Here is a 121,896-nt window from a genome sequence, read left to right as displayed (position 1 = left end):
TACTCATCATTCTCTTACAAATTTTTGTCTAAGTAAAACGTCTCTTGAATGTGAACTGTCTCATACCCCACTAATTATTTAAAACTGACTAAAATAAATATTAAAGCTACATTTATAAGTATTTGTGTAGCTGTGTTATTTGTGATTTATTTTGGCTGGATCATGTCCTACGGTTCCAAGAGTCCTTTAAATTTTAATAACAGCATTGTTTGTGTACATTCTGGGAAGCTTAAAGAACAGAAAAAGAATTAATGTTTTGAATGATTTGGTGTCTTAGTCAGCTTGGGCTGCCTTAACAAGAATACCACAGACTTGAGTAGCTTAAACAAAACACATTTATTTCTCACAGTTCTGGAGGCTGGGAAGTCCAAGATCAAGGCGCCAGCAGATGTGGTGTCTGGTGAGGGCCGTCTTCCTGGCTTGCAGTTGGCCATCTTCTCATCGTATCCCCACGTGGTGGAGAGGAAAAACACCATCTCTCCCATGTCTGTTTTTTTGTTTTTTGTTTTTTTGTTTTGTTTTGTTTTTTTGACGGAGTTTTGCTCTGTCACTCAGGCTGGAGTGCAGTGGCATGATCTTGGCTCACTGCAACCTCCGACTCCCTGGTTCAAGCGATTCTCCTGCCTCAGCCTCCCAAGTAGCTGGGACTACAGGCGCCCACCACCACACCCAGCTAATTTTTGTATTTTTAGTAGAGATGGGGTTTCACCATGTTGGCCAGGATGGTCTCCATCTCCTGACCTCATGATCTGCCCGCCTCGGCCTCCCAAAATGTTGGGATTACAGGTGTGAGCCACTGCACCTGGCCCCATGTCTCTTCTTATAAGGGCCTTAATCCCATTTGTGAGGGCTCTGCCCTCAAGACCTAATAACCTTCCAAAGGTCCCAATTCCAAGAACCATCACATTCAGGATTTAAGCTTCAACATGCAAATTTGGGGAAGGCATATACACTCAATCAAAGGCATGTTGTTTAGCCAAAATTTAAAGTTAAAGGAATGAATCCTGTTCCTAATCCACCTATCAGGATACATGATTCAATTAAATGTTGAATGTTACTCCCTAGAGAAACACAGAGGTGCTCATCACTCCGATTCCCAGTCCCCGGCCTCCTCAGCACAGCTGCAGCACTGAGGGAATCTTGTGATGGTTTCTCCTCCCAACATCCCCTCCCTTTAGCCTGAAGTTGTAAAGCATTAAAAAGTCAAATGGAGGAAAATGGTGCACCTAGCATGGGGCCGTGGGGGGTCAGGGGAGGATAAAGAACAATGTTCCTTCATTTTGAAAGGCAGAGATGCTGACTTCTTCAAGGTCCCAGTCAGTGATTATGACACATTAACTATTGTGATAACAAGGAGATTTATCTCCTCTAATTACGACATATTTCTTCATCTCATTCAATTACTCATTTAGGAACAACTCTCACCCTGGTTTAAAAATGCTCAAGGAAAATAAATGATTGCCCAGATGGTAAAACAGTGTCAAAGCAAACAAAACGATTCTGCAGGTTCAGTGTAGCCCTGCATTAAGTATGTTGTGTAACTTGGCAAAAACCACTCCATGGCACTCTCTGCCTGTTTCCCTATCTGGGAAGATTTTCTGGACAACAGAAAATACTATTTTTTTTTTTTTAATCAAATGCAAAGGTCCTAACTATAACCTTGGTATGGGGTTTTGGGCTTTCAGGTACTGACCCCATTTGAAAAAAAAAAAAAAAGATCTACGCATAAAGAGGAGGAGGAAAAAAGGTGATATTTTTCTAAAGTAAAATATAATTTTTAAAAATAAAAGCTCAACTTTGTTACTTTTTATTTTTTTCTGAGCAAGCAAGTTAGCTATGGGTATCTCATTGGAACGTTTTTCTCAGCTCTTAAAGTAGCAGCACAGGCAGTAGGAACTGGTCTTTCCTAATAACGTCCTCGTTTCTGCAGTGTCGAGACTTACATCTGGAACAACAGATCACTGCTCCAAGTGCTTCACAGGGGACAGGGCCACCTGGCACCAGGGCTGTCTGTCCAGCTGGGATTTACATAATAGGAAGGCCCCAGGGAGCCTGGCCAGCCCCCTGGCTACCTCTAGCTCCCGCTCCCTTTCTCTGAGCTCTACAGTCTGAAAGCATCTGTCAGCAGCACTGGCTGGCAGCCTTTGCACCTCTGGCATGAACACAGGCAGCTGAGTTTGGGAAGACGGAAGGCAAATAAATAGCACAGCAGACAGGCCCTGGTGTGCTGGGTTCACAAAGCAGAGAGAGACTAGCCCGGATAGTCCCCCAGCACTAACTTGTTCCTGAAACCGCTGCATCCGACAGGAACATGTGGATGTCATTTCACTGCCTGAATGCTTCCCCAGGGAAGGCAAACATGATAAACAATTTTCTTAACTCAGGTTTCCCTCCCAGTGCTAAGCATGCCTTCTCATTTCACGTGGGGGCTGCTCTGGTGTCAAGCCCCATGGAAGAAGCCTCTTGTGAGGCCAGCCCCAGAGCCTTGAATTCTGGCCTGCATCGGAACATTCCACTTCCCTGACCACAGTCTTTCTCTGCTGTTTTGCCCAAGCGCCCCCAGTATCTGTCCACTGAAGGGTGACGTTCATTGACTCTGGAAGTCCCCTCTGATCTTAACCTTTTCTTTAAGGCATCAGGTTTGTCCAAGTTTTCGAATCAAAGCCCCTGTTCACGAGCTGGTTTACTGACTTTTTTTCTATCTGACATGAGGGAAGCTGGAAGTCCTAGATTTTCTAAGCACCGACACGCTTCCTGCTACAGGTGGGCTGGTGGACCTGCTCTGAACCAGCTGTGCCTCCCGTCCTAGCACTGTGCACATGTAATGGGTCACTTCCTGGAGGACCACAAGGAAAAAAGGTCTGGGAACTGTGACAAAGGCTGGAGAGCTCCAAGTAAAAGATGCATCATTCACTTGGCCAACTCTTCGTCACCAAGACGTGCCAGTAAAATCAACCACATGGAGTTGTCCTGTGCATGAAAAGCCCTTAGCTTATTGGAACAAATTGGAGAATAGCCATTGGCAAAGTCAAGTGGTTTACAAAGCCCATTAGAAAGAGATCAGTATCTGAGCTGTAGATGTTTCTATTTTCAATCAAATTTCTTTTTAATGAAAACTAACTTTTAAGGGCAAGATACCACAGCAGAAGAAAAACCTCTTGAAAGAAAAGACTTCATGGTTTACAATGATCAAATGTATGGGCTATTTGCATGACTGGTGGCCTGGACTCAGTGAGAGATTCCTTTGCAGCAGAGGTTGGCCACACACCTGGGGGCTGCACCACCACTGAAAACACAGCTTCCTAAGCATTAGTGTAAGGCAAAAAGCAGAGTGCCTAAACTTGGCCATTTCCACCACGAAAAAAAGTTTCATAGCAACCTTCCTTCACCAGAAAGGCTTACTTTATGATAATGCTAACAGAACAGAAAAGCAGGTTGGGACAAGATACAGACTTTGTTGCATTTAGCTATGACCCTTCTCCCCTCCGTGGATGTGGGCAGGGTGGGGAGAGGCAGGAAGAGGCAGTAGAGGGAAACATTTGCACTCAGGCTTCCCGCCCCTACCCACCCCTACCCTACTCCCAGACAGATGTCGGATCTACGCTGCACCAGGGGTGGATCATGGAGTCCAGCTAATTGCCAGGAGCTGAGGCATGTACAGGCCATGAAAAGAGCTGCCCCACGGCCTCCCCACATCACTGTCCTTCATGCACTTGCATTATTGAGGCTGCCAGCTTCAGAGCTCCCTGGATGTTCCCCGGCCAAGTGTCATCCCTGTGTCAAATGGATGGGATGCCAGATAATCCTTGTACTCCCCGTCGATCAGTTTGGCGGCGTTGTTCCTGGCAAACCAGCAGTCTATCTGCTCTTCCCCGTTGTAAATCCTCCTTTGCTTCCAGACCACTGGGACTCGGTGGCCTTTCACTGTTAGGACGGCCTCAGGCCCCTCTCCCGCCTGAAGGAGCGGAGGGTGAGTGAGGTTCTGGCTGGGCCCTGCAGGGTCTTCTGTGAGTCTGGCATCCTGCTTCAGGAACTGACCTGGGAGGACAAAGAAAAGCATCAGGTCTCAGTCAAATGCAGAAACCTTGGGCTGAAATCCAACTTCAGAGCTATCAGTGGCAGGAAGGCTTACAATTGGCCACAGCCCGAGACTGGACTCTCCCAGTGTCATGGAAGAACATGTGTTCTTGGGGGGCAGGGAGGAGAGAGCCGAGGATTTATCCACACTGTGGGATTTACCCATGACTGCTGGAAGCTTCCCAGCTGCTAACACTAGAAAGTTGCCTAACCTACACATAGCAATAACCACGGTCTCCTACTGAGTCCAGAGGACAGGACAGGGCATATAAAGAGGGAAGTAGTGTTCCATCTTCCCTCTGTCCTCTTCCCAGTCACGGGCCCGCCTCCTTTCTATCCATCTCAGGTCTGTGCCAGGTGGGGGTGGAAAGCAGTCAGCTCAGCTCCTCTCTGACCCGCATCCTCAGGACTCTCCTGGTCAGACGGCAGCACTGCTCAGGCCGCAGGAATAAAGAGCTGTGTCTGCAAGGGGAGCCCACACTGGGCCGCCAGGCCCCACAAAACGCGGCCGGCTCGAGAGCCAGGAAATCCTGCCTACTGAACTGGGCCCTGACAATGGCTTGCTCTGTATTTTTGGGCAAGGGGCCCACGTGAAATGACACGTTGAAGAAAGCTGGGTAGAATGGCCCGCCTGCTGCGCACGGCCACGTGGCTGCCTCCCCTGGTGGGGGTGTCGCTCAGGCTGGACGCTGGGCAGGGCTGCCTCGTGTCTGTGTATTCTTGCTGAGAGCAAAGGAACCGGACCCTCAGGTGACTACATTTCAACTCCTCGTTCATTTTCCCAGAAGGCTAAAGAGAACTACTGGTTTATAAAGCCCATTCCTAGCTCACAAAGCCCAGGAAGAGATCTAATTTTCATATTACATATGTAGCAATCTAATTTTCATATTGCATATATAGTAATCTAATTTTCATATTACATATATGTAATCTAATTTTCATATTACATATGTAATTTTCATGTTACATATACAGTCATGCACCACATCATGACATTTCAATCAATGATGGACTGAAAATATGATGGTGGTCCCATAAGATTATAATAGCATATTTTTAGTGTACCTTTTCTGTGTCTACATATGTTTAGATGAACAAATACTTATCATCGTGTTGCAATTGCCTGCAGTAGTCCGTGCAGTCACATGCTGTACAGGTTTGCAGCCTGGGAGCAATAGGAGACACCACATAGCCCAGCTAGGTGGGTAGTAGGCAACACTATCTAGAGAGGTTTGTGTAAGGATATTCTAGATGGTCACATAATGACCAAATCACCTAACGACCATTAGAATGTATCCCTGTCATTAAGCAAGGCATGACTGTGTGTGTGTGTGGGTGTGAATATATATAATATGTACATACATACACAGACGGTGTATATATACACACACACACCATACATACACACACTGTATACATACATAAATACACATATACACACACATTCATACAGACTGTATACCTATATATATACATATATACATACAGACTGTATACATACATATATATACATACACAGACTGTGAATATATACACACACACGTACATATACAGACTGATATATATATTATGTATATGTGTGTATATACTGTATATATACATACATATCAGTCTTGTATACATATATACATACATACATACACAGACTGCATATATAATACATATATACATGTATAATATATTTATAATATATAATACATTATGTATATGTATGTATGTATAGACTGTACATATATACATACATACATATAGACCATATACACATACATATACAGACTGCACATATATATATTATGTATTTATATAGAGAGACTATATACACATATGCAGTCTGCAGACACACATATATGCATACATACACAGACTATATATAATACATATATACATATATATGTATAATATATAATACATTATATATATGTATACATGTATAGGCTGTATATATATATGCACACACATACATACATACATACATACATATGCGGACTGTATATATAATACAAACCACATTCCTATTGAATTTCTCAGTCAAACTAAAGGTGTTGGCAATATCAGCTTTGCTTGGGAAATGTAACTCTGTCCTCTATACCCAGCGTGAGGTGAGCGCAGCTCCCTACCTAGCAGTCCGTGGCAGTTCCTGGAAAGGCCTTCGCCGTTGGCAATGTAGAAACCCAGGTGGTGTCGCTGGAAGGGTGCCGGCTTTTTGTAGAGGTGGATGAGTATGACAAAGGCTATGGAGCCCTGGATGGTGATGGTGACATTGGCGTTGGCAGACACGGACACCTCCAGCCCCTGGCTCCCCACCACCACACTCTGGTTGCAGGGGAGCACCAGCCTGTCCCCACCATCCAAGATGACTCTGCTCGGTGTGATCTCGAGATAAGATCTCTCTGGCTTGTTGATGAGGATGGTGATAGTGCGGAAGTAAGTGCGCTGTTTCTTGTGGCCGTTTGGAGGGGCGGGTGCCCCAATTAACTCTCCGTTCACTGTCACACCTCAAAGGCCGAGGGGAAAAGAACAAGGTTAGAAAATGTGGCCAGGAGTGGTGGCTCAAGCCTGTAATCCCAGCACTTGGAAGGCCAGGGCAGGTGGATTGCCTGAGCCCAGGAGTTCAAGACCAGCCTGAGCAACACAGAGAGACTCCGTCTCTACTAAAAATAAAAAACTAGTTGAGCATAGTGGTGCAAGCCTGTAGTCCCAGCTAGTTCACTTGAGCCCAGGAGTCCCCTTGAGGCCAGAAGTTCAAGGCTGCAGTGATCTGTGATTGCACCACTGCAGTCCATCCTGGGCTACAGAGTGAGATCCTATCTCACAAAAAAAAAAAAAAAAAAAGAAGAAGAAGAAGAAGAAAAGAAAAAAAATCTATCCTCGCCCAACGCCTCAAGCTGGAATCTCCCTCCTCCTTTGGGCTTATCTTTGTATCTCTAGTACCAAAAACATGTCTGACTTACACACAGAAGCCACTCAGTGGTTACCCAGTGAGTGAATGAACGAGGGAATGCGTAAAGTTATGTGTGGATTTTTTACTGTTGTCTGACCAGTATGTTGGGATAGGGGAGGGAGGATGTAGGTTTGGGTCAAGATACCGTAGAAGGAGGCACGAAGCTAAGTATTTGTGCATCTACACACAGCTTACCATGTTTGTCTGGTTTCCTTCCAGTGTGGCTGTAGTGATAAGAACTCTTGTATGACCCTGATGTGTATTTTGTATCTACCAGAGGCTGCTGATCCTAATTCGGACATCTTTTATTATTATTATTATACTTTAAGTTCTGGGGTACATGTGCCCAACGTGCAGGTTTGTTACATATGTATACATGTGCCCTGTTGGTGTGCTGCACCCATTAACTCGTCATTTACATTAGGTATATCTCATGCTATCCCTCCCCCCTCCCCCCACCCCACCCACGACAGGCCCTGGTGTGTGATGTTCCCCACCCTGTGTCCATGTGTTCTCATTGTTCGATTCCCACCTATGAGTGAGAACATGCGGTGTTTGGTTTTGTCCTTGCGATAGTTTGCTCACACATCTCATGATGCCACTGAGCAGTGTGGGAGAACGCAAAGTTAGTTTTCTTTTTTTTTGTCCAAAAACTCAAGTTCTTCCACTTAGGTGTTCATCCTTAGACAAGTGGAAAAACAAAAACAAAAACAAAAACCTGTAATCCCAGTTTCTGGGGAAGCTGAGGCAGGAGAATCGCTTGAACCCAGGAGGTGGAGATTGCAGTGAGCCGAGATCGCACCACTTCACTGCAGCCTGGGCGACAGAGTGAAACTCCATCTCAAAAAAAAACCCTGCCTCAATTTCCTTATCTGTCAAATGGATGGACAGATGTAAAACCTAACAGAATTTTTGCAAGGATCCCAGGAGGTAGCATTTGTGTAAGTTGTAAACTGCTATCAAATAGAACTCCTTTTTTTTCTTCATCATTATGAACACCACTGGGGCTTTTCTGGACTTGAGCAAGGCCTGTGAACCAGGCCCCAGGGTTCCGTGCTGTCTGGCTGAATAGCGAACAGATGGCAATTGCACTTGAGATGTTTGGGGCTGAATTAGGTGATGCATGTTAAATGTGTTTTGCTCTCAGGCAAAGCAGCAATTTGCAATAAGAAAAGATTGCTATATAATTAACTCTTGTTTTCTCTGCTTTGAGGATAATCTTCCCAATAATCTTCCCAATAAAACTTCTTAGACATTCAAGGAAAAAAGGGCCTTCTCTCGGGCAAGGGTCAGGGGAGAGGAGAAATCCCAGCACGAGAAGAGCCTATGCTCTTCCAGCCTCAAAGTTCTAAGCATTCTCGGGCTGCGTTCCCATCACGGACATCTCGCGGAAGACAGAAACCATGGGAACTGCTCCCAGAATAGGAGGTATCTGCAAGGACGTGCACAGTCAGGCCCCTATCTTTTTCCTGAGTCCTTTGAAATAAGAAACAGTAGAGATTTAGCTCTGAGGCGATAAAGTCCCGCAAGAAAACAATGTGTTGAAGGAACCCCAGGATCAAACTCTACATAATTGCATCACACGTGTCACCTGTTGGGGGACCCTGTGCAACCCAACATTCCAAGACACGTTCTCAGCAGTGAGAAGTGCCAGGGTGCCCACTCCAAAGCTTGTCCTCACAGAGCTGGACATGGTTTGTTACCTGCATTGAACTTGAAAAGTTTTCTCTGTGCTAATCTCTTTCACCCATGCCCTCTACAGATCAACAGGGGCCAGAGAGCCCCTTTGTCCATACATGTTCACGGCACACAGACAGAGCTGTGGATTAACATCTGACATCCCATCTAAGTCATCAAGAAACTGACATGAGTTTAGAACCTTGGCCTCCCCGGCATCACAGCTTTTGAATGGATAGACACTATGACAATAATACACAATAATATATCGTGGATTTCTTTCTTTCTTTTTTTTTTTTTTTGAGATAGAATCTTGCTCTTTTCACCCAGCCTGGAGTGCAGTGGCATGATCTCAGCTCACTGCAACCTCCGCCTCCTGGGTTCAAGCGATTCTCCTGCCTCAGCCTCCCGAGTAGCTGGGATTTCAGGTGCCCATCATGATGCCCGGCTAATTTTTTTGTAACTTCAGTAGAGATGGGGTTTCACCATGTTGGCCAAGCTGGTCTTGAACTCCTGACCTCAGGTGATCCGCCCGCCTCGGCCTCCCAAAGTGCTGGGATTACAGGCATGAGCCACCACACCCAGCCCACATAGTGGATTTCTAAAGCACTTGAGCATTTACAAAACAACTTCATAACCAGTTTCATTTGATCCACTTTATAATAGCTGTGTGAGGCCAAGAGAGTGTCCCTATCTCCATTTTACAAGAGAAACAACTCCCAAGGCATATGCCCAAGGCCACACGGCACTTGTCATAAAGCAGGGAGTCGGATGCGTAAGTCCAGGAGCGCAGTGCACTTCCCTTAACCACTGACAATACTGAGTGTCTATAAGGTGGCCCTTAGATCACTGGACATCCATCTGAAGAACAGAGGGGGATGCTGTACCTACCTGGTTCTTGCCCAGATGCTGCAGTGGAAGGTAGAACTTACCAGAGTCCATGTGATCAGAGACCAGCCTGAGGATGTCCCCGGGCTGCCCATCAATGTTGAAGCACATGGTGAGTTTGCTCAGGGGGAAATCCACAACAAAGTGGGGATCGCCATCCACTGCCAGAGCAGAAGAAAAGGGAGAGAAAAAGAAAGACACTTATTGAGTACCTTCCTTGTGTAGGTGCTACTCTCTATTTTCTCATGAATTATTTTGTTGAATCCTGAAAACGATACTGGAAGGAGGTGTCCTCAATTTCCCGATGAGGAAGATGAGTGGGAGGGAAACAACTCCTCAGAATTACCCAGTGAGTTCGCAGTAAACATTTGACTTCAGATCTTCTAAATTCCAATATAATGCTCCTTTCATCACACCTAAGCTCAGTATAGACAACTAAGCTTTGAGAGGTGAGAGGAGAAGGAAAGAGAGATCCCCACACACCTTCAACTGGTACTCAGTCCCCATGCTTCCATTTCCCAGGGGGACATCCCTTGCTATTTGCTTTCTCCTTTAATGGCACACATGCAGAGGACAGTCCTCCCTATGACGGGAGATCTATGGCGCTTCTTCTCCCAGGAAGCCATGGGCTATCCCAGGCTCATTCGCAGCGTCAGCTGTACGCCACCCCTGCACACAGGCACTGAGAGCCATGCCCAGCTTAGATGCAGGAGCAAGGGCAGCGAAAAGTGAGTGGGCGGCCAGGCACACAGTCGGGGTGCTGGCGGAAACCCCTCCTCTGGGTCACCCCGACTTTGCTCTGAAATTTCTGTCCACAGATGAGACCACAAAGTTCAGGTGACAGTTCTTGTCTGTTCTCCTCAGTTTCACCTGTTAAAGGTGAACAGCCTTGCCTTTTATTATACACACAAAAGATTTCTTGAGAATCTATATCAATTCTCTTACTAGATTGGAGATTTACCTTCTCTCTAATTTATATTCCAAGTACAATTTTTTATTTTATTTTATTTTATTTTATTTTATTTTATTTTATTTTTTTGAGACAGGGTCCCACTCTGTTGACCAGGCTGGAGCACAGTGGTACAATCATAGCTCACTGCAGCCTCAAACTCCTGGGCTCAAATAGTCCTCCCGCCTCAGCCTCCTGAGTAGCTGCGACTACAGGCACGTGCCACCATGCTGGGCTAATTTTTTTATTTTTTGTAGGGACAGGATCTCACTATGTTACCTAGGCTGGTCTCAAACTCCTGGGCTCAAGCATTCCACCCACCTCAGCCTCCCAAAGTGCCGGGATTTCAGGCGTGAGCCACCGCACCGGCCTACAGCTTGTTTCTCGAATGCCCCTCTGCTTTCTGTGCACATGGACATGCCTGCATGCGCGCTGTGCACGGTGTAGGCAGGGGCCAGGCAGAGTCCACTCTTTTTATGCTGCAGCAAACTAACATCCCTGCATTCACTGCTGAGAAATCCTTTCTGCCCCAGCATCCCTGACAAGGGCCCTTGAGAGGATCTGGCTGCTCTCCCTGAGAAGAGCCTCAACTTCCCTGAAAATTGCAACATACGAAGAAATTCAAGGTGCTGGTCTTTTGCTGATGGGGAAAAACTGACCCCTAGAGGAGATCAAAGTTCTCATCCACATTGCTGGCATTTTTCAGGCATGCATGCAGTTGTCTCTCGGTGTCCATGGGGGATCAGTTCCAGGACCCCCGCAGATACTAAAATCCATGCGTACTTAGGTCCATGACATACAATAGTGTAGTATCTGTATATAACCTTCGCACAGCCTTCCATACACTTTATTTTTAATTTATTTTTATGTATTTATTTTGTTTTTGAGACAGAGGTTCACTCTGTCACCCAGGCTGGAATGCAATGGTGCAATCTCGGCTCACTGCAACCTCCGCCTCCTGGGTTCAAGCGATTCTCCTGCCTCAGCCTCCTGAGTAGCTGGGATTACAGGCGTGCACCACCATGCCCAGCTAATTATTGTATTTTTAGTAGAGATGGGGTTTCACCATGTTGGCCAGGCTGGTCTCGAACTCCTGACCTCAGGTGATCCAGCTGCCTCGGCCTCTCAAAGTGCTGGGATTACAGACGTTAGCCACTGCACGCAGCCTTTCCATATACTTTAAATCATCTCTAGTTTACTTATAATAACTCATGCAAAGGAAATGCGATGTAAATAGTTGTTACACTGTATTATTTAAGGAACAAAGACAAGAAAAAAAGTCCATACACATTCAATACAGATGCAATTCCTTTTTCACGTATTTTCGATCTGCTGTTGGTTTGATCCTTGGGATGCAGGACCCATGGAGATAGAGGGCAACTGTCTAGCTCATCTGACAGTTTTCTGAGAGTTTCTATGTGCACATACCACACCACTTCTACTCAAATTGTCCAAATCTCTTTACAAGGAAAGATAGTGCTTACTCCAAAAAAGAGAGGAGGGGTCAAAAAGTCATTACTCCAGGCAGCATCCAAGAGGAAGCTTTTCTGGCATTCCATAAAGTCTATGTGTGTGTTCAAAGGAATTACATTCTGTCTCCCGCAGGCTGTGCAGACTCTATATTCACAGCTAATCTCTGGGATGTCCCTGGCTTTAGGAACTTGCACGTACAGCACAGCAGCAGAAAGGCAACAATCAAGACTTCCAGAGGCGATGTGGACACAGCAGAACAAAGCCCAGTCATAGGTTGTTCTTCCCTGTGAATTTTTATTATAGTCCCAGGATGCTGGCAAAAGGAAATTTCATGACATTTGAAAAAATCTGTTCTTCCCTTCTGAAGCCACGAACTGAAAACAGTGCAAACAGAAACAAAGCCTGCCTGTCACACCAGACGTTTTTATTTTGGTAGCACCATTTTATGTTTGTAATAGCAGAGGCTGGAAGGACGCATGCTCCGGGTCTCTAAACCAAATGTCTTCCAAACTCAGTAAGGCTCAGAATGTGCCTCTGCCACCCATCTATTGGGTGGTGCAATATAGCTCACTGCAGCCTCATCGGGTTTCCTGCCAGGCTTCCTGGGGACTGTGCTATCTCCACGGTGTTTATGGGATGGTTTCATGACAGCTGCAGTTCTCAGGCTCTGCCTCACGCTGTGGGCTTGATACATTGCTGAATGAGCTGGTATTTTTAACTGGCTTCAAGGAATTCTTGGTTTTACACTTTTTTTTTTTTTTTTTGATACAGAGATTCACTCTTGTAGGTCAGGCTGGAGTGTGGTGGCGCAATCTCAGCTCACTGTAACCTCAACTTCCCAGATTCAAGCGATTCTCCTGTCTCACCCTCCCCAGTAGCTGGGACTACAGGCCCCCACCACCATGCCTGGCTAATTTTTGTAGTTTTAGTAGAGACGAGGTTTCACCATGTTGGCCAGGCTGGTCTTGAACTCCTGACCTCAAGCAATACACCCACCATGGCCTCCCAAAGTGCTGGGGTGACAGGTGTGATGACACCTGGCCTGGTTTTACACTTTTTAAACATCTCTTACTCTCAATCCACACACAACCGCATCCTTTCCTTTACCTGATGTTTTAGAGATTTTAATTCTTGGCTGGTATGGCTTCTCGAGCAAAGGTCCTAAAAAGGAGAAGGAAGAGAACATCATGGTCATTCATTAAAGAAGATGAAGAGAGAGGTACAAAGGGAGAGAGGAGACATGACTAAAACACAGCTTTTAGGTACATTTGTAACAGCTTAAATAATCAAAAAACCTTTAAAACATCATCAGTCTTAAAAAGGGAGCTTGGCCTCAAAACACACAAGTAGAGCCAGGCATGGTGGCTCATGTCCGTAATCTCAGTGCTTCGGGAGGCCAAGGTGGGAGGATCACTGGAGCCCAGGAGTTCGAGACCAGCCTGGGCAATATAGTGAGACCCTGTCTCTACAAAAATAAATAAATAAATAAAATTAACCCAACAAGGTGGCACATGTCTGTAGTCCCAGCTACTCGGGAGGCTGAGGTGGGAGGATCACTTGAGCCCGGGAGATTGAGGCTGCAGTGAGCTGTGACTGCACCACTGCACTCCAGCCTGGTTAATAGAGTGAGACCCTATCTCGGAAAAAAAAAAGAATAGAAACTACACAGGTGGAGTGTAAAGTGTGTAGGATTAATTATTTAATTCTTGTGTGATTTAGACACTATTCTTTTCTGTGATTTTTGTGTATATTATAGGGGAAAATATTTTATCACACTTGAGATATATTTATAGGGGAAGGGAGAAATGAGTTGTTGTTCAGTGGGCCTGTAGCATTTCAGATGTGCAAGATGGAAAAGTTCTAGAGATCTGTTTCACAACAGTGTGAATATACCTAACATCGCTTACCAGCATTGAACTGTGCGCTTAAAAATGGGTAAAGTGGTAAATTTTATGTTCACAATAAAAACAAAAACAAACAACAATGTAAAAAAAGAGGTACAGTTATAATCCAGTGTCTGTAGCTATGTGTGTGGCGGAATTTACAAAGCAGAAGATTTTGAAACACTTTGTATTTCAAAGAACTGGTGCTTTGAATAAAATTCAATGAAAGATAACCTAAAAGTAATTAATATCTATAAATAAAATCAATATCTTATGTCAAATTGTTAGTACTGGCAAAATTGTGCTCCTCTTCTCTGGTTTTTACTGCTTGCAGAAATTAAAGAATGAGGTATCTAAACGTTCTTGAAGCACCTCCTTCTCAATACTGGTCTTGACCAGCGTGATCTGGGCAGAATGCAGATTAGCCAGGAAAGAGGATGGATGACTGGATGACTGCTTTGAGGAGTGGCAGCTGCACAACTCAAAAAAAAAAAAAAAAAAAAAGCTAAGAAAAAAATTTTAAAAAAAAAAAAAAAAAAACAGCCAGGCGCAGTGGCTCACGCCTGTAATCCCAGCACTTTGGGAGGCCGAGGCGGGCGGATCACGAGGTCAGGAGATCGAAAACACGGTGAAACCCCGTCTCTACTAAAAATACAAAAAATTAGCCGGGCGTGGTGGTGGGCGCCTGTAGTCCCAGCTACTCGGAGAGGCTGAGACAGGAGAATGGCGTGAACCCGGGAGGCAGAGCTTGCAGTGAGCCGAGATTGCGCCACTGCACTCCAGCCTGGGCGACAGAGCGAGACTCCGTCTCAAAAAAAAAAAAAAAAAAAAAAAAAAAAAAAAAAAAAAGAGGATGGATGACTGGATGACTGCTTTGAGGAGTGGCAGCTGCCACCAACTCTCAAAAAAATTTAAATTTAAATTTAAAAACCATCAGAGCTTTAAGGAAAGGAAGAATCTTCTTTAAAAAAAAAAAACAAAAAAAACCAGCCAGGCGCAGTGGCTCACGCCTGTAATCCCAGCACTTTGGGAGGCCCAGGTGGGCGGATCAGAAGGTCAGGAGATCGAGACCATCCTGGCTAACATGGTGAAACCCCATCTCTACTAAAAATACAAAAAATTAGCTGGGCGTGGTGGTGGGCGCCTGTAGTCCCAGCTACTCGGGAGGCTGAGGCAGGAGAATGGCGTGAACCTGGGAGGCGGAGCTTGCAGCTAGCCGAGATTACGCCACTGCACTCCAGCCTGGGCAAAAGAACAAGACTCTGTCTCAAAACAAAAAAACAAAAAAAACACGCCTTTCGAATAGTCAGTTGGTTATCTCCTCCTCTGTCTTTCTGGCCCCCCGAGTCTTGTATCGTCTGGATCCGATCTCTCCTGAAGCTGTGGAGATTTGCGCTGATGACCTAGCATCAAGATCTTACTCAGAAAGCCACTTTTCCTGGAAGTGGCATGGATCTCATAAGCAGAAAGTGATAGCATCCTGCCACATGCTTTTAATCACAACAAAAATTGTGTAAGTTTTGCCAAGACAAGCTCCACGCTTTCTGAAATAGCCATGTCAATTGTGACCTCGCTATCAGGGTCCGAACTTTTCAATACATTTCTGGTATTCCGTGCCTCCACGGAAGGCGTGTCTGACATTTGTGCAAAACTCACTGTGTGCCCATGGCATTCCATATTTAGTCCTTACAACAGCCCTGCAGGGAAATTATGATTATCTGCGTGTTCAGGGCTGGGGAGTGGGAATGGAAGCTCAGAGAGGTTGAGAAACCTGCCTCAGGCCTCACAGCTGGTCAGGAGGTTGGTGAATCCTAACTGCACGCTTTCTCCACACCCAGGTCCTTCTAAGACTTTAGAGTGTGAGGAATAAATGGGACAGCATCGGTGGGGTGCGGAGTAGGGCCTCATCAACCTCAGTTTCCTCTCCTAGGAGACAGAAGTTGACAGAAGCCCAGTTAAAAATGTGATGCATATGAAACGCGGTTTTCCACAAGCAGATCTGCCAGGAACGCAATGCCCTGCTTTGGTTTCACTGTGTTTCCTTTCTCTTGTTCTTGTCTCTACTCATCCCCCTAGCAGAATGGCACTGAGATTGACTGTGCCTGCTTCTGTTCAGATTCTCAGAGACTGACATGGAAAGACCGGATTCTTGCAAGAATCCGTACCTCGGTCCTTCCCACATGCTCTCGGGGAAATAAAATCAAGCATACAATTAAATTATACTACATAACTCTGAAGTGCTTGAAAATATAGAAAGGCACTGAAAAATGGGCACTGGTATGTTCATTTCAGTGCTTCCGCCCAAACCTGGCAAGCACTCAGTTCATTGATGGTTTATTGGTGGACTGCCCTCACTAGGCGACATTTCTGAACCAAAGGCCACCTTTTTCTCATTTCTCTAGACAGCCACAGTGTACAGCAATGCACGTACAACAGTCTACAATCCTCTCTGAAGACTATGCGCCGTATATAGTGTTACTGCTTTTTGGTTGGTTGGTTTTTGAGAGATGGGGTCTTGCTCTGTCACCCAGGTTGGAGAGCAGTGGTATGGTCATGGCTCACTGCAGCCTCAAACTCCTGGGCTCCAGTGATCCTCCTTCCTCAGCCTCCTGAGTAGCTGAGACTACAGGCATTCCCCCATACAGAGATAATTTTTTTTTCTTTTGTAGAGACAGGGTCTCTGTGTTGCCGAAGCTGGTATTGAACTCATGGCCCCAAGTGATCCCACCTCAGCCTCCCAAAGTGCTGGGATTACAGGTGTGAGCTACTATACCCGGTCTGGATTATTGTTTCTAAGTATTATAGCAAGACGGAATAACACAGCTTCCTGCTGGGGCTCCCTGTGGAGGAGGAGAGTGGCCCACATCCACCACACCTGGCTGGCACAGGTGCCTCGTACCTGGCTGCGTGCCAGCTCCTCGCACGCTCTGCACCACCGGTTCGGGTCCCATGGCAGCCGACATGCCGTGGGCCTCCTCCAGGCCGTCCGTGCGTGGGACCGGCCCCCTCAGCTTCATGGAGGTGAAGGGAGTGAGGAAGCGGTAGCTCACGGCCAGGGCCTGGGCCTGCTGCCGCAGCCGCTCCTTCTCTAGCTCATCATCACTTTGCAGCCAGGAACTCAGCAGCTCCTTTGTGGTGAGGTAGCTCCAGAGACGCTCGACGTGGTTGGGGTCCCCCTCTCCATCGCCTCCAGGCCTGGGGCTTCCTGTGACATCTTTCCCTGCCTTCTGAGGCCCCACAGGCACATCCGTCTTCAGGATGACGAATTTCTTACTGTTGCTGGCAGTGACCTCCACGTGCAGGTGATCCAGCTTCCTGTCCACCAGCTTCCCCGCGATGATGATCTCCGAGCCATTGAAGTAGTTGGGGAACAGGGTCTTGGTGGCCTGCACCACTGAGCTGGGGGGATAATCGATGCGGATGTCAGAGAGGAGAGGGGTCCTGATTTCATCGTAGAACCTGTGGTGGAAGCACAGGGAGAGAGGGCGATCAGGGCCCTGCTCTGACAGCAGGCAGGACAGTCCTAAAGGAAACTGCAGACTCTCAGGGGGATGCGTCTGATTTTAGAAGCAATCGAGTCCAACATGGCATCCCACACAATATTTCTGCCAGGAGGTCACTAGGCAGCAGGTTGAATGCCATTGTTGAGAGGGAATGCATTCTCTCACGCGGCTTCTGAGCTATTTTTCAACCACTCTCATGATGAGAAAAAACTTGCTTATAGTGGATTAAAATCTTCCTCCCTGAAATTTCCACCCACGGGTTTCAGTTTTGCCTCTGGAACAATACAGAATTAGTATAATCCATTTCAACAGACATTTGGATGCTTAAAAACCAATGCTGTGCATTCCTTTAAGCCCAGTCAATCCCCAGTTTCATGAACTGTTCTTCCTGTGATACAATTTCAAGATTCCCTCACCAGTCTTCGTAAATTTCCTTTGTGTACACTTACATTTCTTAAAGGGCCTCTTAAAAACCTTTTTCTTAGAACCAAACACAACTTCCAGATGTGCTTTAAGCAGCACATTCTACTTCAGAAACCTGACTTGCGTGAGTTTGTGCATATAACATTTGCTTGCATTTGCTTTTCTTGTAGTTAAGTTACATGGTTGCTTCTTGCTAAGTAAGGAGACAATTAAAATTCCCTTTCAAAAGATCTAGAAAGCACAGGCTGTGGAGTTAGACTTCCATCTCTGTTGCTTCCTTGCTGTGTGTCTTGGGACATGTGACTTTACCTCTCTGAATTTCAGTTTCCTTATCTAGAAAATCAGGATGTTAACAGTACTTCTTTGGTCGCCTGCTGCTGTCCCCAAAAGTCCATTTTCCCCTTCTTTCATGAGAATTGAGCTCCGGCCATCCAGCTACAACCTACATTTCCCAGCCCCCATCAAGGCCACAAATGGCCATGTGACTATGTCCTCCCAACGGAACATGGGTAGGAGTGAGATGTGCAACTTCTCAATATTTGCTTAAAATCCATGCTGGCTTTCTTTTCTCTCTCCCTTTTTGCAGCTAGAAAACAAGAGTGATGGTGACCAAATTTCAATCCTGTAGCATGAAGGACAACACCTGAGGGAAGCAGAGCAATGAAACAGAAGGAGCCTGGGTCCCTGAATGACTTGCTGGAGCAGGATCTAGCCTGTTACCATTACAGGAGAGGGAAGTAAATGGCTATCTTATTTCAGCCTTTGCCTTTCATCATCTCTGTACTGCAGCTCAGCCTTTACCCTAATATGCCTATCTCCTAGGATTTCTGTGAGGATCAGCTGGGGTAATGCACATAGAAGTTCCTGGTGTATCATAAGTTCTCATAAATGCCGGCTATTGATCATAGTTTCAGTGGGATGGCAGTGCAGCTGACTTGCTACAGCATAATTGCTTTTGCTTCTGAGTGCCTTATTGAATCTCAACTCTATTATCCAGTGCATCAGATTCTCCCCTTTGACTCTAGTTTTGAATAATTTTTAAAATGTGGAAAGCAAATCTGTGTTTTCATTTAAATCTTTCATTAAAATGCATGGGAGGAAATGGCGGCAAATCCTAAACCAAGGACCTATCTTTACTGCATACCTTAGGGGCCTCCACTTCCATTTATCATTAATAAATGTCCTGTGATTATGGCTATTAAACACCCATAAATCTACCCAAACCACCCCTTTGCTTTTAAGTAGATACCATTTATGCCACCTCACACTGAACTGGGAGTTGGCAGATTAAAGCACCTCACACTGAACTGGGAGTTGGCACTTCACTCAATGAACAGCAAAGGGGCAGACTGTGTGTGGCAACGTAATATCTGAGGGAAGCTATTTCTGTTTTAAAAGATCTAAGTTTTCTCCATCTCTCATTTAAAAGATCTCATTTATTCTCCACCTCAAAATAATCTGATTATTTAACAGTTTTATCTGATGGTTTTGCTTCTAAATAAAAGTATCTTCTAACTAGTACTCAAAATGAAGATAACAGTACTCTGCTACTTGCTTACAGGGTAGAATAAAAGTAAACTTACTAGAAAGTGCTTTGAAATATCACAACGTCAATGAACCATGAGAGCTCATTAAATACTTAATATGGGATGGCCACTGTGCCAATGCTTTACGGAGTGTTTTCATATAGCGATTTTCTCATTAAATTCTGCAACCAACCATAATCCTCATTTTACAGATGAGAAAACGGAGGTGCAGACTGTCTTAAAATCTTGCTTAGGGCCGGGTGTGGTGGCTCACGCCCATAATCCCTGTACTTTGGGAGGCCGAGGCAGGCAGATCACCTGAGGTCAGGAGTTCGAGACCAGCCTGACCAACATGGAGAAACCTTGTCTCTACTAAAAATACAAAATTAGCCAGGCGTGGTGGCATGTGCCTGTAATCCCAGCTACTCAGGAGGCTGAGACAGGAGAATTGCTTGAACCCAGGTGGCAGAGGTCGCAGCGAGCTGAGATCACACCATTGCATTGCAGCCTAGGCAACAAGAGCGAAACTCCGTCACGAGAAAAAAAAAAATCTTGCCTAAAGTCATAAAGGAGGATCAGAATTTGAACTCTGACCTGCCTGGTTTCAAAACACATTGTGACGCCTCCCGTTGCAATGAGCTGTGATCGTTGTCAGCAGATGCAAGGCTGGGGTGCAGCAACACACTCCTCTCTGAGTCCCCACCGCAGCCACCCCTCAGCCCCTCGAACAGCCCCTCACGCCTACGAAGACAGTCCACAGACCCGATGAGCTGCGAGCCTGCGTCCTCCTCCTCATGCACGCGCCGTGTGAGGCCGCAGTTCTCCAGCGACAGTTTCTCCAGCAGCCTGAAGTCCACGTCGTTGCCGATGCCGATGGTGAAGATGCAGACCTGGCCTCGGGCAGCCTCCCGGGTGTTGTTGAGGATCTTGAGGGTGTGCGTCTCCCCGACTGTGGGCTTCCCATCTGTCAGGAAGACGACGAGGGACACGCTCCGGTCTCCAATGTCACTGTGGGCCACGTACTTGTTGAGGAGCCTGATGGCCCTCTGCAGGGCCCCGTTGATGTCTGTGCCTGCAGGACACCAACACAGGACAGCTCAAGCCTCTGCACTCACCTCCCCACCCTGAATGCACTTTCTTTTTTTTGAGACGGAGTCTTGCTCTGTCACCCTGGCTGGAGTGCAGTGGCGCGATCTCCACTCACTGCAACCTCCGCCTCCCGGGTTCAAACAATTCTCCCGCCTCAGCCTCCCGAGTAGCTGGGATTACAGGTGCCTACCACCACACCTGGCTAATTTTTGTATTTTCAGTAGAGATGGGATTGACCATGTTGGCCAGGCTGGTCTCAAACTCCTGACCTCAAGTAATCCACCCACATTGGCCTCCCAAAGTGCTGGAATTACAGGCATCAGCCACCACACCCAGCCTGAATGCACTTTCATAGCTGCAGTTCACACTCAACCACCCAAGTGCTCACAGGAGTGAGATGTTAGGGGGCCATCCAGAAACTTGCTAAATGCAAGTGCGTTTACTAAATGCATATAAGTGACTGGGGATTATCCCACTGTGACAAACCTTCTCCAGAAGGCATGTGACGACGCCTTAGCTTACCTGAGCTTCAGTGGCTTCTGTGCCCTCTTCTGAGAACGGCTTTGAAAAGAGCAGGAAGGTGTTGAGCAGAGAGGACAGCAGGAGTGTGGAGGGAGAAAGAGCCACAGAGGGGAGGAGGGGCATGGAATGAAGAGGAGGAAGGTAGCTGCTGACATCTCAGATGCCTTCCAGTGTTGTCTAGGGCTGGGTGGAGCTGATGAAAGAATGAATTTGTTGCCTTCATCGTCTCTCCTTTCCTGGCTTCCTGTCCCTTCAGATCACCTCTGCTTGCCAGAACCCCAAAGAGGAAGGGAGCATGAAATATTTCTCCTCCTGGTCACCCTTTTTCCTTCAGAGGCCCTTGTCAGCAACAGCACTGATTAAAGTTGGAGGCCAGCCAGGCATGGTGGCTCATGCCTGTAATCCCAGCACTTTGGGAGGCCAAGGTGGGTGGATCACCTGAGATCAGGAGTTTGAGACCAGCCTGACTAACATGGTGAAACCCTGTCTCTACCAAAAATACAAAAATTAGCCAGGCGTGGTGGTACATGCCTGTAATCCCAGCTACTCGCGTGGCTAAGATCAGAAAATCACTTAAACCCAGAAGTCAGAAGTTGCAGTGAGCCAAGATCGTGCCATTGCTCTCCAGCCTGGGAAACAGAGTGAGACGCTGTCTCAACAGAAAACATAAAAATAAAATAAATAAATGAATAAATAAAGTTGGGGGCGAAAGGGAAGAAAAACTTTATCAGGAATATGTGGCTTAGAAAAACGATACAAAACAGAAAACTAATCTCAACTCTGAGAAATGATGGAACAATAAACACCAATGACATTAGCAGGCATCTGTGGACAGCGGGAGGTTTCTCTCTCCTTCTTTTCCTTTGGTGATTTTCTTTATTCCTCAAATGTTTTAGTATAGATACTTCCATGGAAAAAATGGGGTGAGAACATGAGCAGGCTTCTGGAATTCTAAATGTTCTGTTTCTTGATCTGGGTCTGGGTTCTGTTCAGTTTATGAAAACATATCAAGTTGTACCCTTACCACATGTACATTTTTCTGCATGTATGTTACACTACAGGTTACTGCTTCCTTGAAAAAGAATGTTCCCGTGTTTTCTTTTCCTTTTTTTTTTTTTAGAGACAGGGTCTCACTATGTTGCCCAGGCTGGTCTCGAACTCTTGGGCTCAAGCAATTCTCCCACCTCAGCCTCCCAAAGTGCTGGGACTATAGGCATGAGCCACCATGCCCAGCCAGCCATGTATTTTTTTTCTTTTTCTTTTTTCATTTTTTTGAGACATAATCTTGCTCTCTCGCCCAAGCTGGAGTGCAGTAGGTGATCTTGGCTCACTGCAACCTCTGCCTCCTGGGTTCAAGCAATTCTCCTGCCTCAGCCTCTCAAGTAGCTGGGATTACAGGCACATGCCACCATGCCTGGCTAATTTTTGTATAATTTTAGTAGAGATGGGATTTCACCATGTTGGCTAGGCTGGTCTCGATCTCCTGACCTTGTGATTTGCCCACCTCGGCCTCCAAAGTGCTGGGATTACTGGCATGGGCCACTGCACCTGGCCCCATGTATTCTTAAATTTACTACTTTATGATTAAAATAAATCAGACAATTTAAGTTTGGGAGTAAAATAAATAAATAAAGTTGGGGCCTGTGTCTTTGATAGGAGCTGAACAAGTATTTGTTTGGTGGATGGGGAGACAGGTGGTTGGGTGGTTGAGGTTGAAATCCCAGCTACAGTGAGGTTTCTGGGTTAGCTAAGAATTCCACTGAACTAAGCTACCAACATCCCACCATCATCAAGTAAAGCAGAGACCTTACTGTAGTGTGAACACCTATTTCCTTTGTTTTTTGAAAATGGCTTAAGATAAAATCTACATACCAAAAGATCACCCATTCTAAGTGTCCAATTCATGATTTGTAATAAATTTAGAGTTTGATGACCATCACCACCATCCATCATCCTGACTGGAGTGACTTTTCTCTACCTGCAAATTTTACCACATTTGTGGTACATACATACCATGAGGCACTATTCAGCCATAAAAAAGAATGAGATCTTGTCATCTGCAACAAGATGGATGGAACTGGAGCTCATTATATTAAATGAATTAAGCCAGGCACAGAAAGACCAACTTCCTATGTTCTTGCTTATTTGTGGGAGCTAAAAATTAAAACAATTGAACTCATGGAGATGAAGAGTAGAAGGATGGTTTCCAGAGGCTGGGAAGGGTAGTAGGGAGTGGGGCAGAAGTAGGGATAGTTAATGGGTACAAAAAGTAGTTAGAAAGAATGAAGAAGATCTAGTACTTGATAGTGCAACAGGGTGATTATATTCAATAATAATTTCATGACACATTTAAAAATAACTAAGAGTATAATTGGATTGTTTGTAACACAAAGGGCAAATGCTTGAGGTGATGGATATCTCATTTATCTGATGTAATTATCACACAATGTATGCCTGTATCAAAATACCTCATATACTCCATAAACACATATACCTACTCTGGACCCACAAAAAATAAAAATTAAAATTAAAAGGTACCACATCTGAGAGAACCAGATCATCTCCCCCATGGCTTTACATCCTCCAGATTTTCTAGCTAAAAAAGTAGATAAGGCTATGTCCATGAGCAAATGCGATAATTCTTGCTAAGATGCAGAGTCCAAATGGAAAGAAAGTTATTTAACATTTTATTGGAATCACTAATTTGCCTTTCTTTTGTTTGTTTGTTTGTTTTTGAAACGGAATTTCACTCTGTCACCGGGGCTGGAGTGCAGCGGCATGATCTCGGCTCACTACAACCTCCGTCTCCCAGGTTCATACAATTCTCCTGCCTCAGCCTCCCCAGTAGCTGGGACTACAGGCACAAGCCACCACGCCCAGCTAATTTTTTGTATTTTAGTAGAGATAGGGTTTCGCCGTGTTGCCCAGGCTGGTCTCGAGCTCCTGAGCTCAGGCAATCCGCCCACCTTGGCCTCCCAAAGTGCCAGGATTACAGGCATGAGCCACTGCGCCTGGCCTAATTTGCCTTTCTTAAGGCCCAGTCTAATTTCTTAGTGCCCCTGGGTGTGTGAGCAAGGATGAACTGGCATTTTTTTCTCTTATCTGTATTCAGCAATGGTGCCAAATCTCTCACTCCACTTTAAAGCCAAGGAGAGCCCAGGCAGAGGGATGGATTAGCTTTCCTGATGGCACACAGCCACCAGAGGCCCTGCAGGGATTGGCATCAAGCCCACGTTAAGTGGGGCATCTCCTGCCCACTGAAAACAGAGAGGAGCTGTCATCACAGGACTCACAAGCACCAGTGAGAGGGGTTACCCGAGTGGGTGAAAATAATGGCCACATCTGATGCTTAAAGAGGACTTCCTATGTGCCAGGACCATTCTAACCACTCGAAACGCTTTAACTCACTCCATCCTGATAACGACTCCATTGTTATCTTCATTCTACAGATGAGGAAACTGAGGCACAGAGAAAGTGGAGCTAGATTCAAACCCAGGCAGTCTGGCTTCCAAATCCATGCTCACAATCCTGATGCTACACGTCTTAGAGAGAAGCAGGCTGATCTGCTGTTCACCTGCAGAGGCTAGGGCAATGCGGTGTCAAGAAAAATAAAGGAAACCCACAGGGTTTCTAAGGCTTGGAGTCCAAAAGACCATAACATACATCAGCCATTTTCTTTCTATTTTTTCTTTTTTTCTTTTTTTTTTTTTTTTTTTTTTGAGACAGAGTCTCGCTGTCACCCAGGCTGGAGTGCACTGGCATGATCTTGGCTCACTGCAACCTCTGCCTCCCGCGTTCAAGCAATTCTCCTGCCTCAGCCTCCCAAGTAGCTGGGATTACAGGCACTTGCCACCACACCCAGCTAACTTTTTGTATTTTTAGTAGAGACAGGGTTTCACCATGTTGGCCAGGCTGGTCTTGATCTCCTGACCTCAGGTGATCCATCTGCCTCGGCCTCCCAAAGTGCTGGGATTACAAGCGTGAGCCACCTCACCCAGCCCAGCCATTTTCTAAAGCTGTTTATTACTCCACGGCCCCCACTCCACGAGCACACACACATCATTCTGCTAGTAAGCAGGGCCATTAAAATAAATCCAATCTACAAATATCCATTGAGCATGCCCTCTGTGTTAGGACCCATGCATGGAGGTAGGAGCCATGTAAACATGAAGAGAAATCCACTCCTTCAAGAATTTTACAGTGCTGTGGACTTCCTGCCGTAGAGCATCACTATCATATTAAATCTAATCTTCTATTTCTCCCATCAAACACCAAAACAGTTCCTAGATTATACTGTTTGGGAGGCTAGTAGGAAATCCCAGTGTAAATGAAAGTACCAGCCCAGCAAGATCAAGTTCCAAGTTAAGTTCATTTGGGAAATGAGGGCTTTGTCTTGGATTGGGAAACAATGAATATATGAAAGATGGAAAATCCCAGATGGGAGAAGACTGAACAGAGTGTTTTGTATGTTTCCAGATAGCTGAAGTGGAATTAACCAGGAGGTGGTGTCTCTGTACAGAGCCTGAAAGGAAGGGGGAGGGAGTAGGTCCACTTCTGCTAAATGCTCCAATACTGAGCACGTCTTCTGTGTCCACTGCACTGTTGATACAGGGAACGGCAAGAGCAAGGCACAGGTCCTGAGTTAGGAGAACTTAACACCTAGGACAGCTGGTAACACACTGCTCTGATTCTCCACTCTTCTCAGAATTCTTTATGATCTTTTCTCTCCTTTCTTAACATTCTGCACCCTTACCTGGGCACCACCCAAGACAAGCATGCAGTGGCTGAGAGCCCACATCCTCCCCATCACATTTTACCCCCGCAGCCCTCCCGGGCCACCGGGATACACGTTTCACTCACTCTACTGCAGCTCTACCAAGAGGGCTCCTTGTTTTGTAAAACAGTTCCACCTGCCCCTGCCCAAGGTGCGCAGGAAACGCTGGCTGGTCCATGTGGCTTTAATTCTCCACCCCAAAACCATTTATGAAAACAGTATTGTTTTTGTATCAGCAAGACTTTTTCTAACAGGATCCATGAGATGAACCAGGAAAGCCTCCAAACACCTGTCAGGTTATTTTCCCCCAGAACTTCACCAGCTTCACTTGGAGACTGGGAAAGGAGAATACGGATTTGGTATTCGGAGCAACCTAAGCTGCTGAGAAAGCTCTCACCTGCAGTCTCCTTTCCTGTCATCAACCCCAGCTTTCAAATCCTTATCTCTTGGCAAAAAAAAAAAAAAACATTATTTCAAAGCCAAGCCTATGTGAAAAGAAGGTGTCATCTTTACCTCCAGTGGGCGACATATGGTGAATGTACACTTTGCCATCCCTGATGCTGTCTGGAGTGACTGATATCAAGTAGTCCTTCCATACTTTGATCCGGTTGGAAAATCCAATGATACTGAAACGGTCCTGGGGTCGGAGATCATGGAGAATCGTGAAGAGGGCATCCTTGGTCTAGGCAAACACAAAAGCAAAACCAGTCACAGCCGCTCACGTAAGTCCACTTGTCCCCTGTTCTAGAAACCGCCCCCACAGGAACAATGTCAAGGGTTCAAATTCAGTGTCAGCTACGTAAAGGGCACTGGGCTGAATGTCAAGGAATTGGTTACCTGGCTGGAAAAAATGGTATAAAGGTGTTACGGCTATAGACAGGAGTGAATCAGTGCTGAATGCTGCATCCTGCCATGGTGCTTCGGGCCTCCACATCTCCACAACTGCTGTTGTCTTGACCCCAGATGTTCTTCCCCACTGCCCTACCTCCATCTTTCACTTGACAAGCCCCTCATCATTCTTAAGAGCCAGGCAAGTGTGCAAATTCTCTGTTTGAAATTTTTCTAACTTCTCTGAAGAGAGCTGATCATTCCCTCCCTTAGGCTGGCAAAGCCCTCAACACATTCCTATTATAAAGCACACATCACACAATGATGCTGATCGTTTTATCTCCTTGCCTTACTTGGTTGTGAGTTCTTTGCAGGTGGGTCTCCTTCATCTTCCTATCACCTCGTGACAAGAAGGAGGTGCTAGACAAAGGTGAGGCAGGTGAATGAATGAATGAATGAACATTTAATGAATTATAAAATTAAAAGGCCCAAATAATAAATAGCATAGGAATTAAAAAGATTATTACTGTGTACTGGAGTGACATGAGGCCTTATAGAGAAAGAGGAATTTGAGGATGAGATTTAAAGAATACCTTGAAAGAACTGGAAGGGCATTCTTCTTATTTTTTTTTTTTATACAAACTCTCGCTCTGTCACCCAGGCTGGAATGCAGTGGTGTGATCTCAGCTCACTGCAACCTCTGCCTCCCAGGTTCAAGCGATTCTCCTGCCTCAGCTTCCTAAGTAGCTGGGATTACAGGTGCATGCCACCACGTCTGGCTAATTTTTGTATTTTAGTAGAGACGGAGGTTTCACCATGTTGCCCAGGGTGATCTCAAACTCCTGAGCTCAGGCAATCCACCTGCCTCAGCCTCCCAAAGTGCTAGGATTACAGGCGTGAGCCACTGCACCCGGCTTGGAAGGACATTCTGAAGAGAACGAAGGTGGTTTGAGCAAAGCCAGGAAGTAATACAGGTGAGATTGGGGATGCTAAGTGATAACAGGTATGCACTAAAGTCAGCTGTGATGCATGGAAAGAAGAAAGAAGCCATATGACCTGAAACCAGAAATACTCCAGGGGCCTAGAAAAGGTTTCTATAGTAATCCATAGACACTGTGGGCAGACTCTGTCTTCCCAAGCAGCACTGTCGTTAGACACTTAGAGACTCAGCATAGGAGGTCAGGGACTTTCATTAGATAATGACCATGAAAGGACATCCGGCACCTTTACGAAGGTAAAGAGCACAGGCTTCAGGGCCAGCTGTCACCCTTGAGGCTGGATTCATCTCTGACTCTCCGTGTGGGGCCCTGAGCAGTAAGCTCCCTCACTTACTCGCGGTGCCCACGTTACCCCATCCATAAAATCAGGACAGTAATAGTAACTGCCTCATCAGGTTGTCATGAGGATTAAATCAGGATCGAGATGAAGAAGGCTCTGGGCAGGGCCAGGCACACAATCTCAGTTCTAGATGGGTTTGCTGTTACTTGCTGGCTGGTGGAAAGCCCCGGCAGAGCTTGAGAGAAACGGTGACATCAGGAGTGGTGGTTTCCAGAAGGACATGTGCTAAGGAGCTCTGGGACACCGTCAAAACACGCTGTAGGTCTCTTCCCCGGTTCATGACTCTGCCTTTCCTCCTTCTCCAGGTTAAGACAGATGGCCCCGTCGGCCTCTCTGGCTAGGCGAAATAACCACTGCTTTCGTATCCTTTCCCTCTGGAATTTTCCCTCTTCCTCACTCCTCAGCCTCCTTTCAATCCTGAATCCAACTGCTCATCCCATATCCCACTGTCCAACTTGAATTTTGTAGGAACCTCAAATTCTACTTCAGAAAACTATTCTCAATGCATCTATTTTTAAATCTGCACATTAGGCCAGGTGCGGTGGCTCATGCCTCTAATCCCAGCACTTTGGGAAGCCGAGGCAGGCGGATCACTTAAGGTCAGGAGTTAGAGACCAGCCTGGCCAACATGGCAAAACCTTGTCTCTACTAATAATACAAAAATTAGCCAGGCATGGTGGTGCACACCTGTAATCCCCGCACTTTGGGAGGCCGAGGTGAGTAGATCACTTGAAGTCAGGAGCTTGAGACCAGCCTGGCCAACATGGTGAAACCTTGTCTCTACTAATAATACAAAAAATTAGCTGGGCATGGTGGTGCATCTGTAATCCCAGCTACTCAGGAGGCTGAAGCAGGAGAATCACTTGAACCTGGGAGGTGGAAGTTGCAGTGAGCTGGGATCACGCCACTGCACTCCAGCCTGGGCGACAGAGCGAGACTCTATCTCAAAAAAAAATGAAGGCACTGCAGGATTTTTTGCACCTGCCCAGGGACAAGAACAATGAACATATTTCATTAAACCCACATTCTCACCCTACTGAAGAATGCAACAAATTCTTCTGGGAGAAAAGAACAGCAATGGAGTGCTCCTTTTCATTCCCAGGGCTCGGAGACCTCCACTATTCTCTGTTTTCTCCTCTGCTATTCCCTCCTCCTGTCCCCCGATACTCTGCTTGGTCAGAGGAGCTCACTGCAGCGGTTTCCTGTCCTCTCCCATGCCTGGCTCCCACCCCCAGGAAATCCGTCAAAGTATCCCATGCAAATAAACAGAATCCACACCCAAGATGTGCCAGCACTCTGCAGAAGACATTGTCAAGTCTATGCTGTTCCCTTCTTGAAACTCCTCCTGCTCTGGCTTCCCCGGCCCCTCCCTGGAGGGGATTGGCGCTCCCCTGGGCTTTGCTGTTGCCCCCCTTCTCTGCTGGCCCTTCAGGGTGAGTCACACGGTCCTTTTCTCAGCTGAAGTTCTCAGCTCCACTCTCACACCAGACACTGCCCCAGGTGACATCATCCACCCCTTAGTGCCATTGTCATCTGTGAACTTCCAGGCTCATCTCTGGAGCTGGCCTCTCTCGTTCCATCCAGACTGACCTGCCAACCATTTCTCCCTGCGTGTCCCACGGGTAGCTCAGACTCAACTCGGTGGAGAATGGAACCTTCATCTTTTTAAATCTCCCTCTCCTCTGCTGCTCTCTGTCCCGGGACAGAGGACACTGCAACCTTCACCCGTGGTCCAGGACGGAAGCCTGGACGTCAGGCCCTCACATCCTTCAACACCACCCTGGAATTCCAACTCTTCTCCCTAAATATCCCTGTGACCATAAACTGATATTCCTTTTCTTCCTTTGTATTTTTTCTTAATACAAAAATATTACTCATTTTTTGAAAGATCAGAAGAAAAACATATACAACTCACATCATCACGCCTACCTAGAGACAACCACTACTAAAATGCTGGTGTGCCACATACCACTTCAGAAACATTCCCGGCTGTGTGCGTGTGCACGTGTGATTTTAAAGAAAGTGGGATCATATAATACAGATCTCGTGCTGTAAAGTTTCTCTTTACTATAACATATTATATACGGTTTTCACGTCAATGGAGAAATGTTTGCCACGTCATTTTAACAGCAACCCAGCATCCTCCTGCACGCATCCACCATGTTTTAGTATTCTGGAATATTTGAGCAGCGCTGCTGGGAAGCTCATTATCCCCACGTCTTTGTGCCCATGACTCCTCCCTTAGGATAAATTCCCACACGTGGAAGTGGAGCGACAAAGGGCTTGCACTTTAGGAAGGACCTAGCGTGGCCCTGCATTACTGGCGCGTGGATTTTCAACCCTCCTCTCTTCAAAGCCTTCCATGGCCCCTCGCTGCCCTCAGCATAAAGTCTAATGTCTCTTATTCTATTTTATTTTGAGACGGAGTCTTGCTCAGTCACCAGGCTGGAGTGCAGTGGCGCGGTATCCACTCACTGCAACCTCCGCCTCCCGCGTTCAAGCGATTCCCCTGCCTCAGCCTCCAGAGTAGCTGGGCTTACAGGCACACGCCACCACGCTCAGCTAATTTTTTGTATTTTAGTAGAGACGGGGTTTCACCATGTTGGCCAGGATGGTCTCAATCTCCTGACCTCGTAATCTGCCTGCCTCAGCCTCCCAAAGTGCTGGGATTACAGGTGTGAGCCACCGCGCCTGGCCTAATGTCTCTTTTTGGATACAAAATCCTCATTAAAATAAATGGTCCTGGTTCAAATCCCTGTCTTTTATTTCCTGCTCGTCTGCCCCAGCTATCAACAATAAGGTCTGATTCGCCCACACCCAGCTTCCCTAAACTCACCCTACTTTCTCGTGACTTCCTGTGGTGGCACCAGGGGCTGCCCTCCTTCCCCGCCTTTCCTAAACATTGAGCTATGGCCACCCTTCAAAACTCACTTGATATGTCCCCTCCTTGGTGAGGCCATTCCTAACTCAACGGTGAAGATAGGTGACAGCTCCATCCCCGCTGCTGCACTGGCTGACACGTACCCCAGCTACAGGATGTCCACGCTGTGCGGCCATGAGTCCTGCAAGCTCTTTCCCTCCCCAGGACTCTTGCACCTGCTGCTTCCTTTGCTTGGCGCTCCCTTCCTCTTCCTCTCAGTCTTTGCTGCTGCAGGTCCCTTCTTGTCCTGCAATCCTGGGTTTACACATGATCTTCCAAGAGAGCCCTTCCCTGTTTCCCAGCCCTGCCCACCATTCCCCAAAGCATGGACCCCTGCTCTCTCCTTTCACGTTGATAGACAGAATGTCCTTCTCTCTCTCTGCATTGACTGGTCTGTCCATCTCCAGTCTATGCTTCTGTGTGCAGGAGCTTTTTCTATTTATTTATTTATTTATTTATTTATTTATTATTTTATTTATTTTTTTGAGATGGAGTCTTGCTTTATCGCCAGGCTGGAGTGCAGTGGTGCGATCTTGGCTCACTGCAACCTCTGCCTCCTGGGTTCAAGCAATTCTCCTGCCTCAGCCTCCTGAGTAGCTGGAGCTACAGGCGCACGCCACCATACCCAGCTAATTTTTGTATTTTTAGTAGAGACAGGGTTTCACTATGTTGGCCAGGATGGTCTCCATCTCTACCTGGTTATCCGCCCACCTTAGCTTCCCAAAGTGTTGGGATTACAGGCGTGAGCCACCGTGCCCAGCCACTTTTTCTGGTTTATTGTATGTTTATTATTCTATATTTAATACCCAGCAGTGCCTGGCACATAGGAGATGCTTGACAAATGTGTTCTGAATAAGTGAGCAGTGAATAAATGATCCATCTGTCACACTGGACAGGGAGTTCCTCAAAACAGCCATCCCCTTGCCCTGCCCCACCCTCCCAACGTGGTGGCATTTGGTACATTGTAAGCTTTTAGTAAATATCTGCTGTATTATTAAACAAATAAGACAGAGACAGAGAAGAACAGAGATAGAGGAGACAGAGACAGACAGACAGACAGACAGAATACTCAGAGAGGGACAGAGAAAAAGAGAGAGACAGAAAGAGTAGGGAAAAGAGGAAAATAGAGGGGAGGAGAAAGAGAGAGAGAGGTTCTGTTGGTGAATGCAAGGGACATGAGACACAGCCCAGCCCTGGAGAACCTAAGACAGACACTACTGAGAAAGAGGATGTGCAGGAAGCTCCGAGCTGCCTGAAAGACAAGCGGCAGTGATGATCAATAGCTCGGAGAACTGCACTCCACAGGCAGGGGCGGCCTCAGCCAGGGCGCTGGGTGCTTCTCACCCTGGTTCATCCTGGGCTCCCTGCCCCTCCTCTCACTTAGAGCCAGCACAGCCTATGTGAGCATCAGATGGACCCTGTGCACTCAGTCCAGATGTCCCCACCCAGGAAGGACTGAAGGTGCCGGCTGGGATGGGAGGGACAGCAGCATGCAGTGGCGGTGGTGGGGCAGTGCTGGGGTGCTGGGGTGCTGGGCCCGGTTCTCAGGCCCTCCTGAGAGTCTCCATGCTGCACACTGCTGGGCCCAGAGTGGTCAGGCTGCATGGGGGCCTGCCAGAGAGGCCACACACAGCAGAGCTGCTGCTTTAGCTGCTGGCATCCTTGGGGATCCTTCACAGTGTGCCAAGGACCCTCCAGAGGGACCCGCCTAGCTCTTAAGCTGGCATTTTTTTTCCCCACATGACGGATATTCTGCTTTAGGAAGAGCTATTCAATCTCTCTACCCTCCTTCCCTCAGCTCAGCAGCTACAGGCTCCTTATGACCTTGTAAGGCCTCAGCTGCAACTTGTCCTTGCATGCACCAGGGAAGGCAGCCCAGGCACCTCCCGGTGGCTCCATTCCCACTCAGAGGAGAGCCGTGTGATGGACTCCTGCCCTCGTTCCAGAGGGGCAGGCACTAAATCCTACAGACTGCAGCCACCCAGCCCCACTCACCCCTGCAGACTGCAGCCACCCAGCCCCACTCACCCCTGCAGACTGTAGCCACCCACTCCACTAACCCCTGCAGACTGCAGCCACCCAACCTCATTCACCCCTGCAGACTGCAGCCACCCGGCCCCACCAATCACTGCAGACTGCAGCCACTGGCTCTGGTACCCCTTGACTTGCCTTCCCACCTCCAATGGGCTGAGCAGCCAAGAGCTCTGCCTCCTGTGGGAGGTTTAAGAGGAAAGAGGAGAGGAGCGTCCACACAGAAGGGTTCATGTGAGGGGCTGGAGCTGATCTTTCTGCACATCGTGTTCAGACGCTGAAGACGAACTGAAATGCAGTCAGACTCTGCCAGGAGCACAGTCCAGAGAACAGGGTAAGCGCATTCCAGACAGATCAGAGGATGCCCAGAGAGGCAGAAGATGTGTCCTCTGAGCCTGTCCAGAGGAAAAGGGAACATCACTTCAGGGACTGGACAAGACCCCCGTTCAGAGTCCCTCCCAATCCTGAGGCCGCATGATCGTGGCTGGGAAGAGCTGTAGACTCTTCCAGTGCAGGTGATGGACACAGCTGGTCACCACTTACCCTCAATGCTCTTTCCAACTAACTAGGCCTGAAGGAAGAGACACTGGGCACCCCAGGAAGCCACGCTCCTGTCCTCCAAGCTCCCTCTAGGGGCCTTCCATGCTAGAAAGAGGCCAGCCTGCTTGAGACAGGTACCCCCAAAACATACATGTTGGAGTCATGAAGTTAATTCCTTAAAAGATGACCACAGGGGGCTGTGGAAATGTCTTCCCTGGAGATCTTTTAAAACAGGCATATAAAATGTATCATCATATGTATCGCAGTTTCCATGGAGATGAATACAATCAGGGTACAGGCCTGATTTGCAAGGGGCTTAAGTGTCTGACTTTAGAAGGCCACTCTTGCTTTTTGGGGCCATAAGAAGAGTTTCCAACTCATTGTCTTCATGCTCTTGGACAAGGACAAGGGCTTCTTTGGGGTGGAAACCAAGGGGACGGGGTTCGGGTCACTGCCTGACAACTCCTGGCTGGGAAGCCAGTGGGGAGGAATTAGCAAGTCTTGGGGAGAGTGGGGGATCAGGAAGAGGCAGGAACACCAAGCCCCTGTGCCTAGGGGAAAAACATAAGGGGCACCTGTGGGCCTTACTGAGGAGGAAAACAGGGTTCTTACAGAGGTCAACCCACGAGAGGCCCTTCGGGTTTCCCCTGGGGGGTCCGTGCCAGTTCCTAAAAGCACAATCCATAGTGAATGGGTGTCATCTCTGCTAACACAGGAGGACAAGCTGCAGACATGGGTCCACAGGTCATCAGAAGAGATCTTTTAAAAATTCCAGGCTGGGAGCAATGGCTGTGGTCCCAGCTATTCAGGAGGCTGAGGCAGGAGGATCGCTTGAGCCCAGGAGTTTGAGGCTGCAGTGAGCTAGGATCATGCCACTACACTTCAGCCTGGGCAACAGAGCGAGTCCTTAGCTCTAAAACGTAAATAAATAAATAATAAAATTAAAATTGAAAAAATAAAAAATACCAGATTATGTTTGGACTGAAGGGAGATTTTGAAAATCGCACCCAGATACACTTAGTAAATGGAAAGAATATACTTCTTACTATTTGGGTAGTGAAGACATACCTTGGCCTGGATGCAGGCATTACACAAGATTCCTTCTAAAACCCAGTTATCTAGAGTCACAAAGGATAGAGATTACTCTGTTTAAAACTATTTTATGGTGATGAATTCCTCTTCTTATACGTACTTCACTTGGGTTAAAAGAACAAAAAACTATTTGCTTTAAAAACACTATCTTAGAAGTCCATTCCAGCTCTGTCTTAGGTTTACTATTAAGTAAGTCCCTTAATCTCTTTCTATTTAAATTCTTCCAGGCACAAGGCAGGACATAAATAAATATAAGTAAACTCTGGCCAGGTGTGGCGGCTCACGCCTGTAATCCCAGCACTTTGGGAAGCCAAGGCGGGTGGATCATGAGGTCAGGAGATCGAGACTATCCAGGCTAACATGGTGAAACCCCATCTCTACTAATAATACAAAAAATTAGCCAGGTATGGTGGCACGTGCCTGTAGTCCCAGCTACTTAGTCAGGTTAGTTTATTTCAGGTGCGGGATAGTAGTAGGGTTGTAGTACTGGAATTCAAGTTAAGTGCCAGGGAGGCCAGCAGGGAGGCTGAAGCAGGAGCATCACGTGAACCCATGAGGTACAGGTTGCAGTGAGCCGAGATGACGCCACTGCATTCCAGCCTGGGCAACAGAGCGAGATTCCGTCTAAATAAATAAATAAATACATGTAAACTCTATTTCAGATTCTCCATCCCTTCAGTACAGTTGGCAATGGTCTTGCTTGTTCCAGTGGATCTTTGGGGAGGAAGATTACAGAGTCTTTTTAATGGTATCTGTCCTGCACACCACAGGCCCTGCATGAAGCTGCACTGGGAACAAGAGATGGGGTCTTCCTTTGTCTTCCTCTCCCTCTTTCCTATAAAGCTGAGCCCAAGGAGCTTCAGGCTCTTGGCACAACCCTCAAAGGGGTAAGCATTCCATTGCGTTAACTACCACGCCATGAATGACCGGTAAACATTTCCCAAGTAGAATCGCGTCTAATGAGACCCTCAGAGGGGAAGTCAAGGGAGCCCAGGGGAAGAGCCAGCTGTGGCCCACGGCTTCCTCCCACTTCCATCGGGTACCCACGATGCAGCTTTTCTCAAACCATATTTAATGGGAACTAACCCTGACACAAAAGGCTCTTGTGCCACAAACCCTAGGTTTTTTGGGCATAAGACAAGGAGAACCCATGACATCACAGATGAATCCAAGTTCAAGAGAACTCAGCATTAGCCGTTCCACGCCTCCTGCACAATGATCGGGCTGTTCTCCTGAGTGGAACCATCACTTGCCTCAGTCTAAAATGTTTACCAGGGGGTTGACATTTTCCTTCCCATTGATCCACATAGTTCTTTTGAATGAGCCTAAGGGAAAGACCTAAGATGAACAACTTAAAATAATCCAGTAAAGGCCAAGTGCAGTGGCTCACGCCTGTAATCCCAGCACTTTGGGAGGTGGAGGAAGGACGATCACCTGAGGTCAGGAGTTTGAGACCAGCCTGGCCAACGTGGCAAAACCCCATCTCTACTAAAAATACAAAATTAGCCAAGCATGACGGTGCATGCCTGTAATCCCAGCTACTCGGGAGGCGAGGCGGGAGAACTGCATGAACCCAGGAGATGGACGGTGCAGTGAGCAGAGACCGCACCACTGCACTCCAGCCTGGGTGCAGAGTGAGACTCCATCTCAAAAAAAAAAAAAAAAAAAAAAAAAATCCACCAAAGAAATCAAAGACCTTCTGAAAGCCTGATTTGAGCCATGGAAGAGAATCCTGATCAGCAAATGAAAACAGCCCTAAGTTTCTGAAAGGTAATTTTGGAAAATGAAATATGCCCAAGACAAGCTGTAGTGGCAGGTCAGCCTTTGTCCTTTCTAAGGTGGGCAGAGGCCACGGACACCAGTGGGGAGGGGGCAGGTGTCTGTACTGTCCTTGGGCCTTCCCGACCCAGCAGGCAGGAGGTCCTCAGTGCCCCTTGGTGGGTGGCAGTATGGCCCTGTCATCATGCCATCTGAAGGAACCAACCAAAATAAAAAACTATCTGTGACTTCATCAAAGTTCACAACAACAGATTCTTACTGCAACCTGAAACTTCTTGCCCAAGCCCACAGTGAGGAGAATGGAAATGTCTGCCTTCGCAGCCTCAGATCTGTTGCCCCCTCTGTACCCCATAGACATACACAGCATGGTCCCAAGTCACCTTGGGGTCACCCCCTCTGTACCCCACAGACACCCGTACACAGCATGGTCCAAAGTCACCTTGGAGTCACCTATTCTGTACCCCACAGACACCCGTACACAGCATGATCCCAAGTCACCTTGGAGTCACCCCTCTGTACCCCACAGACACCCGTACACAGCATGGTCCCACGTCACCTTGGAGTCACTTATTCTGTACCCCACAGACACCCGTACACAGCATGATCCCAAGTCACCTTGGAGTCACCCACTGTGTACCCCACAGACACCCGTACACAGCATGGTCCCAAGTCACCTTGGAGTCACAGTCATGGCTGAGACCAGAGTAGCCATGACTTTCCAAGGGATGTCCCCAGGACGTGGGTGTCCACTAAGCCTCAGTGGGGGTATTCCAAGTCCATAGTATTACAAGATTACAAAAACTTATTCTATAAAAGGTAGCATAAACTTATGTTACATTCTGCAGGTCATTCAGTAATTTGAAGGAAGCTTTTCTGAAATCTTACTGTGACTGACCCACCAAATAATCAGATTTTTTTTTTAAATCCCCAGTCTTAGGAGTAAGGCAATAAATTGAGTAAGAAGAACCAGTTCTCCATAATGTATTTGGGTCCATATCATTGTTGTACTTCTAAAAAATCTAGCAACAGATTGGCTCCCAGGAAGAAATCAAAACATTACAAAAGAATGCTACTCCATTGACTATAGTGTAAGAGTGTAAGTAACACTTCAGGGGGTTATGAAAACGCCTAAAGGAAGTCAATGATCGTGCAATGCCAAAGTTCCTTTTGTTGCCCCTCTGCTACAAATACCTCCTGAAATGAACCACATTATATAATTCATATTAAAAATAAAAATGTTTAATTGTAACATACAGAAGATAACCAAAAAAGGTGTCTCTGTCAACAAGGGAAATCTTGTTGCGAGAAACTAGAACGATTTTTCTACTGGCCAAAATATTTTTTGGAGAAATGGCAGAAACTAATTAGCTTTCTTCATAAAATGGAAAATTTAGGATAGAAGTCCTACATCTTCAAATATTTTTAAACAGTTTAATGAAATTTCACTCAGAAGTAAATGTAGAAAACATTTTTCTTTGTTCTCAACATTTTAACATTCACATTGCCAAGAAAAGCATATTTCTTCAACTAAGCAAAATCACAGGGCTCCTATATTTTAAAATATATTCTTTTAAGCTACTACACTTTACTGCTAAAGTCTCCTTTCAAATGCTCTTTGAATGCAGTATTGTGCTAGATAATATCGCAACTCTGATTCGAAATACTTACCTGCATATATGTTTACCCCATCTACGTAAAAATATAAACAAATTATTTCTTCATAGCAAGATAAAAAGCACTTTTATTGTAAAGTTTCTAAATACCAGTACCACTTCAAGACTGGTTCTAAAATAGAAAGATTGCTAAAGATTAAATTCTGGCTAAAGTCAGCCTTAACTTTTTTTAAAAAGGCTGAATAGGTTTAGATATTAAAACATTTTTTGCAATATAAACAAAACTAATTCCATTAATCTTTACGTTTGCATAATATTATTCTAACTTGAGAAGCGAACTGTCTCATCTTAACCCTCCGCTTATGTTAAGATTAGTTATCTAATGTTTTGCCTTTGCTTTTACATGATTTACCTAATCATGTCATTGTACGTTTTTCTGAAAAGCTCTTTGCCAATAATATTTCTGCTATTCTTTATGACATAGTAGACAAATCCATTTTTTATACTTGATGTGTAAATAACTCAGGGCTAGAAATAGATTTTTTTCCCACTTCTCTTCATGTGGAAGGTCAGTACTTCAGAGGATTTACATTCATTGTCAATTCCATACTTCTCATTCTAGCCAAGAACACAGCCTTAGCACATAGGCTTGATAGCCTTGACAAGAACCCAGCCTACCTCTAACTCTTGGCTCCAGGTGAACCCCAGGCATGGCTGCCTGCCCTAATAGGAAGTAAGAGGATGATGCTGACCAAGAGAGGTTCAGCTCTCTGTGTAACTGGTGTCTCCCATCCACTGTTCTGACACACGAACTGATAAAATGATTGAGTTCTTGGTTTCTCACCCCTGGTCTAAATCTGAAGTTTATATTGTCCTACTGCAGGTCTGGATTCTAGATCCCCACATGTTTCATTGTACAGGTGTTTTGGTGTCAGACTCTCCATCTGCCTTTGACCTAATCACCTTTCCCTTTCCTTTAAGTTCTCATGATTCCTCTCTCCCTGGCTTTGGTCCATCCTATGCCTCTCACTATAAATTCCCAGAGATGTGTCTTCACAAACATTGAGAACACGAAACACAAAGATATGGACAGGCTGGGAAAAAGCCATGCTCCATGTAAAATCATGGAACAATTATGCAAGAAGTAAACACAGCATATCCACAAATGTAGATTGTATATACAAGAAAATATTTAGCGGAAGTGGAGCCCCCTCCACCAGGCAGGGAGAGTGACACTGTTCCTGGGTCTCTTCCCATCTTCCCAGACTCTTAGTTAAGGTCACCAATGAGACTGGAGAGGGAGATTTCTGTTGCAAGAGGGAAGAAATTATAAAAACGGGTGAACTTAACTGTTGGGGATTGAGAGGTGCTCTGGTTACTTTTTCTTGTCTTCCTTATTTGTGCTAGATTGGATATGGATAGCTAGAGAGTCCAGAGCAGAGAAGGCAGTAGAGGCTTCTTAGATCTATGGGGAAGGAGGGTTAAGTAGAAACCTCACATCTCTTCCTACTCTGTCTGGCTCAACTACCTGGGGAAGAAAAGCAAAATGGCCTCAGGACTAAGTTCTAACCAGTCATAAAGGGTGTAGTTTGGCTGAAGTTTCAGATGTGCTCCATATCTCAGAAATCTGAGCCAGTGGACAGGATGCTGGGGGGAGAATAATTCCAATGCTGTGACTTAATCTGACCTCTGAACCCCCATTTTCCCACCTGGTCCCCTGAAACATGCTTCTGTCTTCTTCTAGGTATTTTCCTTCAGTCTAGCACATTCTCAAAGTGACCACAACTGTCTCCTGAACATCTCTGAGCACTAGGTCCCTTCAGCCCACTGCTGCCATCAACCCAGCCCTGCCCAGCCCACCAGAAATGAGCCCGGTCTCTCCTCCTGGATATTTGTCTTGTGACCTTGGCCTTTGCCTTCCCTTTCAAGTTACACGTGCACCTAGAAAAGATGATTGGGAAATCACTAATTATCTGACTTAACATTTGGTTAATCAGAACATCCATCTTCAAGCTAAGAATTTGGCAAAGCCTAGGGGTACACAAGGGACTTTTTGGGTCCCCCTAAATTCAAATGTTGAAATCCTAACCCCCAAGTGATGGTACCAGGAGGTGGGGACTTTAGGAGGTAATTAGGTCATGAAATTAGAGCCCTCATTGTTGGGATCAGTGCCCTTATGAAAGACCCCAGTGAGCTAGCTAGCTACTCCCTTCCACCATGGGAGGACATAGGGAGAAGTTGCGTCTATGAACCAGAAGGTGGGCCCTCCCCCAGACACAGAGTCTGTTGGCATCTTGATGTTGGACTTTCCAACCTCTAGAACTGTGAGAAATAGATTTCTGTTGTTTATAAGCTACTCAGTCTTATGGCACATGGTTATAGTGGCCTGAATGCACTAAGACACAGACTATGGCACCACTCAATATAACATTTTTTGCTACCAGTGGGGAAAGAGCTCTTAATTGTTATTAATTTTAATTTGGCTCTCCTCTCCCCACAAATTTTACTTATCCATCTTTCTTGAAACATCAGCAACTGATGTCATTTGGCAAACTGTAGAAATGTGCATGATGACCACATCTAAGCAAAAGTGGGAGATTTCAGAGAATCAAAGGAACAGTGTCTAAAACAGTGACTGTGAGAACTTCCTCTTCTTTACTCCAATTCAGAGAGAGGGCTGGCCCAACGGGGTTCTTGGAGGTCAAGAATGCCAAATGCCAAGTGTTTATATCTGGGGAGGGTGACTGCTTTATCCTCACAGAAGCAGATCTTCCAGAACCAAATTCAAGGAGAGTTTACCAGGCCATTGTTAAATCATAAACACTACTGCACTGAGGACTAGCTGAGGCTTTGCTTTGCCAGGCCTATCTCTCTCTCAATGACACAAGTCTGCTCCGTAGGAACTCTGAACACTCTTAGCAGCATCAGCCTCCCTCCTGGTATCCAGTAGCCAGCATCAAGCAGGTTATATCTCCAACCTCTGCATGATCTGCTTCTGGGGGTCCTTCCAGGTGGCCCCAGGAATGCATGTGAACACCCCGTGATGGGGAACACCACCACACAGGGCCGACGGCCATCCCTGAGCAGCAGCTTTTCTCAGAACAAGGGCTACCCTTAGAGTACTAAATAATCCCCTCACCAGAATTTCTCTTCATTGATTGTAGAATTGTTGATCACATGCATATCACCCTCTTTTCCTCCTACCAAATCTAATACACTATAAGCCTCAGTTTTTGTTTCGTTTTTTTAGATGGAGTCTCCCTCTGTCGCCCAGGCTGGAGTGCAGTGGCTCAATCTCAGCTCACTGTAACCTCTACCTCCCAGGTTCAAGACAGCCTCCTGAGTAGCTGGGACTACAGGCGCATGCCACCATGCAGGGCTAATTTTTGGCGTTTTTAGTAGAGACAGGGGTTCACCATGTTGGCCAGGCTGGTCTCGAACTCCTGACCTCAGGTGATCTGCCTGCCTCAGCCTCCCAAAGTGCTGGGATTACAGGCGTGAGCCACCATGCCTGCCCTAAGGCTCAGTTTTTGGCCTTTCATCCTCTCTCTCTCTCTCCTCTTCCCTGAAGGAGTTTTATCCATTCTTCAGCTACCACATCTGTTTTGGGCTCTCTCAAGTCCACACCTCCAGGCTCTCCATCTGAATACCTTCACCACCCCACTGTCATTTCATTCTTAATCTGCTGAAAACTCAATACATAATATTTGGTATGGTTTGCCTGTGTCCCTACCCGAATCTCACCTTGAATTTTAATCCCCATAATCCCCACAGGTCAAGGGCAGGACCAGGTGCAGGTAACTGAATCATGGAGGCGGTTTCCCCCAGGCTGTTCTCGTGATAATGAGTGAGTCTCACGAGATCTGACGGTTTTTTAAGCATCTGGCATTTCCCCTGCTTGCACTCACTCTGTCCTGCTGCCCTGTGAAAAAGGTGCCTGCTTCTCCTTTGCCTTCTGCCATGATTGTAAGTTTCCTGAGGCCTCCCCAGACATGTGGAACTGAGAGTCAATTAAACCTCTTTCCTTCATAAATTACTCAGTCTCAGGTATTTCTTCATAGTAGTGTGAGAACAAACTCATATAATATTTTTCTCTCAAATCAGCTCCTCCTGTAGGATTTCCTACTTCCACTCATGGTTCCAAAGTCTCAAGAATCTTTTTATTTTAACTCTATCCAGCTAATTACCAAGCCACACTGATTTTCTTTAGTAACAGCTCCATACTTCTTCCTTCTTCCACATTCGTAGTCACCACTCTGGCTCAAGTTCCTTCTTGTGAGGCATATGCTCTCATTCCATGCAGGCTCCCCGAGTCTCATAGCTTCTGTGTCCCATTTGTCTTACCAACAGCTGTGGCCCACAGATTACATTCCTACAGCACTTCCAGCTGCATGGCTCCTTCCATCAGCCACTGAAGAAATCCTACACCTCAGCATCATGTAAACAACTAAATCCCACCTCTGAGTTTAGCTGCAGCTGTAGCGCATAGTTCTGTGCAAGCTCAAACTCACCTCACGCTCTCAGAATCTCTGCTAAAAAATGCCTGGTATATCCATCTAATGAAATACTATTCAACAATAAAAAAGAAGGAAGTACGGATGCACACTATGACATGGCTGAACCTGGGAGGTATCATGCTACATGAAAGTAGCCAGGCACAAAAGGCCACACACTGTATAACTATTAATACAAAATGTCTAGAATAGGCAAATCCATAGAGACAAGAAGCCAACTAGTAGTAGTCAGGGGCTAGAAAAAGGGGTGAACGCGCAATGACTGCTAATCAGTGTGGGGGTTCTCTAGGGGATGATGAGATGTTCTAAAATTAGATAGTGGTGATGGTTTCCCAACTCCCCAAAAATACTAAAAGCCACTGAACGGTATGCTTAGAAAGCGTGGCTTTTATGGTCTGTGAATTCTATCTCAACAACGCTGACACGATTTTGTTTTTTGTTTGTTTGTTTGTTTGTTTGTTTTTGAGATGGAGTCTCCCTCTGTCACCCAGGCTGGAGTGCAGTGGCGCGATCTTGGCTCACTGCAAGCTCCGCCTCCCGGGTTCACGCCATTCTCCTGCCTCAGCCTCCTGAGCAGCTGGGACTACAGGCGCCCGCCACCACGCCCGGCTAATTTTTTTGTATTTTTAGTAGAGACAGCATTTCACCGTGTTAGCCAGGATGGTCCCCATCTCCTGACCTCATGATCTGCCCGTCTTGGCCTCCCAAAGTGCCAGGATTACAGGCGTGAGCCACCACGCCCGGCCTGATACAGTTATTTTTGAAGTGCGTGGCCTGACTGTCCCTTGGTCTGCGTGGACTGCCTCCTTGTGTGTTTTGTGCTGTTGTGTCGTGAGCATCTTCTCAGAGGGGCTTTATCCGGGGGAATCCCCTACAGCATAAGTTGGTGCCACCGCCCTGCAGGAGCTTCCCAGGCACCTCCAGGTTCTCCCTAGCCCAGAAGCTCTTGATAGGTAGATTATCAGAGAGATCCTTGATTCCATGGTAGTGTACATTCAATCACCTGCTCACATGCTTCCAGGCTATTTGATTTGGGTCCCATGGTTATAAGGGAAGTCTTCCCTTGTCCCCAAACTCCAAGGCCAAACAGAGTTGGGCAACCTTCTATGTTGTCTTCCTGCATCAGCGGGCAGAGGTTTCCTCTGCCTACTCTCCCCTAAGGGTGCAGTCCTTTGATGGAACCAGCTTCATCAGGGGTCTCAGGTTCAACCCCCCACCTCAGAGCACCGAAGCTTTCATCTGCTGTTCCCACGGGGTCATTAAAGCCTCAGGCCCGAGGACCCAGCAACTGGTAACTCTCCTGGGGGATAACACTTAACTCACGTGCTCAGCGTTTTCCTTCCCCGTCCTCTTTTCATTCTGAGACTCTTAGACTGTGTCTTGCTTACCAGCAAGACATGTTTCAATTCACCTCCTTTTCTAAATGTTTGTATCAGGAAGGTTTTCAAGTTATCTAGTCCAAAACATGACCCAAACCTTCACACTACAGCATATTCGGCCTTCTTTTATGCTTCGTGGTTTTCCCCAACCAAGAATTCACTCATTCTTTTCCTGCCAAGAAAATTGTACCCCATCTTCAAGAACCAGTTCCTTTTCCATCTCCATCATTAATCTCTCCCTATCTCAAGTTCTTTCTCTCCCCTACAATCCTTTCCACTATCTATGTTAGTTTTGAATAATGTATGACTGTTCTATTTTTTTTTCTTTTTTGAAATGGAGTCTCTCTGTGTCGCCAGGCTGGAGTGCAGTGATGTGATCATGGCTCACTGCAACCTCTGCCTCCCAGATTCAAGCAATTCTCCTGCCTCAGCCTCCTGAATAGCTGGGATGATAGGTGCCCACCACCACATCCAGCCAATTTTTGTATTTTTAGTAGAAATGAGATTTCGCCATGTTGCCCAGGCTGGTCTCAAATTCCTGACCTCAGATGATCTGCCCCTCTTGGCCTCCCAAAGTGCTGGGATTACAAGCGTGAGCCACTGGGCTTTGTCTATTCTGTGTTTCTTTTCCCCAGCAAAATTCTAAAGTTCTCGGTGAAAGTGACTTAGGGCTGATGCCTTTAGAGACACCCTTTCTCCTGCCTCCACGCTTTGTACATGTCATGCATCTCTCTGATTTTGCTTGGATCCAATCCCCCTCTTCTCATGCCACCCACTCAATTAACTTCCAAGAGGCCTTTGAGACTCACCCAAATATGCCCTCCCCTGAGAATCATCCATCATCCCCCACTCTCCCACTACTAAAAAGAACTGATCACCACCCCGTCACGCAACTACTGGCCCTTACATATGCTCTATTACACGCAGCACTCCCTATATAATTTTTGCCTGACTTTCTCTTCTTCTCTGAGCTTCTCGTGAGGAAAGGCTGTGTCTCATTTATCTCTGCGTCCCCCATACCTAGCACCCCCACCCCAACAGCCTATAGCCCATATTTGTTTCATGTTCGCAGAATCTGAAGTCTAGAGTTAAAGCCAAAGTGGGAAGCTGAGTGACAGTCAGGCGTCCCGAACCTGAGAAGTGGGGGCTGTGCTATCAGGCAACGCCAGCGCTTAGGAATTTTACCCAGTTGCAATTTCAGCCAGCCAGCCAAGACTACACAATCCCTGAGTGACAAAGCATCCTGACACTGATAAGCACTTCCGCGTTTGCTATCTCATTTAATTCTCTTTGACTTGTAGTGTTTATCTCGCTGTTACTTGTAGCAAAGTTTCGTTTCAGCCCCTATCTAGCCCTTTACAGAAAAAGTCTGCCAATTCCAATTTGGGACTTAAGTGAAAAACTGGGAAACCAGAAAGGGGGAAACTAGGCTTTTCTGTGATTTCCTGGCGCCACACTTTCCGATGCTCACAGCAAGGCTGCAATCTGAGCAGGTGATGCCGGAGCACCCCAAGCTCTATACTGACAAGTGTCTCTTTGTATGACGGTCACAGAGTGCCCACATTCAGAGATACTCCACATTTCAATAACATGACCTCATTTTATAACAGATGCGGGCAAGGTTGCAGAGAAAAGGGAATGCTTATACACTGCTGGTAGGAATGTAAACTACTTCAGTCACTGTGGACAGCAGTCTGGCGATTTCTCAAAGAACTGGAAACAGCTCCTATTCAATCCAGCCAGCCCATTATAGGGTATAAACCCAAAGGAATAGAAATCATTCTACCATAAAGACACACATACACATATGTTCATTGCAGCACCGTTCTCAAGACCAAAGACATGGAAGCAACCTAAATGACCATCGGTGGTGGACTTGATAAAGAAAATGTGGTACAAATGTACCATGGAATACTATGCAGCCACAAAAAAGTATAAGATCATGTCCTTTGGAGCAACATGGATGATCTGGGAGCCATTATCCTAAGCAAATTAACCCAGGAACAGAAAAACAAATACTGTATACCCTCACTTATAAGTGGGAGCTAAACATTGAGTACACATGCACACAAAGAAGGGAACAGACACTGGGGCCTCTTGAGGGAGAGGGTCAAAAAACTACCTCTCAGGTACTGTGCTTATTAGCTGGGTGATGAAATAATCTGTACACCAAACCCCCTCAACACACAATTTATCCATATAACAAACCTGTATATGTGCCTCTTAAACCTAAAATAAAAGTTTAAAGGACAAATAAATAAAATAAGACCTCATTTTACCTTTAAGATATACTTCATCAGGGTAAATCTTAACTACCTCAACAACGGCAATAAATTTTTAAATGAGTGCCTCTAACTTATTTTAAATTATCTGTGTTATCACTGTGGGAGAGCAATTTTTTTTCTTGAAACTAAAAATTCAAGCTTTCACTCATGGCCTAGGGAAAGAATATTTTGCCCTCTGTCCATCATTTATTACCTCATATTCTGAGTCAGAGACAAAAGCCAGTTTTCCCCACCGTCTTCTGCTTCCTGCCTCAAGTCTCAAATCTCTGTTTTGCAATGTTTTCCCGAAACACGCGTCTGCTGGCAGCAACATCTTGACAAGGGCAGCCCAGTAGATGAGAATAAACACAATCAACTGGCATGTAACTCAAGGTCATTTTGATGAGTCCTTGCTCTAGACAGGTGTCAGCAAACTGTGGCTCAGGGGCCTTGCTGCTGCCTTTTAGTAAATAAGCTTTTACTGGAACACAATCACACCCATTTCTTTGCATATTGCCTGTGGCTGTGCTCTTGTCACAAGGAGGACAGATCTTGCATCCAACAGGAGAGTTGAGTGGTTACAACAGAAACCATCTGGGGGCCGGGCATGGTGGCTCTTTCCTGTAATCCCAACACTTTGGAAGCCAAGGTGGGAGGATCGCTTGAGTCCAGGAGTTCAAAACCAGCCTGGGTAACATAGTGAGACCCTGTCTCTACAGAAAGAAAGAGGAGGGGAGAGGGGAGAAAGCTTAGAAAAATGAATCTTCAGCCTGGCGCTGTGGTTCATGCCTGTAATCCCAGCACTTTGGGAGGCCGAGGCAGGTGGATCACCTGAGGTTAGGAGTTCGAGATCAGCCTTGCCAACATAGTGAAACCCCATCTCTACTAAAAATACAAGATTAGCCAGGTGTGGTGGCGCATGCCTGTAATCCCAGCCTACTTGGAAGGCTGAGGCAGGAGAATTGCTTGAACCCAGGAGGCGGAGGTTGCAGTGAGCTGAGATAGCGCCATTGCACTCCAGCCTGTGCAACAAGAGTGAAACTCAGTCTCGAAAGAAGAAAAAAACAAAAAAAATCTGGTTTGCAAAACTTAAGATGTTTATCATCTGCCCCTTTACAAAAGAGTTTGATGACACTGGCTCCAGAAAGCCAAAAAGGGAAGCTAGACTCTTCTGATATTTCCTTCTGATATTTCCTGGGGCCTTGCTTTCAGGTGCTTAAACAAGGCCTAGACCTGAACAGGCAAAGCAGGTAGACCCGACGCTCTCTGTTGTCGATTTTTATTTGCATGACAGCCACATAGCGCTTGCCTTCCGAGACCCCTTCCCCCAGTCTTTCAGGCATGCTCTCACTAGGCAAGCTTGCATCCTCCTGCTTTCTGAGCACCTTCATTTGTTCGGGGATTTCTCTCCCCTAACCAGATGGCAAGCCCTCAGAGGCCCTCTGGGTCCCGCAGCTCATGCCGAGCTTTCCTCCAGGCTGCTGGGTGAATCTGACTGCCTTCTTTGATCTCTGTCATTTAATTTTTGTTTGTTTGTTTGAGACAAGGTCTGGCTCTGTTGCCCAGGCTGGAGTGCAATGGCGCCATCATAGCTCACTGCAGTCTCAACCTCCTGGGCTCAAGCCATCCTCTTACCTCAGCCTCCTAAGTAGCTGGGACTACAGATGTGGGCCATCATGCCTGGCTAATTTTGTTTATCTTTTTGGTACAGATGAGGTCTCACTATGCTGCCCAGCCTGGTCTCGAACTCCTGGGCTCAAGCCATCCTCCCACCTCGGCCTCTCAAAGTGCTGGGATTACAGGCGTGAGCCACCATACCTGGTCTGGATCCTCTCTTTTGAAATGTGTCAGATCCACATAGTTTGAAGAGGGCAGCTACAATGTCACACTGTTGGACATCACTGGACTTGACAGTCACCCAGCTTGCCCAAGCCACTTTGCCTCAGTCTACATTTCTGCCATCTGCACGCACACTTGGATGTCACTTGCCCAATCCACATCATAAAAGGGAAAGAAGTTTGCCTCCCTATACATGCCCAAGGAGTGCTTAATGTTAAATAATAAAATGTTGCTCAATAATTCTATGAATCAAAGCAGAACAGCTTCATGAGTTTTTCACAATACTAGCCTGCTGGCTGGCACCTCTTTGAGTAGATGACATCTGTGTGCACTCACCTGAGATGGGCAGCACTGTCCTTCACATTACTTGGTGACAAAAACAGAGCCTCAAAGCTTGAGAAGTGGTCTACAGACCACCACTGTGTTACGGTCCATATATGATGTTACGGAGAAGTGCTTTAGGTAAGGCTGACCTGGGCTTGAATCCTAACTTTCCTACTTACAACTTTGTGTATTTCAGCATAATTACATCATCTTCCTGGCCTCCACCTTCCCATGTATAAAATAGGGATAGCAATGTTTACTTCACTGGATGGCTGAAAGATTAAACGAAGAAATGTATGTAAAACCCTCACAGCACTTGATATGCACTGATCACTCAATGGTAACTACTGTGCCTCAGAAAAATGCAGGATACATTTATTGTTTGTGGGCTGGTAGTTTGGCAGCAAATGTCATTACCCATTGTGTGTGAAGAGTTGGGAATGCTTATTGTAATGATCAAACACAAGATGTTCCCCACATCCATGGAGCTTACAAATTATTCACCTGTAAGGTTACACATGAAATATCCAAATAGCTCTTGGGAACCCAATTTTGGACAGCGAGGGAGAAACCAATGTCCTAGAGCATAAAGTAAGCCTGTGAGTGAAGCAAAATCGACATGCAGATCCCAGTTCTCCTACTCGTTAATTCACATTTGCCCTCATTTTAACTTAACTAATTCATGTTTGCCCTCATTTTAACTTGACAATTACAGATAAGAAACATGCTTGTTCTTTACCCTCTAAATTTGTCAACCAAATAAAATGGAGAAAGGAAGACAAGCTTCAAAGGCTACATGGGAACCCAGGATTGGCATAGAGGGACACAGAGTGTGAGAACAGGTTTGAAGACCATTAAAGCATGGAAAACATCTGGTAAGTGATCCATTCGTCACTGCTTGATTGCCAAAGAGGGTCCCTTAGCCAAGTTCTTTAATATGAATGTGAAAGTAGTAGATCTAATTCTATAGATCAGGGAAAGGGAAGACAAGAAAGTGGACATCATGGTCAAGGAAAAACATATTCTTAATGTTCCCAAGGACTACATGTCTGTCTGCAAATGTCAATGCTTTAAGCATGCAACTAACAAGAAAAAAAGAAGCCTTCCCTGGTTACATTTTTCTCCCCCTGCCTTTTTTTTTTTTTTTTTTTTTTTTGGCTCTTCTCAGCTCCCATTCTCACCAAGAAGTTTTAGCTCAAATTGGGAGGTAGACACCCTGCCTGCCTGACCCAACACCAGAGCTATCTCTCAACAAACTCATCTGCAAAAGCACACAGGAGGGAAAACAGCAAAGCCATGTGCCAGCGAACCTCAGGCAGCTCTGTTGCTGTTCCCAAGCCGGGCAGGTCCTGGCTTCCAGGATCATGTTCCCACTGGGATTAGAAACCAGAAAATGCCAGAGACACTCAGCTTTGGGGGCTCCCCAGGTGCCAATATACCCCTTACTGAGAATATTTTTTTAAGGTTGAATGGTCTTTACAGCTTTTTCTAAATCAATGGTTCAAGTAATTATTTTAAATGCCAACTATGTGTCCTACATTGCAATAAATGCAGCAAGGTCTTTCAGGCCTGTCAAAGATGAGGGGAGCCAAGAACATCGGGAATAACTGAATGAGTCTTAATAGAATCCATGTGGATGCATGACAAATGTCCCACATTGCCAAGCCTGTCAACACAATATGAAAGCCCTTTGCCTGGAGTAATTGTCCTCTTCACCAATAGACACAACATCATATACAAGACTCTTCAAAGAGCCAGCCAAGCTTTTCACTTAGTACTGTGGCCTTGGAGAAGCTGAGAACTGCAAAAATAGTTGGCAATTTTCAAAACCACTCAAGGCAGCGAGGGGCTTTCAAAACTGCTCAGACATGTGTTTGGCTGGTCTAGGGTGGCTCTCCTGGAAAGAGGCCATGCTGAAGCTTCGAAGCCAGCAGAGTGCATGCCAGACTTTCAGCGGCTAGCAAGGAATGGAATTTTAATATCCAGGAATGAAGGAAGAAGGGAGAATAACAAATGATCTGACATCTGTTATTACATTGCTCTTGCATCATGCGAGGAAATCCCTGCTTTCTGCAATGCAGCCTTCTCAATTGGGTCTTGAAATGTAAGACTGCCTTGACCTTGCATCCATTTGCACTTCTGCCAGCTGCACACATGTGTGCCTTCTTACCACAACCACGCTGTTACTTGCACGGTACATGGCTTAGTTCTCAGATTTCAGACCTGGGACTGAAGTCTGCCACCACCATGTTTTAGCCAACTTATCCACCTTTGCAGAGCCTCAGTTTCTCCATCAGTAAAATGGAGATGACAACCAAATTATTTTAAAGATTAAAGATTCTTAGATTAAATCATTCACATAATACTCTTAGCTATTTTGGAAATGCCCCATGCCGTATTTTTAAGAAGTGCCCAAATTATTTTATGATTAAAGGTACATTTAGGAGACCCTGATTTAGTTCATTAGTTTTTCTCTGGACAATTTGGGGCAGGGTTCATTTTTCTGAGGGTTATTTGGCAAGAAGGTTCTTGATCATTCTCCCATAGGAAGTGGAAGACAACCCTGGGGCACTGGATTGGACTAGGTTTGGGGTTAAACCCTGAAGTGACTCTGGCACCTGAGATGCATTTCTTCAATTACTAATATGCTTGATGATTTTTTCATAATTTTATCAAATCTTCTTATTTCTTTCTAGTAGCTTGTTTTATATCCTTTGCTCATTTTCTTATATAGGATTAATTTTCATTAATCTGGAACAGTTCTTTACGTATTAATAATACACTTATGTCTTTTTTCTGCATGTCATTTTCTAGTCTTTTGTTTACTTTTTTTTGTTTACAACAAAAATTTAAAATTTTTACGTAGCTAAAGTTATTGATTTTCCCCTTTGTAATTACTTTTAGGCTTAAAAGTGATGATACTGCTTTTATGCTTAGAAAGTTTCTTCCCACTTGAAAATCAGTTAAATATGCACCTGCATTTTTTTATACATATTTTGGGGTGTGGTTCATTGATTACCTTAAGCCTCTTAACCCATTTGGAATTCTTAGCCTGGTAACAGTTTTAAATGTTATAAATTGGCACAGACTTTTTAGAAAATGTTTTTGGAATATGTACCAAACCCACAAATGAGTTGGTATTCTTTGCCCCAGTAATTCCAATTCTAAGAATCTAATTTAAGAAAATGACAGGGCATGCATCAGGCATTTCTACAGGAAGACTGTCATCCCGATGGGGTTTATTATCACAAAAAATGGAAATGGCTGAAAAGTCTCTAACAGGTGGAGGGTGAATAAATGTTCTGCAGCTACACGCTCCCATATGGTTACTATTAGCCACATATTAACTATGCAAATTTAAATTTATTAAAATTAAAAATTCAGTTCCTCACTTGCATTAGCCATACTTCACTTGCTCAACAGCCATATGTGACTAGCGGCTATTGTATTGGACAGCACAGGTGTAGAACATTCCCATTCTCATAGAAGCTTCTAGTGAACAGTGTTGCTCTATGGCCATTAGAATCAGGTTTTTAAAGAATATTTAACGCCATAAGATATATTCATAATATGGGGGTGAATAAAAACATCAGAATACAAACTATTCAGTAGTCACAGGAATTCAGACTGGTTGCAGTTAATTTAATCATAAATATCTTCAGCAAGTTATGTTTGTTCAGAGGAAATACAAACCCTGCCCCCATGAAAAAGCTTTTTTTTTTAGAAAGAAAAAGAAAGAACATCTGAAGATTCATAGGTATCTAGGAATTAAATGAGATGCCTGGGGAAACCCAGCACATGGCACCCACTCAGTAACTGTTAAGTGATTCAAAATCCAAATGGAAATTATCATACTGATCATATGTCAGCCTAATTAACACTGTATTCTGTGGCCCACAGTGGTCTTAAAAGAAGCCATGATTATTCTTCTGTCAGCATCTATCACGCAGCCATCAATGTCACAAAACAACTTGGTCAACAAATGGCACTTAAGAACTTGTAGTACATAGGGCCGGGCGCAGTGGCTCATGCCTGTAATCCCAGCACTTTGGAAAGCCGAGGCGGGCAGAGTACCTGAGGTTAGGAGTTCGAGACCAGCCTGGCCAACATGGTAAAATCCCACCTCTACTAAAAATACAAAAATTAGCTGGGCATGGTGGCGAGCACCTGTAATCTCAGCTACTTGGGGGAACTGAGGCAGGAGAATTGCTTGGACCCGGGAGGTGGAGGTTGCAGTAAGCCGAGATCATGCCATTGCACTCCAGCCCAGGTGACAGAGTGAGACTTCGTCTCAAAAAAAAAAAAAAAAAAAAGAACTTGTAGCCCATAATGCGAAGAACTTCACAGGGTATTTGGTAAATAAGGAAAGGCTATGTGGCCTCTAAAACATCGATAAATATCAGCCACTATAAGAGAAAGCTTCACTTTGGTGTAATGAAAACTTTGGGGAAAACTTTGGGAAACCTACAAGTAACTTGAGCCCTAAGGGACTCCAAAGTTTGGATTTCGCAGACACAGACAAGCACATGTTCACTGTGCTTGAGAAAATATAAAATTAAAAACTTTGTAAAAAACGGAAAATCCTAAAACGTCACAGAGGAGATTTGAAAAAGAACTTAAACAAATATTTTCTTTAGCTTCCCAGTAAGAACTAAAAAAGCTAAACAAATGGGGTTTAAAAAAAATCTTTAAAGTAGCAGAGAGCAAACAAAACAGTGAGAAAAAAAAAATCTGAGAGAAGATGCAAATTTTAACAGGTGAGCTCAGCATTTGGGACCACTTGTGTCTCAAGGGTGTTTGTCAAGGCTGAAGAGACACCTGAGAGGCTGCGCATCCCCTTTGTAGCTTAGGGGTGCTCTGGCAAACCTACACTATGTGCAAAGCAGAAATACGCCAGCTCCTCAAAGTTCTGCCGTCCCGCTTCGAGCCATCTGGGCTGCCCAAACACCTCCACCCCTGAAAATGGACCAAAGTAATCCCAGATTTTAATTCCCCCAGCGACCTGATAGAAACAAGCCCAAACCTTCTCTAGAGGAATAGACCATCATCCTAGGCCTCAAACTATTTCTACAAACAGATTTTCAAATATTATGTTCATCATTCGATCACTGCCAATGTAGAATACCATACCTAGTAAAAACTATCCTTAAAGGATAAAAGTAAAATAAATCATTTTCAGACAAAGATAGAGAATTCTTTTTAAAAGTATGCTCATGGATGATGTTCCTCATGCAAAAGAAAAGGAACCCCAGATGGACAGTCAAGAAAGCAGAAGGAAGAAAAAGTCAAAAATGGAGCAGTTGGCAGGTTGCCCTCTGGACAAGCACGTGATGTTAAAGAACCACTAAAAGCTGATTCACAGAGCAAGGTTATTTTCCCCCTCTATTAGTTAGACATTATATTTGGCTCTCCTCTAAAACAAGCTTGTCCAACCCCCAGCCCATGGGCCACATGCAGCTCAGGTCAGCTTTGAATGCAGCCCAACACAATTTCATAAACTTTCTTAAAACATTGTGAGATTTTTTTGCGTGATTTTTTTTTTTTTTTAGCTCATTAGCTATTGTTAGTGTGAGTGTATTTTATGTGTGGCTCAAGACAATTCTTCTTCTTCCAGTGCGGCCCAGGGAAGCCAAAAGATTGGATACCCCTGCTCTGAAAGAAAACAGTTAAATCCTAGTCTCGCATCATATTTTGGAATATGTTTTTGCTCTATTGGAGTGTAGGAAAACCAGATGCCATGAAAAACCAGAAAATCATGGAAAACCAAAAGAAACCAGAAGATACAGATTTTAATGCCAGATTTTTAAAACATAAATGGCCAAAGAAGCCATTCATAAAGTAGTAGATTGAGATTGAGAAAAAATAGTTGCAATAGTTTATCAGCTAGGAGTAGGTTCAACTGCGTGTGAGGCAGGACCTGGAGGTGGATGCAGGTTGGACAGAGTTTCTATGAGATTTGAGATAGTATCTCACTCATTAAATCACAAATGCATCGTGAATTGTATAAAAAAATGAAGTAAGCCAGGCGTGGTGGCTGATGCCTGTAATCCCAGCACTTTAGGAGGCCGAGACAGGTGGATACCTAAGGTCAGGAGTTCAAGACCAGCCTGGCCAATGTGATGAAACCCTGTCTCTACTAAAAATACAAAAATTAGCCAGGTGGCTGGGGTATGCCTGTAATCCCAGCTACTCAGGAGGCTGAGGCAGGAGAATCCCTTGAATCCAGAAGGCAGAGGTTGCATGCAGTGAGCTGAGATCGCGCCATTGCACTCTAGCCTGGGCAACAAGAGCAAAACTCCATCTCAAAAAAATAAGTAAAATAAAATAGATAATGAATTTTAAAAGACAAACTAAGAGATTTATGTTTTTGAAGAATGTAAAGATATTAGCTGGTCTGGCAGCCAGTAGCTCTGTTTTCTATAATGTGAGTTTGAAATGTATCGTATATGAAGGATTCTGACATTTATGATAGCAGAATAAGAAAGTCTTTTCCAGTGGTTTGTAAGAAAAGTATAAATAGTCATATTTTCAGGAATCTAATTTTTCAACATAAACTACGTGACCCCTGAATGTCTCCCCACCACCCTGGAATTTTAAGATTCATCCTAAGTTTTGTGACAACATCAGTCCTGACTTACTGTGACCTGAGTTCTTTATTCTAAGGAGGCTTCCAACGATTCTATTCCACTGTTCTCAAAGGAATCATCACTGAACAGAATTACTCCATCAACGATAGTGCTGAGGACTGGCCCTGTCGATGTATTCCTGTCTCACTTACATTATCCACTCTGCCGCTGCCATTTATTTCAAGGGGTTTCTACAGCACGTCCCTCTGCTCTCTTAAAACCACCACGCTGAAATACAGTTTATGTCAAACGACTTAACTGAATCCGCTCAGGAAGGCTCGCCACAGGCAGGAGTCGCTGGATGGTAAAGCTGACGTTTGGCATCTACTGAACTTTATTCGCAAAGCAAGTCACTGTCACAGGCAAAAGCGAGACAGGAGTACATGGGCGGTTGGCACTCACTCACCTGCCGGAGTTTGGTTCCCACCATAGAAGCACTGCTGTCAAGCACGAATACCACATTCTTGGGTAAGGGAGGAAGGTCTTTAGGAGCAAAGTAATGCACAAAATAACCATTTAGAACCTGGTGGAGGGAAAAGAAAGTAAAAACGGTAGTACCTAGAGTGGGGAGGAAAAATACCTGAAGTGGGTAGTCTATGGAATTTCTAAAAGTTAAAGCATGTCAAAGCGTTTAGGGTCAGATTCCACACCTGGAGTAAAATTATCTAAGGCCCTGACCCCTCCAAGAGAACTAATTGCTAATTTAATCTGTATAAGGGTGGACTCTTCCCTTTAAAATTGATCAATGATGACTACCAGTTCAAGTTTAATTATCCATCCCCTGGACCTTTGCTACTCGAGAATTCTGCTTCCTTCATTATCTGTTTTTTTTACCAAGCATCTTACAAGTTGAGACATCAAGATTCTCTACATTCTGGATGAAATTAATAGGTTTTAATATCCCCACCCTGTCTCTGGAACAGTAAGACCTAAAGGGAAATGAGCACTCTCTTTTAATTAAAATGGAACACGGACCAAGCACGGTGGCTCATGCCGGTAATCCCAGTGCTTTGGGAGGCTGAGATGGTCGGATCACTTGAGGTCAGGAGTTCGAGACCAGCCTGGCCGCCATGGTAAAACCCCATCTCTACTAAAAATACAAAAATTAGCGGGGCGTGATGGTGGGTGCCTGTAATCCCAGCTACTCGGGAGGCTGAGGCAGAAAAATCGCTTGAACCTGGGAGACAAAGGTTGCAGTGAACCGAGATTGGCCACTGCACTCCAGCCTGGGTGACAGAGTGAGACTCGGTCTCAAAAATAAAATAAAATGGAGCATGAACTAAAATTCTAATTTCATCTAAAACACCACAGGGAGCTTTATATTACAGATTTCACTTGCTCTACAGATTACTGAAGCCGGAAATAGGTACCCTCAGCAAAAAAATACCACTAGTCTCGTTGAAGAAATATCTTGGATTAAAACAAATCTACTAAGAAGCAGAAAGTTCTCTCTCCCTTGGGTAAATATTGGAATCCACAGTCTGAGTCTATCCAAAGTACCGACCAACCAACATGAAATAGCAACAACGATCCCATTACCTGGATGTCCCCAATGCTCTGTTCTCTATTGACGTCATATCTAATGATAAAGTCTCCCAAAATTCCATTCTGGGCAATCCTGGCTTGTTGTACTACAGTAGGTTTAAAAATGATGTTGGCAAATGTTTCATTTTGGTTGATGACAGTGGATGGGGGAGGCCCAGAATCATCTGCAAACAAGATAGAAACATAATTAATAACTTAATATATATTTTTCCAAAAAGAAATAAGAACTGTTTGGCAGACACAGAGTTTTAGATTTCATTTTATTACAGGCTTCTATTTCACAGGAACTTCTAAGACTGTACTCATATATCACAATACAAGAGTTATGTCATCATATAGTTCCCTCTTATGCCTCTTTTTGAACCTTTTCTTATGAACATTTTTAAAACACACAAAAGTAGAGAGAACAGTAAAATGAACCCCTGTACCCATCACCCAACTTTAACAATCATCAGCATGTTACCAATCTTTTGCATCTGTTTTTATCTATTCCCCATTTTTTCCTAGAGTATTTTAAAACAAATTCCAGACACTATATTTCATCCATAAATACTCCAGTAAGTCTTTACCTGTAAGAACTCTTTTACTAACATAACCACAAAACCATTATCACAACTAACAAAATTAATGCTCAATACCCTATTATTACCTAATTCTCAGTTTATATTTAAATTTATCTGATTCCCTAAAGAAAGTGCCTTGGTATGGTTGATTTGTTTGAATCAAGATTAGAACAAAGTCCCCAATCACATTCCATTTTTTCCATCTTTTAATTTCCAGTGTCTGCCTCCACCTCTTTTCTGCTGCTACATATATGTGATAAATTGCTGGTCATTTGTCCTTCAGGATTTCTCTTTTTCTGTATTCCTTTTTTTTTTTTTTTTGAGACAGAGTCTCACTGTGTCACCCAGAGTGCAATGGTGCAATCACAGCTCACTTTTGGACTCAATTGATTCTCTCACCTCAGCCTCCCAAGTAGCTGGGACTACAGGCACGCACCAGCATACCTGGATAATTTTTTGTTGTTGTTTTTTGTAGAGACAGGGTCTTGCTATGCTGCTCAGACTGGTCTTGAACTCCTAGGCTCAAGCCATCCTCCTGCCTCGGACTCCCAAAGTTCTAGGAGTATGGGTGTGAGCCACCATGCCCGGCTTATAGCTCGTTAAAAAAAAAAAAATTCTCACAGCTTTTTAACATGAAATTTAGGATATAAATTAGAATTACAGAAAGATAAACGATAAATGGATATTATGTAATTTATGAAAACCTAGTGTGATGACAGATTAAGCAAAGAGCATCCCATCTTTTACTCCTGACCTTCATTTCCGGTTAGAACACAGAGAATTATTTAGCAAACTACTCATGTTTATAAAGCCAAACAACACCATATCTATGTACTTAGCAATAAAAACCCAAACGATGAGGTCTGCATGCACTCTGGAGAATATAAAAACATAAACAAGAATTCTTAATCATAAGGGCATGTGGAGGCTTTTTATCCAGATATTGAATCAAAGACAGACTTAAAACTGCTGCAAAGCCTCTGACTATCTTTTTAAATGTACTCAAGTTGATAGCATGAAATAGGCTGACCAGCAATTTCCCATCTCCAATCAGCAGAATGAAAAAGGAAATGAGGCGTTAAGTGGCCACAGTAATTTGTATTTAAAAATAAACTTCCTTCTGCTGAGGGTTTATTAGACACAAAAGTCAAAGGAAGTTTAAACATTTCCTTTAACAAAACAGACAATTATTTTTCAGAGACAATTTAGGTGTAACCTTAACAGGAACCACAAGGTAGAACAGATTCTTCTATTATTTGCACTTATCAAGGACAAGGATTTTGGAAGTGATCAGAGAGCCAGCAAAGAGAAAAGGTTATTTTTGTAAGGAGATAGTTACATAAGAGAGAACATGCATCCACAGATCTGCTCATCTGAAGGACCTGGGAAAATCTAGACAGTGCATGCACAGGTGGCACAGTCCAGGTCACTACCAGCATGGTTGAAGATGCCTTAGAACCATTAGGAGAAAGAAACGGGTGCTGAAAAAGGAAAAGTCCTCGAAATCAAAGGAAATTGCATGTTGTCCAGGGTCAATCTCTCATTAGTGGTCACTGTTAAAGCACCCAGAGTGACAGGCATCATAATATATTAGCTAAGAACGCAGGATCGTAGTCAGAAACCTGCATTCAAATATTGGTTTCACTTCTTATCAGCTGTGAGACTTTGAGCAAGTTACTCAGCCTTGGTTATCTCATCTGTAAAATGGATTAATGATAGTACCAATCTCACAGTACTGAAAAGATCAAGTGATGTCATGTACTTAGCACCATTCCAGTTCACAGTCAGCAGTCATGCTAGCTTCTATCATTACTGTATTAGTCCATTTTCACACTGCCATAAAGAAGTACCTGAGACTGGGTAGTTTATACAGAAAAGAGGTTTAACTGACTCACAGTTCCGCATGGCTGGGGAGGCCTAGGGAAACTTACAATCACGGCAGAAGGCAAACGCGAAGGGAGCACATCTACATGGTGGCAGGAGAGAAAGGGAGAACCGGGAAGCGTCAGACTTTTAAACCACCAGATCTCGTGAGAACTCACTCACTATCACGAGAACAGCAAGGGGGAAATTCACCTCCATGGTCCAATCACCTCCCACCAGGCCACTCCTCTGACACACGGGGATTACAATTCAAAATGCAATTTCGGTGGGGACACAGAGCCAAACCATATCAATTTCCAACCTTAACTATATAAAACAGAAGGAGGGCCCAGGCACGGTGGCTCACGCCTCTAATCCCAGCACTTTGGGAAGCTGAGGCGGGTGGATCACCTGAGATCAGGGTTGGAGTTTGAGATCAGCCTGGCCAACGTGGAGAAACCTCGTCTCTACTAAAAATACAAAAAATTAGGTGGGTGTGGTGGCTGTAATCCCAGCTACTCAGGAGGCTGAGGCAGGAGAATATCACTTGAACCCGGGAGGTGGAGGTTGCAGTGAGCTGAGATCGTGCCATTGCACTCCAGCCTGGGCAACAAGAGCAAAATTCCATCCCACCAACCCCTACCCCCGCAAAAAAAAAAAAAAAAAAAAAAAAAAAAAAGTAGAAGGAGCAATTAAATATACAACTATAAACACAAGTCAAACTTGGGATACCACAAGGCAATAAAAACAAAAGAACTAATATTGCTATTTAGAACATGGTTGAACCTCACAGTCTTCTTGAGTGAAAATATCAGATACAAAAGGGCATGTTCTCTCTGCCTCCATCTACATAAAGTTCAAGAGGAGCATGAAATATCCATGGCAACTGGAGTAGAACAGTGCTGACTTTTGAGGGCCGGCTACGGACCAGGAAAGAGCACATGGTAATTTTGAGGAAGGGAGAAAATATTCCATGTCTTGAGGTGGAAGGCAGTTGTATGAGTGTATACCTATGTAAAACTTTATCAAGCTGTACACGTGACATTTGTGCCCTTTATGGTGTATGTACACCCCAGTTATTAACATTTAAATTTATTGTTAGCAAAGTGGATTAAACAGGCATTCCCCAGCATGGAACATAACAATGTTATTTGCCAAACAGACCCCTCTCTGTCCTTCTCCTTAGGATGAATGTGCATGGGCATTTATTAAATGAGGATTAGGTGTGTCCAGAGCAATTCCAGCCGGCAGAATTAGGACCAGGGAGAGTTTCCGGGAGGCACTTTTCAGCGCAGTGTTGGTGAACCCTAAGAAAGCTGTCCTGTTGGGATCGGCCACTTTCACAACCCATCCCATGACAAGGGCTCAAGTGAACCCTGGAATAATCCCCACCCCCCACGAGGGTGTAGAGCAGCTCTCACAGTGTGATCTTGAACCAGCAGCATCAGCAGCTCCTGGGAACTTGCTAGAAATGCCAATTCTCATGCCCACCCCAGAAACTCGGAGTCAGAAACTCTGGGGATGGGACTCCGCCATTTGTGTTTTAACGAGCCCTCAGGGTGATTCCTGTTTTTGCCCATAGAAAATAGGCATGTGCCTTACACATAGAAAAGAGTCAATAAAATCTGTTGCATGCAATTAGGCAGCACTTAGATTATCTCTAAGATTCTACAATAATTAGATTAGACTGTCTTTATGCTGCCAGCATGTACCTACTTAGTCTTGCTTCCAATCTCTCTCGTGAAAATGCTTTTTACAAGCTCCCTGAATTAACACCATTCATGGCTGAGTAAAAGCACTGGGGATTAGAAAGTATAATTTCTCTCTTCATCATTCACTTGACTAGGCTCTTTGATATGGACCATGAGGAAGGATACTGTATGATTATTTTGGTTTCCTAGTGACCTCTGGTTTTACTAGCTCATGATGAAAATTCATGAGATTCAACTAAATGGGCTTATTTTACACACCCAAAGAATGGGTTGATTCTCAGTTTGGTTACTCACCAAGGAGCCTAGTTCCTGAGGCCAACGACCACCCAGTAAGAACCAGACAGTAAATGTGACCCAATAAATTTTTCACTACTTTTTTTTTTAAGTTTACTGGGAGAAATTCCAGAGGAGCATCTCTAGAAAATAGAATCATCTTTTTATTAAGGAGGAAAAAAATCTGTTAAGTAGGTTCGTATGGGCTGTTCCACAGTTACTGACCAAAATCCCAGAGCAGAAGAACATCACTCCGTTTTTCCTTGCTGTGAATGGGGGCTCACCCTGCTGACCACCACAGATATTTCCTAAGCACAAAAATGAATGTCACCCACAGGGTCCTCAGAGTCACAGGTTAATGAAGACTGCAAGGAAAGACATTGGTGCAGACCAAAAAAGAGGAAGAATCTGACCCACTTGTCTAACGAGAACCCATGTCTCTTTCCTCCTTCGTGTTCTCTCCTTCTTGCCCACTTCTATGGCGAGCTGGAGCAGCTGCTCCGATTTGAGGGAGGCCAAGTCTTCTAATGCCATCTTCCTGTCTTCGTGCGGGCATTGGCGGTCCCATGCAAGCCAAACCCAGGGACACACAACTGCCTCTCCTGCCCTCAGGAACATTCACTCCCGCTCTTCCTCCACTCACTGACTCTGCCCTGCCTCTCAGGCCACCAGGGTTCCCAGGGGCTCTCTTCTTTTCTAAAGCCCAGTATTTTAGAGCAAGAAGTTTTGCGTTATCTTTGCAAACTACAGAATACCAAAGAGAGAGGGCTCTAGAGTGTGACTGAATCAAAACGACTGACTTAGTATTCCTGAGCTTCAGTCCCACGTCTGTTACCTGGGAACAATTCCACAGTCACAGAATCATTGTTGAGATGAAGTAAGATCTCATATGTAAGGTGCCCCGCGTAGTGCCTGGCAGACAGTAGGTGCTCAATACATACTAGCTCCATCCTCTTCCACTTCAGAAGTAGTTTTTTATACTCTTTGTCCATTATGAAAGGCAACTTATAAAGAAAAAATGCTCTTTGATAACATACAGTTCACATTTTGTCATAACAGTTTTCTCTATGCCACTGAAAGCTTGATAAAAACAAATAATATTTCAAAAGGACAGACCTTCATAACAGGAAATTCAATATATATACACGTTATACATATGTCAATATACTTATATAAAGACTAACCTTTTAAAAAAAGAATAATCTTTACAAAATATAATGAAGTCAGTAGCTGTCTGAAAGTCCCCTAAAATTATACACAGAAGTTTGCACGCAAGTGTAAATGAACATTTTTTTCTGAAGAAAGGATGCATTGATTTTGCCACATTCTCCAAGGACTCTAAAGAAAGTTAAGAACAATGCCTATAAGTGCCAGTAAATATTCCTCTGACTGATCCTATTGGGTAATGACAAAGTACTTTATAGCTTGTGCATCAGAGTTGAAGAGAACAAAATGTATGTCCTTAATGATGTCCTGATACGTGTTTGCTGGTCACAAACATACAATCTTTTCCTAGACAATTATCACATGGGGAAAGATGGCAGCCAACTGCTATGTAAAATGCCAAAGGTGAAAAGATGGAGGAGAAGAGCCCCATGCTCAAAGCCGTGGGCTGGAAGCGCCACCCTCTGGGTTGATAGGGAGAGGGATTTCCTGGCCTCTGTTTCCTGAGGGTCTGGGTTTTGGCTGCTGTCGGAGAAAAGCAGCCAACACCTGGTGCATTGACAAAAGGATTTCCCAACGCACACTGCCTGCTCATTTCCTCTTTAGAAAGAAACTTAAATTGTCTATGTTTGTTTATGAACCCTGCTTACCTGGGATCCAACGAGGCAATTTCTTAAATATATGGCGGTCAAAAATACTGTGAATAATTGGAGCACTACCCTCTGAGGGTGGCAATAAAGACAAAACTCAAGCAAATCAGCAGAGGATTGAAAGAAAAACTGGTACCACAGAGGCAATGATGACGAGAAGGAATTTGGTTAAATACCTTCATAAGGCCGGGCGCGGTGGCTCACACCTGTAATCCCAGCACTTTGGGAGGCTGAGGCGGGCGGGTCACAAGGTCAGGAGATCAAGACCATCCTGGATAACACGGTGAAACTCCGTCTCTACTAAAAATACAAAAAAATAGCCAGGCATGGTGGCAGGCACCTGTTGTCCCAGCTACTCGGGAGGCTGAGGCAGGAGAATGGCATCAACCCAGGAGGCGGAGTTTGCAGTGAGCCAAGATCTGCGCCACTGCACTCCAGCCTGGGTGACAGAGTGAGACTCCGTCTCAAAAAAAAAAAAAAAAACCTTCATAAGTCTCTTACTATCCACAGTTTTCTTTTGGGAAAGGATTTTTCTTCCCCCTACATGAATGTTTGGTATTTTAAATCCTTTTGGAAAACAGCATCATATAGATATGATAGCAACACAGAGCACAGAATACTAACTCAAATTTACAGCTGAAGGGATTTAAACTCAACTGTAGTATTTTATAGTTAAGTAGATGTTTGCCCAGGTTTCTTAGCAAATCAGCTTTCTTCACTGCTTATTCAATGCTCTTGCTTCCTAAAATAATAGATTCCTGACTCTCAGTTTCCCATATTTGAAAAAATTTCCCAAGAGAGACTATGCGTGAAAACAAGTACAACTACCTCACCCAGCAAGCACACATTCTAAAAGTTAACCCTTAAAAATACGCATTCACAGGCATGTAATCCTAGCTACTTGGGAGGCTGAGGCAGGAGAATCACTTGGACCCAGGAGGCAGAGGTTGTGGTGAGCCAAGATCACACCATTGCACTCCAGCCTGGGCAACAAGAGCGAAACTCCATCTCAAAACAAACAAACATGCATTATCAGGCCAAGCACAGTGGCTCATGCCTGTAATCCCAGCACTTTGGGAGGCCAAGGCTTGCAGATCACCTGAGGCCAGGAGTTCCAGTCCAGCCTGACCAACATGGTGAAACCCCATCTCTACTAAAAATACAAAAATTAGCTACTAGGGAGGCTGAGGCAGGAGAATTGCTTGAACCTGGGAGGCAGAAGTTGCAGTGAGCCAAGACTGTGTCACTGCACTACAACCTGGATGACAGAGTGAGACTCTGCCTCAAAAAAAAAAAAATATATATATATATATATATATATATATATATATATATATACATATGCATTATCCCTTTCTGCCATCATGTGTCCATTGGAGACCTCAAATACTAGCTGCTCCAAGCATTTGAAATTCAACCAAATGGAAGCCCACCAGAAACAATGGTAGAGCAGCCAAGAATATGAGATGGAGAGACTTCTGTTAAATGCCTTTACAGTGTTCTCTGGCACACAGGCAGAGCAGGGGCTAATAACTGAAAAAAGCGGAGTGGCACTTGGTGCAGACACACAGTGTAATATAATTCAGCCTTTAAAAGAAGAGAAATGTCAACATGTGGTACGACATGGATAAACTTTGAGGACATTATGTCAGGTGAAATAAGCCAGACACAAAAGAACAGATACTGTAGAAGTCCACTTACATGAGGTATGCAAAGTTGTCCAATTCATAGATGAGACAGAAAGGAGAACAGTGGTTATCTGGGACCAGGGGGAAGGAGAGATGAGGAGTCAGTGTTTAATGGGTACAAAGTTTCAGTGTGGGAGATGAAAAAGTTCAGGAGATTGGCAATACATCAATGTGAATGGACTTAACACTGCCAAACACTTAGAAATGACTCAGATGGGCCGGGCGTGGTGGCTCACACCTGTAATCCCAGCACTTTGGGAGGCCAAGGCAGGTAGATCACTTCATGTGAGGAGTTAGAGATCGGCCTGGCCAACATGGTGAAACCCTGTCTCTACTAAAAATACAAAAATTAGCCAGGCCTGGTGGCGTGAGCCTGTAACCCCAGCTACTGGGGATCCTGAGGCAGGAGAATTGCTTGAACCCAGGAGGCAGAGATTGCCATGAGCCAAGACTGCACCACTGCACTCTTGCCTGGGTGACAGAGTGATACTCTGTCTCAAAAAAAAAAAAAAAAAGAAAAAGAAATGGCTAAGATGGTAAATCTTACATTTTATGCTTTTTATCACAATTTTTACAAAGTTTTTAACTGCCAACTCTAAGTTCTGCAAAGGCAGTGACAACATCTTAGACGTCTGTAGATTCCAGGAACCTCGCACAGCACCAGAAACATGTGAGAGTTCATGTCCAGCTTGTGGAACACTGAGGATGAAAATGATGAAACGCATTAGCACATAGCTGGGCAGATGGACAGAAGAGCCCTTCAAGGGAACTGATGTTTCTCTTCCCGAAAGTGTTCAGGGGGTGTGGCAGATGCTCTTGGTGATCTGCATCACATCCCCTGGCCCACCTCTGGTTCAGCCACAGCTGTGGTGGCCCGGGTCATACACACAACATCCACCTCCCACAGCAAGCCAAGGCAGCAGGAAAAAGGAAGAGTAAGAGTGAAGCGTCACGGTAAAGAGGAGGTGTCTCACCGGTATCGGGCTACAGAGAAACGCCAAAGCCTCTGTGCCACAGCCTTGGGTTGACCGAGCCACCGCCAACATCAAAACAAACGAGATAACATGGATTTCCATATTGGATTAAAAATCAAAACACAACCAACTACGGGGCCAAATGATTCATACCTGAATAATTTCTGTGTGAACAATGCTGGAAACCCTCACAGAACAACCAGACTGTTTCCTGGCAAAGGTACAGAGATTTCGCAGAGGCCAAACAGGGTCCTGCCCTTCCAGCTGCAGAGCAGAGACTGGACCCAGGCCGGGACCCTGGAGCTGGGGGTTTCACAGCCAGTCACAATGCAGCCCTTTAATAGGCAGAGTTGCCCGATTTAGCAAATTACAATACAGCATCCCTGGTTACGTTTGAATTTTGGATAAACAATGAATAATTTCCTAGTACAAGCATGTCCTAAATATCGCACAGGACATATTGTTTCTCTGAATTCAAATGAAACTGGGCATCTTATATCTCATCTGGAAACCCTAGCTAAGGGGGATTTATCTAGATTTTCTGTAACCAGAGTCTTCTGGAACCAAAGTTAGTTATTACTTTTGTCTCTTAATCCCTGCTTCATAACAACATAAGTGCTAGACCCAAGATCTGGCAAAATTTACCAACGTAAGCCAAGAAAGTGCTGAAAACCTGACAGCACTGTCATAATCAACAGTTATTTCCCGTCAGTTCCTTCAACAAACACCTACTGAGCACCCATTCTATGCCAGGTGCCACACCAAGTGCCTACAAAGACAACCGAAGCCTTCACAGCAAAGGCAGATCATGATGCTCACAGGGCAAAGAAAAACATCAGAATAATTTCAAAAACGGGGTGGTGGGCAAGGGGAGGGAAAGCATTAGGACAGATAGCTAATGCATGCGGGGCTTAAAACCTAGATGATGGGTTGATGGGTGCAGCAAACCACCATGGCACATGTATATATATGTAACAAACCTGCACGTTCTGCACATGGATCCCAGAACTTAAAATAAAAGAAAAATAAGAAAATAAGAAGATAAAGTAAAAAAAAAATGTAACAGATTCAATTCAAGCCCTTCTTGGGCATCAACTGAAATGCAGGACACTGTGCTAGTCTCTGGTTGAGGGGACTTGACCTTGCGGGATGTGTGGCTGGTCAGTAGCCTGCCCTCAAAGACAGCTGCAGTGTCAGCCACCAGGTCTTCCAAATAAAAGATCATAAAGCTGTATTTCCAATGGTTCTCTTCTTTCCAATGACGCTTCCTCAGTTCTTGGGATTATTTGAAGATTGACATTTTATTGGACACTTACATAGGAGTGATATGATTAAAAAGCAAGCCATAAATTGGATGGTACCCAGTCCTGTTATTTGCCTTCCCACACATGTGAAGGACCCACAGATAACTGCCAGAGAACACAGCAAACTGGCTTCCAGGGCATGTGGAGGGAGGGGGATTCTAACAACCTAGAATGTAATTTTTTCATTTTTAACAAAAGTCAAGGTGAATCTCACAGAACATGAAATTAACCTTTTTTTTTGAGACAGAATCTCACTGGTCTGTCACCCAGGCTGGAGTGCAGTGGTGCAATCTCAGCTCACTGCAACCTCCGCCTCCCAAATCCAAGCGATTCTCCTGCCTCAGCCTCCCGAGTAGCTGAGATTACAGGCACGCCACCACGCCCAGCTCATTTTTGGTTTTCAGTAGAGATGGGGTTTTACCATGTTGGCGAGGCCAGTCTCAAACTCCTGGCCTCGAGTTATCCACCCACCTCGGCCTTCTAAAGTGCTAGGATTACAGGCTTGAGCCACAGCGCCCAGCCAAAATTAACCATTTTAAAGTATACAAACAAATAGCACTTTGTACCTCCACAATGTTGTGCAAACACCACCTCTATTAAGTTCCAAAACATCTTCATCACCCCAAGGAAACTCTGTAACCATCCAGCAGCCACTTTCCATTTTTCCCTCCTCCCAGCCCCAGGCAACCACCAATCTGCTTTCTGTCTCTACAGATTTGTGTGTTCTGGACATTTCAGCTAAATGGAACCATACACATATGACCTTTTCAGTCTGGCTTGTTTCACTTAGCGTAATGTTTTTGAGGCTCCATGTTGTAGCATGTATCCGTGTTGTGGCAAGTATCCATGCTGTAGCATGTGTCTGTATTATAGCATGTATCCATGTTGTACCATGTATCTGTGTCGTGGCATGTGTCCATATTATACCATGCATCTGTGTTATGGCATGTATCCATGTTGTGGAATGTGTCCATGTTGTGCCATGTAGCCATGTTGTGACATGTGTCCATGCTGTAGCATGTATCTGTGTTGTGGCATGTGTCCATTTTGTACCATGTATCCATGTTATCACATGCATCCATGTTGTACCATGTGTCCATGTTGTACTATGTGTCCATGTTGTCCGGGTTGTCACATGCATCCATGTTGTAGCATGTGTTCATGTTGTAGCATGTGTCCTTGCTGTAGCATGTATCTGTGTTGTAGCATGTATCCTTGTTGTAGCATGTGTCCATGTTGTAGCATGTGTCCGTGTTGTAGCATGTGTCCATATTGTAACATGCATCCATGTTGTAGCATGTCTGTGTTGTGGCATGCATCCATGTTGTCATATGTATCTGCGTTATCACATGTGTCCATGTTGTAGCACGTGTCCATGTTGCAGCACGTGTCCATGTTGTAGCATGTGTCCATGTTGTAGCATGTGTCCATGTTGCAGCTTGTGTCCATGTTGCAGCATGTGTCCATGTTGTAGCATGTGTCCATGTTGTAGCATGTGTCCATGTTGCAGCTTGTGTCCATGTTGTAGCATGTGTCCATGTTGCAGCTTGTGTCCATGTTGCAGCTTGTGTCCATGTTGCAGCACGTGTCCATGTTGTAGCATGTGTCCATGTTGTAGCATGTGATGTGTCCATGTTGTAGCACGTGTCCATGTTGTAGCATGTGATGTGTCCATGTTGTAGCACGTGTCCATGTTGTAGCATGTGTCCATGTTGTAGCATGTGATGTGTCCATGTTGTAGCACGTGTCCATGTTGTAGCATGTGACGTGTCCATGTTGTAGCACGTGTCCATGTTGTAGCACGTGTCCATGTTGTAGCACGTGTCCATGTTGTAGCATGTGATGTGTCCATGTTGCAGCTTGTGTCCATGTTGTAGCACGTGTCCATGTTGTAGCACGTGTCCATGTTGTAGCACGTGTCCGTGTTGTAGCATGTGTCCGTGTTGTAGCATGTGTCCGTGTTGCAGCATGTGTCCATGTTGCAGCATGTGTCCATGTTGCAGCTTGTGTCCATGTTGCAGCTTGTGTCCATGTTGTAGCACGTGTCCATGTTGTAGCACGTGTCCATGTTGTAGCACGTGTCCATGTTGTAGCATGTGATGTGTCCATGTTGTAGCACGTGTCCATGTTGTAGCACGTGTCCATGTTGTAGCACGTGTCCGTGTTGTAGCACGTGTCCATGTTGTAGCATGTGATGTGTCCATGTTGTAGCACGTGTCCATGTTGTAGCACGTGTCCATGTTGTAGCATGTGATGTGTCCATGTTGTAGCACGTGTCCATGTTGTAGCACGTGTCCATGTTGTAGCACGTGTCCATGTTGTAGCACGTGTCCATGTTGTAGCACGTGTCCATGTTGTAGCATGTGATGTGTCCATGTTGTAGCACGTGTCCATGTTGTAGCACGTGTCCGTGTTGTAGCACGTGTCCGTGTTGCAGCACGTGTCCGTGTTGCAGCACGTGTCCGTGTTGCAGCATGTGTCCGTGTTGCAGCATGTGTCCGTGTTGCAGCTTGTGTCCGTGTTGCAGCTTGTGTCCATGTTGTAGCACGTGTCCATGTTGTAGCACGTGTCCATGTTGTAGCATGTGATGTGTCCATGTTGTAGCACGTGTCCATGTTGTAGCACGTGTCCATGTTGTAGCACGTGTCCGTGTTGTAGCACGTGTCCATGTTGTAGCATGTGATGTGTCCATGTTGTAGCACGTGTCCATGTTGTAGCACGTGTCCATGTTGTAGCATGTGATGTGTCCATGTTGTAGCACGTGTCCATGTTGTAGCACGTGTCCATGTTGTAGCACGTGTCCATGTTGTAGCACGTGTCCATGTTGTAGCACGTGTCCATGTTGTAGCATGTGATGTGTCCATGTTGTAGCACGTGTCCATGTTGTAGCACGTGTCCGTGTTGTAGCACGTGTCCGTGTTGCAGCACGTGTCCGTGTTGCAGCACGTGTCCGTGTTGCAGCACGTGTCCGTGTTGCAGCACGTGTCCGTGTTGCAGCATGTGTCCGTGTTGCAGCATGTGTCCGTGTTGCAGCTTGTGTCCGTGTTGCAGCTTGTGTCCATGTTGTAGCACGTGTCCATGTTGTAGCACGTGTCCATGTTGCAGCTTGTGTCCATGTTGTAGCATGTGTCCGTGTTTCATTCTTTTTCATGCCTGGATAATATTCCATTGTATGCATATACCACATTTTGTTTTTCCATTCACCTGTTCAGGAGCATTTTTGTTGTTTCCACTTTGGGGCTACTGTGAATACTGCTACTGTAGACATTTCTGCACAAGTATTTAAGTACCTGCTTTCAGTTATTTGGAATATATACCCAGAGGACTTGCTCCATCTTTACATCAATGACTCTCAATCCTGACTATACTCTGTAGTAACCTAGAAGGGTTTAGAAAGAATTCCAGACAACCCACTCTAGACAAGTCCTACCCTAGACAAGTTGAATTTGAATTTATTAGGCGGGGGCCAGGGACCTTTACTTTTGGGTGTGATATTCTATAAATGGATATTAAAAACTTAAAAATCTGTAAGTAATTTAAAAATTTTAGTTATTTGTAAAGTTAAGAATAATGCTGACTATTTTTTCTGCCACTCGACAGGTGTGGTTGTATGACTTTCATGGTTTATTCTTTCTATTCCTTGCTTTTTAAAAAAAGTTTTATGGAAGTTTAATTTACACACCATAACATTTACTCATTTTAAGTGTACAATTTACTACATACCTGGCATAGGTGCTCAGTAAGTGTTTGTTGAAGGAACTGAGGGGGAAATAACTGTTGGTTATGACAGTGATATTAGGTTTTCAGCATTTTCTTGACTTACGTTGGTAAATTTTGCCAGATCTTGGGTCTTGCTAGATCTCTTAACTTGCTCGTTTTAACTTTTTGAGGAAACTTCAAATGTTTTCCTGCTCCATTTTACATTCCAACCAGCAATGGACGAGGGTCCTAATTTTTCCACATCTTCCCCAACGCTTGTAACTTTCCTTTGTTTGTTCCGTTATAGCCATCCTAGGGTGTGAGAAGTGGTTTTGGTTTGCATTTTCCTAATGACTAATTGTGTTGAGCACCTTTTCCGATGCTTTTTGGCCATTCATATGTCTTCTTTGGAAGGACGTCTGTTCAAGTCCTTTGCTCATATTTTAATTGGGTCGTTTATCCTTTTGTGGTTGAGTTATAAGGATTCTTTGTATATTCTGGACACTAGACTCCTATCAAATATATGATTTGCAAATATTTTCTCCTATTCTGTAGGTTGTCTTTTTAGAATGTATTTTTTTAAGAGCATAACCAGATACTCTATCTCTTTCTTTCATGTTCTTAAGTGCCAAACACTTCTCGGTGATGAACCAGATGACAGGAGAACACGAAAACAGTTACAAAGGTCTCCCTATTCCCAGAGTTCAGATTTCCTTTTAATGTTAGGTTAGCGCAAGGTCTTCTAAGTCCCTCAGTTTTGACAGAGATGAGGAATTGAGGTTACCCAGGAACCCCAGGTGGCAGCTTGGAAACAGGGTCAAGCAGCCCAGGAAAAAAAAAAGAGTTTAGAAAACAAAGGGGTAGGAACTAAAGCCGAATATTTCTAGAAAACAGGACATCACAGTCTAGACCCCAAACTTTATTACCCATTGCAATCACAAGGGGATCTTTTTAATAAAAATACTGACACCTAGTTTCCATCCACAGCTATTTGATTTCATTGGCATGGGTGAGGCTTAAGCAATAGATTTATAAAAGCTCCCTGTGGATTCTAACAGGTGGCAAAGTTTGGGAACCACTGAGATTGGCAATGGAGCCATCAAACCACAGGGATAAAGGCTGACACTAAGCCAGACTTGGAGCCTTTTCTCTCAACGTGGGGTGGGGGTTGGAGTGGGAGCACTGCGGGAGGGGCAAGTGCCACAAGTCTAAGAAGCCAGAGAGGGACTCAAGTACCTTTAAGAAGCTCTTTTTTGACACCTAAATGTCCTGAACAATCATGCTTTTCTCCAAAAGAAGGTGAGATACCTAATTTAACGAGCTTAAGACTGTATTACAAAGACTGCACTGGCCCACTGAGCTTGCCTGTTGGGATTTCTCCATCTCTGGTCTCCATGTGGAAGAGCAGAAGCAGGAGATGGGAAGAGGTTGTTTCCACCAACCACATAATTCTGCGTTGGCCTGTGTCTGAGAGTGAAAACTTGTCGGTGGAAAAGAGGAACAAAATACATTTTAACAAGGATCTAAAGTTAGAGTAATCTGAGGGCCCCATGAAATTGAGAAACAACCTTGTTTAATTTTTTTTTTTTTTTTTTTTGAGACCAAATCTGACTCTGTCGCCCAGGGTGGAGTGCAATGGCACAAACTCGGCTCACCGCAGCCTCCGCCTCCCGGGTTCAAGCAATTCTCCTGCCTCAGCCTCCCAAGTACCTAGGATTACAAGGGTGGGCCACCACACCTAGCTAATTTTCGTATTTTTTTTTATTTTTTATTTTTAGTAGAAATGGGGTTTCACCATGTTGGCCAGGCTGGTCTTGAACTCCTGACCTCAGGTGATCCACCCGCCTTGGCCTTCCAAAATGCGGGTATTACAGGCATGAACCACTGCATCTGGCCCAATCTTGTTTAATTTAAAAACTGCTTCTGTAGATCAAGATTTTGATATAGTTAATATTCCTAAGGTCTGCTGGAAAATCCAAGGGAATAGATCTCAACCTTTACTGAGCATCTGAATTAGCTGCAGTGCTCTTAAAAATACAGCTGTTTGAAGTGTACAGGGATGCAGAGTGGATCAGCGGTTGCCTGGGGCTGGGGTAGGAACAGGATGTGACTGCAAATGGGTACAAGGATCCTTTTGAGGTGGTAGAAGTGTTCTAAAATTGGACCCTGATGACGGTTGTACAACTCTGCCAATGTACTAAAAATCATTAAATTGTACATTTAAAATGAGTAAATGTTACAGTATGTAAATTAAACTTCCCTAAAACTTTTTTAAAAAGCAAGGAACAGAAAGGATAAACCATGAAAATAATACGACCACATCTGTCAAGTGGCAGAAAAAATAATGAGCATTATTCTTAACTTTACAAATAACTAAAAATTTTTTAATCACTCACAGATTTTTAAGTTTTTAATATAAATATGTAGGATATCATACCCAAAAGTACAGCTCCATAGCCCCACCCTAATAAATTCAAATTCGCTTGTCTAGGCTAGGGTAGGACTTGTCTAGAGTAGGTTGTCTGGAATTCTTTCTAAACCCCTCTAGGATTGAGAGTCATCGATGTAAAATCACAAGGATAATAAAATAAGTAAGGTATGCTTTTTCTCACTTGATTTATCTCATTTTATTTTATCCCTAGTCATTGGGGATCTTGTCATAAATGAAAATTTTCTGCCAAAAAAAGTATTGGAATCTTGGTAAGGGTAGTAATTTAGGTGCCATAAGTGGGACAGTAGGAAGTTTATGATTTTAACAAAGAGAATAGAGTAACCAGCCTTAAAACAATCACACAGTGGGAATATCTGTCTCGGAATATCAGTCAGAATACACCTTCAGAAATCACACATCCCAGGCATGTTCCAGGAAAGCATTCATTTCAAATACTCTGTTCCACTGAGCTCTTAAAGCATGAGAATATTGTAGAGGATAAGAGCTGGGGAAGTGGAGAACGGAGAGACAGAAGAGACAGGGAGTCTTGTATTTCACTGTATACCAATTTGTAATGCTTGAGATTTTGAACCACATACCTGTGTTAACTATTTTAATAAACAGAAATTATAATGTTTCATCTTCCAAAATACATCTCACAGGATTGCCTTTTACACTGGGAAAGATCCCGTTAATTTACAATTCAACAGATGTGGGTTCAATCCTGATACACTATAAAGTAAACTGAGGCAAAGGTGGACTGTATTGCTCTTAGTCTTTCTTTTTATTTTTATATTTAGGAAGAGAGTTGGAATTTGAACTCCACCCACAGTAATGTACAGTCTATTTAATGAGGAGGTAGATAGTGCAGTGGTTAAGGGTATAACTTGGAATAAAATAGACCTATGTTTAAATTCTATTTCTATCCATAATTAAATATGAGACCTTGTCCATATTACTGAACCTCCATTTTAGTGAGTAAGTAAGGTTTCTTAGCTTCTTCATAATTAAAATGGGGATTAAAAAAAAAAAGCTAAGAGGGTTGTTATAAAAATTGCATGAGATAATACACTCTGCAAGTGCTTAGTCTAGTATCTAGCACACAGTAATAATCCTTATCTAGAATTGCATCTCTAAAGATGAAAATGGGTCCATGGTGGCCAGGCACGGTGGCTCACGCCTGTAATCCCAGCACTTTGGGAGGCCGAGGTGGGCAGATCACAAGGTCAGGAGATCGAGACCATCCTGGCTAACACAGTGAAACCCCGTCTCTACTAAAAATACAAAAAATTAGCCAGGCATGGTGGCAGGCACCTGTAGTCCCAGCTGCTGGGGAGGCTGAGGCAGGGGAATGGTGTGAACCCAGGAGGCAGAGCTTGCAGTGAGCCAAGATCGCGCCATTGCACTCCAGCCTCGGGGACAGAGCAAGACTCCGTCTAAAAAAAAAAAAAAAAAAAAAAAAAAAGAATAGAAAAAGAAAATGGGTCCATGGTGAGAGATTTACTTAGACAAATCCCAGAAGTTAGATTTCTTAACACAGCCAGATCTATCAGTGGAATGTATTGGCTTGGACCTCGTTCACACAATCATAGTTTTGGTGCAAGCCCAATTCCAGTTTGATCTTTAGCCTGGATTTCTTCTGGAAACATGCAGCGGTGTCCAGACAAAATCACAACATCCTGTGCTTCAAGCTGCTAAGGCTGCCATTTTGCAGGAACAATAACCATGAGCTCTGAAAGACGGGAGTGGGGAGCAGCAAAAAGGGAATCCGTCCACTGCACCTGGCTCTGGGACATGCTTGTAAAAGCTTCATGTTCTGGACGGCAAAGTATCTGCTTTGGTACAAGGAGCTAAGAAAACAATTTCCTTAAAAACAAACAGATCCCAAGAGATCAACCGTTTGGAAAAATTCCTCTGAGACACTAGCAGGCCCCGAATATAAACAGTAAGCAACTTTTTTAGCTAACAGTCATAATTCATACTCCCTCCAAACAAAACACATACACACCCCACAACACGTACATATCTCTGAAGAGTCATTATGATTCTGAAAATTAGGCAAAACACATTTCATTACTGCAACAGGACTCCCCTCTGAACCTTCTACTGACACAGCTACTGAATGTGTTCTCATCCCAGACACACTTAACAAATACTCTACTCTCCTTATGAGATCCTGACAACTCTGCCCCCTGAGAAAATACTTCTTTCCCACAGTTGCACAAGAGAAAATTTTCTTCCGAGGTACTGTTAGAGAGAAATGAAATTTTAAAACATTCTTAGTTATTTGTGTTTGCTTTTCTTTTTAGTTATTTATTTTTTTTTTTTTTTCACAGAGACAAGGTCTTACTATGGTGTCCAGGCTGGTCTCGAACTCCTCATCTTCCCACCTTGGCCTGCCAAAGTGCTGGGATTACAGGTGTGAGCCACCATCCCTGGCCTGCTTTTCTTCTGTAGTTCGAAGACACTCAATTAGCTACCTACTGTTTAACAGGCATTGTGTTAAGTGCTAAGGAGACACAGGTTAATCAGAAACAGACCTGATTTCAAAGGTACTGATGATCTTATTACAAAGATAAGTTTTGCAACAGAAAAAAAGTCAATATAATGTGATAACTAGTAATAATACTTAATTTTTAAGCTCTCATTCTGCGGCCAACCCTTTGCATACATGAGCACTTCACAATGACCCATGAGCTAGTTATTACCCCTGTTTCCCAGTTGTGCAATCTAAGTCTTACAGCCTTGCATTTTTTACAAGGTTACAATTAACAACCGAACTAAAATCCATTAACCATATAGCTACCACCTGCATGACCTAAGAATGGTGTATTGGATCTCACGCCATTTCTAAATGCCAGGTACCTTGACGATATTTTTGCTTTTTCTAGATACCAGCTAGATCTGGATTAAGAATGTCAAGCTCATTGTTTGGAGTCAACACATAACAAAGGACTTGAGTCCAACACATAACAAAGGACCTAGGTCTCTCGCAGAGCCAGGAAACGCTCAGTCTGTGAGAGTGAACGACCTCTCACAAAGTCATTAACTCAAATGCATGCTGGGGGAGGAAGCGTATTTTCCACACTGTTTGCCCTTCCATAGACCAGCTCTAGGCCTTGGATATTTTTGCATTATGTTAAATACCAACATTCTCTGATTCCACTTGTCCAGGCATCTCTCTCTCTCTTCTCCTGCCAATCTCATCCCTACATATCCTGGTCCAAGAAGCCTTCCTGGGTCACTCTATGATTGTGCAGCCGCAGGCACTGAATACAGATTCTGCACATTCTCTGCTCATCATTTACCATTTCTCCACCCTCGATGTCACAATTCTCTGAAATCTTAAAATTCCAATCCTGGTGCAATTTTTGAACATTCCTGTCTCATCCAATTCAACACTGACCAGGCTTACTGGTATATTAAGTATACAGTCCAACAAAAGTAAATATTTAATATGTACTATTAGTTGAAATTCATATAGTAACTAAAGTCACTCTTTTAGACTTTGTGAAAACCAGAAAGCCCCCTCCCAAAAAAAGAAAAAAAATACGGTGATTAAAACTAGATTATACTGTAATTTTTCATTTCAATACATGAAGAGCTTTTTAAAAAATCAGCATTTGAGAAAATTTAAAAATCAGAATGATTCTGCTAATGAATCAGGATGCCTGTATTTTACATCTATACTAAGCATTTCTCATTATTTAAATTTAGAAAGAATATAACATATTGCTGAATGTTAAAAAACAGATTTTTAGAAAATGGCCCCACAATCTCATACCCCGATACAAAATGATTATTTTCTATAACTTTCTAGTATTTTATCAGCTTCATATTTAACATTATAGTACATATGCAATTTGCCTTTTCTTCTCTGCCACATGCTGAATTGTCTTATAATCATAATTTACTAATCTTTTCCGTATAATTGAATCTTTAGGCTGATGGAATGTTTTTGCTACCACAAATACTATCAAACAAGCTTGTACATATGACATTCCCAATATGTTAGATGTTTTACCTAGGACAGATTTTCAGAAGTGGTATTACTGCATCAATAACTCATACATTTTTAACCTCCTATTAGAGCATGGCTTTAATTAAAAAATATGGGCCGGGTGGTGTGGCTCACACCTGTAATCCCAGCACTTTGGGAGGCCGAGGCGGGTGGATCACGAGGCCAGGAGTTCGAGACTAGCCTGACCAACATGGTGAAACCCCGTCTCGACTAAAAATACAAAATTAGCCGGGCCTCATGGCGCATGCCTGTAATCCCAGCTACTCGGGAGGCTGAGGCAGCAGAATCGCTTGAACCCGGGAGGCAGAGGTTGCAGTGAGCCGAGATCTTGCCACTGCACTCTAGCCTGGGCAACAGAGAGACTTCGTCTCAAAAAAAAAAGAAAAAAAGTACCAGGTGCTGTCTTAGCTTCATTGCTATCATTCCAGTTACTACAAAAATGCAGAGGCTTTGCTGAAGGGAAAGGGTGCCATCTCTTGCAGATTTCTCCGAAGCCAAGTACCAACTGGGTGTTTTCACCGCAGATCTGCGCGAACCTGGCACGCAGGACTCACCTTCCCCGCGCCCGCTGCCCCTCTGCCTGCTGTTGTGAAGCGGCAGCACCTCCAGCGATGCGAGGCCCGCGCTCTCCAGGATATTCACTTCCACGCTCAGCCTCCCGGACAGCTGCTGGGGCCGCACGCTGATGCTATGCTCGTACTTGCCCAGGCGCCGCTGCAGAAGCTCCTCATAACTCAGGAAGAAGGCGGCTTTGTCCTTGCTGGGAATCACTGCAGAAGCTCTGAATATTTCAGTCCCCTTCTCTCTGTCAGGAAAAAGGAAAAGAACCCCAGGGAGGTTCAGAAGAGGATAGAGCCAGGTTCCCTCAGTCCCCACAGGACTGAGAGTCATACCCTCTCAACCAGCCTGCCAGGGAGACCCAGGGGTGTGAGTGTGGGTCCTGAGAAAGGAAAAATAAAAATTAATATTAGAAGAAGTGAAACCTCGTGCTAGAGGTAGGTCACGAAGGGTCAAAGAATACCGACCGGGAGAGGATTCTAAGAATACTGTCCTACCTCTCCCTGAGACAGACCCAAGGGAGTAATGGGAAAGGACGTTGAGTAGGTGAACTGCTAGAAGAGAGAGCTTCGGAGTGAAGCTGTGAATTGTGCTCTCCCTTTACAAGGATGACCCATGAATCTTGTCATTTTACATAACTTTAAAATAGCTAACATACTAGGTTTTCACATCTTGGTAAAGTTTGGTGGATATGTTTAGCAGGAAAGGTAGGGAATAAAGGACTCCAAAGCTGACAGAAATACACTCCAGATGCTTTCGGTACTTGGAGTGAGGGTTCTTTTATTCAAAATGGCAGACTGATCACCAGAGGAATAAGTGGGAGTGGCAACCGTTAGTAGGTAAGACATTTCAAGAAGTTTCCAGAAGGCTTGGGGTGTTCAGTAGAGCAAGAATTTTATAGCTCAGAACATACAGCAAAGGGCTGCAGCAAAGGAGAGAACCCAACTGTGTGGCAGAATCTAAGAGAGAGTGCAGGCTCTGAATTCAGGACACCACAAGATGGAAGGGAAAAGGGAGACCCAGTATAGAGAGGATAATGCCAAGTCCAATGTGAATGAATGACTAAACTGATAGGCTTTCTATACCCTCCTTCCCAGAACTGGAAAGAGGCACAAGTATTGGAAAAATTCAAGCACTGAGCAGAATGAATGAAAAGAGACTGACACAGAAACCCACGATTGTAAAACTTCAGAACATCACATAGAGAAAGCATAAAAGGGATGTTATCTCATCCCATTAGATGTATCATCAATAATACTGGATGTTATAAGACATTGAAACAATGCCTCAAAGTTCAAAAGGAAAAGTATTTTGACCTTAAAGTCATACATAGCCAAAATATTAATCAAGGTCTTAGAAAGTTTACTTCTCATGCACCCATTCTGAGAAAGTTACTTCAGAATGTAACTTCTGCAAAATAAAGGTGAAAGCCAAGAAAGAGGAAAATGTGGAATACACGAAATAAAAAAGCCAACCCAGAAGAAAATGAAAAGAGATACCAGGGTAAAGGTTTTGCACCAAGGCTGAAAAGCAATGAAAGTATTTCATGGATATAAAGACATCCATGTTTTAATAGCGCTGAAATCAGAATGTCTCCCAATGAGTGATGTCTTTCAGCTGCTGTTGGCCAGATATCAGGAGTGATAAGGATGTCACTGCTTGCAGAAACTTGTTCATAGCTGTTCATTTTGTTATGTTAAATCATAACATATTTTAAATAATGGTTATGTGTCTCACTAGATGTTATATCATTTTATATCGTAAGAAAAAAGAAAAGCAATTAGAAACTCCAGGAAAAACAGAAACATATGTCATGATTCAACTAAACTAATTTGTAGCATGACTCTGAACAATTGTGATAAAGACCACTTGGGATAAATCTATAGTCTAACAGAGTTAGGTTTTAATAACTTGCCACAGCAAGGGAGACCACATACCAGAGGCACAATGAGGCAACTCATCAAACAAAGGAAGAGACAGGGTTTTTACAGAATTAGGGGAAGGATGGAGTATAGGTTAAATTTAAATAGAGCAGTGTTTGGACAGACTCAAAGCAAAGGCTGTGTGTAAAACCATCATTGCAGCCTGGACTAACAAGCAGACTAAAGATTCTCTGTGTCTTTAGAAACTATGACATTAAGATAAATGTGGAATTTTGTGCCTTTGAAAATCCCTTATCTGAAGCTCTGGACCTTGGTTGCTTTTCTGTATCAAAGTGAACCCATGGCTCATGTCCTCCAGCAAGAGTGAGGCATTCCCTTGTCATTAATAAAATTTCCAACAGCAAAGTTTCTGGCAGTCTATAATTTTAAAGAACTAAATTTCTCAAAATGATGTCTTTTTATTCATGAGGAAAACCGGGTTACCAAGTTCGCACCATTTTATCTAGATACAAAGATCGTTTTTCTGCCAAGAGGATGAAGGCCTACACATTGGGCTGGTGGAGAGGAAAAAATAATCTTAGTATACTGGGTGGCTCTGCATGCGTTCATGTTATTTCTATAGTCATTAAAAAGCAATTGCTATGTATTGGTTTCAATGTTTAGATTCAATTTATAGAAAAAAGAAAGAATAAAATTATTACAAGTCAGAATTAAGATGCTAATAACTCAAACAATGATTAGGTAACATCATGAAATGAGAAAGGAGAGAGACGGTGGAGGTTAGGAGAGGGAATATAATCATTTAAGATAGTAGGGATTGTCCAAGATAGTCTAAACACTGTTGGATTGATGGAAGAAGAAATAAAATAATATAAAAATCTGAATGCAGAGTAAAAGTAGGAGTATTGCTAATTTGCTATATACCCTTTCTTCATAGCAAAGAGTCAACAGATAATGTCTTATTTTTATCAAAAAAATTTTTTGAAGTATGACTATCATAATATTTAGAGTTAGGGGGGTAATTACAAAAAAAAACACACAACAACAACAACAACAACAAAAACTATGTGCAGGCCAGGCATAGTGGCTCACACCTGTAATCCCAGTACTTTGAGAGGCTGAGGTGGGAGGACTGCTTAAGCCCCGAAGTTTGAGATCAGCCTGGACAATATAGCAAGACCCCATCTCTAAAAAAAAAAAAAATTAAAAATTAGCTGGGTGTGGTGGTGTACACCTGTAATCCCACCTTCTTGGGAGGCTGAGGTGGGAGGATCGCTTGAGCCCAGGAGGTTGAGGCTGCAGTGAGCTATGGTTGCACCACTGCACTCCAGCCTGGGCAAAGAGCGAGACTTCATTCAAAAAAATAAATAAATAAAAGGAAAATATTAGAAGAGGATATGTGTAAGAAGTGAGAATGAGGGATATGCATGGTAAAATTTTCCTTTTTATTACAAATACTTATCTAATATATTATTCACTAGATGTATTTACTATTTTGAAAAAAATAAAAAAGAAAGAGAAAAGTATTTGGAGGAAAGGAAGACAATAAGAGGAGTAGGCAAAGGCATAGAAAACCTGGCACTTTGCTAAAATGAGTTTTCAATTCCTTAATTAACCAATACTTACCCATTTTCTTCTGTGGTTTTATTCCTTTTCTCTTTTACCCTATCACCACTCTTCTTTTCTCTCTCTGTAATTTCGCCCTGATACACCTTGTCTCCAATAAGCCTGAAACACAAGAGACAGTTGTGCTACCAGCTTGCAGTTCCAAGACAAATTCAGACATGGATCTTATAACCATGACAACCCCAGGAAATATTTTTATTTGCCTCTTGGATGTGTAGAAAGAATGCATTCCAGACTAGGGCACTACCTTTGAATAATTCATTTTATTCTAGGGCAATTTTCAACAGGTCCAAATAGCAAGACCCAACCCATGGTGCCTCTGTGATTCTCCAGGAGAAAAATCACAAGATCTGCTCACACTACCATGAAGATTCACCAACTTACATCTGACCTGGGCCAAAAATTAAACCCAACACCTACCCCGTTTTACGTATCTTTACTTTTTGGCTCAGGGAAGGAGGAAAGATATCCAATCTAGTATATCAAAGGTTCTACACTGCCTTGTCTTTCAGCCCTCAACTTCACCATGGAGGAGGAAGAACCTCCTGAAAGCTCTTCCCAGATCTCCCTAACTGAAGAAGGCCCTCTTGGTCTGACTTGCCATCTTTATCATATTTGCAACTGTCTGAAATTCATCTCATTTATTCTTTGTTCATTTATCTATTGACTGTTTCTCCCTACTGGAATTTGTGCAGCACAGTGATGCTGTCTTTCTCAGAGAAGTGCACCAGTTTTCATGAAGAGTAACCTGGCCCACAAAGGTCATTCATTTGTTGGAGGGGAGGAAGGAAAGAAAGAAAGAGGAAAGAAACAAAGGAAGAAAAAAATTGAATAAAAAAGAGAAAATAGAAGGAAGGGAGAGAGAGAAGGAGGGAGGGAAAGGGAAGGAAGGAAGGAAGGAAGGAAAGAAGGAAGGAAGGAAGGAAGGAAGGAAGGGCGGGAAAAAGAGAAGAAGAAAAGGAATGAATGAATGAATGAACCAACTAATGAATTTGAACAAAAGAATCCACCTTCTGATCCATATACCACCTACTGGAATATAAATCCTCACAGCCACAAGGCTGTGGACCTCACATCATCTCAGGCTCAACCTGACCCCCCCACACAGAAATCTTCATCCCTGACCAGAGTGTCACCTACATAGTGAAGTTGGTGATGAAAGCTGCAGCTGGAATCTGCATCTGGAACTCAATGTCCTGGTCCTCAGAAGCTCTGTTCAGCATTCTGCAGGAAACCGTAGTGAAGGCATAACGGGAAATGATGGTAGACTTCACTGAGAATTCTGTCATCAAAGGTTTGGTTTTCTGCAGGAATGGAAACACACAGTATTATTGGTGATGCATGAAAGCATTTTGGTGGTAGCGGAACGTCTTTTTTTTTTCCACAAGGGAAATGATCTTCAGTTCGGGAAGCTTTGGCGTGTGATTCCTACCTCCTTTCTTCATCTTGTCATGATTTCCCCATTTTTAACTCCCTTCCTTTGTAAAACAACCTTGGTTGTTTTGCATAAACAATTAATAACACACAAACAAATCTTTTAACCTGACTTTAACAAGTGAACACAGTGAAGACGTCCAATTTAGCAGAAAATACACATTCCTTAAATAGCTCAATCAATTATTGGAATTTTAGAAGAAAGTATGTGCTGTGTATAATACTATTCTCTTATCACTTTTACATCACATTTACAGGACTACCGAAATGTTCCAAAAACCGGAACATGACTAACAAAAATCTCATATTTTAAAATTACTTTCAATGTCCACTTAGAGAAACAATACACCAGAGCTTCCCTATCTGAATTACAGGCACATTACTGTGACATAGGAATCAATACTGAACTCAGCAGAGTATCTGGAGAGTTTAGAACCCAGAAAAAGGAATGCCTAAGTCTGTGCTAATTAAATTTCTCCCAAAAGCCTCTGATAAGAGCAGTAACTAGAAGGTGCAAATGTAAGAGCCTGTTAAAACTCTTCAGGGTTTTTTCTAGTCCTCACAACAGAGCTACATTTGGTGACAGCTGGTAGCAGAGGCCTGAAGAAGGAAGAAAACATTTGTAAGGAAAGCCACAAGCCACTACTAACAGAGTGGTTATCTAACTCCAGGAACTGGCCAAGCAGTTGACAAGCGTGTTGTGGGCTGTGTCCTCCTAGAATGCACATGTTGAAGCCCTAACCCCCTATCGGAGGTGGTGGGGTTGGGGGGAAGGCAGTATTTGGAGATGAGTGCCTTTGGGGGAAATTAGATTTAGATGAGGTAATGAAGGTGGGGTCTCTATGATAGGATTAATGCCCTCAAGTGAGGAGACATAAGAGAGCTCTCTCTCTCTCTCTCTCCATGTGCATGCACCAAGAAAGACCATGTGGGCACACATTGAGAAGGCAGCTGTCTGCAAGCCAGGACAAGAGCACTCGTCAAAAACCAAACCCTGTAGAACCTGGGTCTTGGACTTCCAGCCTCTAGAACTGTGAGGAAATAAATGTATGTTGTTTAAGCCACATGGTCTATAGAATTTTGTTACAGAAGCCTGAGCAAGCTAAAACAAGTCATTACCCCATGACAGTCTTGGAAGACATACGCAGTAGGTGTTTTATTCCCATTTCATAGATGGAGGGAAGTCAAGCTTAGTGAGGGCACATATTGGCCCATGCCAGCAATTAATGGATGTGGAACTTGAACCCAATCCCACTTACCTTAAAGTCTGCACTGGCCACTATTATGCGAGACTGTCTGGCTGCCCTCTGCAGACACATCCTACTCATCACTGTGTGCTCAATCCCTATCCTGGCCCTGGGCACACAAAGGCTCTCAAAAATGTTGAATGCAACTGGCTTCCTCTGATAAGATTCTACTCTCTCCTTCAGGAACTGTCACCTAGCTGGGCAACGTTTATTTCAACCCTCATCTGCTTTATTAACTTATTTACAGCCCTAGGCCTGTTTTCAAAACAGATATAAGGTTGCGACCTATTGCCATCAAAGACATATTCCTGCTGTGACATACAAAGGTCATCACAAACGTTACTTCAAAAAGGTTACTACAGAGGGTTATTCTATTTAAACGAATATGCACTGAAAATGTTTGCGTCAAATCACGATCTGCATTCAAACCACCAAAAGCTTGAGAGACGTTTGCTATGATGTATTAGAGAAGTGGCTATAAATATCAAGCACACCGGCTGGGTGCGGTGGCTCACACCTGTAGTCCCAGCACTTTGGGAGGCCAAGGTGGACAGATCACCTGAGTTTGGGAGTTCAAGACCAGTCTGGCCAACATGGTGAAACCCCATCTTTACTAAAAATACATTAGCTGCATGTGGTGGTGCATGACTGTAGTCCCGGCTACTCAGATGGCTGAGGCAGGAGAATTGCTTGAAGCAGGGAGGCAAAGGTTGCAGTGAGCCAAGATTGTGCCACTGCACTCCAGCCTGGGTGACAGAGCAAGACCCTGTCACAGAAAAAAAACAAACATATTTAGTGTGTGTGTATATATATATATATATATATACATATCCTCAGGTGTGTATGTACATATATATATAGGTGTACACACACACATATATATATAAAGCACACCTCAGGTGTGTATGTACATATATATAGGTGTACACACACACATATATATAAAGCACACCTGAGGATGGACTCGAACACACACAAGACAGGGAGCTGCGAGGGTTGGAGCCAAGCACATGAGTAAGGGGAGAGAATGGGCAAGCACTCCATGCAGAGGTGTCAGGGCCATTCATCTTTGTAGCAGACTGTGCAAGAACTTCCAGTCTTGGTAATTCAAAAAAGCCAAAGACAAATGGAACAGCTTAACGAAAATGTTAGGGGGATGTGCATCTTTCTTAGACAGACAGAAGGGATAAACATCTACAGTTCATTTAAGTGATGATCAAGTTAAAAAAAAAATCTGAGCATAGTTGAAAGACTTTTGCCTAAAAGAGGAAAAGAAACCTCCCAGATTAGTTTGAGAAGGAATTATTTCAAAGTAGCACTTCTCAAAGTGTGGTCCTCAGACCATCAGCATCACCATCACCTGGAAACTTGCTAGAGATTCTCAGACTCCATCCAAATCCACAGAATCAGAAACTCAGAGGGTGGGCCCAGCAAGCTGTGGTTTAACAAGCCCTTCAGGTCATTCTAATGCCTGATCAAGCTTCAGAATGACTCTTTTTAACTAATTGAACTTTAAAATATATACTTCTTCATCTGCAAGTGAAAAGGGCTTGGATAAATCACCAAAATTACATCCACATCTGTGATCCACAGATTTAAGGCAAAGCTAAAACTGAGGAATAAAACCTTTGGGTTTAGGAAATTATGTGTGAATTGAGAAGCTGGATTATACAGTATCATTTTATGGAAATCTAGTCTCTTCAGGACAAAATCTGCCTCTCTCTTCCAAAGCGATTAGGATTAAAAAAGAGACTCCAACATGTAGCTTTACCAAATGTTTCTGCTAAATGATCTCATTAAAAACATTTCATACATTTCAGTAAAGGCCATGAGGATTAGGCTGGGGATGGTAATGATAATTATCTTAACAGCATGACAACCTGTGGGGTTTTTTTTAAAGTTAAAATTTGTATCTCATTATCTTTCACAAAAAGAACCCCAAGGTGAATAAGACCATGAATTGAGATGAATTATTTACTTTGATCTGTGTTATTTCTGGAACAGGTTTTCTTTCTAAATTATCCATGATTAAATATGTTCTTTTATCTCCAAATCTAAACGAGTGTATAAGAAATGCCCCATGGCTGTGATCTTGTGAATTTGCGAAGCATCTAAAATACCACTGAACACAGCTCTGATTTCTATAGATGCACTGCAAAGTAAATAGGAATCAATGGTTTAAAAAAAAATCCTTCCTGTGTCCATGAGTTCTCATTGTTCAATTCCCACCTATGAGTGAGAACATGCGGTGTTTGGTTTTTTTGTCCTTGCAATAGTTTACTGGGACTGTTGTGGGGTGGGGGGAGGGGGGAGCGACAGCATTAGGAGATATACCTAATGCTAAATGACGAGTTAATGGCTGCAGCACACCAACGTGGCACATGGATACATATGTAACAAACCTGCACATTGTGCACATGTACCCTAAAACCTAAAGTATAATAAAAAAAAAATCCTACAAACTCAGTATATTCTAGCTTTATCATTCTCTGCTTTATTTAAAATTTAAACCGGTGTTTTAAAAATTATCAAGTAACATATGCACATGATAAAAACTTCTAATTATGCTGAATATAAAATGAAAATAGCAGCCTCCCTCCCACCCTGGATTCACAGTTCCATTTCCCAGAGACAACGTTTGACAACTTTTGTATATCCTTCCATAAATATATACTGTACTAATTTGCTTAATCTCACCTAGTGATATAGTTAGTTCATCTTTCTTTATCTGTGTTTTAGCTATCTCATGCTGCTTAACGAATCACTCTAAAACTCAGTGGTTTAAAACAGCAGCAATCCTTATGTTTTCTCTCAGGGTTTCTGTGGGTCCTGAATTCCAGAAGGGCTTGGCTGGGAGGTCTGGCTTCTCTACAAAGGGTGGCTGAAGCTGGAATTGTGAGTTGCTGAGGCAGCCAAGGCTGGCATCTCTCTGTCTCATGTTGTCCCTCAATCCCCTCTACATAGTCCTTCCAAATGGGCAAGTGTAGATGAACTCACAGCATGGGCCACTGCACATGAGTCAGGCTGGTCACCTGGTAGCCACAGGCTTTACTGGTCACTTCGTAGCTTTCCCAACAGCAAGGTGGAAGCCAGATGCCCTGTCATGTCCTGACCTCCAAAATCACAATGCATTACTTCTATCATACTCTACTGGTCAAAGCAGGCATAAAGGCACACTCAAAGGCGGAGGGCACAGACCCCCATCTCCATGGGAGGAATGGCACATCCAAGTGCTGCCATCTTTGGAAAATGCAATCTGCCACTGAACAAAAAATATCTACCTCCTTCCTTTTTAAAAATAGCTGCATAGTATTACATTTTATGGATGTATTAAATTTTAGTTAACCAGTTTCCCCATCATCCATCATCCATTTGTAATCATTTTTCATCATTTTTGGAAAGTCCTTTCAGATGTCCCTGCTCTCTCATTCATCTGTAGCAGGAGTAGGCAAGCTATGTCAGGCAGGCCACACTGTTTTGTAAATAAAGTTTTATTGAAACACAGCCACATCCGTTCATTTACATACTGTCTATGGCTGCATTTCTGCTACAATGGCAGGAAAAACATGGAGAATAACTCAGCTGAGCCCAGCTGCTCCTGCCAAGGAGCCCAGCTTGTGGGAAGCTGCATTGCCCCTCCAGAGCAGCCATCTGCCAACTGAACACCCCAGAGCAACCTCCAGCAACACCACAGGACCGAAGAATCACCCAGCTGAGCTCTATCCAAATCCTTCCCCACCAAATGATGTGATAAAATGGTTGTTGCTGTAAGCCACTGAATTTTGTGGAAAATTTTTGTGCAGCAATAGAAAACTTGAACACCTGTCTAGTCTTTGTAGACATTTGAGTTTGCAACCCCACTTCAGTGTGACTTGCTGGTGAGTGAAATTTAGTTATTTTAATAGTTATTTCCAACTCTGTGTCATTTCTGATCTTTACACACTTTGTTATGTTTTGTAAACTAAACTTTCAGCATATTAAAAATATGCTTGAAATTTTTTTGGAAAAGGTTAAATTTTTTTTTTTTTTTTGAGACGGAGTCTTGCTCTTTTGCCCAGGCTGGAGTGCAGTGGTGAGATCTTGGCTCACTGCAAGCTCCGCCTCCCAGGTTCACACCAGTCTCCTGCCTCAGCCTCACGAGTAGCTGGGACTACAGGCGCCCGCCACCGCACCTGGCTAATTTTTTGTATTTTTTGTATTTTTAGTAGAGACGGGGTTTCACCGTGTTAGCCAGGATAAGTCTCGATCTCCTGACCTCGTGATCCACCCGCCTCGGCCTCCCAAAGTGCTGGGATTACAGGCGTGAGCCACCGTGCCTGGCCGGAAAAGGTTAAATTATGAAGATAAACTGTAAAGAAAAAGAGCTTCTGAAATATAAACTCTTCACTTTTCCAGTCTAGGCTGAAGTCATTCACCGTGTGACTTTGCCAGATCACACAGGTAAAAGGTAGTCAATCCCCAAAGGCCATCCACAGCCCCGATTTCCAATCCTCTCTCTTTCAAAAAAGAACACAGTGGCCAGGCATAGTGGCTTACGCCTGTAATCCCAGCACTTTAGGAGGCCAAGGCAGGTGGATCACGAGGTCAGGAGATCAAGACCATCCTGGCTAACACGGTGAAACCCTGTCTCTACTAAAAAAAAAATACAAAAAATTAGCCAGGCGTGGTGGCAGGCACCTGTAGTCCCAGCTACGTGGGAGGCTGAGGCAGGAGAATAGCGTGAACCTGGGAGGTGGAGCTTGCAGTGAGCCGAGATTGCGCCACTGCACTCCAGCCTGGGCGACAGAGCAAGACTCCATCTCAAAAAAAAAAAAAAAAAAAAGAACACAGAGACACCTTGGCTAATTCAAGGCTTTTTGCAGGGATAATTGTTTGATAACCAATGAAATACAGAACTCCAAAGGTATACTAAATATAATTCAGTCTTTGGTGCTAATTCAAAAGTTACTTGTGAACCTCAGTTATCATCCATTAAATTGTACACATTGAAGATAGAGGACATTAAACTGAATGTATTCTCTGAACTGTAGTCATATTCTGACACTTCAAAAATTCTTCTTGTCAACTTATCATGTAATTCTTTTACATAAAAGTAGAATACTAGTGGGGGGAGAGTATTAAGTTTACATCTTAGACAAGCAGAAGTTTGCAGCTTTAGCTGCACAGTGTTCCAAGTAAAATTTAGCTCCTTCTGCTAATAGTTCTTGCTCAGTAGTATTTTTAAAATAGATCAAAATCTTCTTCACTTGGTATACTTAAGACTATTTTTAATGTCATGGTGATTTGTTCTTATTTATGAGATAAAAAATAATTTCATTAAATTTAAAATGTGAAAATTAGGAGGTACCTGACAATATTAAGTTTATTACACTATCTTCTTATACTTTAAATTAAGTGTATAGATTTAGTAGAATTTTCCACAATATTACATCAAGAATATGAAGCTTAGTTTACGGGCCCAAGAGACAGGCTGAAAAAAGATTCAAGAAACTATTTTAGTTTTTACGCTTCTGCCCAGCTACAATTCTCCCAGGATCCCCTGCTGTTACTGACATACCACAGCCTGGCCCTTCTGTTACAGTTTCCTTGGTGCAGAATCTACTAGATTCAATTAGGCACAAGTCTATTCCCTTCCCAGTTACCAACACTTACCCCTGCCCTGGTAGATTATGGGATTGTAAACACGAAGAACAGAAACCATGACTACCACTTACTCCTGTTGTCCTTCCCCTTCCCCTTCCCTTTCCCTTCTCCCTCCTTTTCCTTCTCCTCCTTCTCCTTCTCTTTCTTCTTTCTTCTTCCTTCTTTCTTCTTCCTCCTTTCTTCTTCCCCCTTCTTCTTCTTCTTTCTTCTTCCTTCCTTCTTCTTCTTTCCCTTCCCCTCCTCCTCCTCCTTCTTCTTCTTTGCATTAGAAAGAGCTTCTATTTAGATCATGAGACATAATAGTGCTTAACATGGTGTTCTTTTTTTACCTACAGCTCTCAAGATAGAGGAAAACTATATATATATGTATATATATGTATATGTATATATGTATATATATGTATATGTATATACATATATACATATATATACATATATATATGAAATCTAATCTTTTATGTCTAAAGAGATAGGGGATATAGGAATGGGTAAATGGATAGATAGATAGATAGATAGATAGATACCTTGACTATAAGACCTTCCAGTGTTGAGAAGAAAGATAAATCAGTGAGGTCTGCAAAAGTAAGAAAAGGTTTAAAACAGATGTAGTGTTTACATGTGGTGAAAGAGAACAGAAAGAACACTCTAAGAACACGGAAGACATGAAAATGGAAATGAATCACAGCACATTCCCAGATCAATGACTAGAAAAGAGGGCATGCCGTGAGAAGAATATTGGACAGGCAGGTAACACAGGAAACGGACAACCCTAAAACACAAGCAAGGCCTTTGAATGGCAGAGGCTCATGAAAATGTGTCATGAAAGGAAGGATATAAAACAGTGGCCTCACTTTTTCCCAGTGCATGGTTCTTAAAAATCCAACATGCTTTCCATATTTCTATTTAAGTCATAACTTTGTTTTGGGATGTCCGCTGGAAAATAGTGGTAAAAAAAATCTTCCTGTGACATAAGATAATTTCTTCATTATTTTTTCCTACAAAGGCAACACAGATGGAAAAGTCATTTGAGGCAGGGAGTGTCTTAATTGCTCAAGGGACCCAAGCTTTGGGTATGACTCATGAGAGGCACTTAAAATCAAGCCACCCGAGGACGTCCTGAGTCACCCAAGATGCCATCTGGAAATGTGGTGGAGGAATGGTTGGGACAGCCTTTGCCAGCACTCAGGCCACAGTGCCTCTTCCTAGAAGATTAACCTTTCATTGTTTTCTTTCAGTCTAACCAGTCTTTAGCGACCATTAGAAGTCATTACGGAGGTGGGAGAGAACTTTGGAAATCATCTAACTCTGCTCCCCTTTGTTTTAGAGAGAAGGCTGGAGCGTGGCAGTTGGCTGACTCCACGCACAAAATCTCTACTAACTTTTAATGCTTCTCCTTTCTGAGAAAAACAATACAGGGCCGGGCGTGGTGGCTCACGCCTGTAATCCCAGCACTTTGGGGGTCAAAGCTGGTGGATCACCTGAGATCAGGAGTTCGAGACCAGCCTGGCCAACATGGTAAAACCCCATCTCTACTACAAATGCAAAAAAATTAGGCAGGTGTGGTGATGGGCGCCTGTAATCCCAGCTACTCAGGAGGCTAAGGCAGGAGAATCACCTGAACCTGGGAAGAGGAGGTTGCAGTGAGCCGAGATAATGCCATTGCACTCTAGCCTGGGTGACAAGAGCAAAACTCCATCCCAAAAAAAAAAAAAAAAAAAAATACAGCCCATGTTGTTATTGAATGAAACAGGAGAAAAAGGCACTTCCTTGACTGCTGGATTTACCACCTCGGGGAAATCATTTTACCCCTCTGTAGACAGGAAATGGCATCGGTTCTGAATCACCTACTTGTGCTAATACAGTCTACGTAGTGATGTTTCATTACATTTAGAGAAGGAAAACAAAATGCCACTTTTATTTTTATATAAGAAAGACCTCCCCTCCCCCCGCCCCATTCTATACACTTCCTGAACAGGATGCACCACAGTGATCAGAGTTGGGCACCGGCACAGACACACATATGACTCGTCCTCAATGAGGTATGAGGCCCAGAGTCATGCTACCTGCTGTATTGACTGTATTTTCTTGTTTTCTATATTCTTGATGCTCTGGCATTTGGGGCTTTGATCCTGGAAAGACCATCCCTCCCAGGGCTGGCTTGTTCCTAGGAACAGCAGGCAACCCTGCTGCAAGCACACCTTTGATATATAAACCGATCAATCCAGAGCCACACATCCAACCGTCTCCCATATCAAACTCATGCACCTTGGCTGGGCGCGGTGGCTCATGCCTGTAATCCCAGCACTTTGGGAGGGCAGGGCAGGCAGATCACCTGAGGTCAGGAGTTTAAGACCAGCCTGGCCAACGTGGCGAAACCTATCTCTACTAAAAACACGAAAATTAGCCAGGTGCGATGATGCACGCCTGTAATCCCAGGTACTAGGGAGGCCTCTAATCCCAGGTACTCGGGAGACTGAGGCACGAGACTCACTTGAACCCAGGAGGTCGAGGTTGCAGTGAGCCAAGATCATGCCGCTGTGCTCCAGCCTGGGCCACAGAGTGAGACTCTGTCTCAAAATAATAATAATAATAATAATAAAAAATAAAACTCATGCATCAAGTCAATACTCCCCCTACCCTAAATCTCCCCAGGACCAGGTACCTGACAACTAGGGACCATCCCTACAGCCAATCCTAAACCTTCTCAGCCTACCTACTACCCCACCTTGCCCATTCCTTCCCATGAAAACCCCAATGCAGGCTCTGAGACACGCGCTGTCCTCTGCACCTTCTGCCCCAACCCACCCTGGCGCCTCCCCATGTGTCCTGGCATTGTATGCTGCCGCCCCTGCCTCCAGGGATCTGTGAGTATGAAATTCCTCCTTCACGTCAGTTATTTCTGTGTCTGTGTATCTTACCACAGTTGATAGAAACAAACCCTGAGCACAAACTGTAGAACACCTGCCACAAAGCAGACACCAAGACAGACCCTGCAGTCAGGAGGTTAAATGATGGCAGCGAATCATCTTGGGAAACCCAGGCCAGGATCCATTCAGCACCATGGAAACTCACACACAAAGATCCCCCTGCTTTCCAAAGAGTAAATATTTTGTGTGTATGTGATGCCAGGGAGCTTCATAAAAAGAGTATCTAATTAATTCAGAATAAAATCAAACAAATTCCTGTGGTCCTGGCAATGTTACGGGAGTACCAGCTGTTGCCATCCACATTCTATTCATTAATTCAAGCACGGAACATTCAGAGAATGACAACTGGAGGGAGAAGGCAAGAATGCAGGCTAGAAGGAGACTCATAGGATGAACTGAGCTCCAGAGGCAAGCAGGAGGCACATCACGCAGGGTCGCACACGCCCTTGGAGTTTATCCCACGGGTGATGTGGAGTCACTGAAGACATGCACACAAGAGAGTGACGCGCCAGGTCTACCACTGAAAGATCATTCTAGTACCAACTGGATGGTCAATAAAGTTCATGTGAAAAATTTATGATACTTGTAAAAGTAAGACTTTCAAAATTCTAAGAAATTTCTAAGAAAATCTAAGAGGTTGTATAAATGGTCTAAGCCAACGAGTCAAGAAAATCTTTGTACCCTTAGAGGCTACGTGTACAAAGCCTCCTTTTCCTTTCCTTTGAAAGGAAAACATGAGCTACTTATTACTTAGGAACTGAGCACTTTTACGTGGCAAACATACCAGAAAGAAAATTAATAGATGACACATTCAGAGAGGAATTCTTCCAGTTTAGAAGACAGAAGGTGTCTATCACATACAAAGGTCTCTGATACATTGACAATGAGGTGGATAAAAAACACAATAGAAAGATGGGCCAAGGGCCTGAAAAAAAAAAAAAGCAATTCACAGGAGAACGACTCTGAATGGCTAACATATATAATTTAAAATGTCCAAATCCTTGTTATGGAGAATGGTTTGAGCAATAAAAGAAAAACATTCCAAATTTGTACATAGGCAGAGGAATGCAAGTTAAAGGAACAATGAGATACCACTTCCTAAGTAAGAGATTGGCAAATTAAAAAGAGTAATTATATCAGTTGTTTGCAGAAATGTGCATATTCATCATTGCTGATATAGTATGAATCAGATAGTATTAAGAGTAATAGTATTCAAAAATTAATCTGACATCTATCAAAAAAAAAGGTTGTTTCTGAGACAGAGTCTTGCTCTGTTGCCTAAGCTAGAGTGCAGTGGTGTGATCTAAACTCACTGCAACCTATGCCTCCCAGGTTCAAGCGATCCTCCTGCCTCAGCCTCCCGAGTAGCTTACAGAGTCTCACTCTTGTCACTCAGGCTGGAGTGCAGTAGCATGATCTCGGCTCACTGCAACTTCTGCCTCCAGGGTTCAAGAGATCCTCCTGCCTCTGCCTGCTGAGTAGCTGGGATTACAGGTGTGCACCACCACACTTGGCTAATTTTTGTATTTTTTAGTAGAGACAGGGTTTCACCATGTTAGCCAGGCTGGTCTCGAACTCCAGACCTCAGATGATTCACCTCCCTTGGCCTCCCAAACTGCTGAGATTACAGGCATGAGACACCGAGCCCAGCAAAATTTAAAATGTATATGCACTTTGAATTGTAAGTCGTACAATTAAAAACAGCCGCATAAAAGAAGAAATGAAAGTGTTTTTTGAAGCATTGTATACAGGGTGAAAAAATCTGGAAATGAGAGTTCATCAATAACAGAAAGTTTAGTAAATTATAATACATATAAATATAAATACAGATTTAAATACATATAACTGAGAGGCCCATTTGGTGTATTTGTTAAGAGCATGGACTCAGACACTGAACTGGACTAAAATCCTGGCTCTACCACCTCTTCCCAGCTGTGTCATCTTGGGAAAGTTACTCACTCACTCTGAATTTGTTTTCTCATCTGTAAAATGCCTCAAATAATTGTTATAAGAGTAATTGAAGGCCAGGTGCAGTGGCTCACGCCTATAATCCCAACACTCTGGGAGGCCGAGGTGGGCAGATCACCTGAGGTCAGGAGTTTGAGACCAACCTGGACAACATGGTGAAACCCCATCTCTACTAAAAAATACAAAAATTAGCCAAGTGTGGTGGTGCATGCCTGTAATCCCAGCTACTCAGGAGGCTGAGGCAGGAACATCTCTTCAACCCAGGAGGCAGAGGTTGCAGTGAGCCGAGATCACGCCACTGCACTCCAGCCTGAGCAACAAGAGTGCAACTCTGTAAGCATTCGGTTGACATGAGCCGTCACATGCATGCATGGTTTTAGAGCAATGATCAGAGGTCTCGGTATGCAAATGTACCTCGGGTTCCCCTGCTGCATTCGATTTTTCAGTGGCACTTGTCATCATCTCAATTATCAGTATGCTTACAATTTACATGTACGTACGTATTGCTGGGAGGCTATTCTCCATGAATCTCTGGTGTTTCAGCACAACTTGCAAGCAGAGACTCTAGCTGTCTTTGCTGGGAACTACCTTTACAAATGTATAGTGAATAGCCTCAGAAGACGGGTTCCCCCTTCAGGGAAGAAGACAGGTTGGCTTAATGTGCAGAATAATAAGGAAAATATCTCCCTCCAGGAATAAAGACCAGGCAGGCTTAGTGCTCATTATTAAAGAGGCACGTTCCCTAAGTTAAGGGCTCCTTTCACACCATGCAAATCAACTGCATGGCAGGTGTCATCTGGCCATCTCTACCACCTTCTGGGAACTGAGGGAATGGCACACATGCTTTGACTACTGCTATTACTGTGAGTAATAAATCGTCCTTTGTCTCTGACCCAGGAGTCTCCTGTTTTCCACTAGCGAAATGGTAACAAACTACTTACTAGCTTGTAAGTACCTTTAATCTCAGCCCCTTCACAATTCTTGACGTGTTTATGTACATATGTGATTGTCTAGGATTACGTGAACGTAGAGAAAACATGAAAGAAGGAACACTAGGCTAATGAATTTGGGGTATGGGGAAGCAAGATTGGGAGGATCAGAAGAAGGAAAGGAGATGAGAAAACCAAGCAAAAAAATTATTTTTTAATTCAAAATCTCAATCCAAACAAAGATGGTCATGTTTGTGATATTGGTAATGACAAGAAATCTGAATTCACTCAAACACCAGCCAGGTGCTGGGAGGGCTAGGATAAATGCCTCACCGAGTCTAAAGGCACATCTGTACATTTTGATATTTCACTCCATGCACAGTGGTAACGAAGAACTGAGGTCATTTCAAATAAGCTCTTATAGTTTCTGAACATTTGCCCAAGTCCCAATCTCTTAGTCTCCAGCATGCATTGAGAGCCTGTCCAACTTTCATCACATGATGCTTTAGTCTACAAATATGAATTCTTTGGTTGCTTTAGTTGTTTACTTCACAACAAAGCTCTTATTTCCTGGGTAAGGATGTCATAAAAATAAATAAAAGTTATATTTAGGCTTTAAAAAAATAAGCCTACAAAGACCTTTGTGTTTTTAGTCCTATTGAAATAATCAGGTCTCCTTCCAGAAAAAAAAAAAAGAAAAAAAAATCCACTTAAACAAAGCCTTATAAAAGACTCAGCTATGCTGTTTCATCTCAGAATTTTTCTACAAGCAACGTTATATGTTTTGGAGGATCTGCGAGCAAAGTGGATACCTGGTTCAAAATAAATAGAAGAATGAGGCAATGGAATTTCAAGATGCACCGTGAATATACCTACCAGCCTCTGCAACAGTCTGACTTGCCTCGGGACCCTGAGTCCATCCTAGAAAAGAGAAGAGACTGTTAAAAAGGTGATTTTAAGAAAAGAGAAGAGACATGAAATATGACTGTGAGGTCATTCTTACATGAGTTATACAAGGAGGTTAAAATCTATTCAAATTCACCAAAAGCCCTATCTATCCTGAAAAGCAGTTTTGACTTTTTATCAGGGAGTTGGTTTCCAGGCCAGAATTAGAATTCAGCCCTGTCAGATCTGGTTGACTCTTAACCTGTAACGTCACACTACCTCGTCGCCTGAGCATTCTTCTATCTGTAAGAGGAAATGGATGAAATGACAAGAACAAAAAGATAGAGTATGTATATTCTGTTTCCTTTTATTTGGGGCTTCACGTTAAACTCTTTGCTACTGTGTTTATTACAGTAAGTAAAGGTATCCAGTCTTAATTCCAATGAGCTCACTATTCAACTTAAAACTCCAGGAAACTCTGGAAGCAAAATTGAACTTATCTTGAATTTTCTTCATTGTGTCTTTTCTGGATGATTTCTTACATTCTTCCACATGCAGGGGAGGGATGCAGGAAAGTGATAAAATCATCTTTTGATAGACACGGCCTTGCTCTGTTGCTCAGGTTGGAGTGCGGTGGTGCAATCACAGCTCACTGAAACCTCAACCTCCCTGGCTCAAGCCATCCCCCAACTTCAACCTCCCAAGCAGCTGGAACTACAGGCATGAGCTGCCACATCGGGGTCATTTTTGTATTTTTTGTAGAGACAGGGTCTCGCTATGTTGCCCAGGCTGATCTCAAACTCCTGGGTTCAAGTGAACGTCTCACCTCAGCCTCTCAAAGTGCTGAGATTTATAGGCGTGAGCCACTGTGCCCACCCAAAAGTTATATTTAAAAAAAAAACTCATTAATAATTAATTAGCCCCTCTAGACTAATTTAAAAGTCTTAGCTGGTTATATGAACGTTACTTATGGCAAATCTCATTAACTAATAGAAGTGTAAACTATTATTGCTGGGAGTAATAAGTTTTCCTTTCTTTCTGGAGGGCAGTTTTACAATGTAGATCAAAAACATAAGAAATATGCCTAGACTTCATGTCTATTTTTTTTTTTTTTTGAGACAGAGTCTTGCTATGTTGCCCAAGCTGGAGTGCTGTGGCAGAGTCTCGGCTCACTGCAACCTCCACCTCCCAGGTTCAAGCAATTCTCCTGTCTCAGCCTCTGGAGTAGCTGGGATTACAGGTGCCTGCCACCACGCCCTGCTAATTTTTTGTATTTTTAGTAGAGATGGAGTTTCACCGTGTTGGCCAGGCTGGTCTCAATCTCCTGACCTCGTGATTCGCCTGCCTCGGCCTCCCAAAGCGCTGGGATTACAGGCATGAGCCACCGCATCTGGCCTTTTTTTTTTTTTTTTTTTTTAGATTGAGTCTTGTTCTGTTGCCCAGGCTGGAGTGCAGTGATGCCACCTTGGCTCACTGCAATCTCCACCTCCTGGGTTCAAGCAATTCCCCTGCCTTAGCCTCCTGAGTAGCTGGGACTACAGGCATGCACCACCATGCCTGGCTAATTTTATTTTTGTATTTTAGTAGAGACGGAGTTTCACCATGTTGGCCAGGATGGTCTGGATCTCCTGACCTCGTGATCTGCCTGCCTCTGCCTCCCAAAGTGCTGGAATTACAGGCATGAGCCACTGTGCCCGGCCAAGTTTAACTTTTTACGATACTGCCAAACTGTTTTCCAAAGTGGCTGTAACATTCTGCATTCCCACCAGTATGCAATCTTTTAATTTATAAATTCTACTTACAGAAAAGGGAGGAAAATACTGACAGAAAAAAAAAAATGAACACAAAAGAAAATTCATGGCAACTTTTAAAACGATTGCTCTTAATTAGAAATAGCCTAAAATGCCCTGAAAATGTGGTTCAGTTAAGTAGACTATGATACATTGATTAATTACCACACGGCTACTAAAAATAAGGACCTGCACCTACATTTACTAACATGGATCAACATTCATTTTACTGGACTTCAATGTTGTTCTCCAAATGTGTTCCTAGCTCTCAGCCAGAGGGATTAGTCCTTGTGGGTAGATAGGGTCATGTGACTAGTTCTGGCCAGTAAGTTATGAATGTAAGTAACATTAGTCCCTTCTGAGTCAAGCATTAAGTTAATGTTCAGTGTTCCAGAACTGCCTTTTCTTCAGCACAGTAGTTAGTAATGTTCGGGGTAATGGCTGCTCCATGAAGCCCAAGTTCACAGTGACCAACAGGTGCAGAGCTGCCCCACTGCTGACCCAAGATGGACAAGGTGTATAAGCAAGACGTAAGAGTCTGTTGTTTAAGACATTGAGAATTGGGGATTGTTGGGTACCACAGCATAACCTAGTCTATCCTGAGATATGTTCATGACACAATTTTAAGTGACGAAATCAGGTAACAAAACACTATATGCAACATGATCCCATTTTTGTAAGCGTAAGTGTTTTTATGTATAGAATGTGTATCAAAGTGCTAATCAACGGCTGTTACCTTTGATTGACATCTTGTTCTTTAAACTTTTCTGTATTATCTCAAGTCTTAACAAAATGCAGCTATTTCCGTTTTGAAGACTAAAAGTATAAGAGAAACTCTTTTAACCCCATTCCCTGCTTTATCTCCCCATCCAAAAAAACACATACATTATAAGTTGCCATTCTAAGCCATTATAGAGTCTACTATTCAATAGAACACGGGATGGAGAAAAACAGTACAGGATTTAGGCTGACATCACCCTGACTCCAAGTAAGAACCTATCGATGAAAGAATCAAACTCTGTAAAATATTTGAAGAGATTTATTCTGATCCAAGTATCAGTGACCATGGCCCATGACACAGCCCTCAGAAAATCCCGAGAATACGTGCCCAGGGTGTCGGGGGCACAGCTGCTTGGTTTTATACATTTTAGGGAGACATGAGACATCAATCAAATACATGTAAGATATACATTGGTTCAATCCAGAAAGGCGGGACATCTCGAAGGTGGTGGGGGCTTCCAGGTTATACGTAGATGTAAAAGTTTTCTGATTGGCAATTGGTTGAAAGAGTTATTATCAATAGAAAGGAATCTCTGGGTTATAATAAGAGATTGTGGAGATCAAAATTTTATATGCAGATGAAGCCCCCAGGTGGCAGGCTTCAGAGAGCATCAACTGTAAATGTTTCTTATGAGACTTAAGATCTGTGTTGATGTTCGTGCTGGAGGGGTATAAGCAGGCATGTCGAACCCCCACTTCCCAGAGCCCCACTTCCCGTGATGGTCTGAACCAGTCTTTCAGGTTAAACTTAGAGGGCCTTGGCCTAGAGGAGGAAGTCCATTCAGATGGTTGGCGGGCCTTCAAATTTTATTCTTGGTTTACAAACCAAACACTTCCTAGGAGTATATCGGTTTTGGAATTCTAAAATGAGGTAAGGCTGGGCACGGTGGCTCACTCCTGTAATCCCAGCACTCTGGGAGGCCATGGCGAGTGGATCACCTGAGGTCAGGAGTTCAAAACCAACCTGGCCAACATGGCGAAACCCCATCTCTGCTTTAAAAAGACAAAAATTATCTGGGCGTGGTGGCGGGCACCTATAGTCCCATCTACTCAGGAGGCTGAGGCAGGAGAATCGCTTGAACCCGGGAGGTGGAGGTTGCAGTGAGCCGAGATCATGCCACTGTACTCCAGCCTGGGCAACAATGCGAGAGTCCGTCTCAAAAAAAAAAATTAAAAGTAAATTAATTAATTAAATAAAATAAAATGAGGTGAGATGTACAAGAGACTGTGAAGGAAGGCCATTATAGGGACCCTGGGGAAGTTCTTTATCAGTCCTGTAGGATCATCTCTTGCCCTTCCCTCCCTAAATTGTGGAGCAGCCTGGGGACCACTTAAAATAACTATGGTCAGAAGGAAAGCCCAGCCCCTCTCAGGTATTAAGTTCCCTGACTGATCTAAAGTATTTTCTTTGAAGTTTTCTCTTTTGTAAAATAGGTTCTCTGAGAAAATAAGCATGCTTCAAGGAGAACAAGAGAAGCTGGTTTTTCATTTTTGAGATAACTATCTGATGTCTCAGGGGATCACTATGGCCACACTTCAGTCCAAGTTTCAACTCGGCTTGACCCAGAATCAAAACTTCCCAGTACACATACATTGCTGGTGCCAGCTAGGATTGGAATTGCAAAGGACATTAATACCATCATCGTTTTTAGTTAAGAATTCCTGATCCTTTTTATTGTTTGAGTGTTTTCCCAGTGCCTTTTAAGAAAGTAGGGGTGGAGTCTGGGTACAGAAAAGTAACTGACTCCCAGCTTCAGGCAAAACTGCCATAAATAGTCATCTTAGAGCTTCCACTGACTTCCTTGAGGCCCCAAATCATGGACTGAAGAGATGGTGCTACCCAGCTGAGGTTATTTCTCCAGTATCAGAACAGAAGATCTCCAGACCACAACATTTATTAAGAAAAACGTAAGCCACCATCTCTGCCACCAAGGACCATTCTATCTAATTTTCAAAAATATATATACTCACGAAAGCACAATAGACAAAGTGAGTTTTATAAGTTACAAAAGAAATAGATGAAAGAAGAGATCACTATCCTCTTGAGTGACCATGAGAGGCTTTATGAAGGAGACAGGGCTGCAGCTTAGCTGTGGAGATGTGTCTTGGAGTGGGATGAAAGGGAAGAAGAAAGTTAAAGAGAATCAGGTTCAACACAGGAACAATCCTCAGAACATCAACTTCATAGATCTGCACCTGCCTCTAACACAAATGGACCCAGCAACGTCACCACCAGGAAACAGAAGGTGAGATAAAGGCTTCCTTAGCACAAGCATGTGTCAGTAACGTCATCAGAGCTGTGGAGCGTGGAATCTCCAAACCTACCCCGTTATCAATTAGTGCAACTATAGGTGGAAAATAAAACCTGCCAGTGCTGCTTAAGTGTTTATAATTTGACTGACAGGGGTTCTGTTTTTCTTCCCAGGATCCATCAGAGCCTCAGACCATGACTGAGGGAGGAAGAGAGATAGGTACTTGAGTCATCTCGAGAGTCCATCCATGGGAAAGAATGGGAGGCAGGAGGAGAGAAACAAAGCCTAATTCTTGAGCATAGACACTCCACCTTTGGTATGGATGCTTTAATGACCCAGCTGACTTCAAGACAGATGTAAAGGCGAGGTTTACAACCTCCACTCTTCCTTTTGAGCTGTAACATTGTATCCGTGACTCTAGGTCCCAGGACACAGGCGTCCCCATCCCTGGGGCGTGGACAGGTCCCGGTTGGTGGCCCGTTAGGAATCGGGCCACACAGCAGGTGAGCAGTGGGTGAGCCCGCATTACTGGCTGAGCTCTGCCTCCTAATGCTCCAGGCACTAGATTCTCATAGGAGGCAAACCCTATTGTGAACTGTGCATGCAAGGGGTCTAGGCTGTGTGCTCCTTATGAGATTCTTACTGATGCCTGATGATTTTAGGTGGAACAATTTCATCCTAAAACCATCCCTCCCACCCCCAGTCCGTGGAAAACTTGTCTTCCACAAAACCAGTCCCTGGTGCTAAAAAGGTTGGGGACTGCTGCCATAACAGATCTAAGAGCGATTACACTGAGGCCAGCTTCAGCCAAACACCTTCAACTGACTGAAGTCACGAGTTCCTAGAGGAATCTGTACAAGGAATTTATCCACCACCTGGCCCCATTCTTCTGAGGGCATTCTGAAATGCTGAAACCAAAACTGAGAAACTAAAGGGCCAATTACCTCAGAGATCTGCTATAGGACCTGGAGCAGAATCAAGGGCTAAATGTTGGAAAGTCACCTGAGATGCCATTTATCATGTGGGCTGAGAACAGTCAGTCTGAGAATATTCCCATTTGGGTAATTCTATATGACCCAAGATTTTTCTTCCTTGAAAGTAATGTTGCTGCAAGTTGTTTAGCTATTAACCATTTCAATTTGGAGTGCCTATCACCTTGGTAATAGAAGAAGAAACTTGATATTCCAGCTAAAATTCCAAACAATTTCCTGAAAGATTGTTTTTTAAGTTTTTTTGAGGCAGACCCTCAACTCATACCACCCAGGCTGGAGTGCAGTGGCGTGATCACAGCTCACTGCAGCCTTGACTACCCAGGCTCAGGTGATCCTCCCACCTCAGCCTCCCAAGTACCTGGGACTACAGGTGCATGCCACCATGCCCAGCTAATTTTTGTATTTTTAGTAGACATGGGGTTTCAACCATGTTGTCCAGGCTGGTCTTGAACTCCTGGGCTCAAGCTATCTGCCCACCTCAGCCTCCCAAACTGCTGGGATTACAGGTGTGAACCACTGTGCCTGGCTGACTAAAATTTTTTAAAAGCAACTGCCATTAGGCAAGTCACCCTGCTTATTTTCTTTACCTATAAAATATCAGGGGCCAGGGGCAGTGGCTCACGCCTGTAATCTCAGCACTTTGGGAGGTCAAGGCAGGCCGATCATCTGAGATCAAGAGTTCGAGACCAGCCTGGCCAACATGGTAAAACCCCATCTCTACAAAAATACAAAAATTATCCAGGTGTGGTGGTGGGCGCCTGTAGTCCCAGCTACCTGGGAGGCTGAGGCAGGAGAATTGCTTGAACCCGGGAGGCAGAGGTTGCAGTGAGCCAAGATCACTTCACTGCACTCCAGCCTGGGGGCAACAGAGTGAGACTGTCTCAAGAAAAAAAAAAAAAAAAGAGCGAGAGAGAGAAAAGAAAAATCAAGGAACTGGATATTGCTTGTGGGAAAATAATGAGTGGTTCAGAACCCTTCTCCTAAGAAAAGCTCAGGTCTTTATCCTCTGGCCCCCATCTTCCTAAATCGACCTACTACTCCACTGTTCCTCAGATCCAGAGACACCCGGCTGGCATTCCCAGCAGCAGCGCTGACGACACGATAAGCAAGATCTCCTTGTATGTGAGCATCCAAGGACTTGGGGAAAGTGCTAGTTAGGAACACCAAGTCACACACAGCTCATCACCCAGTTCTCAGGACTTCCCCACCCTTCCTTTCCGCCCTCAAGAAATGGCATATGGCTGCTTTGGGAGTGACCAAATCTCTGGAATTTCTCCCACAGCATACTCCTTCCACACTCTGCCCTACAAACTCATTTCAACAATCCAGCCCTGCATATAGGGAGATGTTATTGAATGGCCAGAAGCTTACAAAATCTTTCACTGGCTTTGTTTTTTAAAGAGTTAAAAAAAAATAGCTGTCTTGATTTTTTTTTTGTTTTTTTCCCCCAAAATGCAAAGATTTGCCTCTGAGTGAGAATTTATAAGAAATTAAAAATCTGGAAATGTCCAATTCAGGGAATTAGAAATGTATTACCACAATACATGTTTGAATTACGACTAGCATGTATTGCACATCACCTATGGGCCATGAGCTACAAACACAAATCACATTTAAACAAATTCAACTAAATTATAAAGGTGAACGTGGCTTGCTATTTGAAGGATTTGCTGAGAGCCCCAGCTTTGGGGTTCGGCACACCTGTACTCCAATCCAGGCTTTGCACTTTATACGTTGTTGCAGCCATCACTTCTCAGAAAGGACTTCCTGGTTGTCCTTTGTCAAATAAGTACATTGAGACATTACAGCGGTAGTAAGAGACTTAACCAGGCTGTGCATAAATAGTAAAAGCAGCTAATATTACCTCAGTGTTTACTACATGCAAATGCTTTGCCTGAATTAACTCTTTAATCCTCAAACAACCGTAAAAGCAGAAGTGTGTTATTTTTATAAAAATTTAATTATTATTTAGATGCTAATAAAACATAAGCTCCAGGACCCCTCACTTGTGCAAGCCCCTAAAAATGCATGATATTTGTGGTGCCTGTCAGATTGTCAAAATGTGTAATTTGTTGTGCTTTCTTTATCATTCTAAGTAAATGGTCATTTTAGCACCTAACTTTGTAGTTATAATTTGATACTTTTTGCCTTCAAGAGGGTCCTGCAAATTGTGTAAACTTTACTCTCCTCCCAAAGCCTAGATCCATCCCTGCCTATGTAGTAGGAATTATTAACAATTCTCTATTGCAGATGATGAAACTGAGACCCAGAGAGGTTAAGTGACTTGCCCAGGTACACACAGCCAGTAAGTGATGGGGTCCAGATTTGAACCCAGGCAGTCTGGCACCACATGGAGTACTCGACAGAATACATTATTGCCTCTTATTATTTTCACATAAAGCTCCTAGCAAACTCCCTGAGACATAGGGATATTACAGATACTCAATAACTGGTGGCTTTTACTATTCTGTCAATCTAAAACCGCTTTGATAATAATGGGAATATAACTCTATCTTTATTTAAAGACACCATATAAATTTAAGCTAACAAAACAGATAACTCTGTAGCAGACAGTTTTTATACAAGGGATTTTCTTTTAAATACTAATTTCCCAAAATATCCTTTAAAAATACTACTATTCAAAGTGTGCGGCTAGGCACAGTGGCTTATGCCTGTAATCGCAGCACTTTGGGAGGCCAGGGCAGGTGGATCACTTGAGCTCAGGAGTTTGAGACCAGCCTGGCCAACGTGATGTATTTTTGTCTCTATTAAAAATACAAAAATTATCCAGGTGTGGTGTAGTGCACCTGTAATCCCATCTGCTTGGGAGGCTGAGGCATGAGAATCACTTGAACCCAGGAGCCAGAGGTTGCAGAGAGCAGAGAGCCTGCCACTGCACTCCAGCCTGGGCGACGCAGTGAGATTCTGTCTCAAAAAAAAAAACAAAAACTAAAATGTGGTCCATGGACCACCTGCATCAGAATCATCTGTGCCCCATCCCAAACCTAATGGATCTAAACCAATGGAAGTGGAACTCAGGAAGCTGAATGTTTAATGAACACCCCAAGTGACTTTTTCCACCCTAAGGGTGAAAACCACTGCTTTTAGGAGTCATTCCACTATGGGTTACTGAGTACCCACTGTCTACAGATGGGGTGAAGGGTGAGAGGTGAAGGAACTTGAACCAAAGGTGTTACTGGTATATTTCCAATTACAGGCGAATGACAAATAACTGCAATGCAAGTTAATAGTCATATTCAGCTATATTAAAATATTAAAATATAGCTGAATATGACTATTATATTATAGTCCTATAATATGACTATAATAGTCATATTCAGCTATATTAAAATTTGCATAGACTTACATTTTTAAAATTAAGTTTACATACAATTTTAAAGACCATAATGATGGAGAATAGAGAGCGCATTACATTCCCAGGTTCTGTTCTAAGATTTAAGTATATTAATTGTTTCACTTTTCAAAACCCTAAGTAATTGCATCATCCCCATACAGAGATAGAGGTTCACAAACGTTAAGTAACTCCTCAGTAAGTGCAGACCCAAGATTTGAACCCAGAATTCTGGTGCCAAAGCCTATGCTCTCAAGCCCTATATCACAAAAACTAAATATAAAAAAGAATGGATTAGGGATAAAAGGTAAAATTGCAAGTTCATAGAACTTTATACCTTGGATTTTTTTTTCCTGATTTAGTAATTTTCAAGATAAATAAATATTGTGCTGGGTTGAAGACAGCATGAAATCACTAAAACAGGTCAAAGCCATGTTTTTCTATGACGGCAAGTCCAGAGACTGTGAAGCCTACTTGAACTTGGTAGATGTTAGAGTTTAAACAGCCTTCCTAGTTCAGACACAGAATCTTTGTTTCAGTCCATCCCACACTCTCCTGTCTCCACGCCCCAAAAAAAGTTTCAAGATCTTTACCCTAAATTCCTTCACTCAGCACTTCAGCAGCATGAGTCTAAGACCATGGCCAGCATTAAGTGCTGACAGTGTTTTAAGCATTCAGTCCTCACAAGCCTGTCATTTCTCCACATTTCACAGAAGAGGAATGTAAGGCTGAAAGGCACTTGCCCAGGGTCCCAGAGCTGATAAGTGACAGAATCAAGAATCAAGAGGTCCCAGACATCCTGGCATCAAGCCCAGGCCTTCAGCCATCTACTAAAACATCTCCCAGTGATTGAGTGTCCACTGTAAACCAGGTGCTTAACACAAAACTAGCTGAGTCCTTGCAAGTTTGCTCAAAAAGAGCCGCATTCCCTGCCCTGACCAACGAGGACATGAAGCCTCTGAGAGATTAAAGGGCTTGCCCAGAACACACAACTAAAGCCCAGCCTGTCTCTGCATCCAAAGCCTGCACTTTTCCAACATCACTACGATGCCTCCTGGGATTTTATTAGCTATTCCCCCCTAGAAGGAAGTATCATTACTACCATTTTACTGTTAAGCACATTCACAGGACAGAGAACATGAAGATAACTGTCTTCATATTTAGGCAGTTGGTCTTCAAAACTGCTCTTCAAAACAGGGGCTGGAAAAGGGAGAAAAGGTCCGCCTACTTGTATCTTCCTCCCGTCGTGCACAAACACGCTGGAAGCTAAACGGCTTAAATATTTAAATGGCATGTGTGTGAACAGCACTTCTACTTTGTGACAGGGCCATGTTGCACATTAGCTCTCAATGCTATTTGTGTGAACCCGCTTCATACTTTTTAAAGACAAAAATGCCCTGTCTATTCATCATTTTATTGACATTTCATATTTGCAGGTTTTATTCGCCTGTGAGGTTAAGACATTTAAAACACAAATCCTGACAAACGCACAGACCAGGAACTCAGACGCTTTGGCCACTTTTAAATGCTAAACCACCGGTAGGTAGTCACTAAATGGGAAAGTCGTGTTCTCCCGGTTTTCAGATCGGAAAAGCTGAGGCTTCCAGGAGTCTAGAACTCCTCTCAGATTGCCTTTCTCCCTGGACCAACTGGGAATGATGATAACAGCAGACTGCCCCCCCACGCGTGGTAAGGAAAAAACCTTGTAATTATAATAACTTTTGGAGCTGCCCCAGAAATTAACAACGACGAGCAGAAATCTGCTCAATGAACAGGAGCCAAGAAGAAAACTCGGCTCCGCAGGACAAGTCCTGGGCACAGTTCTACTGGAAGCCTCAGGCCAGATCAGGCACCGCGGCTCACACAGAGGTGACCCACGAGTGACCCACAGAGGGGGATCCCTGGGCCTCTGCTGGGATCCAGGGCGACGGTCGAAGGAGGCCCAGGCAGAAGCTCCGAGGCCGGGTCGGCGGAGGGAAGGGGGCGGCCGCGCCCCGGCCCTGGCTCCCCGCGGCTCCACTTACTTGCTCCGAAGAGTGGCCCCAGCTCTGCGCCTCTTCCTGCGACCCCACACACAGGGACAGCCCCAGGCACAGCCCCAGCAGCAGGAGCATGGCGGGCCGAGGGCGCGGGACGCTCGGGGACCCGGCGGGACACGCTTTGCAGCGCCCAGGGCTCCGGCCACTGCGGGACGCGCTCGGGGCCGCCCCACGCCCACCGGCCCACCCGGTCCCTCCTGGACCCGCCACCCCGGGTCCCAGCCCGGACCCCGCCCACCCCGGTCCCAGCCCGGACCCCGCCCACCCCCGGTCCCAGCCCGGACCCCGCCCACCCCACGGTCCCAGCCCGGACCCCGCCCACCCCACGGTCCCAGCCCGGACCCCGGCCACCCCACGGTCCCCTCCTGGACTCCGCCTACCCCGGGTCCCAGCCCGGACCCCGCCCACCCCGTGGTCCCAGCCCGGACCCCGCCCACCCTGTGGTCCCCTCCTGGACTCCGCGTACCCCACAGTCCCCTTCTGGACTCCAACTCTCCCACCCCCAGCCCAGACCCCACCTCCCCGCCCCAGACTTCCCCAGACCCTGCCTCTCTTGACCCCCCAACAGCCCGGGCCTCGCCTCCCTGGGCCCCAGTCAGGACCCAGCTTCCACAGGTCCTCAACCCCAAATGCCGCTTCTCCACGCCCCCGTTTCTCCCCACCTCCCCAGTCCTGGCCCTACCTCTCCTGTCCCTGTCCCCACCGAGGCCAACTTCCCGGACCCAACCTACAGCCACCCCCTTAAACCCGGGCCCCGCCTCCCTGTGCGCCCCCACACCAGGCCCGCCTCCTCCCCAGCCCCTACCCCGCCCCGGGCTAGCTCTGTTCTGGGAGAAGGCACTCCAAGCCTGTTTCGCCGCGCACAGCAGGGGCCACTTGTGTTGGCCCCACGGACCCCTCCCACACCCTCCCATCCTGCGGCTGTGACACTTAACTAAGGACCAGTCTCCTCTGTCGAGCCTCCTATTCCGTTTCTTGCCAACACCCCCTGCCTCCCGGGCCCCCATCCCACACCCCCCGCAACTCTTTCTTCCTCTCCCTCAAGGTGCAATATGCTTCTTTGTGGACTTGCTTAATTTCTGTCGCCAGAAGACGCGAGAAGGCCAGCCTGGCCCCCGCACCTGCCAGCCTGAAGCCGGCAGATCGTCACCTCTGCACTAGCCACAGACGTTTAGTTGGCAGGACAAAGGGTACTACCTGCGGTCTAGCGCAGGAGGGACTGGCAAGGCTGCCGGCCTTTATGTTCTGGACTAAGGAGAAAGAGACGAGACGAGGGAAGTATCTTGGCAGCGTGTAGTATTTCTGAGTTTCTGGTTATTAATCATGAAAGTGAGTGCCAGTATGTATCTTCGTTACAAACTATTGGTGATACTTCCATCCTGCCCTTGGAAGAGTTCTTATCCATCAGCCGTCCACACCTGGCCTTCTACAGGCTGAGTGCGTCTTTTTTGTATGGTGATACACATTGCAGTTGGGGCTACTTGTTTATTTCATCTTGCAAAGGATTTTTTTATGTCTCTGTGACAATTTCATCTAAATAGATGAGGTGAGTGACAGACCTTAAGGACCAAAAAGAGGGAAGGGGCCAACTTCGGACCATGGAATAGAGAATAGTATTCCATGCAGGATATTACGGGGCCGTTAAATAATCATCGCGACGTCTCCAGAAACATGGAGAATGTTGATAGTGTAATCTAAAGAGAAAATCACATCACCAAATCGTATCAACAGTATGATTGCAATTAGGTAGAAATACATATGGATGGACATAACTAGAAAAAAAACCATGAAAAATAAAAGCAGTGGGTAGGTTAATTTGTGGTGAGATCCTCGAAAATATCTATTCTTGTTGAAATGCTCTCTGTTTAATGAATTAGGAGAGGTTAAAAACAAACAAACACCTTGCTACTGTGAAATAAATGAAAGGAAAATTATTGTCATTAGCAGTTAATCCTTTAATAGCCTAACCACTAGTCAGCATGCAACCAATAAGAAACAACTGTAGCTGGTTATTTTTCCCTCGAGAGGAAAGTAACTATTTGTGAACCAGAAGTTGAACTGGACAAAGCCGGGTTATTTGCAATGGGGAACCATACAGCGGCCATTATTTCAGTCCATGATTGCAATAGAGGAGAGACTCCATCGTCTTTCCTTCCCTGCCATCCCTCTCCCTTGAAATGCTGAAAGGGCCCATACTAAACTATTTTTGCCTTTATATCTGATCTCTTTTTTTTTTTTCCAAATTCATACTAACTGGGTTTTACAGCAGTTTACATTAGTTAAGAAAAGTGAGTTTTATTTTCTTCATCTGGGAGGACCCTCTGATTCTACCCTAGACTGTGGTGCTAATGTGTTGTTTGTTTAATATAAAGCCAGTTTCTCCAATTGGATCAGTTCGTTGAGGACAAGCCTCTCCCCCAACTTCTAGCACTATGCTAAATATATTGTTAGCACTTAAGGGCCTTTTGATGAATGAGATTAGTAGATGGGAGGAATGAGTGTGGAGGGTAGAGCCAGGCTGTGCCAGGGAGGTGGGGCTGGGCTGTAGTGCAAACTTGACCTCTACCTAGCTGTATGACTTGATAGTTTCTGAACTTCCTATTATTTTCAAGCTGTAATAGTTCAGTATTCTATGTGACACCTGTGTATCTGTATGATGATCTTTAAAATCTAGGTAGGTATGATAAAAATAAGACCTAGCGAAAGTTTTCCAAGACTGTCAACAAGCAAAGGCAGTGATTTATGTCAGCCTTATAAATAAGGGCCAAGGTGTCCCCACATACATTTGTCCTTTGATTCCATGTTTCTCATTTTACCTCCAGGAGGAGCTGAATTTCCAGTTACTGAACACATAAAATCTCAAAGCTAGAAAAGACTCTGCAGGATGTCTAGCTCAATTCATTCACCAGGACCACGTGCCATGAGTGACAAATCACAGAGAAGGCCCCCGGAGTTCATGGACAGGATCTAGATGCAGAGCTCAGCGACAAGGGACTCAGAGTCCAAGAATGAACAGGAGCTGTTTCTCCTGGGCCAGAGATGCTGCTCTGTCCACGCCACTTCTAGGAAACGATTCCCACAAGTAACTGAATGATGGGCCAAAGTATTCCAGAATTGTAGAATCACACTTGTGAGAGTTATCCCTTTATCCTGGTCTCCTACTGGAGACTTCCAATAGACAGGCCCAAAATCATGGTCAAAACAACCATGACTTAAAGAGATTAAAGAGTTGAAAACAGGCTGCATATTTGTTTTCTTTTAAACCTCTCCTTTGATTTTACATCCTGACATCCCATAGCTCCTAAATCCAGCTATGGTTACATTCAAGCCACCACCCAGTCCTTTGGTCTCCACCTCCTCTCCCTCTCTCATCCTCCCTTCTGAGCCTCTGTAAGGCCATTGTTCTATTCTGGGCCAGCTGTTTCTCCCCATCCTTGGTCTACTCCTTTTTTATCTACTTATATGGCCTTGTGTGTTTCTCTTGGCCCCCTGACAACTCTAGAATCGGTAGTTTTTTACAACCTTGGCTTTTTTTTTTCTTGATTAGAGGGGACTACTAGGGAGGAAATGGGTTCCTTTTGACTTTGACTTGGTGATTTCTCAGGAGCCCAGTTATAGCCTGTCAGGAGTCTAGTTATACCCACTTTTCATCTGCTTCACCAAGCACTGAGTTTTGTCCACAGAGATCTGTGAAGGAAGAAATAGGGAATGCAGTTTTCTAATTTATGATTGGTGATTGCTGAACTCAACTGTTCACAAAGTGTAACACTTACCATATTTTAATTATTGGCTTGCAGATTTGAGACCTAAATTAGACTCTGATTTCTTCATGGTCAAGGATTCTATCATTCTTGTTTTGACATCCTCAGGCTGTGACACATGGCCCGGAATAGAGTAGACGTGCTGTATGTTTGATGAATGAATGAAAAAATGTATATCTGCCATTAGGTTATCCTGTGCTAGTTGTGTATGATATGACAAGTTTTAGACAGACTCTGTGACCTTGAAGAAGTTACCATTTAGATATGAAGATGGAGCTAACAAAATGGACAAAATTTGAACTCAATAGTTATTTCCTAAGAGGAGAAGGGACAAGATTGTGATTGCAGTTGTGGTCTGGAAGGCTTCATGAAGGATGTGAAAATTGATATTTGCATGAATTTGATTTTGAAAGCCAACTGGAGAAGAGAAAACATTAAGGAGACAGAGGAAGGAGGGGGAACAAGAGTGGAAAAGGCTTTGACATTGGGGAAAGAACAATATAAAATTCTGAGGTTCAAGTCTGGGCAGTTGCTTGTGGAATTTGGTGGGGGGTGGGGAGGCTGAAAAATGGGAAAGTATAACACAGTGGTCCCAAACACAAATCTGCCAACCAGTGCAGATTCCTGACCCCATTTTCTCCATCTGCTTGTGAAAGGAGAAAACTGAGTCATCATGGTGTATTTATGTTTGTTTTTTGTTTGTTTGTTTGTTTGTTTTTTTAAACTTTGAGACAAGATCTCTGTCTCCCAGGCTGGAACACAGTTGCACCATCTCAGCTCCCTGCAACCTCTGCTTCACGGGGTCAAGCAATTCTCCCGCCTCAGCCTCAACCATGCCCAGATAATTTTTGTATTTTTAGTAGAGACGGGGTTGCGCCATGTTGCCCAGGCTGGTGTCAAACTCCTGAGCTCAGGTGATCCATGCACCTCAGCCTCCCGAAGTACTGGGATTACATGTGTGAGCCACCATGCCCCACCAACTTCTTACTTTAAAGAACTGTCCTTTGCTCTGCTCTAAGTTTTTTGTTACTCCTTGGTCAATAACAATATTGATAACACTGCCTTACTGTGAGGCCGTGGGGTGGAGAGTGAAAAGAGTATGTCCCCAGGGGAGGTATGTATGTTGGGTAGGGAATGGTAAACCAGGATCTCAGGAAAACAGTGGAAAACCTGCTTAGCTGGGCATGGTGGTTCATTCTTGTAATCCTAGCTACTCAGGAGGCTGAGGCAGGATGATCACTCAAGGCCAGGAGTTCGAAACCAGCCTGAGCAACATAACAAGACCCCCATCAAGAAAGAGAAAAAGGAAGGATGGAAGAAAGGAAGGAAGGAAGGAAGGAAAGAAGGAAGGGAGGGAGGGAGGGGGAAGGAAGGGGAGAGGGAGAGAGGGATGGAAAGAGAAAGAGAGAAGGAGGGAGGGAAGAAAAGAAAAATGGAAGGAAGGGAGGGAGGGAAAGAAAGAGGGAAGGAAAGCAGGAAGGAGAGAAGGAAGGAAGGAAGAAAGTAAGGGAGGGAGGGAGGGAGGAGAAAGGAGGGAAAGAAAGACAAAGAGAGAAAGGGGGAGGAAGGTAAGGAAGGAAGGAAAAGAAAGCAGGAAAGAAAGAAAAGAATAACCTTCTTGATGATACAGGAATCCTGCTCACACATCCCACAAATGTAGTAGCATGCACATGCAACTTACAACAACGATTACTATTTCTGTTTCCCATGCTGGTTGCCACTACCAATACTATAAAGTGAGTAGTTGAACATGAGTACTTTTCCAATGACATCAGTGCTGTTGGCTCCCTATCCAGTATTCATCCAGGCTGTGACACCTGTCCAGAGTCATATATGTCAAGAGCTCTATACAATTACGTGATATGCCTAATATGAAATGCCAAAGGAACGCAAGCCTCTGGCAGTGATCTCATCAAATCTGCACATGCATCTACTGTTTGATCCACCAAACCCACTTTGGAGACTTTATCATGTGAACGAACCTGCTCACATACAGAAGGGTGTAGGTACAAGATTATGCATTACAGCATGAATTTGTTTGTAATGTGCAGAGATTGGAAACAACCCAAAAGTTTATTAACAGGAGTCTGGTTAGATACAATGTGGTACAATGACGCCTGATTAGATACAACGTGGTACTACGAAGCCTGATTAGATACAATGCAGTCCAAATGAAGCCTGATGAGATACAATGCAGTACTATAAAGCCTGATTAGATACAATGGGGTACTACGAAGCCTGATTAGATACAATGCGGTACAAATGAAGCCTGATTAGATACAATGCGGTACTATAAAGCCTGATTAGATACAATGGGGTACTATGAAGCCTGATTAGATACAATGTGGTACAAATGAAGCCTGATTAGATACAATGCGGTACTATAAAGCCTGATTAGATACAATGGGGTACTACGAAGCCTGATTAGATACAGTGTGGTACAAATGAAGCCTGATTAGATACAATGGGTACTACGAGCCTGATTAGATACAGTGTGGTACAAATGAAGCCTGATTAGATACAATGGGGTACTACGAAGCCTGGTTAGATACAATGCGGTATACTGATGATATGGGTACTATGAAGCCTGATTAGATATAATGGGGTACTACGAAGCCTGATTAGATACACTGTGGTACAAATGAAGCCTGATGAGATACAAAGGGGTACTACGAAGCCTGATTAGATACAGTGTGGTACAAATGAAGCCTGATTAGATACAATGTGGTACAAATGAAGCCTGATTAGATACAATGCGGTACTACGAAGCCTGATTAGATACAATGGGGTACAAATGAAGCCTGATTAGATACAATGCGGTACTACGAAGCCTGATTAGATACAATGCGGTACTATAAAGCCTGATTAGATACAATGGGGTACTACGAAGCCTGATGAGATACAATGCGGTACTATAAAGCCTGATTAGATACAATGGGGTACTATGAAGCCTGATTAGATATAATGGGGTACTACGAAGCCTGATTAGATACAATGTGGTACAAATGAAGCCTGATTAGATACAATGGGTACTACGAAGCCTGATTAGATACAATGGGTACTAGAAGCCTGATTAGATACAGTGGGTACAAATGAAGCCTGATTAGATACAATGGGTACTAGAAGCCTGATTAGATACAATGGGTACTACGAAGCCTGATTAGATACAATGGGGTACTACGAAGCCTGATTAGATACATGGGTACAAATGAAGCCTGATTAGATACAATGGGGTACTACGAAGCCTGGTTAGATACAATGTGGTACAAATGAAGCCTGATGAGATACAATGCGGTACTACGAAGCCTGATTAGATACAATGCGGTACTATAAAGCCTGATTAGATACAATGGGGTACTATGAAGCCTGATTAGATACAATGGGGTACTACGAAGCCTGATTAGATACAGTGTGGTACAAATGAAGCCTGATTAGATACAATGGGGTACTACGAAGCCTGGTTAGATACAATGCGGTACTATAAAGCCTGATTAGATATAATGGGGTACTATGAAGCCTGATTAGATATAATGGGGTACTACGAAGCCTGATTAGATACACTGTGGTACAAATGAAGCCTGATTAGATACAATGGGGTACTACGAAGCCTGATTAGATACAGTGTGGTACAAATGAAGCCTGATTAGATACAATGGGGTACTACGAAGCCTGATTAGATACAGTGTGGTACAAATGAAGCCTGATGAGATACAATGCGGTACAAATGAAGCCTGATTAGATACAATGTGGTATAAACGAAGCCTGATTAGATACAATGTGGTATAAACGAAGCCTGATTAGATACAATGTGGTATAAACGAAGCCTGATTAGATACAATGCGGTACTGTAAAGCCTGATTAGATACAATGTGGTACAAATGAAGCCTGATTAGATACAATGCGGTACTGTAAAGCCTGATTAGATACAATGTGGTACAAATGAAGCCTGATTAGATACAATGCGGTATAAATGAAGCCTGATTAGATACAATGCGGTACTGTAAAGCCTGATTAGATACAATGTGGTACTATGAAGTTGTACAAAAGAATGAGGAAGGCTTCTATGTCTTGCTACAGAAAAATGGCCAGTATCATGTAATTAGGGAAGAAAGAGCAAAGTGCAGGCTGACTAGCGTAAGAAGAAAATAAGAAAGCATATTCATATTTGCTTGCATGTTTTGCATAAAGAAATTCTAGGAAACATAAACCATGAAGAAAAGTATTTGCGGGGACGGGGTGGTAAGAGGATGGGAACAGGACAGATGTGATCTCAGGAAGGGATGGGTTTTGTTTTGTTTTGTTACTGTATTATATATTTACCGTATTATTTTAATATTTGATTCTTTATTTTTGACCACAGTGAATGTACTACGTATTCAGGGTTAATAAATTAATTTAAAACTACAGCCAAAAGAAGAGGAGGAGGAGGAGGAGGAGGAGGACGAGGACGAGGACGAGGAGGAGGAGGAGGAGGAAACAGCTGACCCCTCGGGTCTCTCTTATTGAAGACTTTAACTCTCCTGGGTTTGCTGGGTAGACACAAAACTCAGTGGCTCACAGTGGAACTGCACTCTCCTTCTAGCTTCCCCTCCTGGGCTCATGCGCGTGCACACACACACACACACACACACACACACACACACACGCCAGCCATGCGCAACTCCTTCTGGTTTCTTTCTTCTTGCCCCTTGCTTTGCATGGATTCTTCTCTTTTCTGGAATGTCTGCCTCTACCTCCCCACCCCACCCTGCAAATGTCACCCCCTCCAGAGTGTCTCCCAGATCTCATCAGGTTCATAAATGCCACTAGTGCCTCCAATAGAGCACCCAGCTCTTTGTCTATGTGTCTGTTTCTCACTAAACCAAGACCCAGCAGAGGGCTGTCTCCTCCTCCTCCTCCTCCTCCTCCTCCTCCTCCTTCTTCTTCTTTCTTCTTTTTTTTGATGGAGTCTCGCTCTGTCACCCAGGCTGGAGGGCAGTGGCATGATCTCAGCTCACTGCAACCTCCACTTCCCAGGTTCAAGTGATTCTCCTGCCTTAGCCTCCCGAGTAGGTGGGACTGCAGGCACATGCCACCACGCCCAGCTAATTTTTGTATTTTTAGTAAAGAGGGGGTTTCACTATGTTATCCAGGATGGTCTCTATCTACTGACCTCGTGACCCGCCTACCTCAGCCTCCCAGAGTGCTGGGATTACAGACGTGAGCCACCGTGCCCGGCTATCTTCTTTTCATCTTTGTGTGCTTTGTCCACATTCCGCATGTACCTGAGCTTGGGAAATGTTTGTTGAATGAATAAAGGAAACTTGGTTAGTATGGTAGACCTAGATTTAGTTTACTTAGGAAGCTTTCATGTTGTCATTTCTTTTGAAATACCTTTAGCATCGGTCTGCAAAGGCATCGACAGGATGCAAGACCTTAGACTAAGTGTGTACCTCTCTAAAGGGGAGTATTTTTAAAGAGCAGCAGAATATCGACTCCTCTATTGCCAAAAACATGTTAGGACACAATCATCTCTCTTTTTTGTTTATTCATTTTGTGGGAATTATAATTACAAAAACTGGAAAAAAGCCACTGAATTTTGCACACTTGATGTAATACTATATTGATGCTTAATCTTTTCTTAGAGTACTGAATTCCCACGTTCTTGAATTATTTGTGGCAGAAGAAGCAAGTTCCAATCCATGCACTTCCCCTTCCTCATCTCTATTTCTCTATCCCAAACCCTCACCTCTTCAAGGATCTCCCCATTTTGAAAAATCTGCTCTCAAAAACTGGTACAACCATCCTCCAGACACGCTAAAAATAATTTTCCCTTGAAAAATTTTAAGGTTCATAATATGTAGTAATATATTTATTATATTCCTGAAGTCATCAGAGGGCACAATTAGCATTAATTTTGTCTTATTTCCTAAAAGTGCATCCCCGCACACACACACACAAAGCCAACACTTGCCTTCATTTTTGCTGTTCTGAATTAATGTATAATTTAGTGCCAGGCAAACAGTTCTGAAGAAATATTTATCAGATGAGTGATGATTTATTTCTACAGAAATACTTAAATACTGAAAAAAAAAGTCTTAGTCCAAACTCAAGGATCCTTTTTATTTTCTTTGGGGAAAATGCCAGAGCAACAAGTTGCATCCTAGTTTTCTAGGCTTTAACCTGGGATCACAGAAGACCAGGGATAGAACAGAGGATGTGCTAACACTGTGGAATAAGATGGAGCTTCAGTTCCACCTGTCTCCACATCCCGTGCTAGTCCCCCACCCTCGTGCTTTCTTTTTTTTTTTTTTTTTTTTTTTTTGAGACGGAGTCTCACTCTGTCGCCCAGGCTGGAGTGCAGTGGCCCGATCTCGGCTCACTGCAAGCTCCGCCTCCCGGGTTCACGCCATTCTCCTGCCTCAACCTCCTGAGTAGCTGGGACTACAGGTGCCCGCCACCATGCCTGGCTAATTTTTCGTATTTTTAGTAGAGATGGGGTTTCACCGTGTTAGCCAGGATGGTCTCGATCTCCTGACCTCGTGATCTGCCCGCCTCGGCCTCCCAAAGTGCTGGGATTACAGGCGTGAGCCACTGTGCCAGGCCCATGCTTTCTTTTACTCTAAGGCATGAAGACAGAGAAGCCAGAAAAACATAAAGCTAATCCCCAGGGTGTGTTTTCTCCCTGAAGAGTTGCCAGATGTGTTTCAGACAGATGTTGGGGAATGTCCAGAGAGTTTTCGCCAAAAGCTGCAGGCATGTCTTTGGAAGGGTTTTGGCTAATGTCAGGCAGTGTTGGTCTTGTGGTTGATGCTGAGAGATACCAAATCCTAACAATGAGGCATCATCGGGTTCTTTAGGTGGTGCCGATGGGCAGGTTGCCCGGCTGGCGGGGAGGAAAGTTTCTTCTCGCTGCAATACACGTGGAAGGTTTGCATTACCCAGGAACAAATATGTTGAACAAAATACATAATCCACTTTCCCCTACATGTCAGAGTTATCTCCATACTGAGTTCCCATTCCCTTGAGCAGAACAAAATTTACTCTTGCCAATGCATGATAAACCATCAATATGGGTTTTCTCAAAAATCAAAGTGTTGCTTTCTTAATCAATTCAGGGTTCCTTGCCTTCCCACCTATCCATGGAGTTGGTTCTAAGTTCCATGAAGTTATCAGGGAATAGGGTGGGGGTGAGGGAGGAGCCACTGGTCTTACCATCACCTGTGTTATGGACTGAATGTGTCCCCCCCAAATTCCTATGTTGAAGCTCTAACCCCCACTGCAATGGTGTTAGGAGGTGAGGCCCTGCAGAGGTGATTAGGCTTAGATGAGGTCAGGAGGTTGGAGACCTCATGATAGGATGAGCATCCTAATAAGAAGAGGAGAGAGGACCAAACTCTCTCTCTCTCTCCTCTCTTGTCTGCACACTTTCTCTGTCATTCTCACTCTCTCTGTCTGTGTCTGTCTTTATTCCCTCCCCCATTCCCCCACCACTGAGAGAAGGTTGTCGTCTGCCTGCCCGGAAGAGAGCCCTCACCAGGAACAAAATTAGCTGGGGCCTTGATCTTGGACTTCCAGCCTCCAAAACTGTGAGACATAAATGTCTATTATTTAAGCCACTGGCCTGTGGTGTTTTGTTATAGAAGGCTGAGCTGACCAACACAATCTGTCCAGGCTGGTCTGTGCACCATCACATCTGGTTTAGAACCATGTCTGCCTCTGTGCTGGACTCCACACAGTGGCACAACTGGCCACCAGTTATAAGGATCATCCCTGTCCACCCAAGTCCCCTTCTCCCACCTGCAAGACCTCTGCAGGATTGCTGATTTTCCATATCACATCCCACCTCCTCGGTCACCTCGGGGAACCTGGACTCCTTCCTTCTCCATCACGAGTGAGTCCATAGACATGACACCAAAAGCACAATCTATAGAAGAAAACAATCAATAAATTGGACTTCACCAAAATCTAAAACTTTTGCTTATAAAAGTCCCTGCTAAGAAGATGAAAACATAAGCTACAAACCAGAAGAAAATATTTGCCAACCATGTATCTAACAAAAGACTTCTATCTAGAAACTATAAAGAACTCTCTAGGCCGGGCACAGTGGCTGACGCCTGTAATCCCAGCACCTTGGGAGGCCGAGGCGGGCGGATCACCTGAGGTCAGGAGTTCGAGACCAGCCTGGCCAACATGGTGAAACCCTGTCTCTACTTAAAAAAAATAAATAAATAAATTAGCCAGGCATGGTGGCATGCACCTGTAACCCTGGCTACTTGGGAGGCTGAGGCAGGAGAATCACTTGCAATCAGGAGGTGGAGGTTGCAGTGAGCCGAGATCATGCCATTGCACTCTAGCCTGGGCAAAAAGAGTGAAACTCCCTCTCAAAAAAAAAAAAAAAAAAAAACTCTAAATTCAACTGTAAATAAACAATCTGATTAGTAAATAGGCAACAGACATGAACAGATATTTCACCAGAGGGGATAGGCAGATGGCAAATAAACACTTGAAAAGATGGTGAATCTTATTAGCTGTTAGGGAAATGCAAATTCAAACCACAATGAAAAATATCACTACACACCTGTTAGAACCACTAAAATAAAAAGCAGTGACAATAGCAAAAGCTGGCAAGACTACAAAAAGCTGGATCTCTCAGAATTGAGGGTGGAAATGTAAAATGGCACAGCTATTTTGGAAAATAGTTTGGCAGTTTCTTTAAGAAAAAAATCCTAAAAATTAAACATATGCTTACTATATGACCCAGGTATCCCAGTCGTAGGCATTTATCCCAGTACTAGGCATTTATCCCAGAGAAATAAAAACATGTCTACATAAAAACTTGTATGTAATTTTTTTTTCTGAAACAGAGTCTTGCTCTGTTGCCCAGGCTGGAGTGCAGTGGTGCAATCACAGCTCACTGCAGCCTTGACCTCCAAGGTTCAAGTAATCCTGCCTCAGCCTCCCAAGTAGCTGGGACCACAAGCACAAGTGCCCGGCTAACTTTTTTGTTACTTGTAGAGATGAGGTCTCCCTCTGTTGCCGAGGCTGGTCTCAAACCCCTGGACTCAAATAATCCTCCTCCCTTGGCCTCCCAAAGTACTGGATTACAGGTGTGAGACAACGCACCTCTCCTGTTCATAAATATTTGTAGGAGCTTTATTTGTAATAGCCTCAAATTTGAAACAACTGAAATGTTCTTCAGTAGGTAAATGGTTAAACAAACTATAGTACATTGAACCCATGGACTACTACACAGCATTAACAAAGAACAAACCGTCAATGTGTGCAGTAACTTGAATGCATCTCAAGGGCATTATGCTGAGTGAAAAAGCCAATCCGCTGGGCATGGGCTCATGCCTGTAATTCTAGCACTTTGGGAGGCCGAGGTGGGTGGATCATGAAGTCAGGAGTTCGAGATCAGCTTGGCCAAGAGATCAGCCTGGCCAATATGGTGAAACCCCATCTCTACTAAAAACATAAAAATTAGCCAGGCATGGTGGCAGGTGCCTGTAATCCCAGCTACTCAGGAGGCTGAGGCAGGAGAATTGCTTGAACCCAGGAGGCAGAGGTTGCAGTGAGCCAAAGATTGAACCATTGCACTCCAGACTGGGCAGCAGAGCGAGACTCCAACTCAAAAAAAAAAAAGAAAAAGAAAAAAGAAAAAAAAAGCCAGTCCCAGAAGGTTATCTACTGCGGGATTCCATTTGTATGCCATTCTCGAAATGACAAAATTATAGAAATAAGAGTAGTGTTTGCCAGGGAGGGGGAAGGGAGGGAGGATTGGTGAAGCTATCAAGCAGAATTTGCATGAAGGAGATCGCTGAGATGATGAAATGTTGCTTGACTGTGGCGTTGGATACACAAAACTACACAGGTGATAAGATTGCATAGAACTACACCCCCTCCACACACACACACACACACACACACACACACACACACACACACACACACGCAGGAGCGCACCAGAGGCTGCTGAAGCCTGAGTAAGTCTGTGGATTGTACAATGCCAATCTCTCTGGTTTTCTATTGTGTTATAGTTGTGCAAGATATTACCAGGGTAAACTTAGTAAATGGTACAGGGAACCTCTATGGACTACTCTTGCAACTTCCTATGAACCTAGAATCATCTCAAAATAAAATTTTTAAAAAGTAAAGTTTTTCATATCTACGTCTTTGTGGAAGATGGGAGTCTATGTGGAGGTGGGGCAGGGAGGGGAGAGAACGGTCTTTACCTGCTGTGCCTGATATTTTTGGCAGCCGTGTGTGTTGCCCAAAGGCCATCCGTCTGCTGGAGAATTTCCTCTTGCTCTGGGGAGTTCAGTCTTTGTCATATTCAGGACTTCAACTGATGGGATGAGGCCCACCCACATCACGAAGGGAAATCTACTTTCCTCAGATCTCATTTCAATGTAAATCACACCTAAAAACCAGCCTCACAGAAACAGAAGACTGTTTGACCAAATAGCTGGGGACTGTGGCCCAGTCAAGTTGACCCATAAAATTAACTATCTCACCCTCAGTGCTGGGTTGTGTCTGTTCTTTCTCAGTCCTCACCTTCCTCTCTTTCTCAACAGAACATGTCTGGTGTATTAGTCCGTTCTCACACTGCTATAAAGAAATACCTGAGACTGGGTAATTTATAAAGAAAAGAGATTTAATTGGCTCACAGTCTGCAGCCTGTACAGGAAGCATGGTGCTGGCATCTGCTTGGCTTCTAAGGAGCCTCCAGGAAACTGAAAACCATGGCGGCAGGCAAAGGGGGAGCAGGTGCATCACATGGCCAGAGCAGGAACTAGGAGAGTACCAAGGGGATAGCACTAAACCATCCATGAGAAATCCACCCCTATGATTCAATCACCTCCCACCAGGCCCCACCTCCAACACTGAGGATTATATTTCAACATGAGATTTGGGTGGGGACACAAATCCAAAACATATCACCTGGTAAAAGGGAGGAGGACTCAGGGTGAGGAGACCCAAAAGAAGGGACCCACCCACGCCCTCTGAGGGCTCCCAGCCTAACGCTGGTCGGTGTATAAGCCAAGGACTCTGGGAACACAGTACTTCTTTTGAATTCTGTGTTAAATTTCTCCATTCTCAATAGAGGTGGTGGCTGCACTACGCTGTGAAGGTACTAAATGCCACTGAA

The 121,896-nt window shown here is 44.1% G+C and overlaps 1 protein-coding gene across 2 annotated transcripts; it reads right to left on the bottom strand.

Annotated features, from left to right (window-relative positions):
* Nucleotides 1-317: 317 nt before the first annotated feature.
* Nucleotides 318-107,168, bottom strand: ITIH5 (inter-alpha-trypsin inhibitor heavy chain 5). 2 transcript variants are annotated; one of them, XM_003257618.4, is made up of 14 exons: nucleotides 106,990-107,168; nucleotides 95,791-95,835; nucleotides 81,907-82,070; nucleotides 80,767-80,868; nucleotides 77,254-77,504; nucleotides 56,352-56,521; nucleotides 55,219-55,335; nucleotides 26,239-26,407; nucleotides 20,103-20,412; nucleotides 16,788-17,347; nucleotides 13,113-13,166; nucleotides 9,628-9,744; nucleotides 6,195-6,572; nucleotides 318-4,038 (listed from the first exon to the last, which is right to left on the bottom strand). In XM_003257618.4, the coding sequence occupies exons 1-14, from the start codon at nucleotides 107,077-107,079 to the stop codon at nucleotides 3,737-3,739; spliced, it is 2,829 nt and encodes a 942-aa protein (XP_003257666.4). In that variant the 5' UTR covers nucleotides 107,080-107,168; the 3' UTR covers nucleotides 318-3,736. The 2 variants fall into 2 exon arrangements, with proteins under 2 accessions (XP_003257666.4, XP_030675200.1); XM_030819340.1 differs by lacking the exons at nucleotides 318-4,038; nucleotides 6,195-6,572; nucleotides 9,628-9,744 and adding an exon at nucleotides 11,388-12,379.
* Nucleotides 107,169-121,896: the final 14,728 nt, after the last annotated feature.

The sequence above is a fragment of the Nomascus leucogenys genome, chromosome 9 (genome assembly GCF_006542625.1).
Source record: "Nomascus leucogenys isolate Asia chromosome 9, Asia_NLE_v1, whole genome shotgun sequence".
NCBI classification, from domain to species: domain Eukaryota; kingdom Metazoa; phylum Chordata; class Mammalia; order Primates; family Hylobatidae; genus Nomascus; species Nomascus leucogenys.
Note: the sequence above shows the minus strand (reverse complement) of the source record. Positions and strands in the feature narration are given on the sequence as shown.

Bases quoted from the DNA above. Each gene is read 5' to 3' on its own strand.
- ITIH5 (XM_003257618.4), bottom strand. From the start codon at position 107,079: ATGCTCCTGCTGCTGGGGCTGTGCCTGGGGCTGTCCCTGTGTGTGGGG. The intron at 55,336-56,351 runs GTAATGGGATCG...TCCCTCCACCAG, and splicing joins AGAGCATTGGGGACATCCAG to GTTCTAAATGGTTATTTTGT. The intron at 6,573-9,627 runs GTAAGTTCTACC...TCGGCCTTTGAG, and splicing joins CTCTGATCACATGGACTCTG to GTGTGACAGTGAACGGAGAG.